The sequence below is a fragment of the Convolutriloba macropyga genome, chromosome 6 (assembly GCF_964194025.1).
Source record: "Convolutriloba macropyga chromosome 6, txConMacr16.3, whole genome shotgun sequence".
In the NCBI taxonomy this organism is placed as follows: domain Eukaryota; kingdom Metazoa; phylum Xenacoelomorpha; order Acoela; family Convolutidae; genus Convolutriloba; species Convolutriloba macropyga.
Window position 1 is genome coordinate 73,320,014 of NC_134473.1, and position 144,179 is coordinate 73,464,192.

General features: G+C 34.3%; 2 protein-coding genes across 6 annotated transcripts in view; both read left to right on the plus strand.

Moving 5' to 3' along the window:
* Positions 1 to 5,405, plus strand: part of LOC142340603 (uncharacterized) — a 38,474-nt gene extending 33,069 nt beyond the window's left edge. For all 5 annotated transcript variants that reach the window (XM_075391283.1, XM_075391282.1, XM_075391285.1 and 2 more), the window contains exon 6: positions 1 to 5,405. This exon is cut by the window's left edge and continues 1,260 nt beyond it. In XM_075391283.1, the coding sequence (XP_075247398.1) occupies positions 1 to 5,156 (5,156 nt within the window). In that variant the 3' untranslated portion in view covers positions 5,157 to 5,405.
* A 28,665-nt stretch (positions 5,406 to 34,070) lies between these two features.
* On the plus strand, positions 34,071 to 114,626 carry LOC142341406 (protein-glutamine gamma-glutamyltransferase K-like). The gene is made up of 8 exons (XM_075392334.1): positions 34,071 to 34,179; positions 34,901 to 35,091; positions 37,789 to 37,910; positions 73,646 to 73,915; positions 77,544 to 77,703; positions 98,930 to 99,264; positions 104,600 to 104,836; positions 114,181 to 114,626. The coding sequence occupies exons 1-8, from the start codon at positions 34,171 to 34,173 to the stop codon at positions 114,624 to 114,626; spliced, it is 1,770 nt and encodes a 589-aa protein (XP_075248449.1). The 5' UTR covers positions 34,071 to 34,170.
* The last annotated feature ends 29,553 nt before the right edge of the window (positions 114,627 to 144,179 follow it).

Here is a 144,179-nt window from a genome sequence, read left to right on the forward strand (position 1 = left end):
GTCCGGCATCTGTGAAGGCAATTAAGCAGGGCAAATGCTTCCTCCCCTACGATGCCGGATTCATTTTTGCCGAGGTAAACTGCGACGTTGCAACTTGGTACCGGAAGGAGGATGAGAAACATTTCAGGCTGAAAAAGGTTTGCAATGGAAGCAATGTTGGATCCGCGATTCTGACCGACTCTGTCGGCAAAGGTAGCGACGACGTTGCAAATGATTACAAATTTAAACAGGGTTCCGAAGAACAAAAGCGTCAAGTATACCTCTCAGTTTCCACCGGATCTCGTCCACAATTCTACGACCAGAAGTCAAACCCTGACACCGTTGAAATTACAACTGATTTAAAGGACTGTTACAAATTGACAGAGGACCTGAAATTTCAGGTGTTTATTAAATCTAAAGATAGAGAGAGCCGAGACTCTGGGGAAAACTTCAAAGCAACCGTGATTGTATCTTGCGATATTGTGACGTATCATGGAAGAATCTTGAAAGAAATCTACCGCGACAAACAGGAAATAATTCTACCCAGGGACAGCCCTTACCAAGGAGTCATAAAGCGGGAAAAATGCTTGGGTCTTATTGGGAATAACAATTCCTTAAATTTTGCTGTTTTTTGCCACAAACAGTCAAATGACGATATTACAGTTAAAAAATTTACGGCGCAATTAGATTCGAATGAACCCGAGATTGAGTTGCTAACGAAAGGACCATATAGCAGAGGTCAAACGCTTGACCTCAAAGTAAAATATCAAAATGATCAAGACTTTGAACTGGAAAACTCTGTGTTTAAATTAGATGCTCCGTACATGCGAGTTCGGAGAGATTTCAAGGTCGAAAGTTCAATCAAGCCAAACGAATCATCATCGACCATTTTCAAGTACACACCACGCACAGTAGGCGTGATCAAAATTGTAGGTTCGTTCATGTGTGACCAATTTGCTGCTCAAAATACGTGCATTGAAGTGAACATCACAGAGAAAGGAGGGAAAAAGCCTGACGATGAGAAACCAGCTGTGCTTCCTTTCGAAAATGAGTACAGAAATGAGATCGAGACTGGTGAAGGGTCCAAAACCCAGCCTAAAGCCAGCCGACCTTCAAACCAACCGAATGGCGAAAGGACGTCGGGGACCGGTGAAATGGACCAGGGTTTTGGCAGTTACGAACAGAAACAGAACCTTGGGCAAAAACCGACTGGGTGGAGCCAGGATTCCAGAAATAAAGACACTGAACGTTCAGGCCAGCAATATGGAGGTCAGAAAGAAATGGGGAAAGTTTACGGAAGTCAACAAGCTGGTAACCAGCAAGTTTATGGGCCTTCCCTATCGGGGAGCGTGCAGCAACCTTACGAAACACAGCAGGACGACAGCGGGCAAGTTACAGGTCAAGAACACAAGGGATCTCAGGAGCAGAACCGCCAGCAAGAGGAGGCTCAAGAACATGATGGTCAGCAGAATTACGGGAGAGTGTCACAAAGGAATTCAGAGCAGACGAAAACCAATGTTGATCGGGCTCAAAAGAACGACGGAAGTCAAGTAGACGTCAGTCAGAGACAGTACAGAAACCCCGAGGCGGCAGGTAGCCAACGACAATATGGATCTGAGGCAGGTATCCAGCCACAATATGGCTCCCAAGCTGAAGGTAGTCAGGAGCCAGCAGGAACACAGGTGTCAGGAAGTCAACAACAATATGGCTCGCAGACAGGTAGTCAACAACCTTACGGCTCGCAAATAGGAGTGAGTCAGCAGCGGGAGGGAACTGAGTTGTCAGGTAGTCAGCAACAATATGGAGCTCAGACTGGCAGCAAGCCCGCTTATGGCTCACAGGCGACAGGAAGCCACGGGAAAGATGGAACTCAACTATCAGGTAGTCAGCAGCAATATGGCTCGCAGACAGGTAGTCAACAACCTTACCGCTCGCAAATAGGAGTGAGTCAGCAGCGGGAGGGAACTGAGTTGTCAGGCAGCCAACAACAATATGGATCTCAGGCAGGTAGCAAACAACCATATGGTTGGCAGATGGAAGGTAGTCAGGAGCCAGCAGGAACACAGGTGTCAGAAAGTCAACCACAATATGGCTCGCAGACAGGCAGTCAACAACCTAACGGCTCGCATTTAGCAGGGAGTCAGCAACAGCAGGGAACTGATTTGTCAGGTAGTCAGCAACAATATGGATCACAGGCAAGTAGCCAGCCGCCATATGGCACTCAAGTGGCAGGAGGCCAAGAGCAAGATGGAACTCAAGTATCAGGTAGTCAGCAGCAATATGGATCTCAGGCAGGTATCCAACAACCAAATGGTTCCCAAGTGGCAGGTAGTCAGGAACAAGCAGGAACACAGGTATCAGAAAATCAACAACAATATGGCTCGCAGATAGGTAGTCAACAACCTTACGGCTCCCAAGTAGCAGGGAGTCAGCAGCGGGAGGGAACTGAGTTGTCAGGTAGCCAGCAACAATATGGTTCCCAGGCAGGTAGCAAACAACCATATGGTTCGCAAGTGGCAGATAGTCAGGAGCATGCAGGAACACAGTTGTCAGGAAGTCAACAACTATATCGCTCGCAGACAGGTAGTCAACAACCTTACGGCTCGCAAGTAGCAGGAAGTCAGCAGCAGGAGGAAACTGAATTGTCAGGTAGTCAGCAACAATATGGATCTCAGGCAGGTAGCAAACAACCATATGCGCCGCAATTGGAAGGTAGCCAGGAGCCAACAGGAACACAGGTGTCTGGAGGTCAACCACAATATGGCCCACAGACAAGCAGTCAGCAAGCTTACGGCTCGCAAGTAGCAGGAAGTCAACAGCCGGAGGGAACTGAGTTGTCAGATAGCCAGCAACAATATGGTTCCCTGGCAGGTAGCAAACAACCATATGATTCGCAAGTGGCAGATAGTCAGGAGCAAGCAAGAACACAATTGTCAGGAAGTCAACAACTATATCGCTCGCAGACAGGTAGTCAACAACCTTACGGCTCTCAAGTAGCAGGAAGTCAGCAACAATATGGATCCCAGGTAGGAAGCAAACAACCTTATGGGTCGCAAATGGAAGGGAGCCAGGAGCCAACGGGAACACAGGTGTCCGGAAGTCAATCACAATATGGCCTGCAGTCAATCAGTCAACAACCATACGGCTCGCAAGTATCTGGAAGTCAGCAGCAGGAGGGAACAGAGTTGTCAGGTAGTCAGCAGCAATATGGATCTCAGGTAGGTAGCAAACAACCATATGGGTCGCAATTGGAAGGTAGCCAGGAGCCAACAGGAACACAGGTGACCGGAAGTCAACCACAATATGGCTCGCAGACAAGCAGTCAGCAAGCTTACGGCTCGCAAGTATCAGGAAGTCAGCAGCAGGAGGGAACAGAGTTGTCAGGTAGTCAGCAACAATATGGATCTCAGTTAGGTAGCAAACAACCATATGGGTCGCAATTGGAAGGTAGCCAGGAGCCAACAGGAACACAGGTGTCCGGAAGTCAACCACAATATGGCTCGCAGACAAGCAGTCAGCTAGCTTACGGCTCGCAAGTATCAGGAAGTCAGCAGCCGGAAGGAACTGAGTTGCCAGGCAGCCAGCAACATTATGGATCCCAGGTAGGTAGCAAACAACCATATGGGTCGCAATTGGAAGGTAGCCAGGAGCCAACAGGAACACAGGTGTCCGGACGTCAACCACAATATGGCTCGCAGACAAGCAGTCAGCAAGCTTACGGCTCGCAAGTATCAGGAAGTCAGCAGCAGAAGGGAACGGATTTGTCAGGTAGTCAGCAACAATATGGATCTCAGGTAGGTAGCAAACAACCATATGGGTCGCAATTGGAAGGTAGCCAGGAGCCAACAGGAACACAGGTGTCCGGAAGTCAACCACAATATGGCTCGCAGACAAGCAGTCAGCAAGCTTACGGCTCGCAAGTATCAGAAAGTCAGCAGCCGGAGGGAACTGAGATGTCAGGTAGTCAGCAACAATATGGAACTCAGGTAGGTAGCAAACAACCATATGGGTCGCAATTGGAAGGGAGCCAGGAACCAACCGGAAAACAGATGTCCGAAAGTCAACCACATTATGGCTCGCAGTCAATCAGTCAACAACCTTACGGCTCTCAAGTATCAGGGAGTCAGCAGCCGGAGGGAACTGAGTTGTCAGGCAGCCAGCAACAATATGGTTCCCAGGCAGGTAGTAAACAACCATATGGTTCCCAAGCGGCAGGTAGTCAGGAGCAAGTAGGAACACAGATGTCAGGAAGTCAACAACTATATCACTCGCAGACCGGTAGTCAACAACCTTACGGCTCGCAAGTAGCAGGGAGTCAGCAGCAGGAGGGAACTGAATTGTCAGGTAGTCAGCAACAATATGGATCTCAAGTAGGTAGCAAACAACCATATGGTTCGCGATTGGAAGGTAGCCAGGAGCCAACCGGAACAAAGATGTCCGAAAGTCAACCACAATATGGCTCGCAGACAAGTAGTCAACAACCTTACGGCTCGCAAGTAGCAGGGAGTCAGCAGCAGGGGGGAACTGAATTGTCAGGTAGTCAGCAACAATATGGATCTCAAGTAGGTAGCAAACAACCATATGGTTCGCAATTGGAAGGTAGCCAAGAGCCAACCGGAACACAGATGTCCGAAAGTCAACCACAATATGGCTCACAGTCAATCAGTCAACAACCTTACGGCTCGCAAGTATCAGGGAGTCAGCAGCCGGAGGGAACTGAATTGTCAGGCAGCCGGCAACAATATGGATCTCAGGCAGGTAGCAAACAACCATATGATTCGCAAGTGGCATATAGTCAGGAGCAAGCAGGAACACAGGTGCCAGGAAGTCAACAACAATATGGCTCACAGACAGACACTCAACCACCTTACGGTTCGCAAGTAGCAGGGAGTCAGCAGCGGGAGGGAACTGAGTTGTCAGATAGTCAGAAACAATATGGATCTCAGACTGATAGCCAGCCCGCTTATAGCTCTCAGGTGACAGGAAGCCAGGGGAATAACGGAACTCAAGTATCAGGTAGTCAGCAGCAATATGGAACTCAGGCAGGTAGCCAACAACCATATGGTTCCCAAGTGTCTGGTAGTCAAAACGAACAAGAAACTGAGGGATCAGGTAGTCAGCAACAATATGGCTCGGAGTACTCAAAAACAGACAAGAAAAAACGTAACAAGAAGTAGCGTGGAGCTATTGACCAATCGTAAAGAATCACTTCTTTCACTTTTGATTTTTTTGTTTCCTGGGAAGTTGGAACGTTTCGATATCAAAACAACAAATAAACTTGACAAAATCAGTAAATCATTTTGTGTTGCAAACTTGATTTGTCATTCGGTATCAAGAGAGTCGCTATTTGTATTCAGCCAATTATGAGTGACCTCAAGAGTTGGCATGTTTCCTGCTTCATCGATTGAAAATTTAACATTTATATACTTGTTTTTAAATTTGATCTAGTCCACCCTTGTTACGCACCCCGGTGTCTAATTTACACCCCCAAATTATGTAAGATTATTGGAGTAATCGGGGTAATCTTTAGCAATTCCCCTAAATACTCTTAAATCTTTCAGGTCCTAACGGGGCGTAATTGGATGCAAGCGTGCAGGGTTTGGCTAGGTGTGTAAAAGGGGGGGAGTTGAGGAAATGTTCTAAGAGTAGGGGATAATTTTGGGGAGTAAAAAGATGCAAGAATAAGGGTAACGGGGGAGGCTAAAATGATGCAACGTATGAGAAAATGGGGGTCAAAACGATGCAAAAAAGGGGGGTATAAGGGGTAAAACGATGCAGGAGCAGGGGTAACGTGTGTAAACCGATTCATGTGTAGGGGTTAAGGGGGGCGGTAAAACGATGCAAGAGTAGGTGGTGTTGGGGGTAAAACTTTGCAAGAAAGGGGTGTTAATTGGGTCAAGAGATTGCATGACTATGGGGGTAAGGGAGGGTAAAACGGTGCAAGAATAGGGAGTAAAGAGCGCTAAATTTAAGTGAAAGAGGCCAACTTTCCCACATTTCTCCCCATTACGCTTCAACCTTCCAAAAATTACTTTCTTAAATTTACAAATTTTTGGAGGTAATTTTAGGGGGCACAATCTAACATTACCCCCTTATTCAGAATTACCACCTTTACCCTCCTATATTACATCGTTTTTTCCCCCATAGAAGGTTACATCCTACTCTGACATCATTTTGGGGTAAGCATGGGGAGAGGAGTGACGGGCTTTTTCAAAAGATGAGTTTGAGCAAACTAATTCAAAAGTTTGCAGTACCGTAATTTACTGTTGTCAGCCGTAATTTACTGTTTAATGTTGACTATATATCACGCAGATGAAATTTTTTTTTGGAATTTATTATGAGATTAAAAACTTCCTCATCTTTCGGAGCATTGTCTGCCGAGACCGCATTCAAAATGCGTTGTTGATTACATAATGGAGTGTTTTGGTGTTTTTGGTTTTCTACAGAGTTTTGACAGATGGTTTAACATCTTTAAGATCACCAAAAAATATTCAATCGAATCACAACGGCTTTGTTTTGTTTTTAGGAAGACATATCGGTCAAAAGTAGTATTTCGTGGTCTAACGCATACAGATTCCATCAGATTGCAGATATCACGAATTGTAAGATTATCAATTCTTACGTGAGGATTATTGCTATTAAAAGTTCTGCGTCCCTCTGTTCCAATCAACAAATAAATCAGTGAGACCGCAAGTTTTTCACTTTAATTCCATGGTTTTTCAGCGCACAGTACACGTGTTGATCAGTAACGCTTTGACATTCATTCTGACAATTCGTCTTGATTAGACAAATGAGGGTTGGTTTTTTACCTTCAGATTGGGCAGATGATCCTCTATTTTTTTCTTCATATTGTTGTTCTGGGGGAGGATTAACTGCCTCAGTGGATGCTTGTTGTAAGAACGTCAAGTGGAGTATTCTACCCGGGCGAAAGAGCTAATTTGAAGTGTACTTTTTTCCCACCCAAGTGGAGGACCAGAGTTTGGCTTGTCCCAAAAGGGTTCTATACCCAGCAATGTTTTGGCTCTATTACGCACTGCTGACTGCGACGTGTCGCATTACCCAAAAACGAGCACTGGTTTTGCGGTAGCAAAATCCAAGCTCTGGAGTCAATCAATTTTCGCAAGGCAAACTTGCACTTAGATTAAATGCTGATTCAACGCGGCTTAGTAAAACAATAGTTTCGTCTTAGCTATAAACTTGTGTTTGACAAAGTCAAAGATCAGAAATTAAAATTTAAATTGCGTTCCGAGGATCAAACGCAGACGAATGAAAATTACCAGACAAGCTAATCAGATTGAAAAAAACGTCAATACTGCGCCACCCAAACATGTTTTTTCGTTCAGATTTTTTTGCACTGCTACAGGTATTTCAAATTATTTTTGAGATCTTTTTTTTTCACAAAGGTGTAGTAACTAATTCCAAATTGTCCACTAACTGTCCATAATCATAAAATTACTTAGATTTTTTTTAAAAAAAAACTTGACAACAAGGACAAAAAAGAATACGATAAAAACTAATCTAATCAAAATTAATTAAAAGATCTGAGACTTGTCTTCATTTAGAAAAAAAATGCAAGCACCGCTACAGGCATTTTATATTGGTTTTGAATTTTTTTCCTCAAAGGTTTGGTAACAATTTTCCAAATTTTCCAAGGACAAAGGAACAACATTCCAAGTTTTCCAATGTAACAACAACAAGGACAAAATAGAATACGATAAAAAGTATACTAACCAAATAAAATTACAAGATCTGAGACTGATGTTCATTTAGAAAAAAAATGCAAGCAGACGAAAAAAAACCAAAATCGCAAAGTGAAAAAACGCATATACTTTTTGAAGAAAAAATCAATTTCAAAGCCATTAAAACCATTTGCTGTCAATTGAAACCTTTAAATGGCTTCATTTAAACCTCCTTGGGAGAACATTGAGACCTTTCATTAACCAGAATGTCAAAAAAACAAATGGAATCAGCTGCGCCTTCTTTCAACACCATCTAAATGATTTATTACTTATCATCAGTGTGATGACCGGACAAGCCAGCAAGAAATAAGCCGAAATTTGGAAACATCCAAAAGAAAAATTGTAGTTTCAATACCAAAAAAATACGCTTGCATATGGCGTGACACATATAATTTTGCCAAAGAGTGATTTGGAGTGCGAATCACTTAAGGTACAAATTAAGAGATACAGACAGCAAAGGATAAATAAATGAACTAATTTAAACAATACGGAATATGGTACCGTATTAACGTATAATATTTCCCCGCAGAAGTGAATTCTTTTGCAGAAATTCAAACCCGCTTGCAATCCCACACACTGGTAAAAAATACACACACACACACACACACACACATACACACACATACACGCTGAAACACACGCACACGCACGTACACACACGAACAAGCGCATAACGCACACGCGCTTGCATGGACTCTCAAAATGGAAAGAAAATAATTTTTCATGACGCATTAGATCAAAAATTGTATTGCCTTTATAATGCTTTCATGATGTCGTTTTTGTTTTTAATTCAAACAATGCCTTTTTGTTGTATATTCAACGATGTATTGTTATTGAGTTTTTGTGCAAGATTGTATAGGTTTCTGGGCGCGATTTTCAAATTCTCGACGACTGTTCTTTGGCTCATTTTTTTTAAAACTTAATTGTCACGTTTTTGAGGACCTTTTGGTTTCTTGACAGCTTCGAACGTGAAAAATTTAGTTCACGACAGTCTCCTCTTTAATAACATAAACAGGGCAATTGAGATCGGAAGTTGTTATGCACTGATTTAAGATGTTTCCTACTAATGAGGAGTTATTTCTTTTCCCCTGTTGACCAGACCGATCAAAAATACCGATCAAAAACTATAAATTCTTATGTTTTTTTGGGTAAAATTTCAACAAGGGTTAAGACATAGTTACAGTTAATAACTGGTACCTATATAATTTTTTCACAGTTCGGTTTTCAGCGGATAGTATTAAAAGAGCTGTTTTGGATGCAAGCTATTCACCTCGCAGCTACTATTTTACTATATAGTAATCACGTTTCAAAATTACGAGTACTCTCTCAACTTAGAAAGAATCGAACTCTAAAAAATTGTCAATAAACTTTTGGAAATACATTGGAATTAAAAAAAATATATGGCCCTGGAAACTAATGATTTAGGAACTGCATAAAAGCATCAATTGAAAGAATTTTTCCTTACTTTTTGAGGATATATCACGTTTGAGTTATGAGAGTTAAATTATCAAGTGACACTAGCTCTTTTTAAGGTGTTACATCATTAGCAGTCTTCAAATTTAGAGCATCAGAGCGTTACCAGATCAGGACGATGCATGTTTTCATTGCCACCCAACGGTTCGCTTGATTATCAACAATTTCTTGATGTAAAGATAATGAGCTTCTTTTACGACACTAAAAATTTTGATCTTTGCAGCAACGTTAAAGATAAAAAGTTAAAAAAGACATAGAGCGAAATAAAATTTAGAAAAGCATCTAATAAGCGGTAATAGGTTTTAAGGGGTTAGAGTTGTTTTAGGATGTTAATGGTTTAATATTTAAAAACATTTGTTTAAAGGTTCGAAAATTTTTAAGGAAAACTTTTAATGCTTAGTAGTAGTTAAACATAACCTAAAGGTTGCCTTTACGATAAATTACAGGCATTTATCTCATAGAGATCGAATATTGGTGTTTTTCGTCAACTGAATTGAGGGTATTTGTTCAATTTACAGAATAAACTGATGCCTGAACGATTGAATGCGGTCTTTTTTAGTGGGTGACGCCTTCCGGTGAGATCACTATTGGCAACTTCTCCAAAGTTTGAGTTAAATTATCTAAAACGTCTGCTTTTACTTCCCTTGATAAAGACTACTTGATTTGGTGGGCTGCTGTTTCTGTTCAAATAAATAAAGCTAGTTTCTGTTCAAATAAATAAACCGTTCTTCGTTCAAAGGCTAGTAAGATAAATGACAGCGCTAAATTTCCGAAGAAATGATAGATTTTTTATGACAGTGAGTATTAAAATGGGACGTCAACTCTAACTTTGCTATGCATTGCAATATCATTTGGTTTTTCCAGTTGTTTCAAGATTGTCTGGTGATAATGTTTTGTGGAGTAAATGAATTCTAATCAGACTCATAGAGGAAGTTTATTCTATACTGTTGACATTTCACGAACTCTTTTGCAGTTATACTATAATTGTCAATCTGTTAGTGTTCCGACCCCTCTTGAGGGGGGAGGAATTATATACTCAAATGGGTTATCTTGTTCAGTTAATTTTGGCCGATCGATATATTCATTGTAGAGAGTTGAGACTGTTATCAAAGCTTGTCCAGCGTAGAATATCGAATCAAAAAGATTTTTTTGAATTTTGTTTTCTACAGGGAGTTATCAAGGTTTAAATTTTAGAGACAATAGAGTGAATTCCGTTGATTTTATTCACATTTTCCGGATTTTTTTGAATAAAATTTTGCAATTTTGCAAACATTTGTTAAATTTTTATAAGAAAGTTTTGTCGACTTCATTATAAAGACGAAAAAAGGTTTTTGGCTATTTTCTTTTAATTTTTTGTCAAAAAAATTCTGGCTAAATATTTCAAAATCAGACTTTTTCATCAGAAACAGCACGAAATAAGTTTCTTTAGTCCACTTTGATTAATTTTGCAGGAAGTACACAACCAAATACCATTAACGCAATCTTCGTAGACTCAAAAGGGGCTATTTAGCTGATTATCAAAAACGCAGCATTTTTTTTCTAAATAACAAAAAATCTATGTCTATACCATTCGAAAAATTAAGTGTTGTCAATGGACAAACAACATTAGCAGAGCTAGTTTTGGACAAATCTTGGACTGTTACGATCCCAAAAATTGTTTGGATTGTAATCAGTCGGTCTTTTTTATAAAAAAAATCGATCTTTTTTATTTATTATTTAAATAACAGAATATTTCAAACAAAAACTCGCCATTGATAGATTCAATTTGCTTCCTAATTAGCTTCAAACTAGTGTATCTTTATTATGTGAAAACTTATGGTCGTTTTGACTTTTAAAAATATTTGATTTTCGAATAAATAATGGCTTATTGAACTTTGCCCCCATTTTTCTCTTAACTTGGTCAAATTGTAGCTTAGTGTCAGCAACGAAAGAATGCTTTTTCTTTCTAAGAAATATACATTTAATCTTTCATGCGGTTTTACAACTTAAGTTATGCTTTTCTGGCTTTGATATTATAGATGTCGCGTTTTTTTCAGGTATTTGCCATTTTTCACGTTTTCCAGTTTTGCCAAATTATCAGGTTATTGACAATTCAGTTATCACATTAATGGCATTCAAAATAAGGCACAATCGATATTATTAAAATACTTAAGGATATAGACTCTGATTTTAACGGCTTCGACAACACTTTCTCGAAACATTTAACTGGATTTTTTAATTTTGTTTTTACCTGTCGTTTTTACTCTGTCTTTTAAGTCGTATGATTTTTTCTGTACAAGGACCTTGTTTCATTGTTCTTTCATGGGAGAATATGTGTGCCGATATTCTGATATTATTAAATAGCTGAGGGCTTTCATGACTTCGAAAACTATTGTTTTCCAAAAAAACACTTTTTAACTTCGCAATTTTGCTCCTATTATTGTCTGTGTGTTACCTATTCTCGTTTATTATGGGCCAAAAATGACAAAATTGTTGACAGGGGAAGATGCCAAAGGGACTGGTGTCACAAAATCTAATGTTTTTTAAGAATTTATTTTGAATTCACTGACTTTGACACGGGTTTTTCCACAAAAAAAAAGTAAATTAATTTTTGATTTTTGTTATATTTTACGTTCTTTTTGTAGACGAAGGATATATTCTGCATATTTTCAGGTCTCAAGGGCTTTCTTGGGGAAAATAAATGAACCTATTTACTTATTTTTTTTTGTAATTAATGGCTTTCTTTTCTTCGGAAAAATTTTCGAAAAAAACCAAGTATTACTTATTTTTGCCTTTTTTTCTTTTTTGTCTATTTGTTACCTGGTTTCATTACGGAGAAGTCACATACAACATTATTGATGTTCGAAGAAGGTGCAATCGATTATATTTTGAGGGCCAAAGTGTGGCTTTACGGCTTCGAAAGCGTTTTCTGGAAAAATTTACCTTATTTTTTGTTTGTTGTCTATTTGTTGTTCTTTTTGTAACCGCATAAAAATTGAATACTGACATTCTTCATTACGGTATTTAAAAACCACTGGTGTTCATAAACTTATGGGATATTTTAGCTGATTTCTTATTATTTTCATTACTTTGAAATTAATTGTTTTTAAAAAAAATTAGCGAATTTTTCAAATTTGCTGTTTTTGTTCTTTATTGTCTATTTGCTACCAAGTCATATCAGAGACTGGTCCCATGACTTTTTTTGGTGAATTACAATTTATTTTGTTTAGTTTCCTTTTTATCTGACGCTATATTTACTTTGTTATTAAGTTTTCTTTTTTAAAACCGACAAATTTTTTGATGTAATTAATGTTTGTTGTTTTTGTTTGATTTTGCTGTTCGTCTTGACTCGCTTTATTAATATTGGCATATCTCATCAATCTTTTGCATCATTTTTACTCCACTGAGTTATTTGCTTTGGAGGCTATCTTTTCGTTCATACACCAATTTTTTGAAGAAAACTTGAAATTTTGGGGTTTTCTATCTGTTCCTCATTTGGTAGTCAACTGTGCCAAAACTGTGGATGAGCGGGGTCGGAACCTTGTGTGGGATCGCACATTACCGAGCCTCCTTCTTTATATTGTAAAATTGAAGCACTCCGGAGCTTTCTTTCAGCAATCATGAACAGAAATAAGGATCCTAAACAAACAGTTTTTAGGGATTAATGACATTGGTAAACATTTGTCAAGAAGAGTAGGGGGTTGCATTGATAACACAGTCTCGGAATGAGGTTACTCGGTTACTTTTAGCATCAAAATAGAGTATTAATAATAATGAAGCCACTCTGTGAAAATCAATATTAAGCTGTTGTCGAGATAGTTGCAATTGTACGCATGATTAAACAGTTGTTGCGCCAATATCCTGTTCATGTTTGGGTTTTTCTCAAATTTATTCACTACATTGCAAATTTTTACAAGTTTATTAACTGAAAGAAAAAGACTTTTTGCCCGGTTGGGCATTTACCTCGAGTAAATTAACAACAAAACTGTTAAAACTGGTTGTTAATCGCTTTGAATTTTCTTCACTCCTTCGAAGATTGTTGACACGAACTAAATACTAGCTATGCCACCGCAACCACACTCACTGCGATTCCTAGTCTGAAGCTTAAAATACGGCTGCAATTCTGGCAATTGCCATTGGAGCGGCCCGTCAGTTCCGGCTATGGCCATCTTCATGATGTCTAGTCTAGAGTTTCGGAATTTATTAACTTCGCCGTCTCATTTTCAACTGTTTTGATTTTGGGTTCTTTTTATAATATAACCAATTATCTTCAAATTTAGATGTTTTGTTGAAATTTGAAGTGGGTGCTTCAGGAAAAGATTGGTCTGATGTGTCACTTTTATCCGATCTGCTGGATGGTAATGCTATATTGAGTAAATGGTGCTAGAAGCTCAACATTAAGAAATTTCTTTATTATCAAACTCCTCAATAAAACTCTCTCTCTCTAAAACGATTTTACTCAGCACTGATGCTGGGCCAGTATTTTTCTCTGATAAAAAATACAGGTTCAAACAAAATTAAAAACAATAATAATAACAAATTCAATTACATGTTTTAGTTCTTCCTTCAGCTATTCTTTTTGCAGGTCTATTTGTCCCGTTTAGTCAGATGAAAAATGGATAAAGATGGTTTTTTAGTAGTTTTCTGCTATAGTGTTTGTTGACTTTTGTGTACTTTTCATTTTTCAAAATATACTTGTTTGTATAACTCTGTTATATGTGGGTAAACTGTATGTCTGTTGGCGAAATCTTAGTGAATGTCAGCGAAGTTGTTTAAGTGTACCCGTACCATATCCACAGAGACTATAAGGCCTGATTCAGAAAAAAAAATCAGAGAAGTTCACAAACCTGATTCAGAGGCTGATCATGTCAAATACAAGGCTGCTAAGAGAACACTCCAGAGTCGATCTCTGAGGTTTCAATTGACAGAGACTTTGGGCTTCTGCCCCGAGAAATTCCAAACCTTGGGTCTCTCTGCCAAGAGAAGGTCCAAGTCTGGGGTCACTCTGTGAAGAGAACAGCCAAGATTTTGAGACCTTTTGGCAGACAAGACGCAAGACTTGGGATTTCGCTTGGCAGAAAGGATCCAAGACTTGATTTTTTATGGACAGAGGGTTAGAACGGTGCATTTGCCTACGTTTCTTGGGCACTTTTAACATAAATCTGAGTACCCTAATATACAAATAACGCACCAGTTATGATGATGAATGCTATTAAAACTATGTTCGTAGCTATTGGTAAAGTATGGTAACTCAGTGAACGTGAAAAAACGAAACCGATTCTAAGACTTGGCAGGGACGCAAGACGAAGTTCCCGATTTCCTCTGCAAATGGTGACAGAAATTTTGTGACAGAAAACGTGTAATTGAGTGCCACATTTGCAAGAGAGTTGCCCTCATTAAATGAAAAACATCTGATCTTTCTGATGTCAACCTTAACTCTGCTCAGAGAAACCCAAGGCTTGGGTTCTGCGCTGCCCAGAAAAACCCAAATCTTGGCCTCTCTATGCCCAGAGAGGTCCCAAGTCTTTGCTCCGCTACCCAAGTCTTGGCATCTCTCTACCAAGACTTGACCTCTGGAAAATCTCTGAATCAGACCAGATGGGCTCTGTGGCTTCGGTATTGGTATGTATAACGTTTACTTGAATAGGTAGTACTTTCATCCTCATAGGGTAATTGTGATTTAAATTGGGTTTAGTAAAAAGTAAAGTGTTTGATAAAGTGGCTTTATAACACTAGTAACAAGGTTATCAAGTTTTGAACATCGCATGCTTTTAATATCTCTGTATCTAATATACATAACTGTTGCTCTTCAAATGATACCACGTTTGCTCTGAGGGTTTGCTCTGCGGGAATACATCAATCGATAAAAACTGACCAAACAAAAAACACAAATGAGCCTAGAGTTGCCCACAATAAGCCCATAAACTCAAGTATTTTGGATGAAATAGTTTTGGAAGTTCAACTAATAATTTCATGTATATATATTTACTGTTGTACAAAATGTAACAGTTTCTCGTATTCTTCTTCACACCACACTTATCAGCTGATTTTACTCGGAGAATGATGGATAGTAGATCAAATTTAACACGTTTTGAAATCAATATTGAAAATTACTTATACTTATGTGCAGCGTATTAATGAATTGTACACATTTTTAGAGCTGTAAGTTGCTGCCCCTCGCAATTGTTGTTATTCTTCAAAGATAACTACCACACACAATATGAAAACTTTTGTTCAAAAATAAATATTTTCTTGTTTATTGCTAACAAATTCAAAATCTATCCTGAAAGATGTACGAGAACAGGAAATACATTAAATGCATTAGTTGATCTTTCTAGAGAAGAAATGTCATCTGACACAAAATTCATAGTGCAACTTTGGCATTCATTTGTAAGGGAATCTCACAACCACTCTTAATACACGCATTCTTAAGGATCTTTTGAGAACAATGCCCAACTATAATTACATGTTTTTGAAACATATAAGCGAGGAAACGCAAGCAAAGTTCACAACAAAGCAAAATAAGAAGTACTTACAGAAGCTTGTCATGGACTTCAGGCTCCAGACGTAAGTAAAATTAGAAGACTTAACAGAATTACAAAGCACACCCTTTGTAGGAAAAATTCACCCTTAAAGTAATTCAAATCCGCCTTTAAAGTAATTGCATTTCACGCTTAGTGTAATCAAAAACCAAATGCCTTGATATTTAAAGTTTTCATGAAACCAGAATTCTACAAATTATGAAAATTAAGTTTCAAGTTTTTTGATTTTTCACAAATATCCCGCAGTAGTGATTGCGAACTTTGTCAACAAAAAATGTTTAAAAGTGCTTACAAAGCTATGTTTTGAATTGTTCAGCTAAAATGATCTCACATGAATTCTACTTACGAAAGATAGCAAGTAGAATTAATAAATTTGTAATCATTTTCCACGATCCCTCATAGTGCAGCAATATTCGCTCAGGGTCAAACAACTTCTAATTAGCAACTTTATCCTGGAAAAACTTTTGCAAAAGAAACTGCTCATTAATGTCCGATACCAGTTAAAATATGTGACATTTTTTGACATTTGAGAAACATGACAACTGAGAAACGTAACGACAAGAAGATAATAGCTGATATTTATTAATCTTTTTGCTCAATCTCTACACATTCAAGCAGGTTTTGTTGCTGTTTACAGAGAGTTTTTGAGCATTGAGCCATGTAGTTTTACTAGCAGCTCCTTTTTTCAATTTTAGCTAAGATCGCCCTCATTTTGACTTTAAATCTTTTATTTACCACTTTCCTCACGTTTTAAAATAAAATGGGATTTTAAATTACCCCAAACAGAATTCATTATCACCATCTGGTGACATTACATTTCTCATATATGCCTAGCATATCGCAAAAAGAACAAACCAATCTTGATGATTCTTACATCTAGTGGATCACCTGAATCTATCTTATGTTTTTAAATTAGTCAGGAATTTCTTCAGTCTTCAATGATAAACATCAAACGCAGATGGGGGTCTCAGATTTAAGTTTCTGAATCTAATTTTTCCCCACGTGTCTAATTTCTCCCTCGCTTACAATTTATGGGTTTTTATGATATGCGTTTTATAATTAACTTGGTTAACAAAACGGTGATTGTCAATACAACAGATCAACAGTTTATAAATCTCATTTCGTCGGCATTTTTTTAATTTTTCACATGTAAAATGTATGTTTTTATTCTCCCCACTTTGGTCAGGTAAGAATAAAAAATACTAGAACTGCACAGGGGGCTTAAATACTAGAACTGCACATGCACAAGGGGGCTTAAAAGTTATGTAACCACCCTGCTATCAGGCCGCAGCAGACCAGATCTAAAATTGTGCCAACAGGATATGTCAAATTTTTGATTTCTTTTCATCTCAAAACAAATTGTATCTTTTTTTAAAAATTAACGTAAAATTTTCGAATCTTTTCCGTTTGTCCCCCCCCCCCCAGTACGTTATGCGCCCCCCAGTTACAGAACACCTGCCATTACATAGTAAATCATTATGTAAAAAATTACATGTGCGTTACGTTATGCGCCCCCCAGTTAGAGAACACGTGCCATTACATGGTAAATCATTATGTAAAATATTACACGTGCGTCTTGGGGGGTGCAAATAATATGCGCCCACTAAGCTGGGGGGGCACAAACGGAAAAGATCCCAATTTTCGTTGGTTCGTTCCCGTACAGAACTTCGAGTCCTAATCAATTCTGAGCAAGACCGATTCCAAAACTAAATTTATAAATCAGTACTGGCAAAGTGTAGAAAAGTTTTACAACTCCGGAAAGTCTTGGCCAAGACTTGTGAAGCACTTCCAAATTCAAGTAGTGGATAAAACAAGGATTCCAACCACCAGTAAAATTTGTCCCTTTCTCCTAAAGCTAATCGCGCATGTCGAATCGGGCCAAATTTTACTGTTTGTTGGAATCCTCCTTGTTTTATCCACTACTATAAATTAGCTCTAAATTCAATAAAAAACAATAAAAATCAAAAATAAAACAAAAAATCAAAAAATCAAAGCAAAATTTACATTTCACTCTTTAAGAGCGATTCACTCTTATTCGGAGTGATCTCCAGTAGAAAGATTGCTCTTTTTTGCTCTTAAATAGTGATTCCCTCTTTTTTGATTTTTTGTTTATTTTTTTATACTTTTTATTTCAAATTATCTATACTCTTCAATAAATTTAAATTATCTTTTACTTTTTCTATATTTATTCCATTATTAATAAGAAATGATACAAAATTATAGTATTTACATGAACAACTATCAGTGAAACTGCTTGGCAGATCCTCTGTTTGGACAATAACTAAAGCACTTACAGCTCTAGGATTTGGTCTTTTATCTAATAAGCTTCTACTAAATCCTCTAGTTAATTCTACATCTGGATGTTGTTTCTTTACATGAGCCCGTATCCTATCATATCTCACAACAGAAGTACAATATGGACAATTAACTTTAGCTGAAGTACAACTTCTACATGTATACTTACTCTCATCAAAATCAGTTAGTGGTTTTACATAATTACTTTTATTACAACTTCTAATTAAGACTTCTGGGCTAAGGCTAGGGTTATGGTTAGGGTTAAGGTTAGGGTTAAGGTTAGGGTTAATTTTAGGATTAAGGTTAGGGTTAAGGTTAGGGTTAAGGTTAGGATCTGAGTTAGAGTTAGAGTCATAGATAGAACCAGACCTAGAACCAGAACCAGAACTAGAACCAGAACTAGAACTAGAACTATAACTAGAGCTAGAACTAGAAACAGAATTAGAACTAGAGTTAGAGCTAGAGCTAGAACTAGATTCATTTTTTAAAGAACAACCCCATGGAGAAAAATTATTAGCACAAATACCACTTAGTATTATATTACCACACATACATTTATCAATTTTATCTTTATGACATGATTCATAATGATATTTCAAAACAGCAATGTTTCCATATTTATAGTTACACTCTAAACATTTTAAAAGCCTTTATAATAGGGTAAACTTTAATATTTACCTAATCATAGGACTTTGTCCATCAGTGGAACTGCTTCGCCGACAATATTTAGCCTTGATTTCAATTAAATCTTTAGTATTATCTTCAGATGTGATACATTCTGCTAAATAATTATTTCCTAACGTATTGAGTGTATTAGTTTTACATCTCTTATCTAAAATCAATTCAAAGTCTAATTCTTTTTTATCTCTGACAAAATTTATAATCTCTTCACTAAATTCTTCATTATTTCCATATAGTCTGGCTAAAAACTTTCCTCCCTTTCTATTCAAAATTCCCATCTCTTTATTGACGAAATCACAGCTACACTGATTTATATATTCTTCTTGTATTGTATTTTGTGAATTAGCAAAGCTACCTCGCATATCATTATCCAACTCTTCTCCATATCCAACATTATCCAATGTATTTACTCTACTCAACATTGTGCTTGCTCCCATTGCTACACTCCCAGCATTTCTTGATATTATATCAGGATAAATAAAACTAAATATAAATAAACCTGAGCTTATAATTCCACCAATAGTTGAAAAACTTTTTATACCCTTTCCCATAATCATTTCTTTAGTTAAAACATCATTCTGTTTTTTAATATTATTTAAATTAATAAGTTTATTAAAATAGAATATATAGTTATCGTGATTATTAACATTTCTATCTGTTGCATTTATCATGAGTGGTTTCATATATGCTATAAGTTTATTTATATCTTCTCTTTCTAATTCATCTTTTAAACTAAGAGCTTTTAAATCAAGGAAACCAACTCTTGAATCATATATCATTGTTCTATAACTATTACTAATAATAAAAGTTTTTTTCGTTCTTATTATATTTAATTATACCATAAAGAAGTTCATCTGACATTCCATCTGTACGATAATAATGGTTACTATTTAACTCACTAATTATTTTACTAAAGTCATATTCACATTTATATATCTCATTAAAGTTTTTAAATAGATCAGGTCCATTATAAGTTGCTAAATAAGTAGTATCACAAGTCATTCTTGCTGTATTAATTATTTTAGCTGGTTTATGACACATTACAATCATTTGAATCTTATAATGTCTACCTTCTGTAAAATAATAAGCTATATCCTTATTTAACCTATCACCCATATCATCAAGTACTATTACACAATTTTGAAATTTATGCATATATTTTGTTGTGATCATATTTATATCACATTTATTAAACCCAGTACAAAACTTATTAGACTCAGGATCTATTCAGTTTCTGTCATCTTTACACACTATAACTATATTTTTAGCTTGGTTTTGGTTTTGGCCCTGGTTTTGGTTTTGGTCTTGGTTTTGGATTGAGTATAATTTTAAGTATTGTCTAATAAGATATGTTTTCCCTGTACCAGTTCCACCATAAACAATAGTATGTAATGGTGACTTTTCATATTCAGATCTAACTAGATTCCTATTCATAAATCCACCAAAGCTTTCTTCTAGTTTTGTATATTTACTTGGTATTGAATCATATAATAAATAACAAATTCCAATTATAATAATAAGAAAAAAAAGTATACCGCGTTTATCCATTTTTATATATAAAATTTATTATATAAAAATGCTTATCCTAACTTTTGAAGAATTCAATAATAAATTTAATATTGATAATAGTGCTATGAGTAATATCAGAATAAAAGATATAGGTAAAGATATAAGTCTAACACCAATTGAAATTGTAATGAGAGATCAGGGAACCTGCTTAGCAGATCAAACTCCAGATAACACAAGTGAACCTAACGTCAAAATTATTGTAAATCTACATCCAACTGATTGTACACATTGGGTTTTAGTTATAAGAAGAGAAGGTGGTCCTGTGTATTACTTTGATAGTTTTGGTGTAGAAAGACCACCATTATTTTTGGAAGAATATGTTGATCTCGGCTCTAATGAGAGAATACAACAATATGATGAATCTAATTGTGGGACTTATTGTTTATATATGATCTATTTTATTGATAGAGGATTTAGAATTAAGTGCTTTGAATATTCTAGTTAATCAGTGTAAATATCCAGGAATGTATAATGAGTGTTTTTGTTTAAGTTGTAATGTTAATGATAATGCTAATGATAATGTTAATGAAAATGATAATGTTAATGAGATTGATAATGATAATGATAATGTCAATGATAAGGATAATGTTAATGATAATGATAATGTTAATGATAATGATAATGTTAAGGATCTACGAAGTAGCTTTGCTAATAATGTTATTGATAATGTTAATGATAATGATAATGATAATGACATTGATAATGATACTGACATTGATAATGTTAATTATAATAATAATGTTATTGATAATGTTAATCAGGGAACCTGCTTCGCAAATGATAATTTTATATATCAAGGAACTTGCTTGGCAGATCTAATTGATGAAAAACATGGTGAAACATCGGTGGAACCGGTTCCCGGATGGACGAAGTCTCATCAAAAGGGTAAACCTAATAACAATAGTCCTACTAACAATATCTCTGTAAATATAAATGAAGATCTACAATCATGGCTAAATGATGATGATATAATTACTGAAGCCACATTCCCAGATAACTTTAGATGTATAATATGTGGTCCTACTGAAGGTGGAAAGACATTCTTATTAAAAAAACTAATTCTAGCTAGTATATGTTTTGATAAGCTATACATCATTGGACCTACTGGTGATCAATACAATGGATTAGAAAGAATAAACCCAAAATCAATTATAGAATTTAAAAAAGATATAAAAGATTTACCATCTCCTGATAAACTACCCAAAGACTTAAAGAAACTAATGATATTCGATGATGTTAGAGCCAAAGAATCAGTTATTAATGAATACTTTTATAGAGGTAGACATAATAATTGCAATATGATATCTATTAATCAGAACCTGTTCTCTCTGGATAGGCAGAGTGTTAGAGAGAACTGTAATCTATTTATTTTATTTGAACAGAGAGATAAAGTCCTAGCATCGATATATCGAGATTTCTTTAATAATGTTGAACTTAGTTATAATGATTTTGCTAATATATGTAATAAGGTATGGAAAGAGCCTTATAATTACATTGTCATTGATATAACTAAAAATAAAAATATTAATGGTAAACTAAGAATTAATTGGGATCGGAGAGTTTTATAATTAGGAATGGTGGAGCATGGTCGAAGACCCATAAGTAAAAGTATGAGTATCAGGGAACCTGCTTCGCAGATAAGTCTAAGTAAAGTGTAATTGTAAGTCTAAGTCTATGGTTATCAGGAACTGCTTCTGACCATGACAAAGTCTATATCTATCAGGGAACCTGCTTCGCAGATGAATATACTCTAAATCAAATGGGGCTTCACCCAGCTGACTATGTCAGATGCAAAGTAAAACTTAATACATCACCATTAAAGTCTATAGGTCTTCCATGCTCATCTTTAATATGAAACTCTATATATTTTATTCTATCTTTAGTTATATTTTGATATAAGACATTAGTTGGTATAATATTTATTAGTTAGCCTGGTGGTTCTGTTAGAGTAAAAGTATATAGTATGTCTGTGTTATTCCCATTATCTTTAACACCAGATATCACATTACAATGAATGTTAATAGTTTTAAAACCCATAATATCAACAATTTTCTGAGATGTATATTTACCTTGTTCATATACTATTTTTCTAAAGCCCAGTAATGGGGCTAGTGAATTTTCTATGTCAAACTTAATTGCCCCATGTTTTACTTCCATTAAACTTTTCATTGTATTCTTATCAGATTCTATTATAACATTACCGTTAGTTTCTTCTTTTTTTAATTCTGCTATTTCTAATAATTCATATGCTCCTGGTATAATAGCTAAAATACGGGTATCCGACCATGTTTCACCCTCGATATCATACAAGAATTGATTGTTCCTTCTTTTCACATTAAACACCGAATTTTAAACAGATAATCTAATTAAACATAATTTTGATGAGTTAAGTATAGGTTCACTCAAGTTAAACTTTTTTGTTGGCTTTATCATTCTAAAATTAAGTGTATGCTCTTCTTTAGTTTTAGTTAAAGCTTCATGTATATTTTGTAGTTCCCTTAAGATTAAATTGTCTGTCATTTTTTATCTAATGAAATGGATTTTAATTTGGACACAACTTATGGTTACAATAATGATGGCTTTATCATTCTAAACTTAAGTGTATGCTCTTCTTTAGTTTTAGTTAAATTTTTATGTATATTTTGTAGTTCCCTTAAGATTAAATTGTCTGTCAATTTTTATCTAATAAAAATGGATTTTATTTTGGACACAACTTATGGTTACAATAATGATATACACAAAAATACGATTACAAAGTATAAACCAAATAATCTAGCAACAATGAATACAATTAATACTAACATTAATATCATTCTCAATAGAGAAGAGAATCAATTAAATTTAAGTGATTCCTATCTAGAGATAGAGTTTGTTGTATCAGATGATGCTGGTGGTGTATTTGCTAATGATGCTAATATCAGATTAGTTAATTATGGTATGATGGCATTGTTTAGTTCAATCAAGCTTGAAACTACTGGTGGTAGGACTATTGATTATATAGATCACTGTCATCCTAATCTATTGATGTATAAGTTATTAACTAGTACTGATAATGAATATGAGAGTGGTTTTGTTAGAAATCAAGGCAATAGAGATAGTCAACTTAAAGGTGACCATATTGCTGCACAACGAGGTCATATGTATATGATGATTAAGATGAGTGATCTATTTGATTTTGTAAATGATTTAGAAAAGATTATATATGGTTTAGGATTTAAACTAATACTGAAAAGAAAAAATAATGATAGAGCTCTATATAGAGTTAATGCTAATCCTGGTGCAGTTGCTAATGAGGGTAATATAGAAATTTGAGATATATCATGGTGTGTACCTAGTATTGACCCTAGTAATGATAATAGAATCATTGTGCAAAAGGGTTTAAATACAAAGAATAATGTAGACTTTAGTTATTATGAAAGAAAGACATTTTATAAGAATGTGCCCAATGCTACTAACTTCTTGTTTGATCTTGGTATGGAAAGTGGCATGGAAAGACCACAATATATAATAGTTGGTTTTGAAAATAATAATGTTAATGAACAAACTCATGATGCAAGTACATTTCATATAATGTATGTTACTGAATGTTATTGTAAGATTGGTAGTGAGTTTTATCCTGAAGATAGAATGAATATTAATTATGGTACCAATAATTATAATGAGGCTTTTAAAGAGATTGTTAGCTTTAATAAAGATTATAATGGGCTACCACATAAAATAAAACCATATATAAATCATAGAACATTCAAAAGTAGTTATAGAATATATGTATTCGATACTAGATATCAAAGGGATCATATAGGACCACAACCAATAAAACTTAATTTTGAATTTAGTGCTGCAGTTGCAGATGTTATATGTCATGCATTAGTATTAACTAGAAAAGTTATTAGTGTGAATAGTGATGGTAATAAGATGGTTGATATTATATCATAGACATAGTCTTAGTTATAATTAATTCATAGTTATAATTATAACTATAGTCCTTGTCATTGTTTCCTACTAGTCTTAGCAAAACCCTCAGCATAAATAATATCTAATTTCTTTTTACTCTCTAGAGATAGACCCTTAGCTTCAAGCTGAATCTTAGCCTTGGGCCTAACCTTGGGCTTGGGCTTCGAGCGTCGCTCGCGGGTGGAGCCCGTAGGCTTAGGCTTAATAACAACAAAGGGATTATACTTTTTAACTTCCAGTATTTTTTATATATAGAAATGAGTCTTTTAAATAAGTTCAAAACTAATTCATATTGTGTTGGTGGTAGACAATATAGTGGTACTAATAATATAAAAGGAGCTATCACTTCAAAAGGCACTAAAATGCTAAGAGGATCCTGCACCAAATGTAGAAGGGTTAAATCAATGACAGTATCTGATGCAACAATAGAAGCAGAGGGATTGAAAGATTTCTTTAAAAAAGTTGGTAGGGCTACAGTTAACTTTGGAAAGAAAGTTGCTAATAATCCAGTAAAAGCATTAGAAATAGCAAGTAAAATAGGAAGTGCAGCTGCATCTAGAAACCCTAGAGCTGCTTTATCAGCCACACCTGATTTAATTAAATTTGCAACTACTGGTGAAGGTATAAAAGTAGTACAAAAAGGAAGGGGGCTATACTTAGGTACTAAGAAGAGATAATTATTTGATTATGATTATGATTATATTATGTTTATGATAATGTTTATGATTATGAATATATTATATTTATGATTATGAATATGATTATGATTATATTTATATTATGTTTATAATTATCGATCTGCGAAGCAGGTTCCCTGATAAATATCAACTTTAGTTTAAAAACCACTCAGCTTGTTTTTCTTTCTTATAATCCTCATATACCCTAACTAATTCATTATACTCTTTATTATCTATTTTATTATCATTCATTGATTTAGTATATAGTCTATTAAACTTATCACTAAATTGTTTACTTAAAATATACAATTGTGAATACTTTATAATTTTATTTCTAATTTTAGTATTAAATGTTTTTGATAATGAACCACAAACAGTCGCTGTAGCAAACGCTGTTGATATAGAATAAGGTAATCCTATACCTGTTAATGCAACTGATGTTGATGTTGCAGTTGTTGCTATAGATGATCATAATATTTCTGTTATCTCGGCTACGTTAATATAATTCTTATATCTACTTAACTTCTTATTATAGTTATTTGTTTCAGTTTCATAATAATTTCTAATATCCTCTATAATGTTAATATTGTTGTTAAATATATTATTAGCTTGAATCTTTTCGTTTATGTATTCTTCATTAACGGTTAACAAGTTGGGATATAGTAATCTCTCATTCGGTGCTGTTGCGTTAGTCATAGTTTTGGTTATTTTAATTAGTAAAAATTCTTTCTATTTCTTTCGTTATATCTTCTTGTTTAAAACCATAATGCATCTCAAGTCTTGCTTGCTCTTTATTATCAATTAACTTACTTCGTAAAAGTATAGCAATTATATATTGTACTATTGTCCTTTTATTCTTTAAAAGGGCTTCATCTGTAAAAGAATTAGTCTTTTTATTAACTTCTTTAAATTCTTTTAGCCCAGTAGTAAACATTTCATCTAGTTGTATGTTAGTGATATTCTGATTAAACTTATTATTATCAAATTCTTGTTTTGTTTGATTATATTTAGAGATAGTATCTGCAGCAACTTTATTACAAAACTTAGCAGTATTTCTGACTTCATTTGTTGATTCAATAAACTCATTAATTAGTTCATCATTAACTTCTTTTTCATTTAGTTGTAATGTTTTAGTTGTGACCTTATCAAATCCACCTTTTCATAGTTCAGTTATGTTTTTACTTAAAATGTCTCTTTTATTAGAAGAGGATAATAAGTTATTGTCACAATACTCTTTATCAACAACATCTTTTTCATCTATCGGAGGATGTACATTTGTAATTTTATAGGTATCCTTCATATCAATATTATCATTATCTTCTAGGAATAACCCACGAGCCTTACTTAGTGTTAAGTTCTTTGTTGATGTTGATGTTGATTGGTGTTTAGACTGATTTAATCTGTTTCTTGTCATTATTTATTTTAAGAAATATATTTTATGATTCTAAAACTTTATTATTAGATTCAAAATCAAACTCGGATTTTAATAATTCCTGTTCGTAATATTTACCTTCTATTATCTCACCATTAATATCTTCTATTTTATATGTTGGTGGATGTGTTTTTAGAACTTCATTAACTTTAAACAATTCTCTATTCTCATTAGGAGTGTATCCCTTAGAAAAGATATTACGTTTATCTGCATTTCTAACATAATCACCCACTTTAAATTTAGGTGTTGCTTTGGTAGATTTAATCTGCAAAGCAGTTTCACTGATATAGTATCTAACTTTATCAGGATCATTAGAAGCGTCAACTGGTGTCAAATTAATTGTTTAGTGAATGTTATTGTTATATGTTACAACAGCATCATTTAATATATTTACCCAATTACCATCGCCATTGATGAAAATTGGTCTACTAATTATGTGTAATAGTGATCTATTAAAGCTCACTGTGAATACAGCCTTTAAATCACTATAAGTAGAATATAGCTCTATCCCTGAAGCGGCTTTGCTGGTTTCATATTCTTTAAAAAAGATTTAAATGTTTTATTGTAAAACTCACTACCTCTATCTACCCAGAACTTTTCTGGTTTTCTAGGTTCAGAGCCACCTTGTGGATGTTCACTTAATACTATTTTAAAACCATTAGTTATAGATAAACCAGATTTATTCTTTAATTGAATAGCCCATGCATATTTTGTGAAAATATCTATAACAGTTAAAATAAACTTATAATTATTATTGTATTTACTTAAAGATGACTTATCAATTAAATCAACTGATCATGTTTCATCTTTATATAATGGTATTATTATTTGTCTTCTAAACTTTGTTATTTGAGGGCTAAATACTTCTTTAGCTAGTTGTTGTTGTTGTTGTTGTTGTTGTTGTTGTTGTTGTTGTTGTTGTTTTTCCATCATTATTTATTTACCATAGTTAAAAACAAAATTATCTAGTTGCTCTCGATTAATAATATTCATAGATAATAGTTGCTCAGATATAACTAGCATTTCATCATATAATCCATCATGACCAGCTTTTGATTCCAGTATTAATAATTCTAGTCTTTCTATAAAACTATTTCGGTCTGGGTTGCTATTTATTCCCCTACCATATACATCATCTTTTGCCCCTATTATACGTTTTATTGTTCTATATCTAGCGCTTTTCTTATCACCTTTTCCTAAATCATATCTAATATTCTTTAAAAACCTTTTAATTTTGTTTTCATCTTCCTCGATTTCACCAAGTTTTATATTAGCGTTAGTAAGAAAGTTCATAAACTCATCTGACAATTCATATATATTATCCTTAACTATAAAAGCATTTTCTTGGTAAATTAGTTTAACGCCGTTCATTTCAAATTCACCAATATCTAAATTTCCGAACTTTAATTGAGGGTTAGATTGAACTGACATTAAATTAATAATTTGAGCTGTGTCTTTATCTACGAAAAGTCCTGGTTTATCTCGAGCTTCCTCTGCAGCTTTGCCATTGGAATTCATTAAAGCTTCATTAAACTGGGAGCCAGCTTGCTGGATCATCTTAGTTTGTTTATCTAATTCTTGATTTTGCCAATCTATTGCTCTCAATGTTTGTTCACCTAATGCTAGATTCGGTTCAGTGTTTGCATTTAGTGTTTTAGTTAAAGGATCAAACAACTCTTCTATTTCTCCATAATATTCTTGTTGTTTTAATTTATCTTCTAATCTATTCTTTCTGTTTAGTTTTTCTAGATAGTTTAATTCTATAAGTTCATCTAGCTTAGTCATTTTATATGTATTGCAAAATTATAATAAGGGTAAAAATGGATAATGAAAATTCTATTGATGAAAACTACTCCGAGTTAAAAAAAACATTTAGCTTGTGGAAAACAATATCGGGCTATCAGGGAACCTGCTTCGCAGATGGAAGAGTTTATAAACCATGCTAAGGATCCCTGGCATGATGAATTAATAATTTCATGTTATTCTAATTATATAGACAAAAAGGAAACCAGTAAAATAATAAAATTTATAGATTATAACAGAAAAAATTAACTAGAGGGAATTGTGATTTGGAAATAATTTTCGGAGCGAGAATGATCTATAATGTACTAACTACTAAACCAGGAGATGCAATTGATCATTTTATAAAAGGAATTATAGAATATTATTAACCAGTTTTTTTTAAGATTATAAATCAGGGAGAACCTGCTTCACAGATAGTGAAACTGCTTTGCAGATCATTATATAATCTAATAGCGGCTTCAATTAACTTTCTATTATCATTAATGGTTAGTTCTAGAATATTATTAACCAGTTGTTCTTTGTTTAAATTTAATGATGCTTGGCTTGCCATGGATGAAGTCCGTTCACAGATTTTATTTACTAAATCTCTTTTGAATAGATATAGATTATCATCATGAGGATAACTTTTTATATTGTTTACAAAAAACTTTTTATCATCAAATATAATTAAACTAATCTTACTTGTTTTTGTTGTTGTCATGTTATCGCCAACTTTTTGTTTTCCGCATTCATCTATAGTTCTCTGTGTATTATTCATTAATGCATCATAATAATCTATGTGCCTAGCTTTATTATGCTTCTTTATTCCTTTTTCTTTAGTGTTTTTAGGATAATTTTTGAAGCTATATGTTTTGGGGGACAACGCTATAAATTGTATCCATATAGTGAAGTGTTAGATCTTTGAGGGATGGTTGTAGAATATTATAGAATACATCAAACATATGTAATTTGCTAAGTTCGAGTATTGTTACTCCTACATATACGGGTGAGCTATATTCTATTTTTTTCTTTATATATTCTGTTTGGCTATAATCTATATATCTAGTTATATTCTTAAAAGTTGGTTTACTTACACTTTTCATTATCTTTTCTTCATCATGCAGGAACTTACTTTGAAAGAAGTGTAGAGGATTCATGCACATTCTTCCATATAATGAGTTATTCATTGATTTCCTTACGTCCTTTTCTGCTTCAGTTTTGGCTGTTGCTCTTTTGTTAGTATTGTTTTGTATATAATCTCTACATATATGATCTTGTTTCAATTTAATTACTCTATGTATTTTCGTTACTTTTACTCCCATCATAGCATAGAACTTTAACATCCTATAATGAACCATATATTCTGTTTTGTTGTTTTGGTCTAAGATTAATTTCTCTGATCTTGCCTTGCCTTCATCTCTTTCTCTGTAACCTAATTCATTATCATTTATCTTTCTCTTATTGGGCATTAGTGCTAACTGTTCTGTTCTCTCTTTTCAGTCATTAGTATAATCAATATCACAAACTATATAGTAACCATGATCACTATCATCTGGAGTATTTAATATAGTATCAAGAGTAGTAGTAGTAGTAAACTGGAAGTCCTTATAAGGTAGCTTTTGCATCATTACATAACCATATAGGTTGTTTGCTTCATGTACCATATGGTCTTACCATCACTGTTATCTATATATCTATCACCCATTATTCCACATATACCACCTCTCTTTGCACCAACAAAATGATCTTGCATTTTTTTTATCTTGCAATGTATCTAATGTAACACCACTTCACATTAACCAACAATCAAAACTATAAACTGGGAGACTTACATAATGTAGTAGGTTGAGCTTGAATTCTTTCATACTTAGTTTAACATATTCATTCATGCAGTAGTCTAATATTTCCACATCATTTTGTAAATACTCTATAGTTAGATTTTTACCAGTTTAATGACTGTTGTCTTTATAAAAGATATCGACCTGTTCTTGTGTTGGTAATTTATTTTGTAGAGAGGATTTGAAGTCCTCTATTTTTAGATTACCTATAACTTCATCATACGACTTTGTGGTGGTTCCCCAGGTAGCTTTGCTACTATACGACTCTAAACCAAAGTATTCTTATGGATATAATGTTTTAGTTTTACACCCGTATATCTTTGCCATTTGATCTAGAGGCATAGCTAGGAAGTTATAACTATCTCAGAATTTAAGACAACCAATGCTAAACATCTTAGACTTACCAGCAGCTAGTGGTAGGTTATCTACTTTTCTTTTTATCATTATTTTGTTTGAAGAGTTCACTGTATAGTAGGTTGAAGTCATAGCCAGGGCCATTATGGAATATTACTGGAATGAAATTTTGTTGTTTGTATCTTAGATTACATATTTTACATGCAGGTCCTCTACATTTAACAGTTTCATGACAATGATCTCTTACTTTATTAATACATGTTTTGCTGCAGATATGACAGGTGTTATTGGTTTCATGATATAATTTATCTTCTTCTGTAAATATCATTTGTTTGTTGCGCTTGAAGTTATTCTCAGTTTCCATTTCTAATAGATCTCTAGCAAAACTTTTGATGCAGCCTAGACCGAAGTAGTGCTTGAAGTTACCTTGCCAGGTGTAACCCACAGCGATTGGAATATGTTCAGCTATTACATATTTACAATCATTAGTTGAGACATCGGTGAAACCGCTTCGCGGATCAACAATGCAACATTCTATATCAGCAGTTATAATATTTTTTATATTCTGGCGTTTGTGTTCATTTATAAAAGTAATATGTTTTTTCTTGGGACAAACAATCTCTGGTTTGAATGAGTTGTTGCATTCGCGTTTATCATATTTAATTTGTGAGTTAAACCAATTGGTACACCTATCACAAAAATAGTTTTTAATGTTGTTTTTATTTGTTCGTTCTAACAGGGTTTCTACATTTTATATTAGGGCACAGTGTTCTATTTGACCATTACTCCTAACTAGTATTCTTATATCTTTTCTATCTTTTTTAAAATCATCCACTTGTTTAAACAATTTTATTTTGCCCTCACCACAAGGTGTGTATAGCCAAATATTAATATTATACAATTTCCGTATTCATATTATATAAGCAAAATCATCTTCATGTTGTTGTCTTGGTTCAATTAGTTTATCTTTATATTCACTTTCTTGAGTTGCATGGCGTGGGGCGGGATGTAGCCAAGCAGTTATAGTTAGTTGTAAGCAATTGTATTTATAACTACGCATATTTAATATCGATTTAGAGTTTTTGAGATCAGGACGTAAATCTATATAACTACCAATAGATGTTTTTGTTGGTTCAATGTTTAACTGAATACTTCTTATTCCAAGAATCTCAAAATCATAACCATAACCTTCATATATTTCCTCTTCGAAATGTAGCCGCCGATTGAAGTCACCATATTCATATATTGCATTATTATTAATATAATCAGTATTGAAGAATATTTTAGTAGTTTTAACTTCTTCTTTGGTTCTCTTCTTATAATCACATTCAGCCGTGATCTTATATTTAAAACTCTTAACTTTACGAAACTGGTAACAGTTTTTAATTTCTTCTAAACAGTAATTAGTTGCTTCATCTATATCTTCAATGTAATTCCCACCGTTATCTGTAATATAAAACTGTCTCATGTTCTGACTGGAGTTTATATCGAAGTTTTCTGTGTTTTCTAGATACTTACGATTATGACTATATGAGTGAGTAGTTAGAGCTATTTTATTCCTAAATTCTTCATGACGTTCTTTACATTCATACTTAAGTCTGGTGGAGCTATCCTCTTCAGTTTTAGTTTTAGGTTTGGTGACTGGTTTAGTTTTAATAATATAATCATCCTAAACCAAATTATACACCCTCTCAGAGATTACTTCTTCTTCAGACTCAAACATTTTCTCCAATAGTTCCTTATGTTTGAGATCGTATGATTGATGCCTGTATAAACCCTTCCTTGATTCAAAGGTTAGATTACAGACATCGCAGAAGTTTATGACATTAGTTTTAGTAGATTGGAACATAATGTATTTATTTAGGGTAATAATCAAAAAATAATATTTCGAAAAATGAAAATCAAATGCAAAAAGTGTATATATAAACCTTGAAAAGAATGTTGTAATAATTGTAAAGAATTAGAATATTCTTGTTATGTATGTAAAAATATGGTTAAAGTGAAAGATTATATAGAACATTTGGAATATCATTATTCTGATCCTGATCAATATCTAACATGTAGTATGTGTAATGTTTATAAACATATATCATTAAATGGATTTAGAAATAGGAAATGTAGACTATGTAATTATCTTCATAGATATAGATACGGTCATTCTAGAAATCAATTCAGAGAGCATGTTTATAAGTATAATATTCAAGAAGACATAGAAAAACACTAATCACTGTGTTTCCACCGATCTCAGTGTTTTTGACTGTGCTCTTTTTGTTCAACTTATCCACGAAGTTGCTTCAGATCCACGAAGTTGTTACAACAATTTTCGCAAGTTTGGTTTTACGTGCTTGTTACACGATCTCACTAGTTATACTGAAAAACACTAATCACTGTGTTTCCACCGATCTCAGTGTTTTTTGACTGTATACCCATCACAGTGTGTCCATACAGTCTCACTGTAGGGATCTGCGAAGCAGTTCAACGAAGTTGTTTTGCAAATTCACTGATCAACCTTACTGTGAATTTGTTTTTCTATCTCACTTAGTTTCATAGTATTTCATCAGATCTTGAAAGGCGGCATCGCCGATCGGGGGACGTTCACTGGAGTTAGTGAGGAAGGAACCCCAAACCTTCCGTTTGCTAAAGCAACTTAACTAGACTCGATGATTTAACCACTACGCCAAGTGAGACAGAAGGTTTTAGTTTTAAATTGATTAAATATTGATTAGGGGAATATATGAAAATTTTATTATTTTAATATTTCTTTCAATTTTTGTTCAAGTTTTCTTTTTTGTTCAAGTTTTTTCGCAAGTTTGTTTACGTGCTTGTTACACGGTCTCACTAGTTTTATACTAGCATCTGGGGACGTCCACCGGAGTCGGTGGGGATAGAACCCAAACTATCCGTCTGATAATGGTTAATTACCAGCTTAACTCTGTACTAGTGGTTTGCACTAAATGAGACAAGAAATGATAGATTTAAAATACAAAAGAAGTGAATTTAGAGCTAATATATAGTAGTGGATAAAACAAGGATTCCAACAAACAGTAAAATTTGGCCTGATTCGACATGCACGATTAGCGTTAGGAGAAAGGGACAAATTTTACTGGTGGTTGGAATCCTTGTTTTATCCACTACTAATTCATTCCCAAATAAAAACTTTTTCTTAAAATTTGGAATTATAGAAATTTTCGTGACCATTTTTGCATTAAACATCGGCCGCTTTCCTGGGGTGCTGTAAAATAATTCCGGGTGCATACCAAACAGTTAGCTAGCACCCTGGGGTGTCTATTTAATCAGATTGAGCCAATTTGAGGGCATTTCGGGCGTTTCTGCGCCGATTTCAGACGCTTTGGACACTTGGTGCTCTCTTTTATCAAATTTTCTCAATTTTCAGATTGTTCAAACGTCAGTAACTACACGAGTCAAAATCGTTAAACGCGATAACACTATTTGAGTGCCCATACTAAATGGTTATTTTTGACATTTTTGTGACATTTTTGACGTTTTCCTGGCTTTTTTAACGTTTTTTTTGAAATTTTCCCGTCTCTTTTGGAGTTTTTGACTTTCAAGCATGGCTTTAGACTTGTCAAACACTTGCACAATACTGACAAGTCTAAAATGTGTTATGATCATAGCTCTGAATCAGTACTGATACCTAGACATGGCATTAGAATTTCCCAGTGCTGATATCGACTTGGCGTTACGTACGGGTTGTTTTAAAAGTTATCCCTGATTTGAACAGCCGGCAAGCAAAGAAACTTCCGTTCAGTTTCCCGCAATTTTTCGTCCCAGTAACAAAGCAAATTACAAAGAAAAACGAAAATCAACCACACACCAAAAAGAAAAAAGTATAAACAAAAAACAAAATATTTCACAATGGGCCATGGAACTGTTGCATTTCAATTTTTCTGAGCAAAATTTGAAAAAATTAACTCCCCTCCCTCAAGAAATTATTGCCCCCTACCCCCCTCCCAAGCACTCCCACCCCAGCATGGTGGTCATATAATTTATAGCCCACATAACGGTAACCTTACCATGGTGGTGGGTTATAAATTCGTGGGGGCACGTACTCTATGACGGTGGGGGGGGGGGGGGGGGTGGTAAATACAGATTCTATATGGAAAGTCGAATGAGCTATAGAATTATCGGATCTATTCTGTTTTGACCTCCCAGTGTTTTTTTAGGACCCACCCCGCCCCAGTTACAAATTATGTTATAAAGCACTAAGCATTAAGTTATATAGCACCTTACTACAATAAGCTGGGGGGGGGGGGGGGGCAAACAGAATATATCCGAATTGTCCTATTAAAAATGGGGTATATTAGTCATATAAAGTGTATCCCCCCATTACCGTGAATATGCCATAAGCGGGGCTGAACTTCGTGGCATTTTTTGAGGGGGCTCTTTCCCATTATAGCCCCCCCCCCCCAGGTCAGTTGTTAGATAACCTATACCCCCCGGTAATTATATCATAATGAGTGGCTATAATTTTATGCGGGGGGGGGGGGGGGGCTATAATGGGAGAGGCCCATGAGCCCAATGAAGGAAAAGACCCAGAAAATGTTTTAAAAATATAGGATGTTAATGTAGCAGTTCCTGATTTGCAGGCGACAGTGCGTTACGTGCTGATCAGAATATAGTGGATCTAGGGAAGGTGAAGACTAATCACCACACTGACATGTTTGACGAGCCATTCATGATTTTAAGGCGAGGATTTTGGGTTGACTTTTTGGTTGATTTGAACACGGTTGACCTTGTCAAGACTATCAACGTAAAAGCCACCACTGATCTAGAACGGTTGGATTTTGCCAATGAAATGTTTGCCATTGAACCGTTATACTGTCCGGTGACGTCTTAATAAATAGACGTACCAAAATGTAGAATTTTCAACGAAACTGATTGGTTGAGAAATTTGAAACATTGTACCTTTATGCGTTCAATTAGCCTAAATTGGATGTAGCCTAATGCTAGATTAAATTGTTTACCGCATATGGCCATGCCTCAGCGGCCCGTAGGACTTGTTGTGAATCTATCGCAACTGAACGTGAGACCAGTATCCCCCCCCCAATTTTTCTCTTTCAGCTTATCGTGATTTCTGTGTAATTTTACGGTAGTGTTCATATCCTATTTTAAAACATAGAGAATTTGTTGAGCAATCAGCAAATCAGAAAACAATATTCCCATTATCTAAATTGTGATTGGCCAGTAATAAAATTTCTATATTTTGGTACGTCTGCCGTTTCCACTAGCGCCATATTTTCCACAATTTTGTGAAGTTAAGCAACCTATTAGAAATCTAGTGTAATTAATTTATACTCAATGAGAGGTTTAAAATAATATGTACCAACTAAGATCCAGAAAAATTTAATTTTGTTTTATATTCTCAGGAGAATGGGCCTAAAATTGATAAGGAAAACTTTCAATCCTCATAAGTTGCAGGGCTTTTCAGGTTGAGGCCATCGATTAAGATGTCCGATCGGACCTATTCTGCCCCCCCCCAGTGTTTTTATGACCCCCAGTTAAAAATTGTATGTTGTTATTAAGCACGTTACTATGTAAGAAAATAGCACGTCCGCCTGGGAGTCAGAAAAATTATGCTCAATAAGCCGGGCGAGCCGAAACAGAATGAATCCGTCCAAACTTTTCAATTTGTGCCCCCCCCCCCAGCTTAGTGGATGCATATTACTTGCACCCCCCAGACGCATGTGCTATATTTTTAAATAGTGATTTACTGTAGAATTGCATATGCTCTGTAACTGGAGGTTGCATAACTTACTGGGGGCATAAACGGAAATGATCCAAAATGTCTACTGAAAATACCCACCCAGAACATTTTTGGGATCCATTCTGTTTCGGCCTCCCCAGTATTTTTACGCCCCCAGTCACAAATTATATGTTGTTATATAGCACGTTACTACGCAAAAAAACAGCACGTGCGCCTGGGGTGCGTAAAAAATTTGAACCCACCAAGCTGAGGCGGGGGGGGGGGCAAAACAGAATAAATCCTATTTTTGTTGATAGGAATACCCAGGCGGACGTTGAATGATTCGGAACGTTCATGAGCTCTATCAAAAGTCCTTTTCAAAAGACGCATCCAGGCCCAAATTGGATATGATCCAGAAATTTACCTCACTCAAGTTATGAAAAAACTCAGGCACCCAGAAAAAGCGCAGCCACAAGATTCAAACTTCGTTTATATGATAAATGCGAGTTTTTTTTTTAAAAAAAATCATAATGAGGATTTTAAACTTTTCTCAGTAATGATTAGGCTACCAATGCGGTGTGTTTTTTGTCCTGCTCTTTACAATTAGTATTAAACCATTCGAGTTCACAACTGTGATTTTTTTTTCATAATTTTTGGATCTTTCCCATTATAACCAAAACACTCGTTTTAACCAAATTATTCAAAAGACCCAAAATATTCGTTTTTATTGCATCAAATGTGAACCAATGTGAAAAAAAAATTGTAAACGCAGCACGCTGTATTCGTTACAATTTTGATCTCGTGATAAAAATTATGGCTATCTGCCTGGACTGTGACAGCAAGATTTAGATTAACCAAAACACTCGCAATGGAGCAATGTCTCTCGAATTGTTGCAAAATAATGGATGGATGGTTGGAAAAATGTTTTGAATGGAAAAATGTTTTGATAGCAAAATTTCTTGATGGAAAAATGTTTTGAACAATAAAGAAGGGGCTCAGAGAGTTGGGTGTTATTTTGGATCTTCCTCATTATAGCCCCCCCCCCCCCCCCGTGAAATAATAGCCACCAATTATGGTATATCTACCATGATTGGGGGGCTATAGGTTAGCTGACCACTAGGCTGGGGGGCTATAATAGGAAAGACCCGTTATTTTAGGTTCATTTAATAGTATTATCTAGCCAATTGCAACTTTTTGTTTATTGGATCTTTAGAATAATATTTCATTTTACGACTTTTACGAGAAATGTAAATGGCGCTGACTTCAGCTCGCTCGTTGAAACGTTTTTTTTTTTTTGCTTCTCTGTTGCGCCCGAAGCTGACTCCTATATCTGACAGAATTTGGTTCGTCTATGTTGCAGAGTTGGGGCAGAGTTTGGCTCGTAAATGAGATAGACTTTACCTCACTCAACCATAATTACTCGGTATGTTTATGTTTTGTTAAAATTATGGGATCTTTTCCGTTTGTGCTCCCCACCCCCCAGTACGTTATTCACCCCCCAGTTACAGAGCACGTGCCATTACATAGTAAATCATTATGTAAAAATATGGCACGTGCATTTGGGGGTGCAAATATTATGCGCCCACTAAGCTGGGGGGGGCACAAATGGAAAAGATTCAAATGTTTAAAATGAAAGTTTGAAGGCACCATTTAAAAAAGCGTGCTCTTCATTTTAAAAGGTCTGGTCATAACTGAGCCCAAGCCCAGATCTCAACCTGGGTTAGCTGCCGGCTTAATGACAACTCTGGTTGCTTAATATTTTCTCAAAAAGCAATATCCACGTTCTCCAGAAATGGGAATAAAGCCTTGACTGAAGTTCATTTGAGAAAAGACGACAAGGAACAAAATCACACGGGGTTCAAATTGGATGCACCGAAGAAGCGAGTGAAGATATCGCCAAACTGTATCATAGGCAGGGAGATGTTTCCTTTTACCTGATTAAAAAAATGTTTAATTTTGTAAAAAAAAAAAGAGTAAATAAATTATGCAGTTTGTTTTTGACGGTTTTTGTCCTTTTTGGTGGTTCACCGCAATACGTACACATTGTTCGAGCTAGTCGAAATTTCTTCACCTTTCACGACCCGATTGATGTTAAAAGCTGCATGCGTGTGTATGTGGACAACAGTGGCAGTAAGGAAAATTATTTAATATTGACTACAAAATTTATTTTTGAATAAACGTGAGAATTAGCGACAAAATTTCGTCACTGGTCTTCAGTAATGTGTATATGGTGGCCTCCGGGCCCCCGAGCCATGGAGACATATACACATATTACTCAAATTTTCCATTTTTTCATATTTACCTTATTTTGACTGATATTTACACAAAAATTTTTTTTCTTGTAATTTTTTATTTGATTTAGAAAAAATAATATAAAAAATAATTTAATATATGTTGTCATACAAATATTATAATAATATAATAATTTTTTATTTGTTCTCATACCAATATTATAATTCAACGAAGTTCTTTTGCAAATTTACTGATAGAACCTAAACTCACCATTACTATCTTTAATACCTTTATCATCAAATGGATCTATAGCTATTTTATATTGTTCTTTAGTTTCTAAATGATGTTTATTACTATCAATAGTATAATTAGTTACATATTTAGTTTTACCTTCATATATAGCATTAGTATAATCGTCCAAAAAAAAAAAAACAAAAATATCAAAGCAAAATTTACATTTCACTCTTTAAGAGCGATTCACTCTTATTCGGAGTGATCCCCCAGTAGAAAATATCGCTCTTTTTCACTCTTAAGGAGTGATTCCCTCTTTTTATAAATTTTTATAAATTTTTATATTTTTTATACTTTTATTTCAAATTATCTATACTTTTTAATAAATTTATATTTTCTTTTACTTTTTCTATATTTATTCCATTATTAATAAGAAATGATACAAAATTATAATATTTACATGAGCAATCTTCTTCATTTTGTCTAATGGCTAAAGTACTTTCAGTTCTAGAACTTTGTTTTTCAGTTAGATTTCTACTAAATCCTTTAGTTAATTCTACACCTGGATGCTGTTTCTTTACATGGGCTCGTATCCCATCATATCTCACAATAGAAGCACAATATGGACAATTAACTTTAGCTGAAGTACAACTTCTACATGTATACTTATTCTCATCAAAATCAGTTAGTGGTTTTATATAATTACATTTATTACAATTTCTGATTGGTGTAACCACTTCGTGGATCTGCGGGGCAGTTGGGGTACCAAGGACTTCGTCCCTTTCACTGATTAATACTTCTGAGTTATAGTTAGGGTTAGGATTAGGGTTAGGGTTTGGATTAGGGTTAGGGTTAAGGTTAGGGACTGAGTTATAGTTAGGGTTAGGGTCTGAGTTAGAACTGGTGTTATAACTAGAATCAGAACCAGAACCAGAACTAGAGCTAGAACTAGAGCTAGAACCAGAATCAGAACTAGAGTTAGAGCTAGAGCTAGAACTTGAGCTAGAACCAGAACCAGAACTAGAGCTGGATTCATTTTTTAAAGAACAACCCCATGGAGAAAAATCATTAGCACAAATAGCACTTAATGTTATATTACCACATATACATTTATCAATTTTATCTTTATGACATGATTCGTAATGATATTTTAAACAAGCAATGTTTCCACATTTATAGTTACACTCTAAACATTTTATAACCATTTATAATTGGTCCAATCTGCGAATTTGCAAACGAGTTTCACTCGTGGTTAACCAATTTGCAAAACAACTTAGTTGAACAATTCCGTTGAACAGTTTGGTAAACCACGAACAAAGTTCGTTCACTGATTTCAATTATACTCAACATATATATTTAGCCAATATCTCAATTACATCTTTAGTATTATCTTTAGATTTGATACACTCTGCTAAATATTTTTTTTCCTAACGTATTGAGTATATTAGTTTTACATCTCTTATCTAAAATTGCTTCAAAGTTTAATTGCATTTTATTTTTAACATAATTTATAATTTCATTTCTAAATTCTTCATTATTTACATAAGGACTGTTTAAATTCTCTCGTCCCTCTTTATTTAAAATCCCAGTATATTTATGAGTGTAACAGCTTCGCTGATGGGTCTTCGACCATGTTTCTCCATCTGTATATTCCCTTTCATGTTCCAGATCTTGATCTTGATCTTGATCTTGATTTCTGCCAAATCCATAGTTCAATAATGTACTTGTTCTATTCAACATAGTACTCGCTGCAGTTGCCACATGTCCGGCATTTCTTACTGATATATCAGGACTCATAAAATTATATATCATTAAACCTGAACTTATAATACCTAAAATAGTTGAAAATAATCTAAGACCATTTGCTTTAACCATTTCCTGAGTTAAAACATCATTCTGTATTTTAATACTTTTTAATGTAAGAAGTTTATTAAAATAAAACTGATAATTATCATGACTAATAGTATTTCTATCTGTTGCATTTATCATGAGTGGTTTTATATATGCTATAAGTTTATTTATATCTTCTCTTCCTAACTCATCTTTTAAACTGAGAGCTTTTAAATCAAGGAAACCAACTCTTGAATCATATATCATTGTTCTATTACTATTAATAATAATAAAAGTATTTTCTTTCTTATTATATTTAATTATACCATAACGAAGTTCATCTGACATTCCGTCTGTACGATTATAATGGTTACTATTTAACTCATTAATTATTTTACTAAAGTCATGTTCACATTTATATATCTCATTAAAGTTTTTAAATAGATCAGTTCCATTATAAGTTGTTAAATAAATAGTATCACAACTCATTCTTGCCGTATTATTTATTTGAGCTGGTTTATGACACATTACAATCATTTGAATATTATAATGTCTACCTTCAGTAAAATAATAGTCTATATCCTTATTTAACTTATCACCCATATCATCAAGTACTATTACACAATTTCGAAATTTTTGCATATTGTTTTTTGTGATCATATTCATATCACATTTATTAAATCCAGTATAAAACTTATTAGTCTCGGGATTTATCCAGTCTCTGTCATCTTTACACACTATAACTATATTTTGATCTTGATTTTGATTTTGTTTTTGATCTCGATTTTGATCTTGATTTTGATTTTGGTCTTGATCTTGATTTTGATCTTGATGTTGATTTTGATCCTGATCGGTGTAACCACTTCGTGGATCTTGATTTTGGACTGAGTATAATTTTAAGTATTGTCTAACAAAATATGTTTTACCCGTACCAGTTCCACCATAGACAATAGTGTGTAATGGTGACTTTTCATATTCAAATCTAACTAGACTCCTATTCATAAATCCACCAAAGCTTTCTTCTAGTTTTGCATATTTACTCGGTATTGAATCATATACTATAAAACAAAATATAATTAAGAAAATAAAAATTATAACCACGCTACCTGTCTCCATTTTTATAAATGAAAACATAGATAAATATAGACATAATTAGACTTATAATTAGACTTATAATTAGACTATAATTGGAGTTATATTTAGACTTATAATTAGAGTTATAATTAAACATTAATAATATTTATAAGAAAATGCTTATCCTAACTTTTGAGGAATTCAATAATAAATTTAATATTGATAATAGTGCTATGAGTGATATCAGAATAAAAGATATAGGTAAAGATATAAGTCTAACACCAATTGAAATTGTAATGAGAGATCAGACTCCAAATAACGTAAGTGAACCCAACTCCAACATTATTGTAAATTTACATCCAACTGAAGGTACACATTGGGTTTTAGTTATAAGAAGAGAAGGTGGTCCAGTGTATTACTTTGATAGTTTTGGTATAGAAACTCCTCCATTATTCTTAGAAGAGTATGTCAATCTAGGCTCTAATGAAAGAATACAACAATATGATGAATCTTATTGTGGGGCTTATTGTTTATACATGATCTATCTTATTGACAGAGGATTTAGAATTAACAATGCTGTGAATATTCTAGTTAATCAATGTAAATATCCAGGAATGTATAATGAGTGTTTTTGTTTGGGTTGTAATGATAAAGTTAATGATCTACGAAGTAGCTTTGCTAATAATGATAAAGTTAATGATAATCAGGGAACCTGCTTCACAGATGATAAAGTTAATGATAACGATAAAATTAATGATAACGATAAAGTTAATGGTAATGATAATGTTAAGTTTAATGATAATGATAATGATAATGATCTACGAAGTAGCTTTGCTAATAATGTTAATGCTAATGCTAATGATAATGATAATGTCAATGACTATGATAATGATAATGATGAGACTATCTATCAGAGAAGTAGTTATAATCAAGGGGGTAGTTATAATCCGCGAAGTAGTCCTAATCTGCAAAGCAGGTTCCCTGATAAGGTGGATATATCACCACCAAGAAGTAATATAATCCAAACAAGTCCTATTGCCATTAATATAAATGATGATCTATATTCATGGTTAAATGATGATGATATAATTACTGAAGCCGCATTCCCAGATAACTTTAGATGTATAATATCTGGTCCTAGTGAATGTGGTAAGACATTCTTATTGAAAAAACTAATTCTAGCTAGTATATACTTTGATAAGCTATATATCATTGGACCTACTGGTGATCAGTACCATGGTATAGAAAGAATAAACCCAAAAGTAGATGTTGAATTTATTAAAGATATAAAAGATTTACCATCTCCTGATAAACTACCCAAAGACTTAAGGAAACTAATGATATTCGATGATGTTAGAGCCAAAGAACCAGTTATTAATGAATACTTTTGTAGGGGTAGACATAATAATTGTAATATGATATATCTTAATCAAAACCTGTTCTCTCTGGATAGGCAGAGTGTTAGAGAGAACTGTAATCTATTTATTTTATTTGAACAGAGAGGTAAAGCCCTCATATCTATATATCAAGATTTCTTAAATAATGTGGAACTTAGTTATAATGATTTTGCTAATATATGTAATAAGGTATGGAAAGAGCCTTATAATTACATTGTCATTGATATAACTAAAAATAAAAATATTAATGGTAAACTAAGAATTAATTGGGATCGGAGAGTTTTGATGTTTAGTTTAAGTATCCACGAAGTGGTTACACCAATCAGGGAACCTGCTTGGCTTACCACGAGCAGAGCTCGTTCGCAGATAAGTCTAAGTCTAAGTCTAAATCTATCAGGAACTGCTTCGCAGATGACTATGTCTGAGCCTAAGTTTAGGTAAAGTCTAAGTCTAAGTCTGTAACTAAATCAAACAGACCTTCGTCTGCTAACTATATTAGATCAACGAAGTTGTTGCTGGTTACCCCAGATCTGCGAAGCAGCTTCACTGATGGGGCTTCGCCCAACTATTTACACTAGATGTAAAGTAAAACTTAATACATCACCATTAAAGTCTATAGGTCTTCCATGCTCATCTTTAATATGAAACTCTATATATTCTATTCTATCTTTAGTTACATTTTGATATAAGATATTAGTTGGTATAATATTTATCAAGTAACCTAGTGGTTCAGTTAGATTAAAAGTATATAATATGTCTGTATCCTTACCATTATCTTTAACACCAGATATCACATTACAATGAATGTTAATATTACTAAAACCCATAATATCAACAATTTTCTGAGATTTATATTTACCTTTATTATAAACTATTTTTCTAAATCCTAATAATGGGGCTATTGAATTTTCTATGTCAAAGTTAATTGCACCTTGTTTTACTTCCATTAAACTTTTCATTGTATTCTTATCAATTTCTATTATAACATTACCATTAGTTTCTTCTTTTATTAATTCTGCTATTTCATATAATTCATATGCACCTGGTGTAATACCTAAAAGACGGGTATTTGACCATGTTTAACCTTGGGTATCATATAAGAGTTGATTGTTCATTCTATTCACATTAAACACTGAGTTATAAACTGATAATATAATTAAACCTAATTTTGTTTTATTAAGTATAGGTTCACTAAAATTAAACTTTTCTGTTGGCTTTATCATTCTAAAGTTAAGTTTGTGTTCTTCTTTAGTTTTAGTTAAAGCATCATGTATCTTTTGTAGTTCCCATAAGATCAACGAAGTTGCACCTCCGGTGATTAAGTTATCAGTCATTTTTTATCTAATAAAAATGGATTTTAATTTGGATGCAACTTATGGTTATAATAATGATATACACAAAAGTAAGATTATAAAGTATAAACCAAATAATCTGGCAACAATGAATACAATCAATACTAACATTAATATTATACTCAATAGAGAAGAGAATCATTTAAATATACACGATTCATATCTAGAGATAGAGTTTGTTGTATCAGATGATGCTGGGGGTGTATTTGGTAATAATGCTAATATTAGATTAGTTAATTATGGTATGATGGCATTGTTTAGTTCAGTTAAACTTGAAACTAGTGGTGGTAGGACCATTGAATATATAGATCATTGTCATCCTAATCTATTGATGTATAAGTTATTAACTAGTACTGATGATGAATATGAGAGTGGTTTTGTTAGAAATCAAGGTAATAGAGATAGTCAACTGAAAGGTGATCATGCTGCTGCCGAACGAGGTCATATGTATATGATGGTTAAGATGAGTGATCTATTTGGTTTTGTGAATGATTTAAAAAAGATTATATATGGTTTAGGATTTAAACTAATATTTATTAAAAAAAAATAATAATGATAGAGCTCTATATAGAACTAATGCTGGTGCTGATGCAGTAGCTAATGATGGTAATATAGAAATTAGAGATGTATCATGGTGTGTGCCTAGTATTGATCCTAGTAATGATAATAGAATTATTGTACAGAAAGGATTAAATAAAAAGAATAATATAGACTTCCGTTATTATGAAAGAAAGACATTTTATAAGAACGTACCTAATGCTACCAACTTCTTGTTTGATTTAGGTATGGAAAGTGGTATGGAAAGACCACAATATATAATAGTTGGTTTTGAAAATAATAATGTTAATGAACAAACTCATGATGCAAGTACATTTCATATAATGTATGTTACTGAATGTTATTGTAAGATTGGTAGTGAGTTTTATCCTGAAGATAGAATGAATATTAATTATGGTACCAATAATTATAATGAGGCTTTTAAAGAGATTGTTAGCTTTAATAAAGATTATAATGGGCTACCATATAATATAAAACCGTATATAAATCATAGAACATTCAAAAGTAGTTATAGAATATATGTCTTTGATACTAGATATCAAAGTGATCATATAGGTCCACAACCAATACAACTTAATTTTAAATTTAGTGCTGCAGTTGCCGATGTTATATGTCATGCATTAGTATTAACTAGAAAGGTTATTAGTGTTAGTAGTGATGGTAATAAGATGGTTGATATAGTCTCGTAGAGACTAATAGCCAGAGGCTTATCATATCATAGATATAATTATAATTAAAGTCCTTATCATTATTTCCTACTAGTCTTAACAAAACCTTTAGCATAAATAGTATCTAGTTTCTTTTTATTCTCTAGAGACAAACCTCTAGCTTCAAGTTTAGTCTTCGAGCTTCGCTCGCGGGCAGAGCCCGTAGGCTTAGACTCAGTCTTAGGCTTTGTCTTAGGCTTAGTCTTCGAGCTTCGCTCGCGGGTGAAACCCGTAGGCTTATTCATAACAACAAAAGGATTATACTTTTTAACTTCCATTATTTTTTATATATAGAAATGAGTCTTTTAAATAAGTTCAAAACCAATTCATATTGTGTTGGTGGCAGACATTATAGTGACACTAATAACATAAGAGGAGTTATCTCAGCCAAAGGAACTAAGATGTTAAAAGGTAATTGTGTTAAGTGTAATAGAAATAAATCAATGACAGTATCTGATGCAACAATAGAAGCAGAGGGATTGAAAGATTTCTTTAAAAGTGTTGGTAGAGCTACAGTTAACTTTGGAAAGAAAGTTGCTAATAATCCAATAAGAGCATTAGAGATTGCAAGTAAAATAGGAACTGCAGCGGCATCTAGAAACCCTAGAGCTGCTTTATCAGCCACACCTGATTTAATTAAATTTGCAACTACTGGTGAAGGTATAAAGGTAGTACAAACAGGAAGAGGTTTATACTTAGGTACAAAGAAAAGATAATTATTTGATTATGATTATATTTAAGTTTATGTTTATGATTATGATTATCGGTATATATTTATACTAATATTATTATTACTAAAGACATTGTTATTACTAAAAACTAATAACTTTAGTTTAAAAAAACACTTAATTTATTTTTCTTGTTCTTCTTATAATCCTCATATACCTTGACTAATTCATTATATTCATCATTATCTATTTTATTATCATTCATTGATTTAGTATATAGTTTATTAAATTTATCACTAAACTGTTTAGCTAGAATATACATTTGTGAATACTTTATAATTTTATTTCTTATTTTAGTATTAATTGTTTTTGATAATGAACCACAAACAGTTGCTGTAGCAAAAGCTGTGGGTATAGAATAAGGTAATCCTATACCTGTTAATGCAACTGATGTCGTTGCTGTTGTTGCAATTGATGATAATAGTATTTCTGTTATCTCAGCTACGTTAATATAACTTTTATATCTACTTAACTTCTTATTATAATTATTAGTTTCAGTTTCATAATAATTTCTAATATCTTTTATAATGTTAATATTATTGTTAAATTTATTATTAGCTTGAATCTTTTCATTTATCTGCTGTTCATTGACAGCAGCAGCTTCGCGCATCAACCGTTCTGATACTGATGATAAATCTGGATACAGTAAGCTCTCACTCGGTGCTGTTGGATCAGTGAAACTACTTCGTAGATTGGTCATTTTCATTAGTGAAAAAACTTTCTATTTCTTTCGTTATATCTTCTTGTTTAAATCCATAATGCATCTCAAGTCTGTCTTTCTCTTTATTATCAAGTAACTTACTTCGTAAAAGTATAGAAATTATATATATTACTATAACACCTCTAAGAGATTTACTGTTTTCTTTCATTTCCCTTAGACCATTAGTAAACATATCATCTAAATGTATGTTGGTAACATTCTGATTAAACTTATTATTATCAATCTCTTGTTTTAATTGATTATATTTAGAGATAGTATCAGCAGCAACTTTATTACAAAAGTTAACAACATTTGTGACTTCATTTGCTGATTTAATGAATTCTTTAATTAGATTTTCATTAACTTGTGTTTCATTTAGTTGTAATGTTTTAGTTGTAACTTTATCAAAATCACCTTTTCTTAGTTCAGTTATGTTTCTACTTAAAATTTCTATTTTATTAGAAGAGGATAATAAGTTATTGTCACAATACTCTTTATTAACCACATCCTTTTCATCTAACGGAGGATGTACATTTGTAATTTTATAGGTATCCTTCATGTCAATATTATCATTATCTTCTAGGAATAACCCACGAGCCTTACTTAGTGTTAGGTTGTTTGTTGATGTTAATCCGAGAAGTGAGTTCCCTGATTGATTTTTAGCCTGGTTAAATCTATTTCTTGTCATTATTTATATTAAGAAATATATTTAATGATTCCAAAACTTTATTATTAGATTCAAAATCAAACTCAGATTTCAATAGTTCCTGTTCATAATATTTACCTTCTATTATCTCTCCATTAATATCTTCTATCTTATATGTTGGTGGTTGTGTTTTTAGAACTTCATTAACTTTAAACAGTTCTCTATTCCAATTAGAATTGTAACCTTTAGAGAAGATATTACGTTTATCTGCGTTTCTAACATAATCACCAACTTTAAATTTTGGCTTAATATTCTTAAAATTAAAAGTGTATTTAACCTTATCAGGATTATTAGAAGCATCAACTGGTGTCATATTAATTGTTGAATGAATGTTATTGTTATATGTTAAGACTGCATCATTTAATATATTTACCCAATTACCATCACCATTGATGAACATAGGTTTATTTATTATGTGTAATAATGTTCTATTGAATCTCTCTATAAACACAGCTTTTAAATCACTATAAGTAGAATATAGTTCTGTTTCATATTCCTTAAGTAAAGATTTGAATGTTTTATTGTAAAACTCACTACCTCTATCTACCCATAACTTTTCTGGTTTTCTACTTTCAGAGCCACCTTGTGGATTTTCGCCTAATACTAATTTAAAGCCATTAGTTATAGATAAACCAGATTTATTCTTTAATGGAATAGCCCATGCATATTTTGTGAATATATCTATAACTGTTAATATAAACTTATAATTATTATTGTATTTACTTAAAGATGACTTATCAATTAAATCAGCTGACCATGTTTCATCTTTATATAATGGTATTATTCTTTCTCTTCTAAACTTTGTTATTTGAGGACTAAATACTTCTTTCGCTAGGAGTTGTTGTTGTTGTTTATCCATCATTATGCGCGTTAGCCACGTTTACCCTTTATTTACCATAATTAAAAACAAAATTATCTAGTTGTTCTTGATTAATAATATTCATAGATAATAGTTGCTTAGATATATCTAGCATTTCATCATATAATCCGTCATGACCAGCTTTTGTTTCTAGTATTAATAATTCTAATCTTTCTACTAAATTATTTGGGTCTGCAAAGCAGGTTGGCATGCCACGGACGGAGTCCGTTCCCTGATCCACGTAGTGGTGGCAACTTTGTTGGTTGGTGTTTAACCCTCTGCCAAATATATCATCTCTTACTTCCATTATACGTTTTATTGTTCTATATCTAGCGCTTTTCTTATCCCCTTTTCCTAAATCATATCTAATATCCTTTAAAAACCTTTTAATTTTGTTTTCATCTTCTTCGATATCATCGTTATATGTTACATTTGGGTTAGTGAGAAATTCAATAAATCCTTCTGAGAATTCGTATATATTATCCCTAACTAAAAATGCACCCTGCTCTAGGGTTATATCAACACCATTCATTTTGTATCTTCTAGTAGGCAAACCTACAAGATTTAATTTTAATTGAGGATTAGTTTGAGTACCCATTTTATGAAGATTCTTGGCTATCTTTGTATCAACAAAAACTGGTGCTATTTCTTGAGTTTCCTCTATGGTCCCCTTTAACGTTTCATTAATCTGCGAAGCAGTTTCACCCATCTTAGAAGTGTTTTCACTGATCTGGGAACCAGCTTCCTGGATCCGTGAAGCGGTTTCACCCATCTGAGAAGCGGCGTCTCCTATCTGAAAACCAGCTTGTTCGATCATCTTAGTTTGTTTATCCAACTCTTGATTTTGCCAATCTATTGCTCTTAATCTTTGTTCATTATGAGCTAGCCATGTTTCATTGTTTGCATTTAGTGTTTTAGTTAAAGGATCAAGTAACTCTTCTATTTCACCATAAAATTCTTGTTGTTTTAATTTATCTTCTAATCTATTCTTTCTGTTTTGTTTTTCTAAATAATTTAATTCTATAAGTGTTTCTAGTTTAGTCATTTTTATAAAAATAATTATCACAATGCATTATATAATCTAATAGCGGCTTCAATGAACTTTCTATCATCATTAATTGTTAATTCTTTAATAAACTTATTATAATTAGTTATAGCTTTACTTCAATCTGGGAACCAGCTTCATGGATATTATATTTCTTTGCATGTTCTTTAAATCTTTCTTTTGTGTGACCAAATCTATATCTATTGAGATATAAGCATATCCTACAAGTGTAATGTTTGAATCTATAGTGAGAGATATGTTTATTTACTTTACACTTAAGACATGTTAGATATTGATCTGGATCATTATAATGCTTACTCATATGATTATGTCTTTCTCCATATGTTATAATTTCATCACATACAAAACATGATAAAGGTTTACTTTGGCATTCATCACAACTCCAACACCAAGCTTTATTTTTACATTTATCGCATTTGGTACTAATCATTTTTATAGTATTGAAAAGGTATATAAATAATATTATTTCAAAATTTGGCATATAAAAATGAATGTGCAGGAAAACAACGGGAACATTCTAACTGGAAGAGGTCAAGTCCAATCTCAAAGTGAGCAAGCTCAATCTCATGGACAAGTCCAATTTGGGGGTGGACAAATTCAATCTAGTGATAGTAGTACAGCTATCCAAATGCTAAAAAACAAAAACAAACCAAGGGAAGAAATCAAACCTGAAGATAAAGAAGAACAAAAGAGGGAAGCAGAAAAAGGTTTAGAAGCAATCAGAAGGTTTAATCAGGTAAATGAAGAAGTAAAAGAGTTGCATGATAAACAGGTTGCTAAAACAAAACAAAGGAGTGAGGATATGAAAAATCTAATGCTTGAGGCTGAGGCTAAATATCATCCAGATTTAGATCTGCGAAGCAGTTTGGTAAACCACGAGCAAAGCTCGTTCATTGAACAATCTAAAGATTCAGATAGAGATTCAGATAGAGATTCATCTGATGATTTTGTCTATGTCCAAAAGCCCAAAACAAATAAGTTTAAATCCGCGAAGCGGTTTCACCGATGTGAAGAATGTAATGAAGAGTTAACTCAAAAGAATTCTCATAGACACACTCAATCACTTAAACATAAAAACAATGTACGATTATACAATAGAAATAAAATTATTGAGAGTGCTAATGAGGATGGAATAAAATTTACTAATGAAGATATAGAGCAAAAGATAAATGAACAGTATACACGAAGTGGTTACACCAATTCTGAACTAGAGGGAATAAAGTATTGTGATAGTTGTGATATGTATCTTGATAACAATACTGCTTATAATAAACATGTGACAACATTAAAACATAAGAATAATGTAAGACTAAATGATGGAGAGATAATAAAAAATGGAGATAAGTTTGATTGTATAACATGCAAGACTAGTCTAAGTCAATATAGTGTGGAACAACATTTTAAAACAAAGATGCATCTAGATAATGTTGTAGGAATAACTAAAGATAATGATAATGATAGAGACAGTTCAGGTTATTGTGGTATATGTAATACTAGATATGGTAATAAAAATGAACACAATGAATCAGATCATCATAAAGAAAAGATTAAACAGAAAAAGCTTACTGATAGAAAGTGGAGAGAGAAAGTAAATGAATTAGGATTAGATCATAACATGAAGCATAATCAAATAATAATAACGAGTAGTGATCATGAAGATCCTAAATTCTTGAACATACTAGAGTCATTGCATAATATACATCCATATATTAAGTTTAACACCTTTGATGTAGTTAAGAATACAAAACCTACAGATGATCAAATAGAAGAAAACGAATTCACATTTAGACTAATGACTAGACAATATAATGGTCCTAATGATTTGGATATGTTGAATAGTGAACTAGAGACTAGAATGCAAGAACAAGAGATGAATCAATCTGGATGGAGTATGCAAAGATTTATCAAAAGAACTATGTATATACACAGGTTTTATCCTACTGGTGGATGTACTACTGAGTTACCATTCACATCTAGATATATACTTGATATAAAGAATACTGATAACAAATGTCTATTGTGGTGTTTAACTGCTTATCTACATCCTGCTAAAGATCATTCCTATAGAGTTAGTAATTATAATAAAACAGAATATATTGATGAGATAAAATTACCAAATGGGGTTACACCTCCATATGATTATTATCATTTAAAGAAAATACAAGAATTAAATAAAGATAAAGTATTATTTAATGTATTTAATCTAATTAAAAATAAAACTATTAATCCTGTATTAATCAATCATAATGATTCTAAAGGATGTAATATATTATTTTGGGATAATCATTACTTCCTATGTAAAGATGTATCATTCCTATTAAGAAAATCAACTAAACATAAATGTTATCCATGTCTGAAGTGTTGTGTATCATTTAGAACAGAAGATGCATTAAATAAACATTTAGAGATGTGTAATAATAATGGAAGAAGAACATTCCATAAAGATGAATATCTGAAGTTTGATAAGTTCCATTATAAGAATAGAGTACCATTTGCTATGTATTATGATTTTGAATGTATAATAAAAAATGGGAAACACTTACCTATTGCTTGTGGATTATATTTAAGAAGTGACTATCCTGATATATTAGAAGATAAGTATGAATGTTATTGTGGAGAAAAAGTAGTTGAATGGTTTGTAGACAGAGTAGATTATTACAATAAATTATTTAAAGATATATTTAGTATAAATATTCCAATGAAAGAAGAGACTATTACTCCGTTATATCGTATATGTTATTATTGTAATGAGGAAATGGGTGAAGACGTTGTTAGAGATCATGATCATCTAAATGGTGAATTTAGAGGATATGCTCACAATAAATGTAACCTCCAAGCTAAGAATAATATTGTACCAATGTATGCATTTAATTCTTCTAATTATGATAATCACCTATTTATAACTAAACTAGCAAAGAAGACCACAGTTAAAGTATTAACTAAAACTGATGAGAATTATATTAGTATTGATATGGGTTATGTTAAAGCATTAGATATGTTTAGGTTCTTCCATCCACTTAGCTTAGATGCCATAAGTAAGACATTGAGTAATGAAGAATGTATAACATTAAATAAATGTGGCTTAGAAAGACGTAAAGGTATATTCCCATATGAATGGTTTGATAGTATAGATAAACTACATGAAACAGCACTACCACCAAAGGAAGCATTCTATTCTAAGTTGAAACAAAGTGATATTACAGATAAAGAATATAAGCAAGCAATTGATTGTTGGAAAGATACTAAATGTGAGACAATAAAGGATTATATGATGTTATATCTTAAAACAGATGTATTGTTATCAGTTGATGTATTTGAGAAATTTAGAGCAATGTGTTTAGAATATTATGAAATAGATCCATGTTACAATTATTCTACTCCTGGGTTAACCTGGTTGTGTGGGTTGAAATATACTATTGCTTGGCTTAAGTATTATAAAGAAAATACAGTTAATGTTTATGATACAATACAACACGGTATAAGAGGTGGGTTAGCTTCAGTATTAGGTAATTGTCATGTAAAATGTAAAAATAAAGAAATAGGTCCTGAGTATACAGGGACAGAGAATTATTTAAAGTATTTAGACTTCAACTCATTGTATGCTTCTGCTATGGTACAACCTTTACCTACTGGTGAGATCAGAGTATGTGAAGATCTGGCATACACTAAATCTAGCTCTAATACTGGATACATCTATACAATTGATATAAAGTATAATGATGAGTTGAGACAGAAAACAAAGAAATATCCATTCTTTCCTGAAAAGACAAAAGCAAACATTGATCAGTGTACAGATTATCAAAATGAAAATAAAAAGAAAGGATATAAACCTAATGAGAAGTTAATGCTAAAGTTAACAGATAAAGAAAACTATGTAATAGATGGAGAGATGTTAGATTGGTATTTAGATCATGGTTTAAAATTGGAAGATATTACAATTAAACAAAAATTAGAATATAATAAGAGTGAATGGTTAAAACCTTATATAGAGTTCAATATTCAGAAAAGAAAAGAAGCTAAAGCTAAGGGTGATAAATTTGGAGATGTATTCTTTTAACTAATGAATAATGCCTTTTATGGAAAAACAATAGAAAATGTATATAATAGACAAGATGTAGAGTTAGTTAATGATGTAGATAGATATATTAAATTAGTAGAAAATATTAGTTTTAAATAAGCTGTAGAGTTTGATGATGATCTAGTAGCTGTACATAAAACAAGAGGTAATGTTAAATTAGATAAGTTTAATTATATTGGATTTGTTATATTAGAAAAAGCTAAACTATTCATGTATAAAGCCATATATGATTACTTTGAGCAAGAGTTAGATTGTAGTTATCATTACACAGATACTGATAGTATATTTATAAACATAAATGTTCCATTGGATAGTACTACAGAAAAAGAAATGAATAAGATAAAAGGTATATTGCATAATAATGAATTGGGTAAGATGAAAGATGAAATACCTAATGATACTATTATGGAAGCTTGTTTCCTTAAAGCTAAAGCATATTGTTAGAATACTGTCAAACGAGAAGAAGAGAAAAAGTTAAAAGGAATAACTAAGGCTACTATTAGAAACCAAATTAATTTAGAAGATTATACTAATGCTATATATGAAGGTAAAAGTAAATATGTAACTAATTATACTATTGATAGCAAAAGGCATAATTTAGAAACAAAAGAACAATATAAAATAGCTATAGATCCATTTGATGATAAAGGTATTAAAGATAGTAATGGTGAGTTTAGGTTCTATCAGTGAATTTGCAAAAGAACTTCGTTGAATTATAATATTGGTATGAGAACAAATAAAAAATTATTATATTTTTATAATATTTGTATGACAACATATATTAAATTATTTTTTATATTATTTTTTCTAAATCAAATAAAAAATTACAAGAAAAAAAATTTTTGTGTAAATATCAGTCAAAATAAGGTAAATATGAAAAAATGGAAAATTTGAGTAATATGTGTATATGTCTCCATGGCTCGGGGGCCCGGAGGCCACCATATACACATTACTGTCTTCGAGCTTAGTACCTCTATTGTCCTTTTTTCTTAATCTAATGTCACTATTTAAGGTCACAATTAGTTAGATTAGTGGTAACATAGCTTTTTCGACATTGCTGATACCTAATTTCATTTATCTAAAAACAACCTGGGAATTAAAACGAAATCAGAGAAGGCCTAAATGAAATTTCGGACCTTTAATGTATTACTTCTACGTTTAAGAACAAACACCTTGACACAAAATTCTCCTTTGATTTTTTAAAAAAATAATAAGTGATTTGAATTATATGGTTTAACATGTGATTTTTGAACTTTGGTTATATTCGCGAAATATAATGTCTGAATTGAAAAAAAAATTAATGATCAGTAATCTCGTAAAAGACACCCACATTTCTAAATGAGAATTTCAAAGCCTAGTTGAAAACTCTTACCCATCCGCATCTTAGCTCTCTGGTATATTTATTTTTTCGAATTTGGTATTAAATAAAACAGAGAAACACAGAAATCTTATTAAATATTTTTTTAAAAATACAGAAAAAACGAGAGATTGGAAAAAGAAACAGTTTAAAAATTTTCTGAAACCTTATATTAAAACAGTTAATGTTACTGACTAAAACTAAAGAAAGCAAACGTTTTTCTGTTCTTCTTCTTTTGTTAACCTTATCCACATCTTGTATAGCGTTAAAAAATTCAACAACCCTGCACCAGACTATGCAAAAAATGAACGATAATTAAAACGTCTTGGCGATCGGTTTTGCTATGTCAATTGTGCTATGGATTCTTAGCTGCAATGTCAAATATTTAAGAATTTAATTGTTTTTGGTTCTATTTGTTTTGTTAACCTGATCAAAATCATGTATCGTGTTGAAAAAATTATCAACCAAAAACCAGACTATGCAAAACATCAAATTTGATTTAAAACTTTTGTGGTAAACACGAAATCCATACAACAGTTCTTAGCAGAAGTTTCGAAAATAACTTTTTTGGAGGAGGAGGTATCAGCAGTAAATCCGCTGAAAATTACACCAATGATGGCGGATGTGGCAACATGTTGTAGTACTTGAGGTTCCTCTAGCGATGACAACAGCTTTACTACTTAAACTTACTACTTAGCTTTACTACGTAAAATACCAACTATAATGAAAACTCAGGACTCTTTTTAGCAATGTCAAGAACCCGCAGTCGATACCGGATGGATATCTTGCAAGATGTGGCAAAAATCATGCGAAATATGGCTAGCTTGCAAGATACTGCAAGACTATGACTATTTTGAATGATCTTGCAAGATGAAGGGGTATCTTGCAAGACTCTTGCAAAAACGAAAAACCTCCAAAATTCAGTAATTCGACTCCGATATTATCCATTTATGACTGAAAAGTTGATGAGTCAAAAATTGTGGAATGGAGCAGCAGTTGAAAAACAAAAACTAGAAATAATTGGACATTTGAAAACAAAATAATTTTTGAAAAAACAGCGTTGGTTGTCTTGTTTTCTGATGCATTCTGATTATTAATTTTCTGATGTTTTTAAATGAATTTTGTTGATGCGAAGAATATGTGTACATTCAAATATTGTGACTTCTTAAGTGTCATCAGCCAAAGACTAAGTCATTAGCAAGTGGGAGTTTTTTGCGCTAAAATTGGTTATATTGCAAAATAGTGCAAATCGAAAGTCTATCTTGCAAGATTCTTGATTAACGATGGCTATCTTGCAAGAAATTGCGAGAAAATCTTGCAAGACGATGCGTCGTCTTGCAAAATCTTGCAAGATAACCATTCGATTTCGACTGGTATTATCAAATGTTTCGAATTCTATTTCCTCTTCTAGTTAACTTCATCCAAATCACTCTTTGGGTTGAAAAAATGTCAAGTATAACAATCCAAAATACTAACTTTAATGAGAAACTGTAGCCAAACGTAACAATCATGCTATGGATTCTTAGCAGCAACCGCAAGATCATAAAAGAACATTTTTATTGGGGGGAAAGATTTCTGTGGTAAGTCCGCTGAAAAACGAACAAATAAGAGTGGATGTAGCAACATGTTGTACAAAAACCACAATGAAAAAAATCTCGGCAATCATAGCAATCATGCTATGGATTCTTAGCAGCAATGAGTAGTATATAATACCTACGTAAAGAAAGGGGGGGGGGGTTATCATTCGACTCTTAACCATAGGATAATAGGTAGTGGCGGTTAAGTGGGAATAGGATAGGCGGGATAAAATCTTTCCGCCTGCTGTTTATTGCCGTTTGGATTGTTCTATTCCGCCGTTCTTGCTAGTTCTTTCTGGTCGTTTGAATTTAACGCTACATGTAAAAAGTAGTCTTATTACCCTAATAGAGGGGAGGGGCTTATTATGTGATATTTAGACGTGTGATTAAGTGGTTTTGGTCAGTTGTTAGCAAAAATTGATCATTATTGGGAGAATGTGTGCATAGATCAAATGGCAACTATAGCAACGCTTGATTTGAAAAGTATTCACGAAACTTACAAGGAAATCGAAAAAGAATATTCACAATACGGTAAACGATTTTTATACTTTTTAGCCACTTGTTTGCATTTGGATCCGGATCTTGATTTGGATATTGCGTTGAAGTTGCGGCCGTACGGAGGTTTGATTGGTATTGATAATTCTTCGTTAGACAAATATTTCAAAAATTTAAAAATTTTGAGAGTACATGCCATACTCCACGACGCTTCCGGTTTTGTTTATGAATATAGTGAAAAGGGTCCAGGCTATTCTTACGTATTACCTTGTTCAGTGACAAATGAGTACCTTGGTCATGTGACTGGAATTGCTTTTTGTTTATACGTAAAATCTTTCAAAAATAGTTTATTCAATTTGCTGGAATGTTGAAATCCGGAGCGGTTGTTCTTGATTTTGAAGGCTTTCGAAGTAAAAAATCTGGATTTATAATAAAAGAACTTGCGGTATCTACCGAAAATTACAATGATATAATTTCATTTTTACCTCCAAAATCATTTAACATACTTTGTTCGAGTGAGCAAAGATCTTTCCTGTGGGTATCTAAATTCCTTCATGGTCTCTCGTGGGAGACAGGAGAGTACCCTTATCATTATTTGCAACAGATTTTTCAAAGTATAGTTCTTCGATTTCCCTTTTCTGATTTTTACGCAAAAGGATTAGAAAAAACGGAAACTTTACGACAACTGTTACAGAGGAACGTTATCAACTTGGAAACTTTGTTCTGCCCAAAAATTGAACACTTGAAGTTGTATCGGGAGACACCGGTTTGTAAATTACATGCATTGAGTTGCCCAAAACGACAGAGAACCAAGCATTGTGCCAATAAGAAGGCAAAACTCTTTTACCAGTGGCTGACGAATGAATCGTCGGTTAGAGAAACCAGCTCCGTCTCTAATACAAGTGAATTTGTCTCCAAATTTGACAGTTTACAGTTGTATAACGCCTGAAAATCAGTTAACGGTTACTCTTATCAAGGAAGAAAAAATTGATACAAGAGGCCAAACAGTTTTGAGAAAACAGCAGATTGTGTGTGCTGGTGCTGAAATAGAAGCTTTCAAGAAGTATCTTTCTCTACTGGAGTACTTTCAATTGTACCATGTCTTTACAAGAGAAAATGAAAAGGTTGAAACTAACCCCTTTACCTACGCCCAAGCGTGCAGTACCAGTTCTGATGTCTCTGGACGATGAGACTCTTCCCGATGACATCAAGCAGCTGATTAAAGAGAACAATGTACAGTCAATTGTTTTTAGAGATAAACAAGATTCGATGAATGCAAACTATACAATCACTTACAAACAAGGAGACGAAGACTCTGGATATGTTTCTTATGAATTTTTTATAGTTAAATAATTATGTAAAAGTTCCTGGAAAGCAATTCATTTTTTTGAACAATTTTATTTCACAATGAGTCAAACCGAAGATCAATTAGATTCGGGTGGAGGTATAACTGACTTGGTTTTTGACGCCGAGCACCAAGAAAGACAATCTTGGAGGTTTTGCAATTCGAGATTGCCTCGATCAGAGGTTGTATACTTTACACAAATCATTATAATAATTTTTCTTATAACTGTATCTCTCACCAAGTTGGTTTTTTTCAGTCTTGACTGTGAAGAATCCACATTTTGGTTTTCACTTCTTTCTTGTACAGTTGGATACGCTCTTCCAAATCCAAAGTTATGAATAAAGTTATTTCTACCAATGACCGGTTGTTCATGGCTGTTTGCGGGCCGTCTTGCTGCGGGAAAACTGAGCTCATTTTCAAAATGTTATTAGTTGGCACATTTTTCCCAGAGTTTCAAACAGTTTATTATTTTTATCAGCATGATCAGCCAAAATTCCAATCGTTAGAGAAGAAACTGAACATACATTTTAAAAAATTCTCCAATTTTGAGCTCATTTCAGAGTTAGAGAACTGCCTTCTTGTGTTCGATGATTCATGTGAAGAAATTTTTAATGACAAAGAATTTTCCAAATTAGCAACCGCAGGGCGACATAGAAACATCAGTGTAATTTATGTTAAACACAATTTGTTCCAGCAAAGCAGATGGTCCAGAACAATTGATCTAAACACAACACATATCATATTGTTCAAATCACCCCGTGACACACAACAGATTAGTTTTATTGGTCGACAGTTGAATAATGCACAATTTTTAAAAGAAAGCTATGAGCTCGCAACCAAAGAACCGTTTGGTCATTTATTAATTGATTTGGATCCAAAAACATCAGACGTCTTGCGCTACTGTTCAAATATTGTTCCTCCAGGACCATCAATTTTTTATCTGCCATCAGCTAAAGCCGTTATCACAAATTTGAGCGATGAGAGAGAAAGAAGTTTGTATGCTGGGGCGGCTGCTAGACATATCGGATACAAAACTAAAAGAGAAGATCGAGAGAGCTCCAAATAAATTCATTAAATTCCTTTGCGAATGTTTGCTCAACATTGTCAATGGTAATGTTCCAATAAGAAAAAGTGTTGTAGAAGGTTATGAAAAATCATTCAGAAAGCTATTGTCTAGACAAACAAGTTTGAAAGAAAAGAGGCAACTTTTTGCTAGAGAAACAGATTTGGTCAAAATTGTTGGTTTCGCTTGTTATTGATATTTGACAAAATCATAATGCGTACCGAAGAATTCATTTTAATTCCAAAACGAATGTTTGCTTCACATCAACCGGTAAAAAAAGAAGTTTTGGACAATCCCCTTTATAAACAGAAAGCTACACAGCTGTCTCTTTTGCAAAGAAACCAGTCCAACTCAATGGAAAAACCAGAGAAAGCATTTGAACCAGTTGAGACTGCAAACAAACTGATGATTGAAACAGCAGAAGAGGAGAAAACAGAACCCATGAGCGAAGATAGCGAGATTGAACCGGTAGTGAAAAAACAAAGAAAAAGCGACGATTTCACCTCTATAATGATAGAGCTAGAAGTTATGAATAAAAACCAAATCAAAAGATCAAAAATCATACTTGACTTTTTTAACCAATCTGAAACAGTCACCATAGAGTCGAACGACGTTCTTCACGTTAATAAAGAAACACTGGGCATCAAAGCTTCAACATTTCTGTACAATCTACAGCAACCAACTAAAAAAATTGACATTGAAAAATACTCAAAAATTTTATTTGCTCTTAATATCTCACCTCATCTTGTTGCAAATACACATGCCAAGCAAATCTTGGAAGCCTCGTCTGAAAGTGAACAAGAATTTTTCCCAAGTAGAGAACAACCCAGTCAACAAGAGTTCTCCTCTACTGGAGAACAACTCAGTGACTCAAAACCAACCCGAAAAAAATATAAAGAAGAAACGGACCAAACGCCAGACAAAGAAGAGACCAGTCAGAAGATGTGGTCTTTCTTTTCCTGAAGTAAAAAAATTGGATCAGTTGTATTTAAAAGGACCAGCTTCGTATGGAAGCATAAAACGACTACAGACTCAAAACAAGCTCCCTATAGGCAAAGTCCTGTCCTATTTGGAGACAAAGCCGTCTTTCACAAAGTACCGTTCAATTCGATTAAAACTTCCTAGGCTTAAAGTTTTTGTAAAAGACATTAACGAAATTTGGTCTCTAGATTTGGCACACGTTGATAAATTAGCAAAGTATAACCGCAACATCAAGTATCTCCTAGTAGCGGTTGATTGTTTGTCAAGATATTTACGAGTGGAACCTTTAAAAACAAAGTACGCAACAGAAGCAGCTGAAGCATTCAAAAAGATGATCAAAAACAAACAGCCCGAAAAAGTATGGGTTGACGATGGCACAGAATTTCTGGGAGAATTCAAACAATTGTGCAACAAACGCGGAATTCAGTTAAATAGTACTTTCAGTGAAAAAAAGTCAGCTTTTGCAGAGAGGAACATTAGATCTCTCAAAAAGATAATTCATCGGTATCTCGAAGAAAAGTGGACCTATAGCTACATTGACCAATTAGACCAATTTGTGAAAACAATCAATTCAAGAGTCAATCGAGTAACTAAAATTGCTCCCAACAAAGTTACAAAAAAAGCTGTGCCACGACTAGTTTCATTGACAGTCCAAACAAGCTCAAATCAGAAGCCCAAGTTTTACATTGGAGACTTTGTGAGAATAGTTAAAAAAGATAAAGCATTCAGGAAAAGTTACAAGCAATCGTTCACAGACGAAGTCTTTGAAATAACGGGAATACCGACATTAAGCCCACCAACATACTCCTTAGTCGACACAGACAAAGAACCAATTCAAGGAAAATTTTATCAACCAGAATTACAACTTGTCAGGCTCCCTCTCGTTGAAAATGTCCAACAACCGGTTTGAAGACGAGTTTACAGTTCACGTTGTTTCATCCGCTTCAATGGAAATATTTGATTCAAACACACTTGCATCATTTCGAAATTTTTTTAATGACGAAATTCAACTTGCAGGTGATTGGAGAGTGGCGTTAAGTGAAATCATATTCCCAACAAAAATAGAAAACATAGTAAACGGAGATCTAATTGTGTACAACTTAAAAGACTATGAAGATTCCCAAAAGATGTCTTCGGGAGCTAATGTTATTTCTAGACCTTATAGTGGACAACAATTTAGTTTTATGCCAGGAACCTTTGATACAGTGGCACAACTTCTTGCTACAATTAAGCGAACAATTGGACTTCCCAATTTTTCTTTCAGAGAGTTGAAGAGCTCTGGAAAATATGAAATTTTATTTGGCAAATATGAGGGAATTACATTTCCCAGCGAGGAAATTCCGAGCATTATTGGCTTTAAGGGTATTCCTGACGGTAATGGAATACATATTGGGTACAAAATGATTCCCAATGCGAACAGGTTTATGAAAAGTGATGATACGAAAGCTTATTATGGGGAGTTCCCAGCTGATCTTTGTGCTGGAAAGCATCTAATTTTCATCTACACTAACATAATTGAATATCAATACGTTGGTGACACTAAGGCTCCTCTTTTGCGAGTCATTGATTCAAAACAACGTCTGAAAAACGGTAGTGTTTGTGAGCTTGAGCCAACTCATCGGATAGTTTTTACAAATTTAGACTATAAGAAGCTCCTAACCAACACAATTCAATCGATTTCAATTGAACTGAGAACAGAAACAGGACAATTAGTTCCCTTTTCGGGAACTGGAAAAGTTATTCTAACACTACAATTCAAAAAATTTTCCTCCTAAAATGGATTCTTATTATGCGAATCAAGCAACGTCTTTGCCTCACTTCTCTGGACATTATCGTCAAAGAGGAAGTGGTTTTGGAGCCCTAGCTGCAGGCATTGGACGTGTTGCGCTGCCTTTAGCACGTCGTTTCATTTTGCCTACAGCGAAGCGTATCGGGAAAGAGCTTTTGAAACAAAGTGTTCCAGAGATTTTGGATGTAGTCGGAAGCAAAAAATCTCCTAAACAGGCGTTTAAAAATACAATCGCAAAAACTGTTAAAAAACAGACTGGGGGATCTCGACGAAATACTTCACGTCGGAGGAAGTCAAGTCGAGTCAAGCCACAGAAAGCGATCAACAAACGCAAAAAAACCATTTCAACGCACAGAGCTCCAAAAAGAAGTCGGTCAGATTTTTTTGCCAGAGTGAACGATGATCGCTAATTTGTTACCATCAGAAGCAACTCACAGTTCTTTGGATTTATTCGAAAAACCTTCTCTTTTAGTAACTTTCGATGGTAGTTTTTGTCAAAAGTTGGGCCCAGTCTACAGTCCAAATGGACCCATGTTAGAATTTGAAGTCGCCGGTGACCGAAATAATTTTATTGACTTACAGAAAATTTTCTTGGAAGTAAAATGTAAAATTGTCCAGTCATCAGAAGCTGATTTGAGATATGACGCAGGAGCAGCAACAGATGTTACGAAGACAGATGCTCCCTATTTTTGCAATAATGTGTTACATTCACTCTTCTCTGACTGTACAGTGTCTGCTAATGGACTAAAAATTTCAAACGCTAACGGAAACTATGCTCATAAAAGTTTTATTGAAACAGAATTTTCACATAACAAAGATGCAAAAAACACCTGGTTGGCATGTCAGGGTTACTCCTACGAAGAAAATCCAGGAGCGCTGTCAACTGCGGAAGTGAACAGAAGGAAAGCCTTAGTGAGGCAATCAGCTGAGTGCACATTCTACGGTAAAGTTGCAGTCGACTTTTTCACCTGTGACAGACATTTGCTAAGTGGTGTGACACTTCGCATTGCATTTAGACGGTCAATAGATGATTTTGTTATAATGTCTGACGATGCTGCCAAGCACTACAAAGTAAAAATTGTCGAAGCTAATTTGTATGTGCGCAAGATGACATTGAACGATGATGTTGTATCGGCTATTGAAAAAACTTTATTAACAAGTCCAGCTTCGTATCCCTACCTGGAGACTCTAACAAAAACGTTTCTGGCGTCAACGGGTCTCCACAGTTGGAAACAAGAAGATATTTTTGCCAGAGAACCGATTCGTAGACTAGCAATTTGTCTGAACACTAACGAAGCGTTTCTTGGTAACAACAGACAAAATCCATTTAATTTCCGCAAATTCAACCTTGAGCAGATTTATATTTATCGAAACGGTTTACCTGTGGCAGACAGTCCGATATCAACAAGTGATGACAAACGTCTTTACTTTAACACAATATCCGATTTAGCTTACATCGACAATGGTCATGGAATAAGTTTGACAGATTACCCAAATCATTTCATAATGGTTTTTGATTTGACCAGCACCCAACAAGCATCCCACGATTTTATTCATCCTGAGCTCACAAATTCGTCAATTTCTATTGAGTTGAAATTTTCTGCGGCCTTACCGAACAATATAGAAATATTCATTATTGGCGAAAAAGCTAGCACAATATTTGTTGATAGTGCAAGAAGAGTATCAAAGAATCACATTCTGACAAATTAATGATGGATGAAGATGATATTAATGGTTTAATCCAAGGTTGCAAAACTCTTAAATATAAATTCCATGGTGTGTTTGCGGCCAACAAATTTCCGGAAAAAATGAACAGAAACAGCTTCCTTATTGTTAATGCAGCGACTGCTGAAAATATTGGCAGCCACTGGTTACTATTATGCAGAAAAAACAATCAACTTTTGTTTGCCGATCCCCTTGGTCAGCCCATTTCATCGTACAAACACCTATATCAAAGAATCGTTTCCGTTGGCAGCAATCACAACATCTATCAACTCCTGGAGAATCAACCAATTCAAAGAGCAAACTCTAAACTTTGTGGACTTTTTTGTATTTATATTGCTCATTTTGTTTTCAATGCTCAAAAACTTGTAAATATTAGCGATAATGAATTGATTCGTTTCGCTTTTCATATGATGTTCTAACCTTACTAACTTGAGAAATTTATTTTTTTTTTCAAAACTTTACTTTTTCTTCATACACAAAGCGAACACTCAATAAATCAGAATCAATATTCAATTTGCCATATCCACTCATAAAAATATCCATAATTTGACAAAAAGCGCCAGAATGAGGACCATACAAAATTGTTTCAACTCTTCGTAAATTTTCACTATTAACAAAATCAGTTTGAACTTGTTTCGATGGAGGCCGGGCATTGTAGATAGTTTTTTGAGCAACTACTGGCATCTTGGCACTCGGTTTGAGATTGACATTTGTTTGTTTTGCAGAGCTGCTTTTCGATAAATTGTTGTGGTTAGCAAAAGCTGGCAGTCGTTTGCGCACTGACTGTGAATCGGTTTTTTCTCCCGAACCGTTGAATTCGATTGCCAATTTGAGTTTTGTAAAAACGTCTCCATTAGTCTCCAAGTTTGGTGCAGTCCAAAACAAGAATTTGAAAGCTGTATAAACACAAGGCACAGGAAAGCTCTGATATCGTTTCACTGTTTCGTTTTCAAAAGTAGTTGTATCAATCAGAACGTGATAATGACTGTTTACTAAATTGCAAAATTCGGAATCAAAATGTGCACACACTGCATAAGAATTTCCAATAGAAAAGCTAGGTTTTTCTTCAAGAATGAGAAATTTGAACTGTTTCTGAAATTGTTTAAAGTAATTTGGAGAACGCTCAAACATCGCCTCAACCATCGTTGTTGGCAACTTCTTTTTGAATTTTTGGTTTCTTCGCTAGTGGTGGTTTTGTTGTTGACAGCTGGTCAGCCACTGAGTTCTGTATTTTGCTAGCTGAGCTGACCAAATTTTCAAACTCTCCAAAAGTTAGAGAAATTCTCTGTTCAAACTCGTAATCGTCTGTTGCTTTTTTGAACAATTTCAGAAATACATATGTCCCTGTCCTTTCATAGGTTTTCAGCGTTGCTCTGATTAAGCGCTTATCAGTTTTGGAAATATCGAAATAACAATCTCCAAACTCTGTGTCTTTAGTGGACGTGAAAGGCATAGTGTGCAACTTGTTTTATTATTTTCAAGTGTTATAATGTGTAAAACTCCAACTCAATGGGGCGGCAAGTTGGGTTTAAACAAGTGTCGTCAAACTGCTTAATTAAATCCAAATGATTTGTGAATACAGGCTCAAGTACGCCTATGGCGTACTTGAGTCTGTCTGTTGTTCACATATTGCATAATTAATTTCAGCTGTGACCTTAGATAAGACAAAAAACATATGTGAACCTAGGTGTGTACTTGGACCAGCAGTGCACTGTACACTTTTTATTGGAATTATATGCGTACCATATGAGAACACAAATGTGACCCACTCTGGGTGGGCATTTGAACAAGCAGTGCAGTGTACACTGTTTATTGATATTATATGCGGACCACATGTTTTGGTTCTATAGAGAAAACAGATGTGACCTTAGGTGTGTATTTGGACCAGCAGTGCAGTGTACACTGTTTATTGGAAATATATGCGGACCATATGTTTATAACTTGGAACAGATGTGACCCTGGGTGTGTGATATAATTAGAAGCACAAGTGAACCTACAGCAGTAAGGAAATTCTGATAAGAATAAACATGCACCAGCGTACAATGAAATGCTAATAATAAAATACGCTCTGGATAAGAACTGAGTTAGTACACACTATAAAGTGTATCGACCCATGTATAATAACAAAATTTAGAGCATATATCAGAGCACATACACTACCAAAATTAAAACCATATTTGACCCCAGATATAATTTGTTGAATTACACGTTGTGCAATATTACTTTAAAAATAGTTATTCATTTTCTTTAAACCTTGCGCTCAGTGCACTTTGCTTTCTTTCAACAGTTCGTTACCAGACAAACACCTACCAACAGTCTTCTATCAAATTGGTTTTAGTTTCTTTCTCAAAATTTGTACAAAAATTATGTCCGTTCAAATACTTGCTGAATCTGTAATTTCCTTGGAGCGAACATTGGTTTATCAGACAGTGTTCGAAAACTTTGTTGTGCTTATTCAACAGAAGAGACAAGGCGATGTTTGGCAAACTTACCAGCACTGCTTGATACCCAAGCTTTTCATTAACGCAATTGCTTCTTTACCAGAGAAGACAGAACCAGCAGATTGCAGTGTTATTACATCAGGAGGACCTTTACCTCCAAAAACTTTGCCAACATTTCAACATCTTGGCATGGAGTCATTACCTGACGACGTTAAACGAATTTTGTTTCATTACGATTGCGACTGTGTGCCTCTGTTTGAAAACCAGCTAGGGGCTTATCAGGCTTGCGAAAACTTAGCTGACATGTGGGGCATAAAGTCATCACCTTGCTCCCCAGAAAATCAATCCCAATTGGATTCAGCCAGCTTGCCAGTAACACCAGCAGTTGATCCGAGTCCCAGTTTGACACCGACATCTAGTCCATCTCTCTTTGCGGGAATTCAAAAGAACAATTCTACGGCTCTGTTCAGTGACAACCAGTTTGATACAACGTTACTGTCAGCTACACAATTTCAAACACCGGAACCAGCACGTGTTTTTGGTGTCACAGACACGCCAAAGATTTGCAATGCACCAAAGAAACGGCTACCTGAGAATACTTTAATGGACTTATTTGATTAACTTGAAAACTAAACTTAATGGATCATCACAAAACTCTTTTATATAGTGAGATGCTAACTTGATTTTGTTTCAAGAATGTGTGATTTCAACTTTTTAAAAGCTGAATTTAACTTTTTAAATCTGTTTTATAGCTTTAAATCTGCTGAGTCAAAGAAATTAAAACATTGCTACTGATTAAGTTCGAACATGTTCAAAAAAGATTTTCATTATGACGTAAACATTTGTTTCCTAATAAACACTCAATTATTACAACTACTATGACGTGGTGAGATTTTTCAATATTATATCCAGAAATACTTTTCCCAATCTGCAAAATTTTTATTATTATTATTTATTTTAAACATAAAGTTTAGAGATATAGCCATATGTGAGTGTATGCGGTATTGACGCTAATGACATGTTAACTCCATGCCACAGCTGTAGCATGGATTGAATTCCAAATTCAATTCATAAGTCGAAGAACTGTTCAAAAAATAAAAAATAATCAAAGAAAATATTTCGAAAAAATGCATTTCAAACGTCAAATTTTGACACTTATTTCAGTAGATGCCCTCTTCAGCTTACACTAGAATCAACTCTCATTTGTTACTTGGGGATCAATTGAAAAAAAAAGCTTGTTAGTTAAAAAAAAACGAAAAAAACTCAAAAAAAAATTTTTTTAACATATGACCTCTGACCTTTGACCCCAAAAAAGAGGGTTCCAAAAAATACTTGGAATGAAACTGATTGTTCAGTAAGACTCAGCATACTCTAAAGTACAAAACATCTCATCACACTCGTCAAATTTTACTCATCCGTTATGGAGATAATTAGCCTCTAATTAGCGACTAATTAAGGGTTAATTAACCTAATTACTAATTACTGAAAAAAAAAATTCAAATTTTTGCAACGGTTTTGTACTCACTGCTTGATGCCCGACATTATTGCTCATAAACATCATCATCAAAAAACGGCTCCTTCACCGATTTTCGAAACATCTGGCAATTAATGTCACATTAACATCTGGCATTAATTAGCATATGAAGTACCCTAAGGAAAGATGTTAGATCGGTTTTCTTTAAATTTTTGGACTTATTGGGCCCTCAGTGTAAATTTATCTCATAACAGCTGTCATCAAAAAAGGCCTCAGAAAAAAGACACATGTTTATGTCATGTAATTGTCATGTAATTGTTAATTAATGACTTGATTGACAGAAAAACAAACTTTTTTTCTGTTTATTTTTGAGCAATTTTTTTATATGGGTCCTATGTTTTTCGGCACGGGGAGCATTTTTGCTCATCACACTTAAGAACGTAGGACAACTCTAACCATCTGTAATTGAAAATGCATAAAATAGCGCTTTTTATTACAATTTTGAATATTAGCATGTTTTTCCAGGTTCTCAAAAAAAGTTTTTTGACACAAACGATGATCAGCAATACTCGGTAGGGTTCCCTGTGGTGGTATTTTTGGCATACGATTGCAATGGAGAGTTGAAAACACATCTTTTTTCTCTCAAAAGTAACAAAATTTCGAAATAAAGGTTTGCGCCAAAACCGACCAATCAGAAAACAGCATTTCAAAACTTCGAATTTGGCGCCTATGCAGTACTGTAGTCTCTAATACTGTAAACCCGAGAAGCCATTTCTTGTTCATTGGTTTCTACTGTTCGTACTCGAGTTTAACAATTCGTTCTTACTAAAGTTAGACAATTCAAAAATGGGTTTCCAGTGTCGTTATTGTGATTCTATTCTGAGTACAAAAGGAAATCGCTCCAGGCATGAGCATAAATTCCATCCTGATGAGATTGGTTTACCCGTATATCAATGCTCATTATGTGAGTTTACTTGTCGGAAGATTTCTTTGCTCGAAGAACACATGAAAACTGCACACCAACGATTCACCAATTGCTGTCAAAGCTGCCTACTCGGATTCAACGATTGCCATCTTTACGTACAGCATATGACTTCCGTTCATCACTTACCCGTCCTAGGTGAACAATTTCAGCCTCGAGACACTCCGTTGGAAAGTGCATTCCATGGAGTACTGAGATCGTTCGAGTCAACAGCGGCCGAAGAGTCCAATGATCTCGAAATCTTTATGCGGATACAAAAACCCAAAATAGACACTCTAATAAGTGAGCAGTTGACCCAGGGTCCTCAAAAAGTTCAACTGTGTGCAAAATTGCGGCTTGTCAAAGTTATGTATGATGAGCCAGATATGCCAGAAGATGACCGTATTGAAATATACGCAAACTCTCTGATGACTCCTGTCTATGCAAACGGACTGTCGGATGAAGGGTATTGGCAAATGGTGGAGAAGATGATGAGCGTATTGACAACATTCAACTCTTTGGGGAGTGGTTGGACACCCGAAAAAGTTCTCAAAGTTGACGTCGAATTCGCGCGTTTCAGACCAATTCTTGGTTCATCATACATCGCGTTGCCGTCAAAAATTGCCAACTGCAGAGGATTGCTCAACGTTAGGAACCATGAAGATCGAGATTGCTTCAGGTATTGTTTTGTGGCCGCTTATCACATGTATCATCAGATAAGTTTAGATAGAATTGATCGAAACTATCAAACCGACAAAACTTCACCAACTACATACAATCAACCAGGACTGCATCAACCTCTGGGCGATTTTACTATGCCCATGGGCTTTGCAGACATTCCTCAATTTGAAACACTCAACAACGTTCAGGTAAACGTGTTTGGATACGATAACGGCCAGTTTTTCCCTCTAAAAATTTCGTCATACAGCTCAGATTTTGTAATGGATTTACTTTTGCTGTACGACTGTGACCGTCATCACTACGTCCTCATTACAAACCTGGTGAAGGTTGTTTGCTACGTGCGAGGACTTGATTACAGATTCTCCTACAAAATTTGTCGAAACTGTTTTTTGATTTGTCGAGAAGGACTTGAAAGTTACAACCTACATCTCAATAACTGTTGCAAAAATGCACCTGCTGTTATTCATATGACTTCAAGTGAGAACAACTCATACAAATTCACGAACTTGGCTGCTACATGGTTTGTCCCTCTTGTTATCTATTTTGACTTCGAGTCTTTCTTACGACCCGTGTCTTCTTGCAAGGGACCAAGTGATAAAGCCTTTACACAGGTCAAGTAGATACATGAACCGTGTGGCTTTGCGCTAACAGTGATAGATCACCATTCATCAAAGCCAATCTTTCATCATGTAGACAGTTCTCCTGCTTGCATGACAAATTTTGTCAAAATGCTTCACAAACTAGCCAGAGATATTCATCAGCAGAAAAGGAAGCACCCTTTCTTCAAAGGCGGTAGACGAAACTTGGGAAAGTCTAACGCTACGCACTGTTGGATTTGTGAAAAATCGTTTTCAGAAACGGAAGATCCAGAGAACACAATTGACCTGGACCATTGCCACTACAGTGGTAAATTCTTGGGATGGGCACATGAGAAATGCAATCGCTTGAGACGAAATATCAATTTCAACCCTGTTGTGGGTCATAATATTCAAAATTATGACTTACATCACATTTGCTTGGCACTGAACAACTGCGAGCCAACCACAACCATCAGCGTCATACCAGCCACCGACGAAAAATACATATCAATGAAATTTGGTGTGCTTATTGACACTTTCGTAACGGAAAAGGGAAAAACAGTGAAAGTTTACGAATATCTTCGATTCATAGACTCCTTCAAGATGATGAACAGTTCTTTAGAGAAACTTGTTGAAATTTTACCCGATGACCGTTTCGAAATAATGAGGGCAATGTTTTCTACATTATCTGATGCTAACCTTCAGCTACTTAAACAGAAAGGCTACTACCCTTACTCTTATGTGACTAGTCGGTCCAAGTTCAGTGACACCAGTCTCCCGCCACTGAGCGAGTGGGGTAACACTCTGGACGGAGGGGCAGTGAAGGTAACGGAGACTAATTTACAACATGCACGCAGGATGTGGGAAATTCTGGAATGTGGAACACTGCAGGATTATCATGACTCATACTTGAAGCTCGACTGTGCACTACTCGCATGTGTTTGCGAATTCCATCGACAGTTGAGTTTCGATACGTATAAACTGGACTGTATGCATTTCTTCACCCTACCCAATATGGCTAAGGAAGCATCACTTAGAATCTGCAAAGCCAATGTCGAGTTACTGACTGAGCGCGAACACTTGGACATGATTGAACCCGCAATTCGCGGTGGAGTCACATCTGTCATTGAAAGTCGGCGCTTCACTGCAAATAACTCCTATATTCCCAACCACGATAGCACGGAGGAATCCTGTTTTGGTTTCTGTGTCGACGCTAATAACCTTTATGGTGGCGTAATGCAATTAGAGAAACTACCGCTCGCCGACTTTGCGTTCAACACAGATATTCAACTTCAAGAGATTTTGGACACCGCCGATGACGCTAGCATTGGATACTTTGTAGAGGTCGATATCTCTTACCCGCCGAGCCTTCATGATGAGCATCGCGATTTTCCGTTGGCGCCCACAAAAGACGTGGTTGAAGATGAGTGGTTGAGCGATTACCAGATCGAATTAAAAGAACAACACAATCTCCCATCTTCCAAAGTAAAGAAACTCATGCAAACGTTCTTTGATAAAGAGAGATATGTGGTCCACTACAAACTGCTGAAACTTTATGTCCAACTCGGCTTGGTAATTAGGAAAGTTCACAGGGTGCTTCAATTTCGACAAGAAAACTGGCTGTTGCCATACATTACACTAAATAGTGAAAAGCGGCAAGTTGCGTCAAACAAGTTTGAAGAGAACTTTTTTAAACTGATGAATAATGCAGTTTATGGTAAAAACTGCGAATCGAAAAGACGCAGAAATAAAATAACAATCTCACGAGATGCCGAGCATGCGCTGAATATAATATCCAGATTTGAGTTTGATCGCTATATGATCTTTGGGGAGAATTTAGCAGCTTTGACCACACGACCAAAGTCCATTTATTGGAACACTCCCACTATTGTGGGAGCGACTATATTAGATCTTGCAAAATTCCACATGTACTCATTCCATTACAATGTGATGCGCCCCACTTTAATTGTCGCCTTCTTTACAGCGATACAGATAGTCTCCTTTATGCGATAAAAAGCGACGATTTTTATACAGAGTTATCGCAGAAGCCTCAGTCAGTATTAAGTCATTTTGATTTCTCAAATTACCCACCCAATCACTTTCTTTACGATACCACTAACAAAAGAGTCGTCCTCAAATACAAGGACGAATTCGCCGGCGACTATAATACTGACTTTATCTGTTTGAAGCCGAAGCTGTACTCCATCCTGTCAAAAAGTAAGTTTATTCTCTCATAAAACAAAATTGTTAGTCGTTGTATAAAAATTCGTATTGGGTTATTAGGCATCTGGAAGGTGTTAAATCGTATTATATTTACATAGGGGGTTAGTAATTATAATAGCACCTAATTTTTCTCATTTCTTTCTTTCTTTTAGGTTGTCGAAAACTTTCAGCAAAAGGGTTGACGAGGGCCGCACAACAACATCTTCGCCACGTCGACTTCCTAAACACACTCAGCACTGGAAACCACCTGCGCTCAGAGAACACCAGGATTGTGTCCGACCACCACAGGCTGCAGACAGTTACTACAAACAAAATTTGTCTGTCAGCTTTTGACAACAAGCGCTATATACTACCCGATGGCATAAAAACTCTCCCGTTTGGCCATTATGGAATTGTCGATTATGCTATCGATGAAATTGATTGGAATAACGACGATGTGGAATGGGATTATGACGATTTTAGCGACTTACTTTTGAGCTCTAGCCCAGAGTGGGATAACAGTTTTGTTGTACCACATTCCTCTCCAGATACCACCCAAAGCTCCAACACATGGCAACCACCAGACCCCGGTTTTTTCGCTGCTCAGAATATAAATGATTCGGATATTGAAAGTAGCGATATCGTTGATTTCGATGCCAGTTTCGAAGAAAACTCTACGCCCGATAATCCGTTCATTAATTTTGAGGCAGAAGAAGCAAGTGAAAGCGAGTCAGAGGGCCCAGTGTGCAAAACTGCAAGGCGATATTAGTGTGCATAATTAAATTTAATTGCCCAGAGAGAGAGACGCAAAACTGAACCAGTATTGATTTTGCATGCAGTGTGAAATTTGGTTTTAATTTAATTTGTTTGAGTGTTTTGAAATCAAAAGCAAGCGGCGAGACAGAAAGCAAAGTTAAAGGGAAACAAAAGCGGCAAGACTCAAAAGGGAAAGATTGAATAGGAGAGGGATATAAACAGCGGCGGAAAGATTTTATCCCGCCTATCCTATTCCCACTTAACCGCCACTACCTATTATCCTATGGTTAAGAGTCGAATGATAACCCCCCCTTTCTTTACGTAGGTATTATATACTACTGCAATGTCAAGATAATTAAGAAATCAGATGTATTTAATTCTACTGCTTCTTGTTAACCTGATTCAAGCTATGTTCTGCACTTGATTCGCCGCACTTTGCTGATTTTCTATCATAAATTGTCTCCTGCATTTTCGTCTGTAGTTATTATTACTCGCCGCCTCTTTCTGTTCATGTAAGACGAAAAAATGAAAAATGTAGTGAAAAGCAGTGGTAGATTCAGTGAAAAAAAAATGAAAAGACACCTTCACCCCTTGGGTACGTAAATACAGCGTTAAGATTTTTTGGTACACTTGATGGTGGAAATTACAATATGACACACCCTACAATTTTATCTTCTCAAGTCAAGGAAACATTTCACTTATAGGAGAATGGACCATTTCCATAAACGGAGGTGAAAAACTTGAAGTAATTATTCTGTTCAATCCCTGGTGTGGAGGCGATTCGGTTTTCCTCAAAGATCCAATTTGGATAAAGAAATACTTACTGGACACAACGGGTAAAATCTACAGAAGTAAAACAACTTTCACACATTGGACGTTTGGCCAATTCGATAAAGGAGTTCTTGATGCTGTAATTGGTGTTCTGAACAGAGCTACTGGCTTGACGCCAACTGCGAAAGCCAGTCCAATAGAAGATAAGTTTGCTTCCATTTTTTTAAATCTCCATTTCTCTGGTTACCCATAATACAAATTTTTTCTGGGCATCATACAAGGTCATTTATATGATTTGTATGATATTCCGGTCGTCATAAACGGATCGAAAAATGAGTATTATCGTAAAAACTCTCTACTTGTTTCATTTGTTACCCCACACTTGTAAAAATCGACAGCAGATATCGCTATCAATGAATTGTTGATACTGTTTTTCACGCAATAACAAAAATTGTTACAAGGTTTGAAAACTCTTTTCAAACTCAAGCAAAAAAGTTGAAAAAAATGACTGCATTGGTCGCAATTTTGCGGGAATAAGTCCGGAAGAAATGCTGAGAAGTGGTCGAACACCTCCTCAATTTCATTAAGCTAAACCATCTTTCAAAAAAAGGTGCTCAATAATTACCTATTTATCATACGTTAAGAATAAAACAGTTTTTGTGTCATTGCATATCCGATCAAATTCCGGTTAATATTTGACCACAGCAAGATGGCTCTATTCTTTTTTTAAATTCTGAATCTGATCCCGATCATTTCGAGGCCAACTTGCTATAGATATACAATTTACGTACATCCATTCAAAGAATCAAAGAACTTTAAATCACATTCAGAAAGAGGTTCAAACTTACAATAACGTTGACAAAATAGTTCATGCTAAAACTGAGTTTTTATTCTCATTATATTAAAAGACTTCTTTCGCCTCGGGCGCTCTCAGCCATTCCAAGCAACACGGAGGACTTCTATTGGCTGAACTTGGCGTATTCAAATAACAATATCTCGACTTCTTGGTTAGCCTCGTCGAGATTGCGTGAAAGGAATGTGAAAATTTCTTCGGGTAAGTATGATAATTGAGACAAAAAAGAATAAGATGAAAAGAAAAGAATTTTTGAAAATTACGATAGTTCGATGGGCGAACCCACGTGTTGACGTGCTTGTGTTGCTTGGGATTAGTTAACTGCACTAATTTGACTTGTCCTGCTCTGTTTCGTTTCGAAGTTTTGTCTTTTGAGGTTCAAATTGTCTCGAATCAAAATTGAGAAACGACAATACTATTGAAAAGTTTCGAGCCACAGTAGTTCTGGTGTTTTCATATCGGACTCCGCTAAGTTCCGTGTAAGATGGCCCAGATGGCCCAGAAGAAAAGTCTAAAAAAGTAGGAGAATCATTTTCAGCAAATTATTTAGGGGTCTAAAAAACAAGAGAAATTTTGGCCATTTCCTCAGAAAAAATGCTCAAAACCCACTTTTATTCCAGTATGGCCTTTTTGATTTTCGGGTGTCACCGTTTTTGACGGTTTATAAACATAACAAGAGGTTCGCTAATGTGAGATGACACATCATGTTCCGACCCCGCTTGTCAACAATAGTGTCTCACTTGTCTACCGAATACAATTGACTGTCTTTAAAAAAATTGTAGTTCAATTTATATTATCTTCACTTTTAGATTCTTAAGAAAACCTTCTACAAAAAAGTTTTATAACAGTGAGATCATATTATTTTTTAATAGAATGAATATTTGAACAAACAAAGCCATAAAAATCCAATCAAGTATAACGCAAATTCCCAACTAGAGAAAAATTTGTCAAAGTGAACAAATAGTTTTGACAAAAAAGTCAGCGCTAAAATGAGCTCAGAATTAAAAATAAAAACCCCTCAACTCAATTAAAAATTCAAAAATGGGAGCCCAAAATGAGATTAAGTTCAAATAGAGGTGTACAAAATTGGTTATCTCATAATAAATTCCAAAAAACAGAAACGAAAACCACGAAGCACAAGCAGATATAGTTGAGTATGGAGCACTAAGAAATCTGGTTAAAAAGATGAAATGTTGAGAAAAACTAGAAAAATGAAGAACCAAATTTTTTTTAACATCTGCTCTATTTCTGCAACAAAAATTAAAAGAATTTCGTTGTTGCATGAGCACATTTAGGAGACTCAATTCTGCTTCATGAGAAAACCAACTCGAGTAGTCAGCAATCAGGATAGTTGATAAGGCCAATTACAAAACATATATATCTTTTAAAAAATCAAAATCCAAAAGAGAAAAATTCAAAAGATCTCCAAAAATTCTCAATAATAAATTGCGTCAATATAAATCTATAAATAGAGAAGATCTACAATTGAGTGGAGTATTTAGTTTTGGATATGCTCAGTTCTGACCAATGAAACTTTAATACACAAGATTGAAGGGTAATGCAATTAAAACTAAGTCATCAAACTCATTGATTGCCCGCACAAAAATTGAAAAACAACAGCTAAGTATCATTCCAACGAAAAACATATAGATTGAATTGTTTCCCTTTTGTATATGAAATTCACAGTATCTTAAAAAAACAGAGGTGTATTTAATGCAGGTTTAATAACAGTTAGATCAGTTTTCTTTACTTCACTAGAGTTCACTCTTCAACAGACGGAATAGCAGACTTTCAACAAATTGAATGCAATTTTACAATTTATATAAGGCCAGTTTGATCAGGCTAGGAAATGAAACTATACAACTAAATTTGAGATCCAGAAATCAACATCCATCCAGTTTGCAAAGTAAAAATTGTAATGTTTCTCAAGAGACAGCTTTATCATTGTTCAGCTTGCCTGACCTCTCATTTTTCCAGTTACTCTTGAGCTAAACTTGGACGTTATTTTGTTAAAGTAGGACAATTTCTGTTTAATGAAAGGGTTCGAGGGCTTCTTCTAGAAGAATTAATCAAACTGTGTAATAATTTTAATTTATCGCTGATTGTTTTAATGACTGGAGAATTTAAAAGAATTGACTTGTGCTTTCACATCCATATATAAAATGAGAACACATTTTTAGAAAGATATCACCCAAACTAATTCGTGCAATAGTCAATTAATTCGTGAATAAAGATTTTCAGGTTTGGCCTCGCTTGCTAAAATCGAAAATAAACAGTAAAAACCTTAAAAACACCAAATTGTCAAATATTGAAAATCGAATAATGTCTCCAAAAAATTTCAAAAACTGATTTTTTTTAATGCTAAGCAGACACGTTTCTGTATAAAGCAATCGAAACTTCTGGTTACTCCAAATGATTTGAAAATCGACAAAACAGTATTTAGAGACATTTTCTTTTCAATGTTATGTTTTTGTTTTCTTGAAACCAAAATAGACGTCAAAAGGACGCAAAAAAATAAAAACCAAAAAGGCTCTAAAAACCGAAAAACCTAGATCGAAATCCCGACTTTTGGCATTCTAAAAAATCACAATGAGACAAAAAAAATTAGCCTAGATATGCCCCTAAATATTGAGAATGTAAGCAGAATTATGCAAAAATTATCGCCAATTTTTTCAAAAGAACTACCAAAATGTGAACAAAGTCAGTGCGAAAAGTGAAATGGTCACAAAAATAAAAACTTTGATAACTCCTCGAAAAAGACAAATATGAAAAATTTTTTAGTATTACCGAATACACATGAAGGGCCTTCTATTGATACCACTGACAAATCTAAACGATAAATACATCGATCGGCCAAAATTGACTGCACAAAAAAAAACAGGTGACCATGTAGTTCCTTACCCACAAGTGGGGTCGGAACTATAACGTTATAGCACTAAACCAAACTCTGAATAAGAAAAAATCAGTTTTTTTTTTAATTTCTCGGGCGCTGAGTGCTACAATCAATGCAAATAACGCTGACGAGGGTCTGCTAGATGGCAGGTGGAACGGAGATTACTCTGGCGGAACTCCACCGCAAGAGTGGACCAGTTCAGTGGATATTTACAGGCAGTTTGCCGAAAAGGGGAAATATGTCAAGTAAGTGGAACAGATTGGACTTTTTATGAGGTTTTTAATTGCTCTCAAACGAAGTTTGTAGCAAATATATTAGTCCTGTCGGTCCTTTTTTGTGCGATTTTTCGCTTGATCGATTGTTTGTCTGACGCTTTTGACTTTTCGTCCTCAAAAACTGGATAAACAGGTAGCGCCCAGCGGGCACTAACTGCTCTTAGAGCCTTTCAGCTCAAATTGTTTTGGAGACTTGTACTTATGGTGTGAAGGGTGGTTCTTAGAGGTTGAAAACACCCCCACTGATGAATTCCACTACTATTGCCCCCCCCCCAAAGCGCTGTTGCCCCCAACCCATTCTTGCCCCCTCCCTCCCTATCAGCCCCGCATTACACCCTAGGTGTCAAGGAACCTCCTCTAGGGTTAGATAATAGGTTACTGCATAGTTTCTAGTGGTAGTGGAATGGATTCAACATTTTAACAAGGTTTGATAATAAATTACTGAAAAAATTTTACTTGCCAGGAATGTATCTTCAAGTTTTGAAAATTTTTAGTCAGTTTTTAGGTTCACCCAGCTTGAAAAGCAGAGGAACCACCTCTAGGGTTTGACAATAGGTTACTTTATAGTTTTTAAAGGAAATGGAGTGTTTTTCAAGATTTTAAAATCAGCAATTTTTTCGATTTTTTTTAATCTTTTTGAATTTTATAACATTTTTTACTGCACCAGAGTCCTAGGGATCTCCTCCAAGGTTTGATGATAAGCTGTCGCATAGCTTCTAGAGTTAATGGTTATCATTATTTTATTGAATCCAGTTTTTGCAATTTTTTTGGTAAAACTTTTTTTTCAAATTTTTGGAAAACTTTTATTATGTTCCAAGTTTATGGATCTTTATGAGCCAGTGAAATTATTTAAAGCTTAAAACAGGGATACTGGATAGTTTGTTGAGACAACAATTTGGTTTTCAAGATTTTAATATCTTGAATTTCAGCAAGATTTTGTTAAAATTTGCAATTATTCTCAAAATTTTTGAATATTTTTCTCTTTTTCTGAGTTTAACAATCATTACTGGCCAACAAAGTTTTTCAAGTCTTGCAGATCGGTTACTAGGCATAACTCCAGAGACAAAAATACTTTTAAACATTTTCACTGCGAAATCTGGAAGCTTTTTCTTTAAATTTTGCATTATTTTGCAATTTTTTAAAATACTAGTATTTTATTTGATTTATTTACTAACAAGGCTAGAAAATAAAAGATACAGAGTCGAATCATCCTAAAGCTAGCCTCACTAAACCGGGGCTAGCTACTGAGGAAACCAACCGCTCGCCGGTTGTTTGAGAGCACTTCGCCCGACGTTTTTTATTCTCGGCGCTTCCAATTGACAGGTATAAAATGGGCCTCTAGTTGAACCGCGACTTATAAAAAGACTAACTTTATTTAGAAGGTTTGACAAAATATAACAAGTTTGACTGTCTGTAATCTAACAGACTCTCGATAAGAAGCATTTTATATGAGTTTAGCAATAAATAAACTTTTTATGATTAGTTTGGTTGCCAAAATATTTCTTTTGTGTAACAAGGACAATGTTTTTTATGGTTTGAACCACATGCCTTCATAGTTTTCATTTTGTTCTTTCTCTTACCATAACCCCATGTTTTGCATATTTTATATCAGAATGATCAAGACCTCATGTCATCGCACACGAAAAATGTCTAGACAAATTTAATTGAAAGGTTTCCAGTTAAACATAATTGCAGGTAACAACACGCGCAAAAAAATTATATTATATTACAGTATTACATTAGGTATGTAGGTTTTGACGTGGAAAAATACTCGAATACTCTTTTTAAATTTTAGGTAAAATTTATCATTTGGTGATCAGAATGTTAAAAAGTAAGTCCCAACAGAACACAAGAAAACTTGTGCGGCCATTATTATTACCTATCAACTAATATCAGTAGTAACATTTACACCATGGAAGATCGGGGGGGGGGGGGGGGTTGTCATCCCATGTAAGAGATAGGGTTGTCCTGAGGACAACCCTACCTTTTGCATTGGGAAGGACAACCCAACCCTTTACATGCGCTATGACAACCCAACCTTTTACATCGGATAGGACAACCCAACCTTTTACATGCAGGAACAACATAACTTTTACAAGTAACAGCCGAATTATTATCCAAACATTTTACCCCTTCATTGAGGGAGACTTGACAAAGGGATTAAGGGGATTGGGTTACTGTCTAGAAATTACCATTTCTGAAATAGTGCGCCATGACAACAATTGCTACGGTGGACTTAGATAGGATTCATGAGATATACAAGGAAGTGAAAAAAGAATTTTCACAATACGGTGAAAGATTTTTGTATTTTTTAGCAACCTGTTTGTATTTGGATCCTGACCTCGATTTGGAAATTGCATTGAAATTGAGACCGTATGGCGGATTGATTGGGATTGACAATTCTTCATTAGACGTTTATTTCAAAAATTTTAAAATTTTAAGACTACATGCAATTCTTCATGATGCTTGTGGTTTTGTTTATGAGTACAGTGAAAAGGGACCCGGTTATTCATACGTTTTACCCTGTCCAGTCACAAATGAATATGTGGGTCATGTGACTGGTATTACTTTTTGTTTGTACTTAAAGACTTTCAAAAACCGTTTATTCAATCGATTGGAATGTTGACTGCAAGAGTGGTTGTTCTTGACTTTGAAGGCTTTCGAATCAAAAAATCTGATTTTATTGTGAAAGAGCTAGCCATAACTTGCAATAACTACACGGATACAATTTCATTCTCACCTCCGCACTCATTCAATTCTCTTACTTTGAGTGAACAAAAATCTTATCAGTGGGCTTCAAAATACCTTCATGGTTTGGATTGGGAAAAGGGAGATTACCCATATTGCTATTTAAAACAAATTCTTCAAAGTGTAGTGCTTCGATTTCCTCTATCAGATTTTTATGCGAAGGGTGTAGAGAAAACTGATACGTTGCAAAAATTGCTTCAGAGAAAAGTTACAAACCTTGAGGATTTGTTATGCCCCAAAATTGAACATTTGAGTTTCTATCGGGAGACCCGAATTTGTGACTTGCATTCAACAACTTGCCCAAAACGACAGAAAAACAAACATTGTGCGAGGAAAAAGGCCCAATTGTTCTATTACTGGCTGATCCATGAACAACCGTCGATTAGAAAAGACAGCACCGTCTGTACTCCAAGTGAATTTGTCTCCAAATTTGATCGTTTACAGTTGCTTAACGGCTGAAAATCAATTGACTGTTACACTAGTCAAGGAGGAAAAAATTGACAGTCGGGGACAAACTGTATTGAGGAAACAGCAAGTTGTTTGCACAGGAGCCGAAATAGAATCCTTCAAAAAATATCTTTCACTCTTAGAATATTTTCAACTGTATCATGTCTATGAAAGAGAAAATGCAAAGAATGAATCTAACCCGTTACCTATGCCCAAGCGGTCAGTTCCAGTGCAAGTGCCTCTGAACGATGACAATCTGCCTAAGGAAATTAAGCAGCTTGTAGAACAAGGATGTGTGGATTCAGTTACGTATTACGGGATGGAGTATGGCATGAAAGCAAGCTACACAGTTGTTTACAAAAAAGAGGGCAAAATCTCTCATTATACAACTTATGAATTTTTGATAGTAGACTAACAATATTCATGTTGATTTTTAAATTTAATTAATTTGTTTGAATTCATTTTTGAAAAAACGTTTTCTCCATGAGTTCAACTGCGGATCAGTTAGATTCGGGAGGTGGCATAACCGACCTAGTTTTTGATGAGAATCAACAGGAAAGGAGATCTTGGAGATTTTGCAATTCAAGAGTACCACGATCAGAAGTTGTTTATTTCACTCAAATTTTCATTATAGTTTTTCTTATTGCAGTATCTCTTATCAAGTTGGTATTTTTTCAATTGGATTGCGAGGAGTCAACATTTTGGTTTTCGCTCCTCTCTTGCACAGTCGGCTACGCACTTCCCAACCCAAAGCTATGAATAAAATTATTTCAACGAGCGATCGACTCTTTATGGCAGTGTCTGGTCCATCTTGCTGTGGAAAAACTGAGCTGATTTTCAAAATGTTACTTCAAAACACTTTTTCACCAAAATTTCAATCCATTTTTTATTTCTATCAGCATGAACAACCAAAATTTGAGTCCTTAGAGAGAAAATTGAATATACAGTTTAAAAAATTTACAAGCTTTGAAGTTGTCTCGGAATTAGAAGACTGTCTTCTTGTTTTTGATGATTCATGCGAAGAAATTTTTAACGATAAAGAGTTTTCAAAACTTGCGACTGCAGGTCGTCACAAAAATATAAGTGTTATTTACGTTAAGCACAATTTATTCCAACAAAGCAAGTGGTCGAGAACAATCGACTTGAATACAACACACATTATTTTATTCAAATCACCACGTGACGTTCAACAAATTGGTTTAATTGGTCGACAGCTCAACAACACACAATTTCTTAAAGAAAGCTACGAGCTAGCTACCAAACAGCCTTTTGGTCATTTATTAATTGATTTAGACCCAAAGACGTCTGACGTTTTGCGATATTGCTCAAACATTGTGCCTCCAGGACCATCAATTTTCTACTTACCGTCTGCGCAATCTGTAATAACAAATCTAACAAATGAAACAGAGAGAACTATGTATGCTGCGGCAAATGCTTCAGTCAAGCGACATCAACTTAAAAAAACTGATAAAGACAGCTTCTAAAAACTTTATTCGATTTCTCTGCGAGTGTTTTCTCAACGTAGTCAACGGTAATGTTGCGATTAATAAAAAGCTAATCGAAAATCACGAAAAATCATTTCGAAAAATATTATCCAAACAAACAGGTTTGAGGGAAAAGAAAAGAATTCTTGGCAGAGAATCAGAACTGTTAAAAGCCGTTGGTCTTTCCTGTTATTTCTACTTGACGAAATCATAATGCATACAGAAGAGTTCATTTTAATTCCAAAACGAATGTTTATAACAAAGCAACCCCAAAAAAGCGAAATTATTGAAAACCCACAATATAAAAACAAAGCTATTCAGTTATCACTTATGCAACGAAACAAGCTAAGGGAAGTTATAGGAAAAACGGACAGAGTGATCCAAACAGATCCAACAAATATTGAACGAGATGTAGAAAAAGCAGATAGAGGGGTCCAAACAGATCCAACAATTTTTAACGAGGAAGAAAAAATGGAGGCTTCTAGTGATGATAGTGAAATGGATCCAATTGTTACAAAAAAGCCTAGAGTTGAATCATTTGAGTCGATTATTAAAAACGTTATATTAAAAGAAGCTCACAAAGTCAAACGTGCAGAAATAGTACTTGATTTTATTCTCCAATCAAACCAAATCACTATTGGGGAAGAGAGCCAACTAATTTACATTGACAATAAACCCACAGATGTACAAGTTTCATCTTTTTTGTATGATTTGCAACAACCAACCAAGAAAATTGATCAAGAGGCATATTCAAGAATCTTGATAGTTCTTCGACTTGAGCCTGATCTCGTCTCAAACACTTACGCCAAGCAAATATTGGAAAGCTATGAGAGCGAACAAGAAGTTTTCCCAACGCAACAAAGTCCGCAAACAGGACGCGGTACTTCAAAACGAACCACAACAGAAAAAGAGAAAACAAACGAAACGACAAAGCAAATAAAGGCCAATCAGAAAAAGTGGTCTCGTTTCGTCTTCTGAGAGAAAAACTTTAGAACAACTGTACTCGAGAGGTCCTGCATCGTTTGGAAGCTCAAAGCGATTACAAAAACACAGCAAAATGTCATTAGCAAAAGTCAAGTCTTATTTAGATACCAAGCCGTTCTTCACAAAATACCGCTCGCATCGAATGCAATTTCCCAGACTAAAAGTGATTGTGAAAGATATCAATGAAATTTGGTCATTGGATTTAGCATATGTTGACAACCTTGCAAAATACAATCGCGATGTTAAGTACCTTTTGGTAGCAGTTGATTGTCTGTCACGGTACCTTAGAGTAGAGACAATGAAGACAAAATATGCAACAGAAGCAGCTAATGCATTCAAAAATATGATCAAACATAAACAACCCGAGAAAGTATGGGTTGATGATGGAACAGAATTTCTCGGAGCTTTCAAAAGACTGTGCAACTCACGAGCAATTCATTTGTATAGCACTTTTAGTGAAAAAAAGTCTGTTTTTGCCGAACGGAATATTCGTTCACTGAAAAATATCATTCATAGGTACCTTGAAGAAAAATGGACATATTCGTACATTGACAAATTAGAAGACTTTGTGAAAACAATAAATTCACGTGTTAATCGGATAACTAAGCTTGCACCAAACAAAGTTACAAAAAAGACGTACCACGGCTTGTGTCCTTGAGCGCTGAAACAACTGTTTCCCAAAAACCTCGTTTCTTTGTTGGAGATTTTGTCAGAATTGTCAAAAAAGACAAAGCTTTCAGAAAGGGCTACGAACAATCGTTTACTGACGAAGTTTTTGAGATAACAGATATTCCGACATTATTTCCGCCATCATATTCCCTCATTGATGCAAACAAAGAACAAATAGAAGGAAAATTTTATCAATCAGAATTGCAGCTTGTTCGTGTAAAGGAAAATGAGTAGAAATTGTTTTGACGATGAGTTCACTGTGCATGTTATTTCATCCGCTTCTATGCAAATATTTGGGTCAAATACTCTGGCCTCTTTTCGCAATTTTTTCAATGATGAAATTCAACTCTCTGGTGACTGGAGGGTGGCTCTTAGTGAAATAATTTTTCCGACAAAAATTGAGCACGTCGTGAATGGAGATTTAATAGCATACAGTCTTAAGGGATACGAAGACTTGCAAAAAATTTCGTCTGATGCTAGTGTCATTTCTCGGCCTTACAATGGAAAAAAAACTGTCCTTCATGACTGGTAATTTTGACAATATTAATCAACTTCTGGGTACTATCAAGCGAACAGTTGGATTACCCAATTTTTCGTTTCGAGAAATCAAGTGTACTGGAAAATACGAAATAATTTTTGGTAAATATGAAGGAATCACCTTTCCTAGTAAGGAAATACCTAGCATTGTGGGCTTTACCGGAATTCCAGATGGACGCGGTGTACATATTGGTTACAAAATGGATTCAGTTACATCAAATATATTAATGAAGAGTGATGAGACAAAAGCATGCTTTGGAGAATTTCCTGCTGATCTTTGCGCGGGAAAGCACCTAATATTCATTTACACAAACATTATTGAGTATCAGTATGTGGGTGACGCAAAAGCTCCGTTATTGCGTGCCATTGATTCAAAACAACGTCTGAAAAACGGTAGCGTGTGCGAACTTGAACCAACACATCGAATTGTTTTTTCAAATTTAGACTAAAAAAAACTGTTATCAAACACTACACAATCAATTTCAAATGAGCTTCGCACTGAGACAGGACAATTGGTTCCTTTTTCGGGAACAGGTAAAGTTATTTTAACTTTACAATTCAAGAAGTTTTCTGACTAGTATGGATTCCTATTATGCTAATCAGGTAACATCATTTCCGCACTTCTCCGGACACTATAGACAAAGGGGAAGTGGGTTTGGGGCTTTAGCAGCGGGAATTGGACGCGTTGCTTTACCATTGGCTCGACGTTTTACTTTACCGGCTGCAAAACGTATCGGGAGAGAGCTTTTAAAACAGGGTGTTCCCGAACTTGTAGATGTAGTCTCAAAGAAAAAGTCACCAAAACAAGCCTTGAAAAACACAGTCTCAAACACTATCAAAAAACAAACAGGTGGACGAGCGCGACAACAACGACCAAGGAAACAAATTGGAAGCCGTTCAAACAAGTTAACAAAACAGCGTAAAACCTCGTTCATTTCAAAGTCAAGAGCTCCAAAAAGAAGTCGATCAGATTTTTTTGCAAAGGTGAAAGATGATCGCTAATTTATTACCATCTGAGGCAACTCACAGTTTCCTCGATCTGTTCGAGAAACCATCCCTCTTAGTAACATTTGATGGAAGTTTTTGTCAAAAACTGGGCCCGGTGTATAGCCCCAATGGTCCAATGTTGGAATTTGAAGTTGCTGGCGATAGAAACAACTTTATTGATTTACAAAAAATATTCCTCGAAGTCAAATGTAAAATTGTTCAGTCGTCCGAAGCAAATTTAAAATATGACGGTACAGCTGCTGCAGATGTGACTAAAACTGACGCTCCCTACTTTTGCAATAATGTGCTGCATTCACTGTTCTCTTACTGCACAGTGTCAGCCAACGGACTAAAAATATCGAATGCAAATGGAAATTATGCTCACAAAAGTTTTATTGAGACTGAGTTTTCACACAACAAAGACGCAAAAAACACTTGGTTAGCTTGTCAAGGCTACTCGTATGAGGAAAATCCGGGAGCCTTATCAACTACTGAAGTAAACAGAAGAAAAGGTTTAGTCAGACAGTCAAATGAATGCAGGTTTTACGGAAAGGTTGCAGTCGACTTTTTCACATGTGACAGGCATCTAATGAGTGGTGTAACTCTTCGGATTGCTTTTCGAAGATCAATTGATGACTTTGTTATTATGTCAGATGATGCCGCTAAGCATTATAAAGTGAAAATTGTCGAGGCAAATTTGTATGTGCGCAAGATGACTTTGAACGATGACGTCGTGTCGGCCATTGAAAAAACCTTGCTTTCCAGCCCGGCTTCCTATCCGTACCTTGAAACCCTAACAAAAACATTTTTGGCTTCTACTGGTCTGCACAGTTGGAAACAAGAAGACATATTTGCCAGGGAACCAATCCGAAGACTAGCTTTATGTCTGAACACAAACGAAGCTTTTCTCGGTAACAACAGACAGAATCCATTTCATTTCCGAAAATTTGATTTGGAACAGATTTATATCTATCGAAATGGAATGCCATTCGCTGATAGTCCAATATCAACAAATGATGACAAACGGCTTTACTTCAATACAATATCAGACTTAGCCTATATTGACAATGGTCATGGCATAAGTTTGACGGACTACCCGAACCATTTTATTATGGTTTTTGATTTGACCAGTACTCAACAAGCTTCTCACGATTTTATTCATCCCGAGCTAACAAATTGCTCAATTTCGATCGAGCTGAAATTTTCGGCTGCCTTGCCCAACAATATTGAAATATTCATTGTTGGCGAAAAAGCTAGCACAATTTTTGTGGATTCTGCGCGCCGGGTTTCAAAAAATCACATTTTAACCAACTAATGGATGAAGATGATATCAATGACCTAATTCAAAAATGTAGAAAACTGAAATACAAATTTTGTGGTGTATTCGCTGCAAACAACTTTCCCCAAAAATTCCCCAAAAACAGTTTTCTCATCGTAAATGCTTCGCCCTCGAACAACCCTGGTACACACTGGCTTCTTCAATGTAATCGAAACAAAAAAATTATTTTTGCGGACCCCTTGGGACAATCGATTATTGCCTATAGAGACTTATATCGCAGACTCTCTGACACTAATGCACAAGTATGTCAATTTCTCGAACATCAACCAATTCAGAGTCAAAACTCAGAACTGTGTGGACTTTTTTGTATTTATATTGCGCATATTATATTTAGTAAAAAACAAATTGTAAAAATTAATGATGTTCAATTGCTTCGCTTTGCACTTCTTATGATGTTTTAATATCTGTTGAATAAAAATTTTTTTTTTCAAAATTTTATTTTTTCTTCAAATACAAGACGAACAAATAGTAACTCAGAATCAATATCTAATTTTCCATAACCACTCACAAATATGTCCATAACTTTACAAAAAGCACCAGAATGAGGACCACTTAAAATGTTTTCAACTCGTTTTAAAGTTTCTGTACAAAATTTAATCAGTTTGAGTTTGTTCATGGCCGGTTTCTGCTGAGATGGTATTGTGGATTGTTTTCTGTGCGATTCCTGTAGTTTTTGTGGCCGTCGTTTTTGTCGTCGTCAACATCTTTGCTGTTTTTGAAATTGGAAGACGCTTGTGAACCGTTGCTGGGTCAATTTTTTCTCCTGTTTTGTCATTGAAGTCAACGGCTAACTTCAACTTTGTAAATACTTCTCCATTCGTTTCCAGTTTTGAAGAATTTGAAAATAGGTGTTTGAAAGTTGTGAAAAGACAGGGGACAGCAAAAGATTTGTTTTGCTTTGTACAGCCAATATCAGTTGAACTATCAATCAAAAGGTGAAAATTGTTAGTTGCTTTTTGGCAAAACTCAGACTCAAAGTGAGGACAAACTGCATAATTATTCAAACTCGTAATGTCTGTTGGCTTTTGATAAACAATTTTGAATCTAAATTGTTTCTGAAATTGTTTGAAATAACTTGGAGAACGTTCATACATTGCTTCCACCATCCTTGCTCTTGAGCTTAGGCCTTTTATTTGGTGGCGGTTTTGTTGAACAGTCTTTTGATGATTTTTCTTCTGATTCAAGTATCTTCTCTGCCGTATTGACCAAACTCCCAAATTCTTGCAGAGTTAACGAAATTCTCTGTTCAAACTCGTATTCTTCTGCTGCTTTTTTAAACAGTTTCAGAAACACATACGTTCCTGTCTTTTCATAAGTTTTCAGCGTTGCCCTTATTAAACGCTTATCAGTTTTGGAAATATCAAAATAACAATCTCCAAATTCTGTATCTTTAGTGGAAGTGAAAGGCATAGTGTGCAACTTGTTTTTATCACTTTCAGGTACTCTAATGTGTAAAGATTCAAACTAATGGCGGCGGCAAGTTGGGATTAAACCAGTGTAGTCATTTTGTCTCATTAAATCCAGCTGACATGTGAATACAGATTCAAGTACGCCTATGGCGTACTTGATTCTGTCTCTTGCATTCACATTGGATTGCATAATTAATTTCAGATGTGACCTTAGATAAGGTTTCCCTACTGAAATGTTTGGTGGTACCACAAAAACTGAAACAGATGTGACCCTAGGTGTGACGACCACAGGTTGAATTTAGCGTGAACGTGCAGAAAATTCAAAACAGATGTTAACCTAGATAAGAATTGAAACCAATATAATTCAGCTGGTTTTAACGTTATAACACATGAAAATTAAAAACAGATGTGACCCTAGGTGTGACGACCACAAGTTGAATTTAGCGTGAACGTGCAGTAAATTCAAAACAGATGTTAACCTAGATAAGAATTGAAACCAATATAATTCAACTGGTTATAACGTTATAACACATGAAAATTAAAAACAGATGTGACCCTAGGTGTGACGTGAATAAAACGTTGAATTTAGTGGGAACGTACAGTATTAGTAATTCAAAACAGTTGTTAACCTAGATAAGAAATGCAATGCAAAGTTAACTTGGTTTCTACGTTATATTAATTAGAAATTAAAAACAAATGTGATCCTAGATAAGCGGTGTGTTAAAAACGTATTTGCACTACTAAAATTAGTGCGTTCATTTCCTTTGGTTCTTCTTGCTAAACAGTCAGTCTCTACTTGAAACCTTTTGGTTCCTCTTGCTAAACAATTTCACTCTCTACTTGAAACTAGTGTTATATTTTGATCGTTATAATGTCTGTAAAAATTCTTTCTGAATCTGCAATTTCCCGAGAACGAACTCTTGTTTATCAGACATGGTACGAAAACTTTGTCGTCTTGATTCAGCAGAAAAAAATTGGCGATGTTTGGACAGTATACCAGCATTGTCTAATTCCAAAACTCTTTATCAATGCAATTGCGGCTCTACCTAACAAAACGGAGCCTTCTGAGAGCAGCATTATTACTTCGGGTGGGTTATTGCCTCCCAAAACTACGCCTGCTTTCGAAAATCACGATGTTGATACCTTGACAGACGAAGTGCGGAGGATATTCTATCGCTACGATTGTGAGTGTGTTCCACTTTGTGAAAATCAACTCGGAGTTTATCGAGCATGTGACGAATTAGCAGATATGTGGGGACTCAAGTCTGCGCCTGATTCTCCCACCAGTCTCACAAGTGTGCCAGTGACGCCTGCAGTGGACCCTAGTCCTACAGTTACACCGATTCCTAGCCCATCCCTGTTTGCGGAAATCAGTAAAAGTTATCAAGAAAAGTTTTGCAACGGAAATCAAGATTTCGACTCGAACATTTTATCCGGGACAAGCTTTCATACCCCACAGCAATCGAATTCAGCCCTATTTGAAACGCCGGAAAGCGGTGAGACACCGCAGGTTTGTGCTGCTCCTAAAAAACGAAGACCAGAAAGCAACCTGATGCATATATTTGATATTTAAAACTAAAACTATAAATATATGCGTGCTTTAGATTGCACAATAGTTGTGTATATGACATTCATTCAATTGTGTATCTGACATTTATTCAATTGTGTTGATTGCCTTTGTACAATTTTTGATATAGACTTAATTCACAATAAAGATCTTCAACCTTTTCATAAGGAATTGAACAAGTTCAATCATGTCCCAAAAGAACACTGCACTTTGAAGAAACTGTATATGGTTGAGCAAGGTCATTAAACAAAAAAAATAGATTTCTACCGCTCTTTAGTTATTAGACTTGTCTATTTAATGTTTTAAGGTTTGTTCAAATCATAGTTCAAAAAATGAAATTTTTTGAAATATTTCAAAAAAATGAAGAATTTACGAAAACGATAAATAAGAAGAGAAAGAACGATAATTAATCAGGAAACCGAAGAATACCTTTGCTTCAATTAGGTTTGCAGTGAAAAGCTCTTGTTTGGAGGAAAAGTTTGCAAAAAAAAACTTTGAATATTAAGAGAGAATATAAAATTCAACAAAAAGTGGTTAACAACTGAAATTGTCATTCTGGTGATTTTGTGGTAAAACAAGGAGCTTTTGCCAGCATTGAAATTCCAGTGAGATTGGTCCAGTGTTTGTTTTTTTACTGTTTTCACTAAACAAAAGTTTAAAACTTTCAAACTTGTGTTATTTGCATAAATATTTTGACCGTTTTTCTTGAAATCAAAAAAACTTTTTTTTTGCTTTATATCAGCTGAAACTCATGATCATCCAAAACGAGAGTGACTTAGCGATGATTCCAATGAGTAGTGTGCTATTGATCGCTGTAACAGGTACCATCTTTTTATCAAAAACAGTCTTTTTTTCAACAATTTTTACAAAAATAACAAAATATTTTTTTGTAATGATCCGAAAGCAATGAAAAATTTATCTCAAATGAACGGGGATAGGCTCATACGATGGACAATTGTCCCCGCTATCAAAGATCTCAGAAGTTCCAGGAAAAATGTTACTGCAACATGGTTTTTTTTGCATTTTTTCTTTTGTTATTTTAGTTAATCCCTCTTAATCCCTAAAAGTGAAAAAATGCCATTTTTTAACATGAAGGAGACATTTTTAACCTTACTAAACAGAAGTTTTTCTGTAATGGGAACTTGTTAGAGAGCTGATGAAGTAACATGCGTATAACGTTTTTCTTTTTTCTTGGAGAAAAAGCCTAATCCCCTTAATCCTTTTGATCAAAAAAATTGAAAAATTTAAAAAAAGTGATGTTTTCTTTCAATTGTTTACACAAAAGTTTCATATAGGAACACTCCATCAACAAAGAGGTCCTCCTGTGCTTCTCAGTTATATTTGCCAACACATGAACCCCTGGTAAAGTCCTTTATTTAGAGGTTAAAGTCTTCTGAAAAAACTCGGCTTTCGATGCAGTTTCAACTGATGTTTCCTGATAGCCTTGGTGACTCCAGGACTTGTTTTCTTGTATGATGTACCTTAATATAGACCCTTAGTGTAGATGCCTTTATATGCTCCTTAGCATGCATGCTTCCGCGACATGTAACAAGAACTTTATCAATTTCGAAATTTTCAACTTTTACTAAAGTTATTTTTAATTGTATATTAAAACAATAAAAATGGAAGGTACGTTCAATCTGCATGCTTTTTAAACCATTTTTTTGGATGTTTAACTTCTGTCTCTGCTTTGACTGAGTGATAGTCATTTTTAAGTTTGAATTTGATTTTCGGCGCGCTTTCAATTTTACTTCAATTTGATTGGCTAATTTCAAATTCAAATTTGCGCGCGCAAACTTTCAAACTTTGCACAGCATAACAGTGAGCTAAGATTGAAATCAGCCATATTTGAGAACTCTTGCATTGAGAAACCGTTTGTTCAAAATTATCTTGAAAATGCCAGAAAAGTGTAACTTTTGTGACAACGTTTACAGCAACAAAAGTAACCGTGCTCGTCATGAACGCACTGTTCATGCTGATGAGAAAGGTATACCCGTATACCGCTGTTCAATTTGTCCAGTTACTCGCCGTCAACTATCTGAAATTCAAAGTCACCTCTCTGACTGCCATGGCAGATTTACAAATCTTTGTCATTATTGTAATCTTGCTTTCAACGACAAAAATTGTTTAACGAACACATCAGAAAACAACACCTGTTACCTGTTCTTGACAACTCGAGAGTTGTCAATCCAATTGTGCATCAACAGGGACAACAACAGCAACAACAACAACAACAACAACAACAACAACAACAACAACAACGAGGTACCCTCACAGAGTCAGCCTTTAGAAAGAGTTTCCAGTCTTATCGTATTGTAGATAGTAACAACACCGTTGGCCTTCTCGATTTCATGACTGCTCAGAGAGATGAAATCAGTGACATTATAGAACAAAAAAAATTGAACGAAGGTCCACAAAAAGTTCAATTCAGTGCGAAACTATCACTTCATAAAGAAGCGCGCGACAGCGGAGAAGCATCGGATATTGATATCTACGCCAATTCTGAAATGACCCTTGTTCATCATCGATTGTCTAACGAAACGTTTTTTCACATGGTGGAAAAGATGCTTACTGTCCTCTTCGTGTTCGCATCTAATGGAAGTGGTTGGATTCTTCAAAAAATTCTGTGGGTTGATTTAAAATTCGCTAAACTTTCGCCAATACGTGGTTCATCTTTTATTGAGCTGCCCCTCTGTCTTCGCAATCAACGCATGATGATTTCGAATGTTTCAACTACTGCTACACCGCATGGTACCACGAACTGCACGGACCAAACTTAGCTGACCCTTCCCGAGACATCAGAACACAATTGACTAACCCGGCTACACATAGGAAACCTGAGGCTACCAAACCCCGTGGTGAGTTTTCTATGCCCATGGGCTTTCACGATATACATCAGTTCGAAATCATGAATGACGTGCAGGTCAATGTGTTTCAATTTTCAAAAGGAGACCTCCTTCCTATGTACCTTTCTAATAACAGAAACATCGAACCAACGATTGATCTTCTACTCCTGTTTAACGAAGATGTACATCATTATGTTCTTATCAATAACCTCATTAAACTGGTATGCACTGTGAAAGAAAAACAGTTCACAAACAGCTTGCGTCTGAGCAGGAACTGTTTTGCTTTTTCCCACTCTGAAGAGCAACATCAAGTTCACGATGATGCATGTCGAAACCATGCACCAGCAACAATAAAGATGCCCGGCGATGATAAAAATTCTTTCCGGTTCAAAAATTTTAAGGCCCGATGGTTTGCTCCATTTACTATTTACTTCGACTTTGAGTCGTTTCTAATGCCAGTCTCATCTTGTCCAGCTAATCCGGACGCGTCTTCAACTGAAGTTATCGAACAACACATACCCTCCGGCTTTGCTCTAACTTTGATTGAGAATGGTTTTTCAACACCAAAAGAATTCGTTATCGACAGCTCCAAAAACTGCATGACAAATTTCATTAAAAAACTACATGAGATGGCGCGAGAAGTATACTATTCAAAGAGACGCTTTCCGATATATTTGGGACAACAAGTACCAAATCGAAGTAGTGTAGTTGACTGTTGGATATGTGAAGAACCTTTCGGACCCGAAGATACAAAAGTGTTGGACCATTGCCATCACCACGGGGATTTCCGTGGTTTTGCGCATGAAAAGTGCAACTGGATAAGACGCACAATCAATTTCACTCCCGTAATTGGTCACAACACCGCTAACTACGACCTTCATCACGTATGCTTGGCACTTCGAGAAATTGAGCCATCAACAACAATAAACGTCATCCCATCTACAGATGAGAAGTACATATCGATGACGTTCGGTGTCCTAATCAAAACAGTCACGGGGAGAGATGGAAAAGTCAGAAAAATTTACGAATATTTACGTTTCATCGATTCTTTCAAGTTTTTAACTACATCCCTTGAAAAGTTAGTTGCTAACCTACCCGCTTCGGCTTTCGCAATTTTCGATTCAATGTTCGATAGCGATCAGTCAGTTGATGCTCTAAGTTCGATTAAAGAGAAAGGAATATACCCCTATTCATACATGACTGACCGTTCAAAGTTCGCAGAAACAGAACTTCCCCCACTCGAAAAGTGGAAAAACAGCTTAGACAATGGAAAATTGCAAATTACAGAGGAAAAACTACAAAAAGCAAAAATTGTTTTCGAGACTTTCCAATGTCGTAACCTTGAAGACTACCATAACTTATATCTGAAGTGCGATACATTTTTGCTTGCGAGCGTGTTTGTAGAATTTCGGAGACTGTGTATGAACACCTATGGACTGGACTGTGCACATCACTACAGTGCCTCAAACCTCGCTGGTGATGCATTTCTCAAAATTTGCTGGGCCAATATTCAATTGTTGACAAATCAAGAACATCTGGAAATTGTTGAAAATATGATTAGAGGAGGTCTCGCCTCGGTGTACGATGAACGTTACTTCAAGGCGAACAACAAGTACATGGAGAATTATAACAGTGCGCTCGAGTCTACTTTTGGTTTCATGGTAGATGCTAACAACCTGTATGGTGGCATCATGAAAACAGAACATCTACCCGTTGGTGACTTTTTGCTGGTGGAAGTCCCACTAGAGCAGGTACTCAATACACCGACTGATTCTCCCATAGGTTACATCCTTGAAGTAGATTTGACGTACCCACACAATATACGAGACCTCCATCGTGATTTCCCTCTCGCGCCAACAAAGGAAATAGTACCCGATCAGTGGTTGAGCACTTACCAGAGAGAGTTGAAGTTCAATGTCAACATGCCGCGGTCATCTGTCCCCAAGTTACTACAAACCGTTACGGACAAAAAGCGGTACACGCTCCATTACCGGAATCTTCAACTTTATGTACAACTTGGTCTGGTTGTTGACAGAGTACATCGCGTGCTCCAATTTTCACAAGAAAACTGGATGGAGCCATATATCAGATTAAACACGGAAAAAAGACAGACCGCGCGGAACAAATTCGAAGAAAATTTGTTCAAACTAATGAACAATAGCGCTTATGGTAAAACCTGTGAGTCAAAAAGAAGGAGAATGAAACTTACCTTAGCGCAGAATGCAGATCAAGTGCTCCAGAATGTCTCACGCTTTACCTTCAAGACATTCAAAATTTTCGGCGAAAATTTAGCTGCTATCACGCACGAGCCAAAGAGAATCTTTTGGGACAAGCCAACAATTGTTGGCGCGACAATTCTAGAATTAGCTAAATTTCAAATGTATAGGTTTCACTATAATATAATGAAGCCGCATTTTGATTGTCGCCTGCTATATTCTGACACAGACAGTCTTTTATATAAAATTCGATCTGACGATTTCTACAAGGAATTAGCAGCAAAACCCAATATTTTGTCGGAGTTTGATTTTTCAAATTACCCTAAGGAGCATCAACTTTTCAACAACAACAACAAACTCGTCGTTCTCAAATACAAAGATGAATTCGCCGGAAAACTCATCGACGAGTTTGTTTCGCTGAAGCCGAAGTTATATTCCATAACTTCAACAGGTAAAACAGCTTTATGTTCATTTATAACTTTTGTGTTATTATGGTTAGTCATTATCACACATACATCACACTAAACTTTAAGAGAAGCAAGCAAGCATTTCTTTGAAAAACTTTCTGAGGACAAATTGATAAAACTTCTCGCAACTTTTTTGTATTTAGATTCCCGAAAAATCTCTGCAAAAGGTGTTACCAGAGCTGCCTGGGAACAATTAACGCACCAGAAATACAAAGACGCTCTGTTCCTCTCATCTACACTACGAACACCGAACAACAGAATTGTGTCAGACCGTCACGTTCTACAGACTGTTTCAATTAATAAATTGTCCCTGAGTCCCTTCGATGACAAACGTTTCATTCTTGAGGGCGGTATAAAAACTTTGCCGTACGGTCATGCCGACGCAATTGAAGCCACTGATCTTGAAAGTGATCCAGAGTGGGATGCACCGACGCAAGATGAAATCGAGGATCTCTTTGGGGAAGAATGGGAAACTGATAATGAGTCGGACAGCACGCTCCCTGCTTCTACTGAAAGTTGGCAGCCACCCGATCCTGCCCTTGAAAGTTGGGAGCCACCTGATCCCGGATTAAACAGAATAATAAACGAATCGGACTTGGATAGTGACGATAATGTCGATTTTGAGGCAGTAATTGACGAAGAATCTCCAATCAATTGTCCATTCATAGATTATGAAGCTGTTGAATCTGAGGACGGAAGAGAAATAACCGATTCGGAGGAGGAAGAAGCAATACCACCGCGTAAAAGGGGTCGACGCACATAAAAAACAGCAATTTTCAGCCTTATTTTTACGTCTGTAATTGTTAAGATTGTGTTTTATGATTTATATTTCAATTAAAACTGTTTAACCTACTCTATTTTATCCCCATTTGTATATATTTTCCCTATGACACTTCAAAAAATTTAAATATTTGCATTTTTTTCTTCATTTTGTGCTAATTTTGTTGTAATTTTTTGTTAAAAATGGCTCAATTTTTGTTCAAAACCCATTTCAAAACTCTAACCTACCCGTGCTTAACACTGGTTTCAGTAACAACGCGTTTTGTCGTGATTTGTAACCTTTTGATTGTACAGATTTTGTGTTCAGTTTTGGTTCAATTTCTCAACCCAAGTTTGTGTTGTTTAGCTAAATTTCAATTGCTAGATTTGGGCAAATTGCGTGGTTTGGTTCTACAGTAAATTCACAGTTTATATCCAGTCTTTCTGATAAGTCTAAATATTTCACTCTTTGATAAAAATAAATAATTCCCTCAAAGGAGGGGGGAAAAGTTTGGATAATAATTCGGCATAAACTGAATAATTCCTTCAAAAGCGGGAAATGGAGGGGGAATAGGTTTGGATAATAATTCGGCCGGAAGGGAGCTGTCCCTGCATGTAAAAGGTTGGGTTGTCCTATCCCATGCAAAAGGTTGGGTTGTCATAGCGCATGTATCGGGTTGGGTTGTCCTTCCCAATGCAAAAGGTAGGGTTGTCCTCAGGACAACCCTATCTCTTACATGGGATGACAACCCCCCCCCCCCCCGATCTTCCATGGTGTAAACGTTACTACTAATATCTTTGCAGTTGGTAATCAGTTCTAATGTTCTGCTCTTAAATTTCTCCCTGTCCATAAACCCCTAATCGAAATGACTTCTTTGCCGACTTAGCCGCACTCAAATATTTTTTTGCGCTCGACGCAAGCTTCGTTTGACCTCCGGTCGGACTAAATTACGCTGGAATTTACATATGATCCCACCTATGCGCTCGAAGCCGTTTCTTATGAGAACCACTTGCGCTCGAAATTGCTCTGATCAGACACTCCAGGGCGCTTGAATCCGCCTCTGATAAGATCGGCCTGCATTTCTGAGGTTCGTTAAATCATTCAAATTCAAGCTCAAAGATGACATATGTGCGCTCGATTAAGCCTAAGTTTAAGTGATTTATTTTTAAGAGATCAGCTCCCTGTTGCTTCAGTTAATTTTGCTATTCATCTATTACCAAAATACTCAACAGTTTTTGAGCGTTTTAAGCAAAGATCAATAGACGAAGATTAATTTGATGTGAGTGAAACTTCAATGGTTAACTGCACACACTCTAAAAATGATCAGGTAAATTTACCTGAACCGTGTTCAGGTAATTGGTTGTTCAGGTGAAATTTAGGTGTAGAGACACGTGAAACACATCTGAACTATAGTCCAGGTAAATTTTTACCTGAACGAGTTCAGGTGTAATTACCTGAAAAAAATTTTCTTTTACATTAAGCAATGAAACAGAAACAACTATCTACAAAAAAAACTAAACTGAATCAAAACAAAAATACTAATTCTGAATGAGACAACAATAACACATTTATCAAGCAATGTCCAGCACTTCTTTTAAGTTTCCCAAAATTCAGGTTCAGTTTATTGAAAAAAAAATTTCTCACTCTTCAGTCCTGGTGCTATTTTACATTTAAAAAAGTTTTGCGAAGCAATCAGAAATTTAGACGTCGACATTTTTTATGAAGTTTTGAAATAACGGTTTTAAGAAACATTACAATTTTAAAACCAGAACAACAGGAAATGCAGTGATTTTAAAGTGGATCAACTTGAATCGAACCATTTTTTTTGTATTTAGTCGAAAACTTTTATTCCTGCATCAAATAGATCAGAAGAGCGCTAGATTTTATCATCATAGAAAAAGTAATAAGAGCTGGTCTGCATTAAGCTTCTCTTTTTTGAATTCTGTCAGGTTCAGATTGTTATCTGTTTTAATTCAAAGTGAATCTCTTTTCTCACATAAACCTTTCTTCAAAAAAGCTTATTCACCAAACTGAAGCCCGTTTGTTGTATAAAATTGGATGCTCCCAAAAAGGAACTCTCTACAGAAACTGGGGACATAACAAAAACTTTCATGCAACTCTTTGTTTTGTTTGTTTTTTTAGTGAGAGCCCGTAGGGTTCCAGCTTTGCTGTGCATCCTTTCAGTGCTCTCCAATAGTTTTCGGGTTTTAATAGACCCCTTTTTCACGAGTAAACTGTTAGTTCAAATTTAACTGAAAAAACGCCTGAATTTACCTGAACCGTTCAGGCAAATTGTTCTCACCTGAACTACAACTGAACTTGCCTGAATTTTACCTAAAAATTACCTGAGAATTTTTCAGGCTGAACTGAAAAAAAAACTGAAAATAGTACCTGAACTGTTCAGATGATCGGAATGTCTCAGGTGTGTTTACTGGAACTTCACCTGGGAAATTCAGGCAAAAATACCTAAAATTTTCATGTAAACACACCTGAAAATTTTTGACTCAGGTGAATTTCAGGTAAATTTCAGGCCTGAAAAAATCAGGAAAGTTTCAGGTAAAATTCAGGCAAGTTCAGGTGAGAACAAATTGCCTGAACGGTTCAGGTAAATTCAGGTATTTTTCAGGTAAATTTACCTGAGCATTTTTTAAGAGTGTTCTTGTTTTTCAAGTCTCGCACGAGACTTGTTTCTGACCACATATGTACTGGAAACATGTGTGATCACTTTTTTTGCAGATATGGTCAATGTTGGGTGTTCTCCGGTTGCTTGACCACAGCTCTTCGATGTCTTGGAATCGCATCGCGAAGTGTGACTTGCATTGGATCCCTGCACGACTTCAACGCGAACCTAGTGGATGACAGTTTCTACGAAATGGCCGAGAACAGTCGTCGGAGGCTTAAAAACATGTCGGATTCCACGTGGAACTTTCACGTGTGGAACGAGGGCTGGTTCAAGCGTCCGGACTTGGGTGATAACTACTCGGGGTGGCAGGTTGTTGACGCAACACCACAAGAAGATAGCAACAATATCAAACAATGTGGACCTGCATCTGTTAATGCTATCAAGGAAGGTGAGAGCTGATCTCGACCATGAGGCTCCATAATGTGCGTTAGCACAAAATCTTTCGACCTCGCTCATCCACATTTTTGGCCTAAACATCTACAAAACTAAGCAGAGATAGGAAAAAGAAATAAAAGTTTGATCGCATTTTTTTAATTTAAAACCTGTGTTCTCATATTAGGACAGATATGTATAGCAGTGCGGTTAAAACATTTCACGCTATTTTTTCTTTGTCTTGAATGAACGATTGAACAGATTAATACATTTTTTAGCTAAAAAAAAGAAATCATTGTTCCAACATTATTAAAACTTCACTTCTCGAGCTGAAAAAAACAACGATTTGGTCAAATAAAAACCTAATTCAAACAAACAACAAAATTGAGATTCTGAGTTCAGCCTCTGTCCAATTTTGAAACCAAACACTAATTACCTCGGTGAAACAAAGATTCGTGCTTAACCGGCTTGGTTAACCTCCATTTACTTTCTACATTGTAAAACATTTTGTTAAATATGGGGTTGAAATAATATGCGCCCACTAAACTGGGGAGCACAAACGGAAAATGTCACTAAAACCAAAGAAGACAAATTATTACAAAAAAATATCAACAAAAATCGCGATTGAAAAACCAAAGAATATAAACTAGTAGCTTAACATTGAACAATTTTTAAAGTAAGGTTAGTCTTTGATAGTGATCAAAACATATGAAGCTAATGCAAAGGCAAACAGAATTTGATAAAGGAAAATTTGATTTTCTTTAAAGTATAATGGTGTTTAGTTTATCTGAACACATGATCCTACTTTTAACAAAAATACACTATAAGCCAACAAATATGTGCGGAGAAACAACGACAAAAGAAATAACGCAAAAGAAAAAGAAGGACATTTCATAGAACTCAAAAAAACTTTAATTGTTGTCCCGTCAAAGTTTAAAACAATCATAAATTAAAGAGGTAAAGCCTAAAACCAATAACAACTTCATATCATTCAGTATTTTTAAACTGGAAGTGTTTTTATAAATTGCAATTTGTAATAAAGTGACAAAAATAACAAAACAGCAAGTAAATAACCACAAGCGAAATCCACACCATCATTAAAAATTGTACTTTTTAAGGAATTTGAGCCACAAAATGAAACCACTCAGCCAGTGGTCAAGACAACTTTTATCAACACAACAAAATACCCGCGTTTATCATAATAGTAAAGCATTTCATTGCGTTTTACTGAGATTTCATAACTTTCAAAGATATGATCAGTCAAATTTCTGTCATATCTTTCGAGTTCTCAGTTACCGGATGTATCATTGTTATGCTTTCAGCACTATCGGACAATATAACGGTTTTTGGATGCCGCAAGTGTTTCAATTGTCTCTCAGAACGGAGGAAGTATAACATTTCCTGATGAAAAAGCAAATGTTTAAATCTTCTCAATAATTTGATAGTTTTTACTGAGAAAAAATTGTCAAATTTAATATTCTCTTTATCTGCTTTTATTGATATTTCATTTAAAACAATTTTTGCTGTCAAAATTGAATTCTTATAAGTAGTAGATTTAATTTAATAGTGCGTTTTCTCGCATTTCCTACAAACTTTTATAAAATTCTCCCCTTAGTAACATATTAGAAAATTCTGCTTACTAAAACGTTGTTTGAAATTGCAAGAAGTGGATGTTATTTAAGGCTCGCTACTGCAAAAATTTAACAATGAAACCCTTTAAACGCTTTTATTTCTTCAGTTATGATGTAAAGAATTTTTTTCAGTAATTAATATCTTCGGTTTTCTTGGAATAGATTAATGGATTTTCAATTGTTCTCAGGTCGAGGTGTGCGTTAACGATCAGACCCAGCCGGACTAAAATCTGTCATGATCAGACCCATCCAGACGATAATCAGCCATGATCAGACTTTAACCCGTTTTTCATACGTTCTCGTTTTTAACTCGTTTTTATTGTTGCCATGATCAGACCCATCCAGACAATAAAAAGCCATGATCAGAATTTAGCTCGTTTTCCATACGTGCTCGTTTTTAACTCGTTTTTATTGTTGCCATGATCAGACCCATCCAGACCGTAACCTGCCATGATCAGACTTTAGCTCGTTTGTAGAAATTGTGCTCGTTTTTACCTTTTTTGGAAAATTTTTTCTCGTTTTTATCGCGTATTAAAACATTTGCTCGTTTATAACTTTTTTCAGTACGCAAGAACTTCAAAATTCGGTGATCTTTGACTTAGTTTTCAATTATGAAACAGCTAATGATAATGAAACTTTTCTCTGGACTTGTACATTAAGAAGAAGAGAGATGTACAATTAACATTTGAAGATTTATATGTACTTTGTGAGAACAAATATAACATATTTTTAATTGCTCTCAAACGAAGTTTGCAGCAATTATATTAGTCCTGTCGGTCTTTTTTATGCAATTTTTCGCTTGACCGATTTTTCGTCTGACGCTTTCGACTTTTTCTCCTCAAAAACGGGATAAACAGGTAGCGCCCAGCGGGCGTTAAGTGCTCTTAGTGCCTTTGGGCTGAAACTGTTTTGGAGACTCATACTTATACTTATGGTGTGAAGGGCGGTTCTTAGAGGTTGAAGACACCCCCACTGTTGACCCCCCCTATTGCCCACACCCCCCCACCGCGCTTTTGCCCCCCACCCACCACAGTGTTGTCCCCCAATCAGCCCCGGGTGCAGCCCCTCCCCGTGGCTAGCTACTGATGAACAACCGCTTGCTAAAAACGCAAATTTATACTATTTTGCAATTTTTTTCAAGCTTTTTGAAAATTTTTGACATTTTTTGATTTTTATAAATCCTAGTTGTCAAGAAACCTCCTTTAGGTTTCACAAATAGGTTACTGCGTAGTTTTTGGTGGTAATTTAATGGTTTCAACATCTTAGCATCACGAATTTTAGCATTTTTTTGACAAAACGTGCAATTTTTTCAAATTTTTGACATTTTTTTTCCGTATTCAGGTGTTTCCAGACCCAGGGGCCAGAAAACATCCTGTGGGGTTTGATAATAAGTTACTGTCAAATTTCTAATAGTAATGGAAAAGTTTTTCAACTTTTTAATGTCACAAATTTTAGCAATTTTTTTTTACAAAACCTACTTATTGAAAGTTTTTTTGAATTTTTTGTCGTTTTTCAGATTTTTTCCGGCTTAAGAGCCAAGTAACCTCATCTAGGGTTTGAAAATAGGTTACTGAATGTTGTTAGATTAAATGGAATGTCTTGGAAGATTTTAACATCTCGAATTTTTGCATATTTTGATATTTTTAGCCATTTTGTTTCCAATTTTTGACATCAATACTCAATCAGATTTTTTGAACTTCAAAGGTCAGAGAGTCTCCGTTAGGGTTTGATAATAAGTAACTGGAAAATTTTTGTTGGTCATGGATTAAATTTCATCTTTTTAATATCACAAGTTATAGCAATTTTTTTTAAAAAACTTGCAATTTTTTTAAGGTTTTTGAAATTTTCTATCATTTTTTAGGTTGCTCTAGCCTCAAGGGCCACGGAACTTCCTCTAGGATTTGATAATTTGTTACTGCATAGTTTATAGGTGAAATGGAATGTTCTTGGAGGTTTTAATATCACGAATTTAAGCAGTTTTTAAAAATATTTGCAATTTTTTCATGTTTTTGAATTTTTTCCGACAACAGAGGCCCTGGGACCTCCTCCAAGGTTTGATAATAAGCTGTTGCGTAGTTTCTAGTGGGATTGTGATCAACAGTTTTTAGACTTTAGTTTTAGTAATATTTAAAAACTTTAAAACTTTCAGTTTTAAAGTAATAAAATTTGAACTTTTCAAATTTTTGGACACTTTTTCATGTTCCAAGCGTATGGATCTTTATGAGCCAGTGAAACTATTTCAGGCTTGAAACAGGGATACTGGATAGTCTTTTAGGACAATGAAATGATTCATAAGATATTAATGTCTTGAAATTTTGCAAGATTTTGTTAAAATTTGCAATTTTCAAACTTTTTCAATATTGTCCTTTTCTGAGTTTAACGACCATTACTGGCCAACAAAACTTTTCAAGTCTCGGAGATGGTTACTTAAAAGAACTTTTGAGACAAAAAATTGTTTTGATTTTTTAAATTGCCGAGTTTGAAACTTTTTTTAATTATGCCTTTTTCAGTTTTTTCCTATATGATTTATTTATCAACAAAGTTAGAAAACTAGAGGTTGCAGTCTCAAATCCTATCATAGAAGATATTCTTGTCTCCTTTTCCCTTTTGTCTCTTTCGGTTGGGCGTTCCTTCCTTTCCTTCTCTTTCTCGTTCACGTTTTATCTCTCTCTCTCTCTCTCTCTCTCTCTTTGTTGATTCCGCACTTCAGCTGCTGTTATGTGGCGTCACCATCTCTGATCCTCATTATCCATGAGTTAAGGTTGAAATGTTTTTTCCATAAATGATTTAACAGGCACTTTTAAGAAGCCATTGTTAATTGTTCTCAAAAGCAATTTGTAGCAAATTTTTAATCCTGTTTGTCTTTTATGCAATTTTTCGCTTGGCCGATTTTTCGTCTGACTCATTTGACTTTCGTATTCAGAAACGGGATAAATAGGTAGCGCCCTGACGACACTAAACCGTGGGTAGCTGTTGACGAAGCCAACCGCTCGCCGGTCTTTTGAGAGCAATTCGCCCGACGTTAGTCGGTTATGTTAATTATTTTTGCTGCTATAAACTTCATATGAGCAAAATTGGTACATTAAAAACTATTTTACTCTCATTTAGCTTTCGGCATATTAGAATGAAAATGAGGAAAATAATGTTTACAACAATGGAAGTGATCAATGTATATTGAATTAATCATGTGGCTAATATTTATGAAAACTATGAGGAACTAGTATAAGAAAGACCTATTATCCCGCCTAATTTATGATTGTCTTACCAAAATACGAGCTAGTTACGAACTTACTGATTTCAGATTTTTTTCAGAGGAATGCACAAAATGCCAGATAATTGTGTTGAAGAAAAATTTATCTTGGCAAAACATTTAAAAACAGTTTCTAAATTTAATTTTTGTTTCAGTTGTTATTGCACTGACTGTATAATGTTCGATTACATATGATATCACCTTATGATAAAATCCGGTGTTCTTTTAATAACCATCTCATTGTGAATCTCAATTACGTTGAACTACAAAAGTTTTTACAAAAATCGTTCCTGCTGCAATCGTAAGTACATTTCAAAAAATGGCCGGGGAAAATTCAAATGCGAGAAATGCTCATAAATTACAAGGATTTTTTCACTGTTTTGTAAGAGCTGTTCAGCCCCGCAGAGACCCAAATTTCAAATTTTACCTTAATGCAAGACGACAGTAATGTTGATAATTCCCTTTTCTAGGTAACTGCCATTTACAATACGACGCTGGTTTTGTCTTTGCTGAAATGAATGCAGATTCTGCAATTTGGTATCGCCCATCGCCAGATGCAAAGTTCAAACTGGAAAAGATCTACAATGATCCTGACCGTATCGGGATTGCTCTGTTGACAGACGCTGTAGGCGAAGATGCAGACAACATCACTGGCGACTACAAACCAGGGGAAAACTCACCCGAGGAAAGAAATCAAGTCAAAAAAGGCAAGTTTGTTGCACAAAGTTTGGGCCTCGACTAATGAAAAGACACCTTAAAGTCTAGTGGGAGGGGATTTAATGAACTAAATTAGTGAACTAAAAATTACCTAGATGAGAAACAAATAAAATCGAGGGCAATTTTTTACTGATCGAGCAAAAGTAAGAGTCAAAAATTTGGGCAGAGCAGAATTTGAGAATGACAATTTGGGTCGAGCTGAAATCCAGATGTTCGCGAAATTCCAGCTAAAATCAAATGATTGGCTATATGTGTCGAGAACGGTCTTTTCGCACCCGTTTTCGGTCCAGCGTGGTCTTTCCAAAAGTCGAGGACTAAAAAGAATGAAAAAGAAGGAGGGAATAACCACACTTATTGTAGTTGAAAATTCTCAAAAAAAAACTTTTTTAAATTGGCTATAGCTCTTTACCGACTGTCCTTGTATAATCTGATTAATTCTTGATAATTTTTAATTTTGGAAACCCGCCGATCTTGACAAATCATAGTATGATCCTGGAAATTCTTGCTTGTTTATCTTATCAAGATTTTTTTTATTTTCTTGCAACGAACTTGCGAAGTTCATACAAATCTTGACGTTTTTTTGCAAGAATCTTTTCAAGATCTTAGCAAGATTTCTCTCGTTTTATAGAGACATTATAGAGAAATGGTAAAAATGTAAACTGGAGTAATTATCTCATTTAAGCGACATTTAAATGATTTGTTCTTTTTTGCCTCTATTCTCCTAATCCAAGAAAGTGTGGTAGAGTTAGAAAACTCTTGTTGACGAACCAAGATGAGGATCAAGTAAGCATCGCTCTAAATTAACGTGAAAAATATACTGAAAAGCAAACCAGGTGTACGGTGAAAATTAGAAGACATGGAAGCCAAATGCTGCCAATCTTTATCGCATACAACGCAATTCATCAGAAGAATTTTAATAATTCTCCGACTTTTTTACATTTTTTAGCCGTAGAAGACAATGAAACAAACAATTGATGACAACTTTTTAAAATCAGGCACATGTATGCGTGATAATACATAGTCTCATAGAAATCTGACAATTTTTGTTTGGTGGGGGCTTGGGTTTGGTGATAATGTTTGGGGGCTTCATGTGGATGGATATTACAATATTATAATTTTTAGTTGCTCTCAAATGAAGTTTGTTGCAATTATATTAGTCCTGTCGGTCTTTTTAATGCAATTTTCCTCGTGACCGATTTTTTGTCTGACCTCTTTGACTTTTCGTCCTCAGAAACGGGATAACAGATAATGCCCAGTAGGCATTAAGTAATCTTAGAGCTTTTCAGCTCACTAGTCTCCAAGTTTGCGATACACATAAATTGTTTTGGGAGACTTATACTTATGGCGTGAAGGGGTTGAGGTTTTTAGAGGTTGATCCCCCAAAACATCCCCCCGCCCCCAAATCAGCCCTCCCTCCACTGTTGCCTCCCCCACTGTTGCAACCCCCCCTCCCCCCTCCTACTGTTGCCCCCAATCAACTCCCCCCCCCCGGGCGCACCCCCCCCCCCCCCTCCCCCCGCGCTGAGCTCACACCCCTTCAATTAAGCAGAGGCTTTAAATAATGACTAGCTACTGACGAAGCAAACCGATCGCCGGTTTTTTGACAGCACTTGCCCGACGTTAGTCGGTTATATTTACAAAATGATGCCAATTCAGTAATAAATTTGCAATATTATTCCAATTCCAGATCATAAGGTTTATGATTCAGCTCCACGAAATTGAACAGGGATAATTTTTTGATATCTTGACATTCTTGATAATTTTTTTTTGACATTTCCGCGTTTAAGATGCATCTTCGGTTGTTAGGATTGTAAGCTAACATCCGTCATTTTTGTCAATTTTTTCCCATGCCAATCTCAAAATTACTTATAGTTTTAGTCGTGATTTTCTATTCCACCTTATTAGTTATTTTAGTTTCTCCATGATATCATTGGCATCTTCAGCTGCTTTGTTGTAATAAATTTCTTAACCAATTTAAAAAAAATGTGAAAAATGGACTGAGATAACAGTTCCGACACCAAAACACTGCCGACATTACACCCTGAAACCAAAAAAGGTTCAAAAGACGGCGAATTCTCAATTTTCATTGGAATAGTAGCTAGTATATACTTTAGCAGATAAAACATATGATTTGTGTTACTGATTATAGCTCTAAATAAGTGATTTATGGTCAACTATGTGCCGAATAGGCATTGCAACAAGTTTCTCTTTGATTAAAGAATTATACTTATTCGAGTAATAATATTGGTTTTAAATTATAATCTGACATCGACCAAAAATGTTTTCGTCCCATAAACATTTTTAATTGTTTTCGTACCAGACACTTTGACGGCAGCGATTGATTCTTTCTGGACAATATTGATTCAACACGATCTGAAGAATTGTAAAAGATTAATTGTAACATAGTTAGTTGCAAAACTATATCTTATAGAAATTTTGCAATGTTTTTTCTCAGTGATTATGAACCGCTGACATGCAGCAGTCGGAAAATATAAGAGTCAAGTACACTAACTCAGATTAGAAAGAAATATCCAGTTTTTGTTCCAATACATAGGCGGGAGCGTCTCAAACCATGATTGACTTACGATTTTGTTTTTGCCGCGTTCGCATTATCATGGGCGTGATTTGAGCAGATATATTAATACCTGAAATCCAAAATAGAAACATGCTATAAAGTATTAACATCAATAGGGTATTTTAGAGCTCTACAGTCGAGTAAAAGCACATATACTTCTCAGTACCAATTCAGACGAAGCAACGCTGTTTTGTTTTACAGCTGATAACATTGTTCAAAAAAAAGATAAACCAATGAAACTATAAGTACATAACTAAAGATGCCTTTTTTCTGCTTAACATTTCAATTGTTTTAAATGTTATGTGCTATTTTTTCCTGAATAAATTTAAACAAAGCTTATTTGTTTAGCATCTTTTTAATCATTTAGAATTTTTTCACACAAGAGAGAGTATTAACTAATTTTTTGCAAATTTTTCTGAGTTTAATTATTTATGTCTACAATCTGAAATATGAACAGTTCCTTGAAGTATAAAAATTACTGTCAATCAAAGATATTGTTTTGTTGTTGTAGTTTGATGGCTCAATGTAGTTTAACAACTGAATTTAAATCCCATGAATTGTCAAAAATCAGCCATGAAAAATTTGTTACAGGACTTTAGTCTTGTGTGAACTTTGTTTATGCTGGACATAATCAACACACAGCAAATTTTGTACAATTATTTCGCAGAAAAGGAACGAATATTGATCATATTAACCGTTCCGATCTGTCCTAAATATGACAGAAATGATCAGAAAAAACTTTAAATCAATAAATCGCTATATGTTCGAAACAAAATTACGATTCTTCTTTAATGCCTTTTTGTATTACCGTCCTTTCCTCTGATTGTTCTATTTCGTTGTTGTCTGTCCTCAAAAACGGGATGAACAGTTATAACCAGGAACTTAGTAAGCTTTCAGAAAAAATTTTAAAAACCATCCAGAGCTTTATGTTAAGAAAAATTACGATTCTTCTGTAATGTTTATTTTCATATTATCATCTTTTCCTCTGATTGTTCTTTTTTGTTTTGGTCTGTCCTCAAAAACGGGATGAACAGGTATAACCAGGAATTTAGTGAGCAAACACACGGCATTCCCCACAGGTCACAAGGACCCAATTTCAGATTCCACGAGTTAACAAACCCTCTCGGCTTTAAAACCATCCAGGGTATACACTTGCCAGATAGAAATAGCTATACCTCCATCCTGCCTCAGCACAAGCCAACAGCCAGTTCTTGTTCTCTCGGACAATTAGAGAACGAATATGTCCAAGAAGGACGGGACAAGGACCTACTCCTGGAATGTTTGCACTTCCCCATCAATTCTTGCTTCACAGAACGATTCTGGCATCTGTCGAAGTACTTTTTTGCACTCGTAGATCGCCCGAATGACTACCTCAACACTTCTTTCACTCGCGAAACTGCACCCTACAAAATATACGCCAATACCACCCCTTTTATTTGCAATTTGATTTTTTACATCCTACATTGATGGATGTAAATAACACCACTCACAAAGTGAATCGGGTGAAAACGCTTCACACTATGCACAATTACTTATTTGTGCAGCATCATTTTCAACACACAAACCCGATCATACACATGAATTCACGCCTCCAATATGCTAACACAAAGCTGACCTCACCATATTATATGAACTACAGCTACATAATACAACCTATTTATTGTGAAGGCACCCTTCGAAATTTCGATCCCATTAAGAACTATTTCATATTTTCTCCACTCTACGTCACGACTAATCGCCCCATCCTTGTCCCAATCGAGTATCTACAATGTGTAGAAGGAGGCGCCAAGAAGTGTACCTATGGACACACTTTCAACTTCCTCTACAGGGTCTGGATGGCCGATAAGCTCGAAAATCGCCAGCCCTCACAGAAAGAGCTAGAGATCTTTAATCACCTTCTTGCGTTACAACCACACTGTAGGACTGATCTGTATCCTCGTGCCCTTGCTGCTTGTCTGGCAGTGATCCAGATTTCCTCGCCTTCTTTCGAGACTCAGACAATCGAGCTCCGGATTTCGAATTTGAATATAGGATTTAGGCCACAGTCCTACAACACCACCTTGGGCTCACAGACCCACAAAAACGAGACACACTGATCTCAAAACTCAGAACTATTTTTCTACTTTTCTCTTTTCTCTTTCTTTCTTGTCTTAACTTCCTCTTCCCTACCGAATATATATCTTTCACATATTTTTCTCTTTTTCCACAAGACTGAAAATTAGGATCAGTTCTTTTCTTCTTTCTCCCCGGTCGGAACTTACAAAAGAAAGCATTAAACCTCACTAATAGATTTAATAGGAAAAGTAGCTCACACAGTAGCTCAAAGATGGATTTCCACCAGAAGGTAAGCTGGTAAATCCGACTGGTTCAACCTTTGTTCCAGGTGGAGATAAACAGAAATCTCCTTGTGCAAACCAGACAGAGACTACGATTACAAGCGATCCTCCAACTGGGAATAAATCCTCACTACAGGACAGTGAGAGCAATTGGACGCAATTTCAACAGGACTGACGTTACTGGCCAGCACACCCTGTAACTGGCACCCTCACTGGTTTCACAAAGCAATCTCTTCACTGACGACACTAGTCACTACTTCACTGACAGGGACTTCAGACGACGACACAAGTCACAATCCACTTCAAAGAGGACACCACTCATCACTCACTTCACCCTACTTTTCAACGAGGATGACACATTCAACGTATTTCTGCTACACTTCAGAGATTCGGATTTGAAACTCTGAACCCCGGATGGATGTAGCAGTGAAAATACTGAATGTGCACCTTCAACCAATCAGAGACTGATAAGACACTATTCTCTTTTATATTGAGAGAACTGAACTAACTGTAGTCAGTCTTTTAGTTAGATACACCATGTGTATACCATTGACTCCTGTGCTATACTTCTCAACCAACGTTATAATAGAAGTTTACCCTCAGTTTTTTACAGAGTCGGTTAGTCTTAGAGATATAGGTAAGTGTACTTCGCGCGCAGAAATAGGTAGCCCTAGCTCTTTATACTTTAAGGCTGCAAAAAGAACCCACATTGGGTCTGCCTTAGAACCGCTGACATGCAGCAATCGGAAAATATAAGAGTCAAGTACACTAACTCAGATTAGTAAGAAAAATCCAGTTTTTTGTTCCATTACATAGTCGGGAGCGTCTCAAACCGTGATTGACCTACATTTTTGTTTTTGCCGCCTTCGCATTATCATGGGCATGTATATGATTTGAGCAGATGTATTAATACCTGAAATCCAAAATAGAGACATGCTATAATGGATTAACATCAATAGGGTAATTAAGAGCTGTACCGTCGAGTAAAAGCATATATACTTCTCAGTGCCAATTCAGACGAAGCAACGCTGTTTTTTTTGTTTTACAGCTGATAATATTGTTCAAAAAAAGATAAACCAATGAAACTATAAGTACATAACTAAAGATGCCTTTTTTCTGCTTAACATTTTAATTGTTTTAAATGTTATGTGCTATTTTATCCTGAATAAATTTAAACAAAGCTTATTTGTTTAGTATCTTTTCAATCGTTTAGAATTTTTTTCACACAAGAGAGAATAATAACTAAACTTTTGCAAACTTTTCTGAGTTTAATTATTTATGTCTACAATCTGAAATATGAACACTTCCTTGAAGTATAAAAATTACTTTCAATCAAAAAATATTGTTTTGTTGTTGTAGTTTGATGGCTCAATGTAGTTTAACAACTGAATTTAAATCCCATGAATTGTCAAAAATCAGCCATGAAAAATTTGTTAGAGGACTTTAGTCTTGTGTGAACTTTGTTTATGCTGGACATAATCAACACACAGCAAATTTTGTACAATTATTTCGTAGAAAAGGAACGAATATTGATCATATTAACCGTTCCGATCTGTCCTAAATATGACAGAAATGATCAGAAAAAACTTTAAAAACAATAAAGCGCTTTATGTTCGAAACAAAATTACGATTCTTCTTTAATGCCTTTTTGTATTACCATCTTTTCCTCTGGTTGTTCTTTTTCGTTTTTGTCTGTCCTCAAAAACGGGATGAACAGGTATAACCAGGAATTTAGTAAGCTATCAGAAAAAACTTCAAAAACCATCCAGAGGTTTATGTTCGAAAAAAAAATACGATTCTTCTGTAATGTTTATTTTCGTATTACCATCTTTTCCTCTGATTGTTCTATTTCGTTGTTGTCTGTCCTCAAAAACGGGATGAACAGTTATAACCAGGAACTTAGTAAGCTTTCAGAAAAAATTTTAAAAACCATCCAGAGCTTTATGTTCGAGAAAAATTACGATTCTTCTGTAATGTTTATTTTCGTATTACCATCTTTTCCTCTGATTGTTCTTTTTCGTTTTTGTCTGTCCTCAAAAACGGGATGAACAGGTATAACCAGGAATTTAGTAAGCTTTCAGAAAAACCTTTAAAAACCATCCAGAGCTTTATGTTAGAAAAAATTACGATTATTCTGTAATGTTTATTTTCGTATTACCATCTTTTCCTCTGGTTGTTCTTTTTCGTTTTTGTCTGTCCTCAAAAACGGGATGAACAGGTATAACCAGGAATTTAGTAAGCTATCAGAAAAAACTTTAAAAACCATCCAGAGCTTTATGTTCGAGAAAAATTACGATTCTTCTGTAATGTTTATTCTCGTATTACCATCTTTTCCTCTGATTGTTCTTTTTCATTTTTGTCTGTCCTCAAAAACGGGATGAACAGGTATAACCAGGATTTTAGTAAGCTTTCAGAAAAACCTTTAAAAACCATCCAGAGTTTATGTTCGAAAAAAATTACGATTCTTCTGTAATGTTTATTTTCTTATTACTATCTTTTCCTCTGATTGTTCTATTTCGTTGTTGTCTGTCCTCAAAAACGGGATGAACAGTTATAACCAGGAACTTAGTAAACTTTCAGAAAAAATTTTAAAAACCATCCAGAGCTTTATGTTCGAGAAAAATTACGATTCTTCTGTAATGTTTATATTCGTATTACCATCTTTTCCTCTGATTGTTCTTTTTCGTTTTTGTCTGTCCTCAAAAACGGGATGAACAGGTATAACCAGGAATTTAGTAAGCTTTCAGAAAAACCTTTGAAAACCATCCAGAGCTTTATGTTAGAAAAAATTACGATTATTCTGTAATGTTTATTTTCGTATTACCATTTTTTCCTCTGGTTGTTCTTTTTCGTTTTTGTCTGTCCTCAAAAACGGGATGAACAGGTATAACCAGGAACTTAGTAAGCTTTCAGAAAAAAATTTTAAAAACCATCCAGAGCTTTATGTTCGAGAAAAATTACGATTCTTCTGTAATGTTTATTTTCGTATTACCATCTTTTCCTCTGATTGTTCTATTTCGTTGTTGTCTGTCCTCAAAAACGGGATGAACAGTTATAACCAGGAACTTAGTAAGCTTTCAGAAAAAATTTTAAAAACCATCCAGAGCTTTATGTTCGAGAAAAATTACGATTCTTCTGTAATGTTTATTTTCGTATCACAATCATTTCCTCTGATTGTTCTTTTTCGTTTTTGTCTGTCCTCAAAAACGGGATGAACAGGTATAACCAGGAATTTAGTAAGCCTCCAGAAAAACCTTTAAAAACCATCCAGAGCTTTATGTTAGAAAAAATTACGATTATTCTGTAATGTTTATTTTCGTATTACCATCTTTTCCTCTGGTTGTTCTTTTTCGTTTTTGTCTGTCCTCAAAAACGGGATGAACAGGTATAACCAGGAATTTAGTAAGCTATCAGAAAAAACTTTAAAAACAATCCAGAGTTTATGTTCGAAAAAAATTACGATTCTTCTGTAATGTTTATTTTCGTATTACCGTCTTTTCCTCTGATTGTTCTATTTCGTTGTTGTCTGTCCTCAAAAACGGGATGAACCGTTATAATCATGAACTTAGTAAGCTTTCAGAAAAAATTTTAAAAACCATCCAGAGCTTTATGTTCAAGAAAAATTACGATTCTTCTGTAATGTTTATTTTCGTATTACCATCTTTTCCTCTGATTGTTCTTTTTCATTTTTGTCTGTCCTCAAAAACGGGATGAACAGGTATAAACAGGAATTTAGTAAGTTTTCAGAAAAACCTTTAAAAACCATCCAGAGCTTTATGTTAGAAAAAATTACGATTATTCTGTAATGTTTATTTTCGTATTACCATCTTTTCCTCTGGTTGTTCTTTTTCGTTTTTGTCTGTCCTCAAAAACGGGATGAACAGGTATAACCAGGAATTTAGTAAGCTATCAGAAAAAACTTTAAAAACCATCCAGAGTTTATGTTCGAAAAAAATTATGATTCTTCTGTAATGTTTATTTTCGTATTACCAACTTTTCCTCTCAATGTTCTTTCTCGTTGTTGTCTGTCCTCAATAAGGGGACGAACAGGTATAACCAGGAATATAGTAAGCTTTCTTCGAGCCTTAAGGTTTACTAGTTTCTAAGTAATCTTTCGAATCTGGCAAAAAGACATTTTTCATTGTAGGAGGGGCGGTTCCCAGATTTTGAACTCCCCTCCCCTCTCCACTTCACCCCTTACTCCATCCCTCCCGTATCAAGAGCGTAATAAAAAAACTATAAAAGTAACAAATCTCACTTTTTTCCACATATAACTTTTAAAATTACATATTTATTTTTTACTCTTTCCACCTTTAATAAGCCAAGAAATATAAAGTCGTATTTTAAAACTCTTTACACTGTTTTCTCCGTTATTGTCGGATAATATCCTCGGTCCGGCTAATTGAATTCTATCTGTTTTTAGCTGTTTCACATGGTTCAAGACCTACAATTTATGATGAAGTTACCGCGAGAGAAGATTCTATAAAGGTCGAAAGCGATTTACCTGAATCTTTTGTCATGAACAGAAGCCTACCATATAAGATTACATTCAAAACTTCGGCAAACTTGAAAACAAATCTAAAAGTTCTCTGCAATATTGTCGCTTATCACGGAAAAATTTTGAAAAACATTTTTGACGAGGAAAAAGTGATCGAATTACCACAAGACAATAGTTATGCTGGTGAAGTTACGCAAAAACACGTCGAGGGTTTTACAAAAGAGAACACTTTTCTCGTCTTTTCTGTTTTTTGTCGAGTTGAGACGAATAATGACGTAGTTGCCGAGAAGTTTCAAGTTGAGTTGGATTCAAACAGACCCACACTGGAATTCATAACCAAAGGAACGGGCGAGCTGTTTCCATTTTCTTAATTAACTATTCATTTTTGATAAGTTTGTCCCTAAGTTGCAAGATATGCGATAAGATACGAAATAATTAATTTATTCAGTTATTAATTCCTTGGTTTCATGCGAGGTTTTTATGATTTCCTGGTAATCATGCAAAGATTATACATAAAATTGCCCGATTTCATTCAATTTTCATCAATAAAATCAATTATTTTTTTGGAATTTAGTATTGATATACAGAATAATTAGGTTAATGTTTTTCAGCAGTGAAACAAAAGAATTATTTTAAAATAATAAGATTTTAACTGCATGAACTATATATTAGAAATCTTCTTTTTCTTGCTATGAAAGCATGCAATAATCTCAATAAAAACAAAACTTTGAAGAACATGACTAGCAAAAAAGAAATAACTGGGTAATTGACGAAGAGGATCAGAAATATATTTCATGTATCGTTCAGTAAAAATAAGAAAATGGACAACTCACTTAGGTTAAGACTTCCTAAAATACTAAAATATCTTTCAGAAAATGATCTTTTACTTAATGATCCTTAATGAAATTTTAGGAGATTTTCAGAAGTACAAATCAAGATTTATGTGCAAATATTAACACTAAACAAGCTTTCATTAAACAAAATTGTCCTATAGTAATAGCAATTTTTGTGTGCTAGTTTTTGCTCGTAGACATTACTTGTAAGGTCTTAAGAGACTATATTGTGTCCATTGTCAGTTATCATCAATTCCAAAAATAAATCTCATAGTATTTTATCTCGAAAAAAGACTCATGCTATGATCAATCATGAATTCCCTAGTTTTGCATGATGATCCTTGTTGCGGCTGGAAAAGTAAACCCGAGTAAAGTCGTCTGATTAATTTGAGCTAGTTAAATTTATTTTGCAGCTTTGGATCTTTCCAGTCCAAAAATCAAATGATTATGCAGACGCTCAGTTTTCAAGTTTCAACCATAAAATATTCGGTATTTTTCAGCTGGTTTTTAGAACTGCTCCAACAATTCTTGGCCCTAATAACCCAACAAAATTGATACTTTTGCTATGGTTTCGGACATTTTTCCTTGTAAAATGGTTTTTTCTGAGACATTTTTTTAAATCGGCAGATTTTGCATTCAAGGCTGTGACATTTTTTTTAAATCGGCAGATTTTGCATCCAAAGCTGAGATAAAAATTTTAAGAAACGTACAGCCTAAAATAAAAAAAAGAAGAAAAAAACTAGTTTTTTTGCGAAAACAAAAATAAAAACACATTGCGAGAGATCGCTTTCTTTAAAACGTCCAAAAGAGGAACAAATTCTGAAGTCATATAAAATCAACGGTTTTGAAAATAAACAAATATGTTTACACAGATTGACAGAATTTTTGGAGATCTCAGCATGAAAATGTTCCTATGAACAGAAGTTGGGACCATTTATGTCTTTCTACGATTAAAAACGAAAATCCACACATGAATCCAGAATTACTCTTAAAATTTCACAAATGATACTAATTTATTTGATTGAAGTGGATTAACATGTAGACGTTAACATTTTTCTATATTTGTAAAATCAACATTTATGAATTGGGGAAAAATGTGAATAGGCGAACATAGGGAAAATCGTGTCCCTTTGTAAACTCCTGACTATTAAACTTAGTGGGTGACGAAACAGAGCTCACCTCAAAACAAATTGCAGGAAGGAAGTTGCAAAAACTTAATGCGAAAAGCACTTTTTCAACAGCAAACATATTTCCAAAACATTATATAAGGACTTAATAAATCGCGAGCAAAGAAACGTTGGTTAATTTTATACATAGTTTTCATCCCCAGTTAAGAGAAATGATATAATTCATAAAACTGACCGCAAAAGAAAAGGTGCAACAAAAATATTGGCATTCAATGACCAACTCTGTGAACTCTGAGTTTACAGAATATGGCTCCAACAACTTTTTTGTCGGCCAAGATAATTAACAATGCCTACAAATCAAACAGATAGGCAGCTGTTCTCTGCAGATAAATATTCACAAACGCATTTTATCTTGCATATCTAACATGTTTTTGCCATTCTTCACATTTCTCAAGTTCCGGTCATTACGATGAAAATACCATTATGACTGGATTCCCAGAACTAAAATTTCCGGACAATTTCCTGAAATTTCTTGCATCTGTTTCCGATGACTTCTCCACTCGGGTTAGAGTTTATACACATTCAATCTAAGTAAGCTACAGAATTTTATCAAGTAATCGCTGAAAAGTATGTAATAATTGTTTACAGTACAGGTTAAAATAACAGGAACCGGTTCCCAGGACCATATAAAAGTGGTCAGACAATTGACCTTAAAATTCAGTACCACAACTTGCAAGATTTCGACCTTACAAAACCCGTCTTCAAAGTCGACGCTCCCTACATGCGTGCCAAAAAAGTGTTCAATTTGAAGAATCCTGTGAAGCCGAAAGACACAGCTTATATAAAATTTCAGTACACTCCACGAGTAACGGGCGAAATAGAGGTCGTTGGGTCGTTTATGTGTACTGAGTTGCCGGCTAGTAACGCGAGTGTGAAGGTCAATATTGGTGATAGAGAAAACGTAGAGGCTACAGCGCATTCGGATCATGCTCTGCCCGAGGACTAACCAGGACACGACGAGGAAAGGGCGGGCACTTCTGGGATTGTTTAAAACAAAGATTTTCAAATTTTTGCATAGTAGAAAAAAACTCAAATTCAATAAGACTACTTTGTTAATCGGTTTAGGTTCCTGTTGACATTATCTTGAAACAAAGAAAAAATAGGAAAAAAAAGTAAATTGTCTTTTAATTTAATTCAATGTACCTTCGTTTTTATTATTGAGTTTCCAACTCAAAGAGATAAACCTCAAGAAAATTTTCCTAGTACAGCAATCATCATTTTTTAAACGAAAGAAAAAGCTATCGAATGTTCTGAAACCTGAGACAACTTCGGTTAGTTAGACAAAAACGACTAAAACCCTATTTTTTGATATTGTCTGTATGTTCATTTTTGAAGTGTATGAAATTGTTGGTACTCTTGGTCAAAAACGTGTGATCAGGCTTAAACTAATACTCACTATTTAAAAATGAGAAATGTTCGGCATTTTTTGATTCAAAACGTAAGATTTGCTTCCTTTAAAACGTAGGAAAAGGTCGGTATTTTTGTTTTAAACGGAAGAATTCTTAGGTAGGTTCAATTATAAAACACAAAAAACCATGAGAAAATAATTTATGTAATTGGTTTCTCATGATCATATGAAGAAGCTCGGATAGTGTGATTTAATGAACTGAATCCGCATTAATATTTATCAAAAAAGAAACAAAAAATTGTATTTGAGAAGCTAAATTCAATATTGAGCTATTGATGAAAGTCATCTTTTCCAATTGGAGTTTGTTTTTTAAAATAATATATAATACAAAAATAATATTTGACTACATTACAATTTTGAAAATCCGACGATTTTTTTTCTGTATCAAACTGAAAGTACGCAATCTAAGAAACTAACCATGTCGAAGCTTTCCTACCTCCCATGCCAAACACTATGACAATTTTTTTATGTTGAACAGACCAAAACATTCCGACCAGTTCTTACGTCGTTTTTGTTTGATGTTCTGAACTAGGGGTAAGCTGCTTTTAAAAATGCAATTCACTTCAACTTCGGTTTTACATGCTGTATCGGTTTTTTTGGTGCATTTTAAGTTCCTTAAATTTAAGAAATGTGCTAAAAACATTTTTGATCGAAACAGCTAGTTTCTAAAGGCATGAAAAAAATTGCTCCACATATACAGAAAAGAATAACTACAATTCTTGCCTGGAAACCGTATCTCAAATTGGATGATTTCAATTGAAAAATGGCACGTACATCAAGAGATTGAAGCATTATAGGTAATGTTGGTAGTCTAATCGAGATCTGGACTTTTTGGAAAAAATCCAATATCACGGTGGACAATATTGTCCAAAGGTACAGGCATCAATTTAACAGTTGAGCGCATGGATGTCAGAACATAAACACGCAATAAGGGATGTGAAAGTTCTCTATCTGGACATATCGGGTCATGGTCCACTTTGAACGCGTGAAAGTTTGGTAATGCGGACACTTTTAGTCTGAGACGTTCTGGACATACTGATTTCTATCTCAAACCTCAACTATGGAAAGCCCATGATCAACCACTAAATGATTTGAAAAAACACTCAATGAAAACTTTAGCGGAACTTTGATGCGGGATCTGGTATTTATAATCAATATTGTCCCCACCTAATAGGCTTCTGAAGTCTGTGTTTAAGCAGAGGTCTCGACTCGATCTACTTTTAAGTACAGACCACATTCCGCATGTTGACTGTATATTTTCGGTATGAGTGCTGTGCTTTTCTTACATTTCAATTGAAAGGTAGCAAATTCAATTAATATATGGCATGGTAAAATAACCTTAGTCGACTTTATTAACTCATTGACATGCCATTAGTTATCAGTTTAAAGTCATAATCCAAGTTTGGAATCACAGAAACACTCGGATTAATGGCCCCTCTTCACTCTGAAGATTGTCTATTATGTGAATCAAAACCCACAAAATCGGGTTTTCAATTCGATTAGTAGAACCCACACACTCGGATTTTTCAGGTGGAACAATAAAACCTCCACAATCTGATTTTAAATTGGCATACTCTTAACTGGTGGGATAAGGATTCAAAATTAAAGTTATAGTCACCCTGCGGCATCAAATGTCTGCCCCACAATTATCAGTTCTTGGTCCTCTGCTGGGTGTTGCCTTAGTCTAAACTAATTAATTTATAGCCGAGAGTTATTTTTACCGTTGATTTCATCGAAAGTCTCCGTCTGCTTTGATATTTCATAGAACTAGCTGCAAAATTTTCAAGTTTCCATTAACGCCAAGCATGCGTTTTGTAAGGAAGATGCATTTGTTCAGAAAAGCTTGGCAAATTTGAAGCTTTTTTACAAATGATCAATTAATTGTCATTTATTAATTGGTCGAGGATTTCCAGATCACCACGAAAAAAAAAACGCAATTAATAACGCTTGGTAACCATATTAATATGTTGGCATTAAGGCAACACTAAGCTGGCATTTGTTCATGGCGGACATGAACAAACATGTGTTACTGAAAATAAATAGGCTGGATAGGCCATTTGCAGTTTTCACTAGTATTTTGGCGTTTGTAGGACCTTTTATTAACTGCCATTTTTTTTAGACTTGCAAAATCTTGACTAAGTGTTGGATTAAGTCTTGCCAGGTGAGGGACAACCCAAGCCGGATCCGAATGGTTATCTTGCAAGATTTTGCCAGAATCTGGCAGAGTCTTGCAAGACGATACATCGTCTTGCAAGAATTTCTGCCAGAATCTTGCAAGATCTTGCAAGATAAACATTTTTTGCAAGAATCTTGCAAGATAGCCATTCGTTCTGCCAGAATCTTACAAGATAACCGTTCGTTTTGCAAGAATCTTGCAAGATAGCCATTCGTTCTGCCAGAATCTTACAAGATAACCGTTCGTTTTGCAAGAATCTTGCAAGATAGCCATTCGTTCTGCCAGAATCTTACAAGATAACCGTTCGTTTTGCAAGAATCTTGCAAGATAGCCGTTTGCAAAAAAACTTTCTTACACTTGAAAAGACCTTACACTTGGAAAGAAAACGCTAAAACGGTTGCAATATTCGAATGTACACATATTTTGCGCATCGACAAAAAAGCGAAAGACAATTATTAAAAAAACATCAGAAAAGTATTAATCTAAGCATCAAATTTTTTGGGCATTGGCAAGAAAAATTAAGCGTAAGGAGTTAAATTAAACGAAATAAAGCTGTTTAAGATCCAAAGAATAATAACACATAATTTTTTCATCAGAAAAGGTAAAATAGACGTGTAGTTTTGTAAATCTTGATAAAGTTGATGGAAAATAATTTTTGATAGTAATTTATTTTGTGTTAACAGTTCTCGAAGGCAGATTTTAATTTGTTTTCTTCAGATAAGTGTTGGATTAAGTCTTGCCAGGTGAGGGACAAGGTTGCACAAGACTGACAAGTCTAAAAGGTATTAATATCATAGCACTGAAAAAGTACTGATACAAAGACCTCTCATTTTACTTGCCAAGTACTGATATTGACTTGGCTTTATGTAGGGATAGCCCCCATTGGACATAAGTTTTACTTTATTATCTGCTATTCACAGTGAGTTTTTCCGAATATTTTGTTAAGTTTGGTCATGATTACAAATTTTATTGAGATTACAATTAAATAATGAGTACTTGCACCCTTCAAGCGATGCAAGCACGATATTTATTAGATGAAAACTTGATGTTGAATTTTAAGGATGATTGTAAATTGTTTAATTAACTACCATTTAAACCAATTTTAGAGTCAGCTCCTTTTTTAACGAGACTCAAGACTTTGCACGTTCAAGTCCAAGCCATAACTGACCTCTGATCAGACGCAAGTCTAGCGCGCACGTGTTTTTGGACAAAAATTACAAGGTCTAGAGATTGGTTGGAGCGCACATGTGTTGACAATGGTCTGAGAAGAGATCACTACCATCTGGGATAGTCTGACCCGGGGGCACTTTTGAAGGGAACATCAAAATTATGATCATAGGTTACTTCTGTCTGGATGTGGTCTGATCATAGAGCGCACAAAAGTGGAATCATAGGTCAAGTCGGTCTGGGTACGGTCTGGTCAGAGGTTTGTTCTGTTGAGCGCGCAAAAATATTGGATCAGATGAATTCTCAAGCGCACAATAGTCTTATCAGAGGGGCTTTTGAGTGCACAATAGTCTGATTAGGGGAACTTTTGAGACCTAGATGGTCTGATTTTAAGATGATGATGATAATAACATACTGACGGAAAATGATCCTAAGTTGATTCCAATAACTAATTTTGAGACCTTCCTGTACTTTCTGCGGCTGTTTGCCTGCTCATTTTTCATCTGGGCTGTGGACGGAATTACAAAAAAAACTATATGAGAACTGAGACCGAGCAAACTGCAAAATTTCTTGCCCTAAAACTCTCTCCAAGCCGGAACAAACAATGAAATAGGAGGAAAAACGAAAAGTGGTTATTTCCAAATGACATGCCTACTTCTTTTCTAGAAATGTTAGAACGACCATCAGTTGTTTTACAATGAACATACTACTGGTTACTGGTAGCCTGGGATATCAATTTTAATCCTTTTATTTCAAAAAAGGTTCTGGTTTCAAATGTTCGTATTTTGAGATGCTTATAAAATTCGACTTCTAAGTGATTTTTGGGAAAATGGAGAGAAATTGTAGAGGATTTTTACCGTTGTTAGTTTGCTATTTATCCATGTTAATGGGTCTAAGAAGACGCTTAGGGTGACTTCTGGACACAAAGAAAATTAAGAATTATCATTTTGGCCCAACGAAAGCCAATTCTGGTCATCTGTTTTTATAGGATATTTGATTTGAATATGATATTTTAATGCTCAATTTTTGTCAAAACTGACTTTACTTAAGTTAACGAAATCCGAATTACGGCGCGAATAAACTACGACTAATCAGGCCAAAGGCGGGATTTTGAGACTTATAGTATGTGACGGCCCAGGTTGAGGTCCTCTTTTATGACGCAGACCACTTTTGAAACGCAGACAGGGGGTACAGTGTGTTCAAAAATACACAGGCGATGAATTTTTAACAAGCAACATAATCTCCAACTCCGCAACATAGATGGGCCACGTTCTGCCACATACACGAGCCAGATTTTGCCCGACAATCGAGCAAAAACTTCGTCATAGGCGAGCTAAACTCTTAACCAAACCTTTTTTAAAACAAATTTTTGCACCATAAGCCTCGACCACACAAACTGGAGGAGCAGAAAACATTTATTAGAGCGCTTTATATTATTCCATTTGAGTGTCTAAACTATTTAATATTATTTCATGAACTCTCTTTACTGTCTCCCATGGGTCCCCCCCCCCACCGTCTTACACCTGTACATGTATTCACCTTGACATGCTGCTAAAGACAGCCGTCTTTAGGCTTAGGTAAGCAGTAAGTGCATACTCATCTAATTCTTGAACTAAGTAAGGGGTGCCCACACCTGTTTGGGGTTATTGACCAAATTTATCAATTATGCAAAAATATAATAAGCTGAGTATACTCAGTCATCTATGCACTCTATGTGATCTCTTCTTCTCAATTGGCAAGAGAAGAACATCATCATTGATGAAGTTTGTTCGTATTTCAACAGAGATAAAACCTACAGAAATATTTATACAATGGAGACGACGATAGAGTTGCAGTTAATCCGAGATAAAATCAAACTAAGCAAACTTATTGCATTTACGTACGCAAAAAGCGGTTCTTTAAGCAACATTTTGTAAAGATTAGTTCTTGAACATAGTTCAGTTATCGAAAATTTATTGTTAATTTAGACCCTATCAAAATTCGAAATTTAGACCTTATTTTAATTTAGACTTTATTAAAATTCAAAATTTAGACCTTATTTTAATTTAGACCCTATCAAAATTAAAAATTTAGACCTTATTTTAATTAAGACCTTATCAAAATTCAAAATTTAGACCATATTTTTATTTAGACCTGATCAAAATTCAAAATTTAGACTTTATTTTAATTTAGACCTGATAAAAATTCCTTATCAAAATTCAATCTTGCCTTTCAGTGTTATTTTTAAAAAAAATGTCCGCTAAAGACTGGATAATCGATATTTGTGGTTGCGTTTCTAACCCAACGTGGTGTTTGATCACGTGTTGCTGTCCGTTTATTACGTCATACCGCGTGGGAGTAAGACTGGGAATGAGAGTCACAGCCATTATATCCGTAATCTTCATATTACTTTACTCATTTTTTGACCTTGCGAGTGCTGCAGCTTATGTCAAATCAAGAAAAGCTGCTATTTATAGCAGTTACGATTACTATGATAAACGCAGGGATACAATCATTTCGGCAATCAATCTGATTAGATCACTTTATTTGAGTACAACTAGAGCAATATATTTTTCAAGAAAAATCACATTAAAGGTTGCAAGATCGCTAAGTGGTTATTTATGAGGCAACTCTAAACACAAAATAATCATCTGGAAATAACAAACGGAAATGATGACAAAAGACGGAAAAGTTAAGAAATTTTTGACGGGTCATTTAAATTCCAAAAGTCACCATTAAGCAACAGATATATAACAGTAGGCTAGTCAAGTAATCTCAACAGAATTACTGAGTGGAAACTCAACCACAAACTCAATGGAAAGAAAACTTTAAAAAATTGACTCAAATTAACAAAAGTGATTCAAATTTCTTGCACAAAAACCTTTAAAATCTCAATTAAAATTTTATTATTGTAAGTGATCATCTGCGGGCATTAAAGAAAATTCGCCTTTCAAAGATTTTGATTAATGAGAAAAACAATGATATAAGTTTAGATAGCAAAACACATGGAAGTTGTAAGAAACAATTCTACGCAACTCGAGAAGCAAGTTTTATATAAAAATTTAAAAAGGCGGAAAAACTCAAAAAGGATGGCATCACTTACGATAATATACACCAGAAAGATCAATTATAATGAGAGTATTTTTGTCACAACTATGGGAATTTGATAACCAATGGGGTAATGCAAAATGCTGAAAACATTTTTTTAGTTCGTCTTCTAATTTCAAGTTTTTATACATCCTTTGTTTTTCTTCTCACTGCATACCAATAAAATTTTCATTATTTCTAGGTACTTATTTGGGACAAGCATAAGAGCAAGAAAATTTTTGAGCCGCGGGAGTTATGTATCACGTGCAAGTCGCACTTTATTCAACAATATTGATGTATATATTTTTTTTCAATTTACTCTTATTTGCCTAAACGAAAAGAACGGAACGACTTTAAAAAGATAATATTGAGTAGATTTTTTAAACATCTTATTAAAGTTTTTTGGTGAATGCATTATACAGAGAAACGAAAAATCCGTAATTTTTATTTGTTTACTGGCTTTGTATCGTTGACAGCTGATTTATGCGACCTCTTGTAATTAACTGTTGTCTCTTATCAAAACTGAAGTGACTCAAAGATCACAGCAAACTTTGATTCCTTTATATGGCTAACAAAATTGCTCAATTGAGGAATACTTTTCTTCTATTTTTCAATAGTTGCTTCAGAAACTTCAGTAACAATAAGTGTGATTTTTATTATTGAATGAGTTTTACCGCTAGATATTTGTATTTCAAATATGATGTTCTCTACAACAATTTTTTTAAAAAAATCTTTTTTAAACCGATGAACAAACAATAAAGATAATATTGCACTGGAGTATGAAATAAAAATCAAAATCATGTAATTATGATTATGTGATCAATTAGGTGAGAAAATTTTTTTTATTATGTCCATCTTCCACAGGGCACAAATTTTGAAATGTTTATAAAAAATAATTTTGTTTTCAAGATTTCTAAATTAACTTGATACAGATGAAAATTCCATTCACATATCTTTATTATGATCCTATCGAACGAAATTATAGAGTTTTACCGAATGATGAAACATTTGTTTCGAACTAAATTGATTGGTCAACGGAATAAACATTTGAAGCTGATGCTATTATTCAAAGCCATTTTTTTATTGCCACATATTTGACAGTTGAGGAACCGCAATCTTTCTGATATTTTTTTATCTTGAAAATTTATTATAAAACCAAATATATTTGAGATTGCAGGGCATTCATAGTAATTGGATCTTTATGGTATATTTAATGGAAGGAAAGAAAAATTTTGATTATTGGTAAAGGAGTTTGCTAAAATAATTAAACACTGCTGTCAAATGTTAACAATACATTTCTTAATTTACCGTCTAATTTTGTTCTTGTTGATCTCTAGCTTGAAAATCATTGCCGTCTATGTATTCTTCATTTGATTTTGCCACAGTTTTTGAAGATGGATGAGATGCGTATGAATGAGAAAAACAAATCAGAAACTAAAGCATAAGTTTAAAAAATAAAATATTAATAATCGTTGACAGCTCACAGTAAGAGTAAAGTTTCGAAAATTTATTGCATACTACTTTTTTTAGCAAAAATTAGGATTGATATCATTTCTAAACTAAAAATTGAACTATTTGCTGAAATGATTTAAAAATGAAGAGATGAAATCGAGAAATGGGAAACGATCGATCTCATTTTCACGTGTATTTCACTCGCGGCTTTAATCGGTATAGCGGTGGTCGTTTTCAGACTTCGTCGCGCGATGCGAGAGAAATATAACTTGGAGGGAAATTGTTGCACTGATTGCTGTTATTCTGTTTGTTGCTTCGAATGCGCGTTATGCCAAATGAACAGCCAACAAGATCACGAAGATTCAACTGTTGCTGCAGTTACTGCTGCATTCGACGGGGCAGACAGCTAACTGGAGCACTTAGCCTAAAAAAGGGATTAATTTGTATTTTAGAAACAAAAGGTGTATCTATTTGAATAAATATCTCTGAATTATGTAATCTATTTGAATTATTTTGTTTTGCAAAGTGTGACTTTAGGATTTTTTTTCCAAGTATTGGTCATTTAGGGTAAAATGTTTGGGCGCAAAATCCAGATAAGAGTAAGCCCCACATATAAAAAAAAATTTGTCGTAGGGTAAACCCGGACTGAACGTCAAGTCCTATCAGTACTGATTAAGTGAAAATGCAGGTTTTGGATCAGTACGTTATCAGAGCTCTAATCATGTCACCTTTTAAACTTGGCACGTCTTAAGTCTTGGCGAGTCTTGAGTCAAGTCTTCCGCAAGCCTGACCAAGACCTGAAAATTCTTGCGCAAGTCTTTTTCAAGACTTGACAAATCCTGCGCAAGTCTTGTTCAAGACTTGAAAATTCTTGCGCAAGTCTTGTCCAAGACTTGACAAATCTCTCGCACGTCTTGTTCAAGACTAGACAATTCTTGCGCAAGTCTTGTCCAAGACTTGACAAATCTTGCACAAGTCTTGTTCAAGACTTGACAATTCATGCGCGAGTCTTGTTCAAGACATGACAGTAGTAAGCTATATATACAGGAAGATCGGGGGAATCCTTCGAGGTCCTTTTAGCAGAGGGGGATCCTTGATCCCTTAGGGGCCATCTTTTATGTTAAGAAATTGGTAATTGCGCTACATGTATTTGTCTGGCAGGCTTTTTGTTTATATATATATATATATATATATATATATAAATATATATATGGCGCTATTGGAGAGCCATTCTAGTTTGTGAGAGGGGGAGATCCTTCAAGTTAAAAGAGTGTTATTTTCGCTACATGTATTTGTGTGTCTCGCTGTCGGAAAGTACTTTTATGGAAAGTCAAACTCATGTGGGAAGGGGGAAGTTATACTAGGAGGTAATATATTGATAATTAGGACTCTTTTTGTCAGAAAATTATTGGTGAAAGGAATGGCCAAAACGATAGCAACGCTTGATCTATAAAATATCCCTGAAATTTACCTGCTGATGAAGAACAATTATCCAAAATAAGGTGAAAAGTTTCTGTATTTCCTAGCTTCTTGTCAATGCCTTGATCTTGATTTTCATAAGGAGGCAACATTGAAGCTCAAAACTTTTTGATGTCTACTTGGTATAGAGCATTCGTCACTGGACATTCACTTTAAATTTTTGAAAAAAAAATTGCATTCCATTTAATACTCCACGACGCATCGGTTTTATAGCAGAGTAGTCTTAGAGGCTCTGTATACTCCAATTTGCTACCCTATCCAACTACTGTGGAGTGTGTGGGACAAGTGACAGCATTGGCTTCACCTCTGGTGATATTAGTCTTTGAAGGTATCCCTTACAAAAAAGTGGTTTCATAATATAAGAGTTATAGCTTTGTTCAAATAATTATTCTGATTAAATTCATTTCCAAATGTACTTTATTTGAACGCTGTTATTTTCTTTGAGTAGTTCTTTGTTAATTTCAAATTATGAAACAACGTGTACTTTAGAAATCTGTTTCAAAAAAATTTTAGCACAATGGACCTTTGATATAATTTGTGAACAAAAAAATTTCCAATTTTTTAAGTATATCTCTGTCTTTTTCCCCCAAGGAGGTAATTTAAAAAAAGTTCTCTATGAAATTTAAATATAGAGAAAAAACTGATGCAAAGTTGACATTTGATAATTCATATAATTTTGCATGGACCAAATTGACAAACATTTTATGATGTTTGTGTTGGTTGTCACTAATGAAACAACCTTTACTGAATATTTTTTCTGTGTTACCTGTACATTAAGAGGATAAATTGATTGACAATTGATTACTGCTATATACTTTATCTGAACAATATTGATCTTTTTCAAGTTTCTTTGTGTAAGTTTTAACTTATTAAACTATTTTTTACTTAAGAAATTTTTTTGTACTAGAAGATTATGAGAAGAAAAGAGGTACAGTTGACCTTTGACGACTCTTAGATTATTTTTGCGTGAGCGAAAGTGACACATTTCAAATATTTTTTGTGTAAGCATAAACTAATGGAACAACTTTTACTCAAGGATTGTTATCTTTTATAAATCGTGATGCTTCGAATTTTATTTATTTTATCCGTGGATGAATTAAACTGGCGAAAATTAGGAACGGTGGAAAAAGAAAACAAATTTTTTGCAAGAGAGCTCGAAATGATTTTTTTTTGTTTGGCATAAAGATTACCCAACGGGAACCAAAATTTAATGCAACAAATATTTGTGAGAGAAACCAGCCAAGATAAGTGCCGCTGTTCCAATACAAACAATGTAAAAATTTGGTAACTAATTTGTGTGATCGACTGTCACTAGCGAAAAGTGAGTTGTAGGAAACTGTTGGAAGGAAATGAATTTAATCCGAATAATTATTTGAACAAAGCTATAACTCTTATATTATGAAACAAGTTTTTTTGTAAGGGAAACCTTCAAAGACTAATATCACTAAAGGTGAACCCAATGCTGTCTTTTGTCCCACACACTCGAGAGTAGTTGGATAAGGTTGCAAATTGGAGTATACAGAGCCTCTAAGACTACTCTGCTATAAAAGCCGATGCGTCGTGGAGTATTAAATGGAATGCATTTTTTTCAAAAATTTAAAGTGAATGTCCAGTGACGAATGCTCAATAACAAGTAGACCTCAAAAAGTTTTGAGCTTCAATGTTGCCTCCTAATGAATATGAAGATCAAGGCATAGGCAAGCAGGTAGGAAAAACAGAAACTTTTCACCGTATTTTGGATAACTTTTCTTCATCAGCAGGTAAATTTCATGGATATTTTATAGATCAATGGTTGTTATTGTTTTGGCCATCCCTTTCATCAAAAAGTTTCTGACAAAAAGAGTCGTAATCATCAATATATTACCTCCTAGTAGAACTTCCCTCTTCCCACGTGAGTTTGACTTTCCATAAAAGTACTTTCCGGCAGCGAGACAAATAAATACATGTAGCGAAGATAACACTCTTATAACTTGAAGGATCTCCCCCTCTCCTCTCACAAACTAGAATGGCTCTCTAATAGTGCGAAATAAATATACCAACAATTAGCCTGCCAGACAAATGCATGTAGCGCAATTACCAATTTCTTAACATAAAAAATGTCCCCTAAGGGATCAAGGATCCCCCTCTGCCAAAAGAACCTCGAAGGATCCCCCCGGTCTTCCTGTAAATATAGCTTACTACTGTCAAGTCTTGAACGAGACCTGCGCAAGAAATGTCAAGTCTTGAACAAGACTTGCACAAGAATTGTCAAGTCTTGAACAAGACTTGCAAAAAATTTGTCAAGTCGTGAGCAAGACTTACGCAAGAATTGTCAAGTCTTGAACAAAAATTGCGCAAGATTTGTCAAGTTTTGGACAAGAAATGCGCAAGAATTGTCAAGTCTTGAACAAGAATTGCGCAAGATTTGTCAAGTCTTGGACAAGACTTGCGCAAGAATTGTCAAGTCTTGAACAAGACGTGGGCAAGATTTGTCAAGTCTGGGACAAGACTCGCGCAAGAATTATCAAGTCTTGAACAAGACTTGCGCAAGATTTGTCAAGTCTTGGACAAGACTTGCGCAAGAATTGTCAAGTCTTGAACAAGACGTGGGCAAGATTTGTCAAGTCTGGGACAAGACTTGCGCAAGAATTGTCAAGTCTTGAACAAGACTTGCGCAATATTTGTCAAGTGTTGAAAAAGACTTGCGCAAGAATTGTCAAGTCTTTTTGAGGCTTGCGGAGGACTTGACTCAAGGCTCGCCAAGAATTAAGACTGGCCAAGTTTAAAAGGTGACATGATTAGACTTTGATAACATACTGATCCAAAACTTGCATTTTCACTTAATCAAATCATGCGCACGACTTGACGAATCTTTTGCAAGTATTGTTCAAGACTTGACAATTCTTGCGCAAGTCTTGTTCAAGAATTGACAATTCTTGCGCAAGTCTTGTTCAAGACTTGACAATTCTTGAGCAAACCTTGTTCAAGACTTGACAGTAGTAAGCTATATATACAGGAAAATTGGGGGGATCCCTCGAGGTCCTTTTGGCAGAGAGGGGATCCTTAATCCCTTAGGGGACATCTTTTATGTTAAGAAATTGGTAATTGCGCTACATGTATTTGTCTGGCAGGCTTATTGTTGGTATATATATTTTGCACTTTTGGAGAGCCATTCTAGTTTCTGAGAGGGGGAGATCCTTCATGTTAAAAGAGTTTTATTTGCGCTACATTTGTTTGTGTGTCTCGCTGTCGGAAAGTACTTTTATGGAAAGTCAAACTCATGTGGGAAGGGGGAAGTTATACTAGGAGGTAATATATTGATGATAAGGACTCTTTTTGTCAGAAAATTATTGATGAAAGGGATGGCCAAAACAATAACAACCATTGATCTATAAAATATCCCTGAAATTTACCTGCTGATGAAGAACAATTATCCAAAATAATGTGAAAAGTTTCTGTATTTCCTAGCTGCTTGTCAATGACTTGATCTTCATATTCATTGGGAGGCAACATTGAAGCTCAAAATTTTTTGAGGTCTACTTGGTATTGAGCATTCGTCGCTGGACATACACTTTAAATTTTTGAAAAAAATGCATTCCATTCAATACTCCACGACGCATCCGTTTTTTAGCAGAGTTGTCTTAGTAGCTTTGTATACTCCAATTTGCTACCTTGTCCAACTACTGTCGAGTGTGTGGGACAAGTGACAGCATTGGCTTCACCTTTAGTGATATTAGTCTTTGAAGGTTTTTCCTTACAAAAAAACTGGTTTCATAATATAGGAGTTATAGCTTTGTTCAAATAACTCTTCGGATTAAATTCATTTCCTTCCAACAGTTTCCCACAACTCACTTTCCGCTAGTGACAGGCGATCACACAAATTAGTAACTAAATTTTTACATTGTTTGTATTGGAACAGCGGCACTTATCTTGGCTGGTTTTTCTCACAAATCTTTGTTGCATTAAATTTTATTTCCCGTTGGGTAAACTTTATGCCAAAGAAAAGAGAAAAGAGAATCACTTCGAGCTCTCTTACAAAAAAAATGTTTTCTTCTTCCACCGTTCCTAATTTTCAACAGTTTAACTCATCCACGGATCAAATCAATAAAATTCAAATCTTCAAGATTTATAAAAGATAACAATCTTTGGGTAATAGTTGTTTCTTTAGTTTAAGCTTACACAAAAATAATATTTGAATTGTGTCAATTTCGTTCACACAAAAATATATATGAGTCATTGAAAGTCAACTTCACGTCTCTTCTTCTCATAATCTTCTTGTACAAAAATATTTTTCCTAAAAAATATAAGTAAAAATAGTTTAATAAGTTAAAACTTACACAAAGAAACTTGAAAGAGATCAATATTGTTCAGATAAAGTATATAGAAGTAACCAATTGTCAATCAATTTATCCTCTTAATCTACAGGTGACACAAAAAAATATTCAGAAAAGGTTGTTTCATTAGTGACGACCAACACAAACATCACAAAATGTTTGTCAATTTGGTCCATGCAAAATTAACTGAATTATCAAATTTCAACTTTGCATCAGTTTTTTCTCTATATTTAAATTTCATAGAAAACTTTTTTTTTGAATTACCTCCTTGGGGAAATAAAAAGACAGAGATATACTTAAAAAATTAGAATTGTTTTTATTAACAAAGTATATCAAAGGTCCCTTGTGCTAAAAATTTTTTTGAAACAGATTTCTTAAGTACACATTGTTTAAATTTCATAGAGAACTTTTTTTTAAATTACCTCATTGGGGAAATAAAAAGACAGAGATATACTTAAAAAATTAGAATTGTTTTTATTAACAAAGTATATCAAAGGTCCATTGTGCTAAAATTTTTTTGAAACAGATTTCTTAAGTACACATTGTTTCATAATTTGAAATTAACAAAGAACTACTCAAAGAAAATAACATTGTTCAAATAAAGTATGTTTGACTCATAAACGGTCAATTGTACATCATTTTTGTTCTCTTTGTGTACAAGTCACACAGAAAAATTACGTAAGTACAAATTGTACCATAAGTAAATTTAAACAAAAATTTTTTGGAACATATCCATTTTAATCATAGAGATTAGAAAAGAGTCATCAAAGGTCAATTCTACATCAATTTTTCCTTTAATTAACAAGTTCCTGTGAAATTGTTCTGAGACCGTTCGAAAGGTATCGTAAGGTAAAATTTACATGAAATTATTTAAAAAAAAATCAATATTCTTCACACAAAGTATCTATGATTCATCAAAGGTTAATTGTAAATCATTACCTTCCTCTTAAAAAACAAGTCACAGGGAAAAAATTTTTAGCAAAAAGTTGTTTCATTAGATAAAATGCAAACCAAGAATTTAAACATTGACAATTTTGCCTATAGAAAGTATAGATGAGTCAACGACGGTCAGTTGTACATCTTTTTTCTCATAATATAAAGGTCATAGAGAAAAAAATTGGATCTTAAAATTACTTCCATTAGCATAAATTCACAAAAAATTACCCAGAAATTGTCGTTTTTGCCCTTACCAATATATCCTTGACCCATCAGAGGTCAATTGTACCAGTTTTTTCCTCTTAAAAAAACACACCGAGAAGTTAAAATTGTTTCAACAGTTAAAACTAAAACACAACTTTATGAAAATATCATCATAGTTCAGATAGTAGAGATGACATTAAGTACATAAGAGTCATCAAAGTTCAGTTGTACACATTTTTCCCTCCTGTTGTACAAGTCTTGGACAAAAAAATTGAAAATAAAATTTCATAAAAAATATCACAAAAGATTACTTAAAAGTCTATCAAATTTGCTCACGAAAAGCATACATCTGATCTCAAAAGTCAATTGCGTGTCAGTTACTTGCTGTTTGAGTTTTTTGAGTAATCGAAATTCAGTTGTAGACAATTTATTTTCTTTTGATGAATATGTCTTAGACAAAGTACAAGTTCCAGTGAAAAACTTTGTAAGTAAAAGTTGCTTCATAAGTGAAAACTTATACAACTTTACTCAAAATTTACAATTTTATTCAAGTAGAATACTTTTCTGTCATCAAAGGTCAAGTTTATATTAATTTTCCCTCTATTTGTACAAGTTCCAAAGATAAACGTCTTCAGCAAAAGTTTTTGATAAAGTAAACAAAAACACATTTAATTAAAATTCGATCAATTTTGCCTTATATGTATATAGGTAAAAGTATATATGAATCATCAAAAGTCAATTTATACATCATTTTCTTCCCTTTAAAGTACAACATGCAGAGAAAAATTTTTCGATTGAAAATCATTTCATTAATAACAACTTTCTAAAATACTCAGTAGATATAAATTTTGCTCATACATAGTATAGAGAAGTCATCAAATGTCATTTGTATCTCATTTTTGGCTTTCATTCTTCTAGACTCTCGGCTGAATTTCTTGTATAAGTTGTTTCATATGTTAGAACTAACACAAAAACATATATATAAAAAAAGTTTGCCCATAGAAAGTAGAAATGAGTCATCAAAGGTCAATTATACAACATTTTTTTTATTGCACAGGTCCTTGAAATTTTTTTTTGATAAAAGTTGTTGCATAAATGCAAACTTAAACAAAAATTTAAAAAACTATCAAAATTGTTTGCCTAAATTTTGCGTTATCAAATGTCAATTGTGCATAATTTTTCCCTCTTATTGTACAAGTCCTAGAGAAAAATATCAAAAAAAATTGTTCCATCAGTTATAGGTAATAGAAAAGTCTTAAGAACGCATCAAATTCGCTCACACAAAGCATACATGGGGAACCAAATGTCAAATGCGCATCATTTGTGTTTCTTATATTACATGATCCAAAAAAAGAAAGTCCCGATTTTATTTGAAAGATCAAATGTTAATTGCACATCAATTTTTTCCTCTGAATGTACAAAATCAAAAAAATTCTTCGCTAAAAGTTTTTCTTTTACTAAAACTAACACAACATTAATTAAAATTATATCAACTTGGCTCTTATAGGGTATAAATGATTCATGAGAAGTAACTTGTTCATCGCTTTTGGGTTTTATTGTACAAGTCGAAGAGAAAAGTTTTTTAATAAAAAATGTTTCATTTGTAAAAACTAACACGAAAATACTTCAAAATGTATTAATTTTGCTTATGTAGAGTATTTGTGAGTCATCACATTTTACATCTGTTTTTCCTCTTATTAAACAGGTCTCAAAGAAAAATTCCTTCAGTAAAATTTTCATAAGTTGAAAATAACACAAAATTGTTTAAAATTATAAAAACTGTTTGGTGGCATAGAGTATGTAAAAGTCATGAGAGTTCAATTGTTTATCATTTTCCTCCTCCTAACGTACAATTCCAAAAAACTTTTAAGTAAAAGTTATTAAGGAAAATAAAATTAACACAAAACATATATGAGTCAACAATGATCAAGTATACATCATTCGAGAAAATTTCTTTAATCAAAGTTGTTTCATAGGTTAAAACTAACACAAAATTATTTTGAAAGGATATAACTTTCTTCATATAGAGTGTATATATGAATCATGAATTGATAGCTGTACATCATTTTCTTCTTTTTGTAAAAGTCCCAGAGTACAATTTGTTAGGTTAAAGTTGTTTCATAAGTCAAAAATAACCCAAAGTTCCTTAAAAGACACTAATTTTTCTAAAATGGAGAATTTGTAAGATTTTAGCGGACAATTGCATATATTTTTTAACCTCTCATTGTACAAGAAATACAGCAAAATTTATCTAGGGAAAATTGTTTCATAGGTCAAAACGAAAAAAAATGAAATTCCATGAAAATCACGTTCATGCACTAAGAAAAATTAATCAGAGGTTAATTGTACGGCTTTTCAAATCTCTTTTTGTAACAAAAGATAACGCAAAAACTTAGAGAGACTTAATCCAATGCCTCTCTAGCATGTTTGAGTCTTCGGATTATTTGCCTATCTTTTATTTTTCTTTGTGTTGTTATGTTTCGGCAAAATTTATCTAACGATTGCTATTATATAGGTAAAACCCTCAAAAGAATTAAATTTTCATGGTCTTGTATGAGTCATCAGATGTCAATTCTACTTCATTTCAGATCTGTTTATATACGAGTAGAAAGCAAAGTGTATTTAATGAAAGATGTTTTAAAGGTAATAGCTTAGAAAAAATCCTGCAAGGCTTTCACTTTATGCTCAGTCTGAATATTTGAGTTCTTGAATCTAGTGCAAAAATGTTGTTTTTTATTCTTTTAGACAAGTAATACATCATTATTTGCTCGGTGAACGTTGTTTTTTAGGTTAAAACTAAGTCAATTTTTTTTTTGGGATTGCATTACTTTTATGACTGCTCCACTCATACAGCAAAGTTATCTGAATGAAAACTGCTTCAAAGGGGAAATTTTTAAAAGAACATTAGTTCAATGCCCCTACACTGTGCTGTCAGATATCAGTTATTGATCGTTCTCTTTCTTTTTTTCCTAATGTTATATTAAAACTCAGCATTTTCTTCATAGTGAATTTTCCTCAGTTGAACAGTTTAAAAAACGTTTTAATATTGCGTCAAGACCAAAACCTAATAATTGTAGGTGAATCATCACAGGCCAACTGTATATTTATCTTCTAATGTACAAGTAAAGCAACAAGCTTTACCCAATGAAAATTGAACAGAAGTCTTCAAAAGAGCATCACTTTAAAACCCTTACTCTGTTTTGCTTGTCAGAGGATAGTTGTCAATTTTTTTAACCACCTAATCTACAAATAAACACCGACTTTTTTATAATATTAAGTATTTTTCGTGACACCCTTAACAAAAATTTTCAGTAATACGTCAACTTTTACCTCATTCACCTTGTATCAGTTAGTAAGAGGTTGAATCCTCGCTTCTTTTTTAGTAAGAGGTTGATTCTCCAAATTAATGAACCAAAATTCACTAAAGAAATTTGTTATATGGTACAAATTTAAAACAAAATTAATTTTAAAATGAGCATCGCTCACACGCCTACACTATGTATGCACTGACACAGGTCAATTATTCAAACTTGCCTAACTCCTAATTTAAAATCAATACAAAAAAATTTTCTCAATGATTAGCGTTTCAGGCAATGCTACTCAAACCTCTCTTAGTTATCTTGATGCTCACTCAATACTTATGAGTCATCAGAAGTCGACTGTAATTGTTTTTCTTGTTTTTTTCTTAATGTTCATTTAATCCAACTGCTTACAGTATCCAATACGTTTTATAGGTACAATGTTACCCAAGGTCGTCACAGATGCATAAATTTTAGGTTCATACAATAAGCATGGGTCATCAGAGATCACTTGCTTAACATTTCATAGCTCCTAATGAACAAGTCGAACAGAAAAATTACTTAAATAACATTGTTTTTGAATTAGAAAATTAAAACAGAAACGTTCAAAAAGAGTCACTGTTCGGATTACTACACTACTCAATCTATGTGTCAGTCTCGAAGCACATCATTTGATTACAGAAATTGCAAGTTGCAAAGAAGAGATCGCTTTCCGAAAATTACAAAAAAACTACAAAGGAAACAAAATCAAACAAAATCTTTCTGTGCCCCTTGTCATTAAAAGCTGAGAAACATTGTCCATTAGTTGAAACTGCTTGAGGGAATGTTTCTCGAGAACAATCCCTGTGTCTTCGGCGGGCAGCCGAAGACACAGTTTATTTTTGTTCCCTTAGTAGTTTTTTGTAATTTTCGGAAAGCGATCTTTTCTTTGCGACCTGCAATTTCTGTTATCAAATGATGTGCTTTGAGCATTTGACGACTAACACATGGTTGGAGTAGTTAATTAATACGACCAATGATGCTTTTTGAACTTTTTTATGTATTACTTGTACATTAAGAGCTATGAAATGATAAGCAAGTGATTTCTGATGACTCATAGTTTTTTTATGAGCGTGGAATTCTTGCAGTTGTCAAGACCTATGTTTTTTATTTTACTTATAAAATATGTTTGATACTGTAAACTCTGTGTGATTTCATGAACATTAAGAGATAAAAAGAAAAACAATAACAGTCGAAACCTGATGACTAAAGTAGTGAGTGAGCATCAGGTTAACAAAAATAATTATTAGCAGCGTTGCCTGAAACGCTAATCATTGAACAATTGACCTGTGATAACACATACATAGTGTTGACGTGTGAGATATGCTCATTTTAAGATTATTTTTGTTTACAATATGAACCATAAAACAGATTTCTTTAAGTAAAATTTGTTGCATTACTTGGAATTTAGGACATATAAAAAGGAGGTGAAGAGTCAACCTCTTACTGACTCATAAATAGTGAATGAGGTAAAAATTGACGTATTACTGAAAATTATTGTTCAGGGTGTCACGAAAAAAACTAAATATTCTTAAAATTTTGGTGTTTAATTGTAGATTAGGTGGTTAAAAAAAGTTGACAATTATCCTCTGACAAACAAAACAGAGTAGGGGTATTAAAGTGAGGCTTTTTTGAAAACTTCTGTTCACATTTCTACCTAAATAACAAATTTCATTGACAAAAACTATTAAGAAAATGCTGAGTTTTATTATAACGTTAAGAAAAAAAGACAGAGAAAGTTTATTAACTGATATCTGACAGCACATACAAAGTGTAGGGGTATGGAACTATTGCTCTCCTAAAATTCCTAAAATGTCTCCGTTGAAGCAGTTTTTATTAGACTAACTTTACTGTATGCGTGGAGCAAGCAAAAAATTAATGGAAACCCAAAAAAATATTTGCCTTAGATTTACCTGTAAAACAACGTTCATTGAGCAATTACTGCTGTATTACTTGGCCATTGAATAAAAGATTTTGCACTAAATTCAAGAACTCAAATATTCAGACTGAGCATAAAGTGAAAGCCTTGCAGGATTTTTTCTAGCTATTACCTTTAAAACAACTTTTTTGTACAATGAGAGGTTAAAATAATATATGCAACTGTCCGCTGAAATCTCACAATTGCTCCATTTTAACAAAACTAGTGTCTTTCAAGGAATTTTGGGTTAGTTTTGACTTATGAAACAGCTTTTACTTAACAAATTGTACTCTGGGACTTTACAAGAAGAGGAAAATGATGTACAGCTAACAATTCATGATTTATATATACACTCTATATGAAGAAAGTTATTTCCATCCAAAGTAATTTTGTGTTAGTTTCAACCTATGAAACAACTTTGATTAATGAAATTTTCTCGAATGATGTATACTTGATCATTGTTGACTGATATATGTGGTGTTAATTTTTTTTCCTGAACAACTTTTACTTAAAAGTTTTCTGAGACTTGTATGTTAGGAGGAGGAAAATGATAAACAATTTTGTGTTATTTTCAACTTACTAAACTTTTACTGAAAGAATTTTTTTTGACACCTGCTTAATAAGAGGAAAAAGGGATGCATAATTGACATGTGATGACTCAAAAATACTCTACATGAGCAAAATTGATACAATTCGAATTATCATCGTGTTAGTTTTTACTAATGAAACCTTTTTTATTAAAAAATTTTTCTCTTGGACTTGTACAATAAAACACAAAAGCGATGTACAAATTACTTCTGATGACTCATATATGCCCTATAACAGCCAAGTTGATATAATTTTAATTAAAGTAGTGTTAGTTTTAGTATATGAAAAACTTATAGTAAAGAATTTTTTTGAGAATTTACAATCAGAGGAAAAAATTGATGTGCATTTAACCTTTGATCACTCAAAACAAACGCGGTTTTTACTTATGAAGCAACTTTTATTTGAGACATTTTTCTGGATGATGTAAAATAAAACACACAAATGATGCGCATATATCATTGGTGCCCCATGTATACTTTGTGTGAGCAAATTTGATGCGTTCTTAAGAAGTTTTGTGTTACTTATAACTAATGCAACAAAGTTTTGATATTTTTCTCCAGGACTTTTACAAAAAGAGAGAAAAATTATGCACAAATCACCTTTGATGACGCGAATATACTTGATGTGAACATTTTTGATAGTATTTTTTAAATATTGCTAAGGTTTGCATTCATGCAACAACTTTTATCAAAGTAAATTTTTTCTAGGACTTGTAAAATAAAAAATGATGTACAAATGACCTTTGATGACCTCTCTATTCTCTGTATGAGCTATATAAGGCAAAATTGATCGAATTTTATTCAAATTTGTGTTTGTTTACTTTTTCAAAATCTTTTGCTGGAGAAATTTATCTTTGGAACTTGTACAAATAGAAGGGAAGTTGATATACACTTTACCTTTGATGGCACAAAAATATTCTACATGAATCAAATTGTAAATTTCAAGTAAAGTTGTATAAGTTTTCACATATGAAGCAACTTTTACTAAAAAAATTTTTCTCTGGAACTTGAACTTTGTCTAGGATATATACAGCAAAATAAAAAAAATTGTCTACAATTGAATTTCGATTACTCAAAATACTCTACGTGACCAAAATTCGTAATTCATAAGAATTTTTGTGTTAGTTTTTACTTATTAACCAATATTACAAACAAAATATTTCCCTTGGAGTTTTATGGAGTTTTAAGTTAACAGCAAACAACTGACACGCAATTGACTTTTGAGATCAGATGAATACTTTTCGTGAGCAAAGTTGACAGATTTTTAAGTAATTTTTTGCGTTATTTTTTATGAATTTTTTTTTAAACTTTTTGTCCAAGACCCGTACAAAAGGAGGGAGAAATGTGTACAACTGAACTTTGATTACTCTTATGCACTCAATGTCATCTATACTATCTGAACTATGATGATATTTTTATATAGTTGTATTTTAGTTTTAACTTTTAAAACAATTTTAACTGAGGAAATTTTTCTCGGTGACTTTTTTGAAGAGGAAAAAACATGTACAATTGACTTTCGATGGGTCAAGGATATATTTAAATGGGCAAAAATTGGGTAATTTTTTGTGAGTTTTCACTAATGGAACCAATTTTGAGAACCAGTTATTCTCTACAACCTTTATATTAAGAGAAAAATAGATGAACAACTGACCTTCGTTGACTCATCTATACTTTCTATAGCCAAAATTGTCAATGTTCGAACTTTTTGTATAGGATTTTACTAATGAAACAACCTTTAGCTAAAAATTTTGACACTGTGACTTGTTTATTAAAATGAAGGTAATGATGTACAATCATTCTTTGATTAATCATAGATACTTTATGTGAAGAATATTGATATTTCTCAAATAGTTTTGTGTAAACTTTACCTTGCAAAACAAATTTTGTCTAAGAACATTATCACAGGGACTTGATAATTAAAGGAACAAATGATGTAAGATTGACCTTTGATGACTCTTTTCTAATCTCCATGATCAAAATCGGTTTTCTCCAAATAATTTTGTGTACACAGTTTGTACTTACGCAATTTTTTTGTGTGACTTGTACACTATGAGGACAAAAATGATGTACAATTGACTTTTGATGACTCAAATATACTTTATATGAACACTGATAATTTCATTAAATAGTTTTTTGTTAATTTCAAATTATGAATCAACGTTTAATTAAGAAATCTGTTTCGAAAGAATTTTTAGTACAATCGGCCTTTGATGTACATTTTGATTAAATAAAATTTGTTATTTTCAATGTATTTCTGTGTTTTTTATCACTAAGGAGGCAACTTTGAATAAACATTTTTCTCATTGAGTTTTTCATATAGAGAATAAACTGATGCAAAGTTGAACTTTTACAACTCATATATTTTTGCACAGAGCAAATTGACAAACATTTTATCATGTTTGTGTTGGTTGTCACTATGAAACAACCTTTTCTGAAGAAATTTTCTGTGTCACTTGTACATTACGAGGAAAAATTGATTATGAATTGATGACTGCTGTGTACTTTATCCAAACAATGTTGATCTTTTTCAATTTTTTTGTGTAAGTTTTAACTTATGAAAATACTATTACCTAAAAAATATTTCTTTGTGACTAGAAGATTATGAGAAGAAGAGACGTGAAGTTGACTTTCGATGACTCATAGATATTTTTGTGTAAGCGAAATTGAGACATTTTAAATATTTTTTGTGTAAGCTTAAACTAATGAAACAAATTTTACTCAAGGATTGTTTTTTTATAAATCGTGATGCTTCAACTTTTATCGTTTTGATCCGTGGATGAGTTAAACTGGTGAAGTGGACGAAGTGGAGTTAAACATTGGAAGCAGAAAAAACATTTTGCAAAAGAGCATGAAGTGATTCTGTTTTCGCTTTTCTTTGACATAAATTTTATCTAAAGGGAACCGAAATTTTATTGCAACAAAGATTTGTGAGAGAAACCATCAAGGATAAGTGCCGCTATTCCAGTACAAACAAAGTAAAAATTTAGTAACACATTTGTGTGATTGCCTGTCACTAGCGGAAAATGAATTGTAGGAAACTGTTGAAAGGAAATGAATTTAATCCGAAGAATCATTTGAACAAAGCTATAACTCTTATATTATGAAACCAGTTTTTTAAGGGAGTCCTTCATAGACTAATATGACTAAAAGCCTAATCCTATGCTGTCACATGGCCCATACACTCGACCGTAGTTGGACAGGGTAGCACATAAGAGTACACAGGGCCTCTATGACTACTCTGCTATAAAAGCCGATGCGTCGTGGAGTATTGCATGGGGTGCAATTTGTTGAAAAATTTAAGGTAGATGTCCAGTAACGAAATCTCATTTCTAAGTAGACCTCCATACGGTTTGAGCTTCAATGTTGCCTCCTAATCAATATCAAGATCAGGGCATTGACAAGCAGCTAGGAAATACAGAAACTTTTCGCCGTATTTTGAATAACTGTTCTTAAATTTCATGGTTTTTTTATAGATGAATGGTTGCTATCGTTTTGGCCATCCCTTTCACCAATAATTTTCTGGCAGAAAGAGTCCTAATCATCAATATATTACCTCCTAGTATAACTTCCCCTCCCCACATGAGTTGGACTTTCCATAAAAGTACTTTCCGACGGCGAGACACACAAATACATGTAGCGCAAATAAAACTCTTTTAACATGAAAGATCTCCCCCTCTCACAAACTAGAATGGCTCTCCAATAGTGCGAAATATCGATACAAACAATAAGCCTGCCTGACAAATACATGTAGCGCAATTACCAATTTCTTAACATAAAAGATCTCCCCAAATGAATCAGGGATCCCCCTTTGCCAAAAGGACCTCGAGGGATCTCTCCCCCTCCCCCCAATCTTCCCGTATATATATCTTACTACTCTTGACAATTCTTGTTCAAGTTTTGATTACAATTTTCTATTGTTAGTTTGCTTTCGTTTAGTAGTGAAGAACGAAGGTCACCACCTACAGTGGCCTGTCTAAATAACTCAAAGTGAAACAAGAATCACAAGACAACACGAACACTTCCACTTGATAGAGAATGAAAAAAATGACATCGCATAAAGATACCAGGTGATGGCCTTTTTTTCTGCCCATTGAAAACCAATTTGTTTTCGCAGTGAATATATGGGACATTTGAAATGCCTTATAATTAAACAATTTATTCCTAAGACTCTACTTTGCCTATCTGCGCAAAAAGGAACACGTGCCAAGTCATGGCCAAGACTTGACTCAAGACTTGCCAAGTTTGACCAAGACTGGACTTAGACTTTACAAGCCTTGAACAAGTCTTGGCATGTCTTCAGAAGTCTTAAGACTTGAGATAAGACGTGATCGGTACTGATTTGTCAATTAAAGACGTGAATTTAACAGAAGTACAGATCAAGGTTTGAAATTTGTTCCGAAAAATTGATGGATTTTCATTTTAGATGTTTGAAAATTTCGATACTGAACACACGTTTAATTGTTATCTGCTGTTCGTGTAACTGCATTTCGCTGGTTTTTCGTATTTTAGCAAAATTTCCGAAATCAGCAACAATGCAAAAATCACCAACCAAATTGACGTTCCTTCGTTGCTAATTCCGGCAGCAAACTCTAGCGACAATAACACTGTAAAAACTGGCGACTAATCCCCTAAAAATCAAAGGAATAGATTAGAGTCTGATACGAGAGCGGAGGATTAGAGTCATTTACACTTGTCGCTAGTTTTTGCACACGGTAAAATCCGAAAACACAAATACCAAAGTTGTGAACGTGATCGTAATACATGTGAAAAAAATATATGCGTAAAAAATCGATTTGCCGAGTACGTATAGTTTTTTGCAATTAAGTGTGTTGTTTACCGGGCAGGAACACCTGGCACTACTCAAACAATTGTTTATCTGTGTCCGAGCGTTTAAACTGTGTTTATATTTTTTCTAATTCATAAATAAGGCTCGTACTCTGAGAAAGCTGTTTGTGTTAAAAATAAAACAAAATTATGAGCTAACTGCAATTTTTAGAAAAAGTTATAAATAATGTTTTTTATCACTACAATTTAAGTTTTTATTGCACCAAAAAATGTTTTTGGCAAGAAACGGAGTGATTGATTTGCATTTGAAAAAACTTAACTTTGTAAATCCTGTTTGCCGTGTTAATTTATCGTTGACATTGAAAGACATATGGGCGAATGTTTTGACCAACTGCTGTTAAACGCTTCCCGACAACTTAAACATAAACCCTTAAATCTTGTTGGGAGCAATATTGACGATTTAAAAAAGGCGGGTCTAGAACCTTCTTAAAGTCAAGGTAAAGTCTGTTCGTGGGTCCCATTGATGTCTTTTCATAGAAAACTGATGTGGAGCACTGTCTTTTCATAAGACGTGAAAGAGTTTTTCAAACCACTTTAAATGGTTGGGCCTGGTAATTTCAAGTAGAGGAACTAAAATTTTGCTCTTGATTTTAGTTTCTCGTTCATTTGTTTCTGTGAACCTGCACGCATCCACCAACAATGCCAAACTACCACTGCTAGGAGCAGTCCAACTGTAAAATCAATTTCTTTGTTTTTTGTTTTCATGTTTTTATTAGCAGAGCTCCATTTTCAGTAAAAATTCCCAAACATTGAAAACTTGAAGTGTCTTTTCCATTGAATAAGTTTCACGCTGTAACCAACTCGTAAAGTATGCATAGAATTTTTGCGTCCAGCATAGAAATTTTGAGTCTAGCCAAAAGTCCAGCATGAAAAAATTTGCGCTGAGACAGATTCAAGAATACCACACATTTTAGTTAAGCCTTTTAATGACAATTTGAGTCAATTATTTTCTATTCATTCCAATTTTTGGTGAAGCAGTCTTGGTCGGGGCCTAAAGAAAATTTATAGAAAAAAT

Excerpts from the sequence above, each read along its gene's own strand:
- LOC142341406 (XM_075392334.1), top strand. Across the intron at positions 99,265-104,599 it reads TGTTAATGCTATCAAGGAAG|GTAACTGCCATTTACAATAC; the intron begins GTGAGAGCTGAT and ends TCCCTTTTCTAG. Across the intron at positions 104,837-114,180 it reads AAGAAATCAAGTCAAAAAAG|CTGTTTCACATGGTTCAAGA; the intron begins GCAAGTTTGTTG and ends ATCTGTTTTTAG.